This window comes from Ylistrum balloti, unplaced genomic scaffold (genome assembly GCF_031769215.1).
Source record: "Ylistrum balloti isolate Yb309-2 unplaced genomic scaffold, AGI_CSIRO_Ybal_v1 Utg370464, whole genome shotgun sequence".
Classification (NCBI taxonomy): domain Eukaryota; kingdom Metazoa; phylum Mollusca; class Bivalvia; order Pectinida; family Pectinidae; genus Ylistrum; species Ylistrum balloti.
In genome coordinates, this window is record NW_026782306.1 from 435,346 (window position 1) to 557,241 (window position 121,896).

A 121,896-nucleotide genomic window follows, 5' to 3' on the forward strand; every position below is an offset into this window, starting at 1 on the left:
AGCGAACGGAAGCCCGAGGAGCCACCAGGGAACCCAGAAGGATGGTGGATTCAGGCGCCGACGATGCTGAGGCGGTGGGCAAACCTCCGCCCTGAGAATCCGGGAGATGTTGGCCCGGAGGACCCGCATCCCAGAAAGCACATGCTGAGCCTCGGCTTCAGCAGTCTCAGGGCCATCTTCCCCTTGTGAACCCTCTTGGCCCAGGAGAAAGATGTATGACATCGTCTTCCTCTGCCGAGCCCGCACCCTCGATGTCCATCTCCTCCTCAATAGAGACCGAAGTCCCCTTGGGAGGAACAGGGGCCGCCAGAGGAGCCATCTCCGCAGAGGGGAACTCCTCTTTATGGCATTTGGACGCAGCGCGACCAACAGCCGTAGCTGTAGGCTTGGGTCGGAGACCCGAAGCCGACCCCTGGGAACAGGAGACCGACGGGTCCGCGCTGGAGGCGGAAGTCCTTAAGGTCTGGCAAACCTTTATAGGACCGGCCAACAAGGCCCCCGAAGTAGCAGAACATTGGGGGATTCCGCACTGCTATAACATCTCCTAGAGGAGAGACCAACCCCTATGGGTTCCACGAGTGAAGACCCATGGGGTAAAAACCCAAACCCCTGAGGGAATGGGAACGGTCCAGCGGGCCGGGAGTGACCCCAGAACTGGCCAAGATGGCCTGCCTGAGTCTGGGGCTGGACACCCTGTCCAAAGGACCAGGATGAACCGCCACTCCCACCAGGTGGAAACCCAGACATGTACGGGCTAAGCCCGTAACTGCTGAGTAACTGTTGGTACCCAAAACCATCCGCAGGTTGGCCTGGGCGACCCAGGAATAAGTGCCCGCAGGCACCCCTACTCCCTGAGCCCGGGGGAAAGGGAGACCGGAAACCGGACTCCTGGCCTGAAGCCCCAAACCCTTGGGGGAAAACCCCCTGGGAAACCCTGCACTGGGAAATCTGGATAGGGACGGAAAGTCCCAGAGCCAGAAGCCTGTGAGGGTGGGAAAACAGACCCCGCGCTGACACCAGGATTAGTGAACTCAAGTGTCACTAATCCCCGTAGCCACAGACAATCCTGACAAAAAGTCTGTGGCCCCTGACCCTATACCCGAAGGCACAGTTCCGGAGTCAAAGCGGCCCCCACCAACGACGCCACCTGGCGCGCCGAGGTCCCTGAAGGAATCAGAGACCTCGACCGGAAGTCCCTTTCCGACGGTAACACCGCCGCCTATCGAGAGCTACCGGCCAATTCGACCCTTGACTGCGCCGAGTCAGGGTCGGGCTGCCCCCCCCCCTACTCCAGGACGCACCTGGACAGGGGGAGCCACCCCCTGCTGAAGGGCGGAGCTCGGTGGAACGAGAGCACCCCCAGCAGGAACGCTCTGGTTCAGAACTTGAGGAGGGAGGTCTTAAAAAGCTTACTTCCCTTACCGGAAGAAGAGGACGAATCCCTCTTCCGGCGGAAAGTTAGCTGGAAAGGCATGGGAGCCTAAGCAGCAGACTCCATGTGCAAACAAAGTTCACATAGCGAGGTCTGGCTGCAATGTCGGCAAATGGGACAGGTATCATGGGGTTCCCATTATCTATAGAAATAGGAACATCCATGCGCTGACCCCCGACGTAAACCCGGCACCTTTATCCAGCATCGAAACAATAAAAAATTGTAACAATGAAAACAAGGATAAAAAGTTTTCTAACAATCAAAAAACTACGAACGAGATCATAAAACCTACCGTACGCAGCAAGATTGTACTGCAAAAAAAGAAAACGGTCGTACAAAACGGCCGACAAAGCAGCAAGAAAACAATTTCAACTTCACGAAAATCCGAGTGACGAGACAAGTAGTCACGCACTCGAACACGCGGAGGAAAAACACGGCCGGAAACGAAGTTCTCGAACAATAAAAAAACTACGAACGAGAGCACAAAGCCTACCGTACGTAGCAAGATTGCACTGCATAAATAAAACGGCCGTACAACACGGCCGACAAAGCAGCAAGAAAAACAAATTCCAACTTCACGCAAATCCGAGCAACGAGACAAGTAGTCACGCACTGGAATACGTGGAGGAAAAAACGGCCGGAAATACGGTCAAAATAAACAAATGACAATACTTAATTTCACAATATAAGTTGGGAGATGGGTTTATAGACTACTAATAGAGTAACAATATACTCAAACGACAATGGCAGTACGAAGAGAAGGAGTAAGAAAAGCACTTAGCTCAGACACCTCCGCACTCGTCGGCAGCCATAAAGGTAAGAGGAAGGGAGATCACTCTGCGTTCCTGCCGTGATGGCTCATGGATCGTAGGGAGGGCGGGATTGTTTTTCTTTTGAATCTTTTGTTGTTGGGATACAAAGATGGGTGTAGGTACTGTATTTGCATACTAAAGTTATGGTAAGTATTACTGAAATGAAAATTGTAATTCAGTGTTCCTGTCTCCATTACATCTCATTCAGAAATATGATACTTCTTTGCAAATTTGGACAAGTTTGGTGCACGTTAGTGTGTCTGGGGGTTCCGTTGTTGTTGTGTTTTTTCGTTTGAAATATATCTAACACAACAAATTGTCAGAATGCCATATTTACCATTGTTCTATTAGATCTAGTTGTCGGGTTACTTATTGAACCCCCTCGATCACTTAATTAGTTTTATTGTGATATACTGCTGTAACCCTTTACAAGACCGACTTATGAAAACACAACATATTAACAGTCATATCATGCACATTGATTCATCCTAAGTTTTTATTGAAAGATGTTATCAACTCGGATTTTTTAACTATATGTAGTATGTCACTCTTGTCTCTCGGGTTGGTCATCCCATCAGTGGTTTCCATCATGATCTTTTTTATTTGACCATGATAAATATGATGAGTGTAAGATGTTTCACCCTTATCCTAGTAAATAACTGTGTTATGTAGTGTACTTTTCAAATAAACCGATATTTTAGAGATTTAGATATTTTTTCGATCAATTTTGATTTCCCTAGCTGCCTCTTAGGTTTTAACATTTCAGTACACTTTTTATGTATTTGGTGATCGCTGCACCATACAGCTGTTTCGTCCTGGTCCTGCTGTTTATTTGTCTAATTTTTTTTTAAAAATGCGGTTTTTTTTTATCTTTGAACACACTTTCCCGTCTGACGTCAGATAAGACAATAACCTCTAACAAGAAATATTAGGATCAAATGAACATTAATTTTCAGTCCTGTAGACAATTTTATCGTAATTGATTGGACTTAAGTTATATTCTATCGAATAACTGGGAATACTTTACAGCAAAAACAAATACAAAGAAAAGCAAAAAACGGCTCTCTAAACGACAAAAAAAATACGTATAAATCAATTCCTGTTTGGCGGGGAAGATAATCAGATAGAATATGTTCTCTCTCGGATGGATACCGAAGTAAGAGTTAAATTAGGCGCACGAGCAATGCTAATACCAAATAGTATTCATCTTCACATCATTACACATGACCTTTAAAGCGTAAGTTGTTTTACATTTCCACAAACACCGACACATACATTTCATGTCCTCATCTTATGGACTAACCGATTTCTTCTGAACAGATTGACAGTTAACGATCAAATGGACCTGAAATATACTTATATGACGACAAAGTGTGACGTGAACTGTACGGCTGCTGTCAAACACCAGTTCCGTCGTAAATCTCATAGGGCACGTCAACATCAGATAACATGTCTGATTTCAAGTGTGATGTCAACTTTATTTACAAAATGCACTATTTACAAAATCTGACGACAAAAAATAAATAAATAGATAAATTGATTAGAAAAAGTGACTAAATTGATAAATTCCTTGTTTGTTTGGTGATTCTTACTTGTCATGACTGGTACTTACGTTAAGAATAGCATACGGGTAGGTCCGTAAACATACCGTCCACAGCAGTCGGGGTTTTGTGTCTTGCCCAAGAACACAACTACAATAGTACAGATTGGTCTGTTTCTTAGCTTCCTATAAAAAAAACAACAAGAAAATGCAAACGTGCCAACATAAATCATAATCCAAACTAAAATTCAATAAAACGAGGGCAAAATATGAACAACAAAGATTTACACGGATACCTCTGAAAAAGAATAATGAGAATAAGACCAGGTGTTCCGGAAGAGTAAGCGTCTTCTGCTTTATCGACGACACCCGGTATGTAAATCTTGGCCAATCCAAGGAAGTGCTGTTACATCCCTAAATTAGAATAAGGTATACGATTGAACCAACAGGCCAACTAACGAGCATCAAACACGTCATCGAAACGTCACACTCTAATCTTCTACTGGTTGTGTTATAAGATGAAGGTAATCGTGTAGTCATCGTAACGTCACATTCTAATCTTCTACTGGTTGTGTTATCAGATGAAGGTGATCGTGTAGTCATCGAAACGTCACACTCTAATCTTCTACTGGTTGTGTTATAAGATGATGTTGATCGTGTAGTCATCGTAACGTCACATTCTAATCTTATACTGGTTGTGTTATAATAACTATAAGGTGACCGTGTAGTCATCGAAACGCCACACTGTAATCTTCTACTGGTTGTGTTATAATAACTATAAGGTGACGGTGTAGTCATCGAAACGTCACACTCTAATCTTCTACTGGTTGTGTTATAAGATGATGTTGATCGTGTAGTCATCGTAACGTCACATTCTAATCTTCTACTGGTTGTGTTATAAGATGATGTTGATCGTGTAGTCATCGAAACGTCACACTCTAATCTTCTACTGGTTGTGTTATAAGATGAAGGTGACCTTGTAGTCATCGAAACGTCACACTCTAATCTTCTACTGGTTGTGTTAAAAGATGAAGGTGACCGTGTAGTCATCGAAACGTCACACTCTAATCTTCTACTGGTTGTGTTATAAGATGATGTTGATCGTGTAGTCATCGTAACGTCACATTCTAATCTTATACTGGTTGTGTTATAATAACTATAAGGTGACCTTGTTGTCATCGAAACGCCACACACTAATCTTCTACTGGTTGTGTTATAAGAACTATAAGGTGACCTTGTAGTCATCGAAACGCCACACTGTAATCTTCTACTGGTTGTGTTATAAGATGAAGGTGATCATGTAGTCATCAAAACGTCACACACTAATCTTCTACTGGTTGTGTTATAAGAACTATAAGGTGACCTTGTAGTCATCGAAACGCCACACTGTAATATCCTACTGGTTGTGTTATAAGAACTACACGGTGACATCATACTGTAATATCCTACTGGTTGTATTAAAAGAACTACACGGTGACATCACACTGTAATAACCTACTGGTTGTGTTATAAGAACTACACGGTGACATCACACTGTAATATCCTACTGGTTGTGTTATAAGAACTATACGGTGACATCATACTGTAATATCCTACTGGTTGTGTTATAAGAACTATACGGTGACATCATACTGTAATATCCTACTGGTTGTGTTATAAGAACTATACGGTGACATCATACTGTAATATCCTACTGGTTGTGTTATAAGAACTACACGGTGACATCACACTGTAATATCCTACTGGTTGTGTTATAAGAACTATACGGTGACATCATACTGTAATATCCTACTGGTTGTGTTATAAGAACTATAAGGTGACCTTGTAGTCATCGAAACGCCACACTGTAATATCCTACTGGTTGTGTTATAACTATAACTATTGTATTATTTTTCTCCTTTGTCTTTATAATTGTTAATATTCTAATGTATCATCAGTATGACCTGACAGAGAATGTAATGCTGGAAGTGTTGTGAAATCGATAGGAAGGTTTACCTTATTCTTGGAGTTTGTAATAATATCTGGATCAAGTCGACTGTGTACACACCAGTCCCCTGTCTTAGCCTTGACCTCATTCGGACCGGGTTCAATAAGACAGTGTTCTATCACATCTTATACCAGGGTGTAACGGATATATTAGGATCTTAATCATATTACTAGGATAAGACATATGGGGTTTTCCTGCCTTAGCTTTTCATTTTCATTTATCATATTCGCCACTCATAACCACTGCACGTAACAACTGAAGGAACATACAATAAGTTCACATGTTACAACAAAGCAAGGACTCTTCTGCATCGAATAAAGTAAAGTGAAAGACAAACGGGCAACATTCAATCATACGGCTGACACATATATTGCAAACACACTCATCGTCAAGAAATATTCAGCAATTTTATTAAGTTAATATAAAGTAACACAAAGAAATCATAAAATACGCCAAGAATTTCATAACATTATGAAATATACAAAATTTATAACATATACAAAGAATAATAAATTGGGCAGACCTGGACCTGCCTCATTGATATTGGATTCCAATATTTCACTTTTTTCATTTAGATAATAACCCAAAAGGAGGGTGAATTGACGAATTTTACTTGAACAATATAGTATATATATATATATATATATATATATATCAGTTCTATTTGGTTGTTTTGAGTTTTTCTTCAGTGTTTATTTTGAGAAAGGTGAGCCATGTACGAAGATAATTATCTGATATAATAAATGAAAAATATGTATTTGATTACCCAGTTTGGCTATTTCCTAGTCAATCCTAATCGTATTTACCTGATTATTACTTAGAAAGTTATTGATGATGTAAGACTGTAACGCGGTTTAGTATTTGTTCGGCACAGTTCTTTACTGATGAATCAAAGCAGAAGTGGTTTCCACTTTCATGACTCAAGCCACCGTGCAGGCATACATAGGGTCCAAGGCAGATGGCATCGATGAAGCAAAAGACACTCACACTTCCGGAATCTCCGTGTAAATTTTGCATTTCTTTACCTTAGTTTTATTAAATTTGAGAATGGATTAGGATTACGCTGACATGTTGGTTTTTTCTTTTTCTTCTCTCTGAAAGAAACAGACCAACCTGTACTTTAGGAAGGGTATCAAATTGTGTTAAATAACAACATGTTCAAACAATCAATAACACTATCAAATATTGATGACTAATTTGACATTTAACCTTTTCTGACCTTTACATATTGACCTTTGACATAGTTTTACATTGTAATACGTGTAAAAAAAGAAAAGTATACAATAGTGTTTGATATTGATGACTTAATAAATGTCATGTCCGTTTAATCAATCGAGAATCCAAAAAATATTTCTAAAGAGTATTTGTTTATCGTAACAAATGTGGAAGTTAAAAGTGAAATCATAGTAAACATTGGTGCAATAATGTCTGTCTGTAATCGTCTCAAAATGTGAGGACAGGTTAGAGAAGTCCCCCTGTATCATGAGGTTTCCTAGCAATAAGCTCAAACAGATTAATATCATCCACAGTTGTTTTTTTTTAATTTGAAACAAGAACAGTCCAAGTTTTGACCACCTCTATGTTGTTTCTTTATTTCCTGGGGAAATTCTCTATAGACCGTCTTTCTATCAATCCTGAATATTCCAATTGTTTTACTAGGATAACTGTTAACATTGAATACGGTAAAATCTTGTGACTTGTGGAGTCATTCTCTCTTCGTTATGTACCTGTAGTGTGCAACCCTTCTTTGACTGTAGGAGATTTGATTGAATTAAGACTTTTCCCATGACAAGCCTGTTGTCTTACCTAGGGCGATGTATGAAGTAGGTCAAGCTGTTCAAAAGGACGCATAGAGTCTCTGTGATCATCTGGAAAAAATAACATGATCTTACTGTCATTCTGATGTTGGCAACATTACGTTATATTTTGATGGTTTAAGTGCATTGAAATTAATTAATTATTTTCTATTTATAATTGCGGCTATCATCTATTTTTTCCGAAAGTTGAGTTACTACTTAATAAAATACAAACTGTTATTAAATGTTCACTAGAACAACGCCATACCATTTAGGTTAAACACTGTTTGAAAACGTTTTCCGTTTTGCTTTCATTTGACACTACCGCTGCCTATGTAATTAATCCGTCATACAAGACAAATGTTGGGTTACCGTATTGATGTACGTAAGATAAAAAATGTCCATTAGTAGGTAGAGGATGTGATTGATAGCCAAGCGAGATAGTTAATTCTGAAGTAATGTGGAATCCGGCTGTCAACACCTAGTCTATCAACACCGCCGTATATGACATATTCCTTTGTACAATATAACGACTTTTAATATGTCTAATAACGCGCAGTCGTTCAGTTACCCTGGAAACGCCGAGTATTTGATCAAATTGTCTCTTATACAACACATAGGTCTCAAGACCGTCAAGCCGACACTATTAGAAATATGATATCTGACAGAGTTTTGTTTTAATTTCGTTTCTTTATTTGGAAAATCTAATAATTCTATTTCTTTTACCCGAGTTTTAATCTTGTTCTTTTCTATGACAGTCGTCTGAGCTTATTCTAAGTGATAGCCATAACACCTCGATTTCAATCAACGTTAATAAACATAAAGTGGTACTACTGCGACAGGACAGATATTTTCATTGTTGACGAGCTGAGACTGTAACTGGGAATAAGAGGGTGTGGTGGGGGGGGGGGGGGGGGGGGGGGGGGGTGCGGTAGCCCCATAATTGAATAAATTTAGTAATATCTATATATCTGATAATTCAAAAATTAAATGAAGTCAAGCATATATTCTGAACCATGCCACTATTCAAATGAATTAAGACATGTCATTTTTTGTCGTGTTCTTTAAAGGTAGTGTACATTATGTAGTGTATTTTCAATGAATGGGAAGTGTAATGCAAGTTTACTTTGAAACCCTGGAGTCAATCGAATAGTATTGCCCACTAAGATAAAACGTATCCATAACTCTGATTGTGTGCGAAGACTATTCGGTGTGGTAGAAAAAACGCCACAACCTATTGCCAAAATGAGGGTTCATCGCATTATTTTCCATCATAGAAGCCAATATGGCATTATCGAAGACATCGCCTCTGATAACATTGATAACATGAGTCTTACAGGAGACGGGTGCCATATATATTGGCAGGAGACATCGTGACAGGAACTTCATAAGATGCAGAAGAAATTACCAACCTGACAACATAACCATGATCAAAACTCGGATCCAATAAATCTAGGGCAAACAGAAACAACAGAAAGATTTCCACGAAGACTCCTGAGAAAGTATAGGGAGAATAAGACCAGGTGTTCCAGAAAGAATCCAGCCATGTAAATCTTGGTCAATCCAAGTAAACTAAAGAGACACTTTTGAATCTACTGGTCTCGATATGGTTGAACTTCCGGTTTTTTTGTTTTTTTGGTTTTTTTTCTGTTTGTTGTGTCCTCAGTTCCTTTTGTTTTCTGTTCTGTCTTGCCGACGTCTGAATCCAATTACAATTGCCTCTTTTATTTCTACTCAGATTCCCGATCTCCGTGAAAATGCAGATAGTGTTTCCGTACAGCTCTGGGGAGAAAAGCAGTTGTAACGAGCATTTTATATATCATTGATTGTGCTTTTTTACTTTGACACCCAAAAGATTTTCACATATCAAAATGGTTATGTAACTGAAATCTTTCCTCGTATTCTGCAAGAAATTGTTAAACGAAAAGTAATATCTCCTTCTCCAATGGAGGTTATCTGTGCAGAGCTAGACAACACCATGCAGTCATGGGATTTCAAAGCTCTGTCTATTTTATCTGTTTTAAACGTATTTTTTCCCAAACAGGTTTGATTTGACCTCGAATAATTAACAAAAATATCTAATTATTTGTCATATTTTATAAACATTTTTGTATTAACCTTATTCAGAAATATATATATATCCTATACGTCATTATCCGATACAAATAAACTCGACAACTCGTCACATGGTACAAGTGTGACTTCCTGTACCGCTACAGTCTCACCTCTTTACTTGTAGTTAGGAGGTAATACAGTCTTTCCATCATCTGCTGAAGACCTAGGTTAAATCAATACTCGTTACAGTTGTATTGTTCTGGATGCAAAGAGCACTTTTCACTTCACATACGTACTGCTTTTAATCGCAGTTCTGTCGGAGACTATCGGTAATAGCTCGATAAGGGTGAGCCATTTTATAACATCTCAGTGGTTCAAGCGAAACCTCTCTGAAATATACTAGCATTTATTGCTTATTTCGACTGAATGTACTACTGAGTACACGCTATTTTAGTGTCACGATGGGCATAAGATGTCAACAATAAAAAGAAAAAAATGGCAAATAAACTTCGCATCTGTGAAATAAATAAAAAAAAAAAAAACATCGCTGTTTTTCTACCATCCATACGTTCGTGTTCCTCGTTCTTTAGTTCTGATATTAGTAGGAACTGAAATGCTTTTAATGTGTTAACAATTCTGAATCTTCTCCATCCTGAATTTAATAAAGTAGTATTTATATAGTAATATAGCAAAGGAACTAGTTAATACTCCGACAATCATAATAACCTTCCCAGGACAATAATGACTTAAGTATATGGGCGAGGGTAACAGATGATGACGACGAAAAAAAATAAGATATTTTTATGCTAACAATTGACAAATAGGTAAGAAATAACGGAACTGTATGTAGAACCTTCACGTGAAATCAAATTCTAGGAAACTACAGAAAAATACGTAATACACGGAGGCAGAAATGTGTTCACTAAGGATAAGTGAGGACACCCTCCATGTAAATCTTGGTCAATCCAAGTAGTGTGACGTTCTCAAATGAGACAAGATATACAACAACGAACTAACATACATTTTAACGAGCATCAAACACGCCCACACATAAAGAAATATAATATTTTCCAAAGAAATTATTATGAAGACCTTAAAGCTTTCCAATAATCTTCATCAACCTGCGTCACCGGAAATGAATGTTGACGACTTCCGTTTACGGGAACCTCGTCAGGTTTAATTAATGACTATAAAACTTTACTTACGTTGACTTCTATGCTTCTTTTGTTAACAAATTATTTCGGCAATCGACATACCGGCGTATCGTGATACCGAGGACGTAAATTTCAGATTATCAGCTGCATGAATTGGAAAAAAATATCTTGCGGACTCGAAATCGATTTTTTAAAATTATAATCATGTTGTCCGTTGTCGATGTATTATAAAGGGGAGACTGTTCCGTTCTCGTTTTAGTTCTGTAGCGTCATCTTCTCTTGTGACAAAAACACTAATTGACCACGGAATGAAATTAGTTGCCGCGCGACTTTTCTCTTCCTTTTAATCAGCTGTAGCTGGCAATTAAAAGTTAGCAAAACTGGTGACGGACTCTAAGGACGATGCAAAATTACCAGAATTCAACACGGCATCGCCATGTTTATATTTCACTCTTGATTCAAAGAATTCCTCTCCTCCAAATTGGTTTTTCCTTATATTGTGTTTCAAACAATGCATTATTGTAAATGCACCCTTCACAAAAATTCCTCTCCTCCAAAGTTGGTTTTTCCTCATATTGTGTTTCAAACGATGTCTTCCTGTCAATGCACTCTTCACAAGAATTCCTCTCCTCCAAAGTTGGGTTTTCCTCATATTGTGTTTCAAACGATGTCTTCCTGTCAATGCACTCTTCACAAGAATTCCTCTCCTCCAAAGTTGGGTTTTCCTCATATTGTGTTTCAAACGATGTCTTCCTGTCAGTGCACCCTTCACAAGAATTCCTCTCCTCCAAAGTTGGGTTTCCTTATATTGTGTTTTAAATGATACACTTTGTCACTGTACCCTCCACAAAAATTCCTCTCTTCCAAATCTAAAATGTTTCAAGTTTTGATATCTTGTCATTGTAAACATTCACGACATCTTAATCCATCATTATGTATTTAATGTCTTTTTAAGATGGCTGTTTCTCACTATCTTGTTTGATTCTCATTTCATTAATTGTCATTATGACACGAATTACTATTGCGCCTATGGTTTTATCGTTTGTCGTCTGTTAGCACCGTAGATAAATGTTATATTCGAAATCAAATCCCTTAATGTGTTTTTTCCTAAATATTTATTTGCAGTCTACCTTACTCCGAGATCACTTAAAGTCAATCTGGAATGTCAAGTTTGACCTCTCAGATAGTTCAGAAATGCCTCTAAAACCTTTACGTAGTATACCGTATTCAACGTTAGCTATGTCGCGGGTGTTAAGTCATGATAAAGAAGCGATATTTGATATTCAAGGTTTTCTATATTGCATACTTGTATGACATCCATTAGTGCAGAATTTTAGAGAGACAGACGGACTGACAGACAGACATCCACCCAGACAGACAGATAGATAGACAGAGAGAGACAGATATTTCAGTATGTTCTCCCTGTAATTCGATAAGATTATGTACTACGAGTTTAAATGTTGCCTGTGTAAGAAAAAAATGTCAGAGCGTTTTTTTGTTTTTGTTTTTTTTATTTTTATAACCCACACAATGAATTATATGTTTACACCATATAACTGGCAAGTCACCTTACATGATGTATTGACATAAACTTTTAATAACATACGCACGTGCGTTCTCCATTGACGTCAATCTCATTTAACTCAGATCGTAACAATGAAGGTCGTGTATGGCGGAGGAAATTGAAATGGTGTATTAGCATCAGGGGAAGCAAATGAAATATTTATAACGTAATTAAAACTTATAATGCATCCGATAATCACATCTTAATTCATTCGTGACACAAAAATAAGCAAAACCTTGAAAGAGACATTCGTCTATGTCGTTTGTGTGACAACAGGCATAATTTTCTAACTTCTGGTTATGTTGTCAAGTCTGTTTCAAAGGACTGTCGATCAATCTAGTTTCTCCCGCTTCTTATCCAGAAACAGTCACGTGAGTCAGTCTTGGCCCAGTTATTTTTTAATATTGGCCGAGGTTTTTCAAAATTGGCCTAGTATTACCATGTAGGCAGAAAAGTCCGGATTCGAGCAATGCTACTATGGTTAATTTTTTTGAAAAACGTTATACTTACGTCGAAAATTCTGATCAAGAAAATCCGGATTTGCGACGCAGCGTTCTTTTTATGTCTCCCAAGAGAAATGGGGCACAAATTGTTTTTCTCCGTTTCTTCTTATTATTTTTATCGGCAAGGTTACCAACATTGAAAAAAAAAATGAATTTAACAAAAGTTTACATTAGTGTTTGTGTAAGACAGGCAGTGTTCATGAGCATTTTCGTTTTTCGATCGGTCATCTAACCCGATCGACCGCTTCCTGTGCTTTGCCAGATTTTGTCCATATTTAACTATCGTCCCATTTCTAAGATAATTGATATACAGTATGGTTTAACACCAATAACACGATGGTGACATTCGTTTTCTGATTGCACAAGTGGGCCGCCACACAACGACTTCTTATTGGTTGAAATTGATATGTTGTCAGATTTTAATAAAAGTTGGTACATAGGTGTTGTCTGACACGAAGTACAGAACAATAATGTTTTATATATGAGAAAATTGCTGCCCAGCGGAGACGATTAATGATGTGAAATTCAAATATTGTTTGATTTTATAACCATTTCGTTTCAATCTTAATTTAACACACTATATACATCAATTATGATTGCAGGGATGCTTTTGGGATATGTGTACAGGTTCCCCGTTACAATTAAGTAGTACTTGTTTTCAAGATGTTTTAACAAAACACAAAAAAGAATGCTGCTGTGCCGGAAAACTAACCATTGAATTTATTTGGCCTTAGTAAAAAAATACAGCTGTATTCCGTCATATTCAGCAAAGCTATATGAGGCAGGTGTATTGGAACCATGACCAATCCAATTGCAGGTGAAATCGTGATACATCACGTAGATTATAAATGTATAGATACATACGTTATAAAACATAGTAGATGCCTGTTCTCTATATAACTAAATGTTAAATATCTTGTATATGTATTTTTTCTGCACTTCCGCTGTCGTCGTAATACCCATCAAAGCCGAAGGAAAGAGTTTTGAACGATGAGAAAACGCCTACCATACTGCATGCTGTAATATATGGTATCTGTGGCTGTTTCAAACATATCCCCAGACATAGCCCAGGGTGTTGACGTCGCCGATAGTGTTTAACAAACATTACTCTATGGCATTATATAAATTTTGAATGAGAATCCATTAGCAAAGATATTCCCATCCATTTCCTCTGATGATGTGATAATGTCGGTACAAACACTACAAACATTCCCCCCCCCCCCAAAAAAAACATCGCCATGGTAACTTCTCGATGACAATTTCGTTTGTTATTCAAGCTTAGGTTTATAATGAAACACATCCCACGGTTATAACAGATACTTTTTTAACTCAACACCACATAAATACTTGTTACTTTTAATGCTACTAAACAAATGGGTAAGACTCATCTAAGCGTTGGATAAAAACTTCAGAACATAATACCGTATAAAATTGTTATCGTCTGAAGTAGAATGTAGTATTCCGAATGATGAAATACACTTTCTAATTAAGCTTTTTTGTAATTAAGGAGATCGTCAGTGATACAACGAGCCAAAAATACCGACATGCAGTAAAGTAGTATAGGAGAATTACCTAACGCCTTAAAACCACTGGACCTAAAAGCAAATCCATTTGAAATTTTGTATCAAATTTTGTCAGGTTTGTTTCTAATGTTCACCGCCCCATAAACAAACATTCATTTTGAGGTTTTTGCTTGTGAAAGATGGTGGTTATCTCCCCGAACAGCATGCGGGAAGCCGGCCGCATGTCATGCTAAAACATAAGGGTGAAGTGTATTTCCCAATGATACAATTAAGTTAGTACAGGAGTAGGGAACTTCGAACCACACACATGGTATCATAACATCAAGTTACTAAAGCCAACGCTCTTTTTTATCTTGAAAAATTAATCTATTCTTCCCATAAAATATGATCTACGGGGTTAGGGCCCCGAAGGCTTCTCACAGTACATTTAACAATACTTTTAAAGTGATTACAACAATGTCAGGTTTAAATCAAACAAAACAAAATCAATCTCACAGTTGGTGACAATAAGAGTTAATCTACTGAAAGGCATTGACTGTTATCAAATTGATAAGACATGAGATTCTAAGACATCTGTGCGGTTAGAATAGTCAACTGACTTAAAAGGTTTGTTGTCAGTGACAAGATATTACTTGAACAGAGCATGAATTCTTCTTCATCTGGTAGTAGTCTTTGATATCATCACGAACGAAATGTATAAATAAAAATAACGTCTTAAGATTAATTCGGAACATTTGGTTACCTACCCGATAACGCCTTTTGAGAATACAGAAATGTACAACCTCTGAAAAGAAGTTGATGAAAAATGAATTTATATGTTTAACTTTTTGGTATTACCCAGAAGTTTTTCTTAAAGAAATATCTGCTAAGTAACTCTGACCGGCGTCTGATAAAGTTTGAACATTGACAGAAAACCAGAAAGTTCCTGACAATAAATAAACAGATGTTGCAATGTCGCTATCTCTGAATTACAAGGCATGTGTCTTTTTTGACTTTGCCAATGTTCTTTAACTTCTCCATAGTAATTATTGTGTTATGTACAACACTATACTGAACATCAATAGTATCACAAGGCATAAATGGCATTTCCATAAAAGAAAACACATGTCGAAGATAAACATCTTAAAAAATCTCTGACAAATAATTCTTAGATTTTGGACTTAAAACAATAGCGAATGAAGCATGCATAGATATCCCGGGTAGTCCTGGGATAGAGTTGTACAGTGATTCCATTACCATCTTTATAAGTAATGCATGGTCTGGACTCGCTTATTAATGTGTACATAAGTTAAAACGGCTTTCTTATAATCTGCTGGAATACAGCCCATAATAATAGTAAAATCGGATAGAACTGTGTCTACGGTGATGTTGGGATCATATCCCTTTACAATATCAGCTACAGCATTAGGAGTAAGGAATTTAGATACAACTTCAAGTGTTAAAAGCTTAAGTTATCTCAAACTTAGCAAAAGAATGGATAAAATAGGTTTGCCATTGTTCACAGGTTCACAGGTTGAAAAACAATGGTTGTTCATACATGAAAAATATATCCATATTGCTATAATAAACCTCATTTACTGTCTGGAAGGCATACCAAGCCTTCAACATTTCACCATAAACAATTGGTAATGACCTGGTCTAGACACTGACAGTAAATGACTTCAGCATTAAGATTTAAATAAAGTATTTTGTCAAAAAAACTACACACACATGTTCTTCCACACAGCAGAACTGGATGTACTCAACCATTTAAACAATTTTTTTGTTCTAAAAGACCTTATTTTTTATTCAACGTCAGGTATGTGTAACCCCCCACAATTACGCTTACCGATGATAATGTCACATGCCATCAAATGTGCACCAGTATTCCATAACATATCTATACACAACTAATTCACCTCAGTAATATCTGCCAGGGACACAGTCTGGGATGTAAGACAATACCAACATCTAGACATCAAAAGAGAACTGATTATAATAGCTCTTCCTTAAAGAGTTAGGGATCCATAACATTTTTACTGATCTAACTTTACTTTCCCAGTTCTTTTCATAACACATATTTAGATCAACACCGACATAAACACCTAGAGCACAAATAGCTCTATCACATAATTTTATACACAAATGCTCGACCTCTTCATTTGTTACAGAGCCTTTACCAACACAAAAGTCAACGCTCTAACCCACTGATCTATCTTTGGCCCTCCAGAATGTCAGCTTTATGATTTTGTATATGTGCTTATGAAATTATCACCGATAGATTGTAAACATTTGCTTTCAAACACTGGCTTACCAAATATGACTTCCCGGGGATACCGCTTCATACCTCTTGACTGCACCGTAAATTATATCGGCTATAAAATGCTGCGCAATACAGATTGTGTTAAATTATTTATGATGTCGTCAATTTTATTTCTGTCACGTTTCAGCTGGGTGCAGAAATGAAATAGCAAATTATACATGTTGTGGATGATGATTCTTATTAGGTCACATAACAGCAGGAATGACAACGGAGTAAAATCTTCTAATGATAATTACTGACACAGAAAGTGAAAAAACCTCCCTGAAATCATACTTTATTAATTTCATTCAGCATATGATTATATCAAACTCGTTAATTTTGGCCCCATGAGGTGTTGTTTAATTCTGTTCAATATATCATGAAATTTCTATAATTATTTTTCTGGAGTAAACCTAATATTTCAGGTGGTTTTAAATGATATTCTCCCCCTCAAGGTCGTTACCGACGAAATATTGTGATACCGTCAATCTGATGAGGACGTCCATCATGTTGGGAATCTTTCTGAGTGAATGTTTCCATTAACACATGACTTCCTTTGTTACCGAAATTTGATGACGTTGTACACACATTTCTATGTAGAGTATGGACTACGAAACATTCAAGATTTGATTTAAAGATATTTTATTGGCCACTAGTTATTACAACATCATTTTCCTGAAACAAAATAACTATTACAGCATTTGAGGTCATGAATCGATAATTATGTTTATATTGGAAAGTTAATTTAACCTTCTATATATTATTCACATTGTTTCAAGTTTCAACATATACTCTAAATTTATTAAAGGCTTTATCCTTATAAATGAAAAGCAAATATTTCCAACGTGGTCACCCAATGTGACTATGACAATTACTACTGAAATTTAAAATCCAATCCAGAACACCTTTTAAGCTCACTGAGTTGATATAAAAAGAATTTTTATTTTGCGCCATTGATTTGCCCATTTATTTAAAGATTCTAAGTCTTGATTAAGTATGATTTGTAAAACTTCACAAGAAAAAAGTGTGCGCATTAATGACATATCATTCGCTTAAAGACGGAAATCGGAGTGTAAAAAATCCGCAATATCGTTAATATAAATCAGGAATAATAAAGGACCCAGAATAGAACCCTTTGGAACTCCATCTGTGATAAAAAGTCAGAAAATATATTTGAAATAATGCTTTTGTGTCGTCTACATGAAATATACTTTTCTAACCTAGCCAACAAGTCTCTTGTTATACCAGAAACCTTAACTTAATTAACAATCCCTTAAACCAATCACGATCAAAAACATACGATATGTCACAGAACACTAAACAAACATGTTTTTTTGTTCTTCAAGAGTTTAACAAATATTCTGATAATTGTTAAAAAAGGGGAATTGTCCATTAATTAGTTGTGAATGTGCTTAAACATGATTTAATCAAGTGGTATTTATATAGGGTAATGTTGGGGAATGTCTGTAATGGAGTATGAATGCCTTCTAAATGTAACTTCTCACGATAAAACCTGTCTAAACGAAATGGAGTATGAATGCCTTCTAAATGTAACTTCTCACGAGAAACTCTGTCTAAACGAAATGGAGTATGAATGCCTTCTAAATGTAACTTCTCACGAGAAACTCTGTCTAAACGAAATGGAGTATGAATCTAAACGAAATGGAGTATGAATGCCTTCTAAATGTAACTTCGCAAGAGAAACCTTGTCTAAACGAAATGGAGTATGAATGCCTTCTAAATGTAACTTCTCACGATAAAACCTGTCTAAACGAAATGGAGTATGAATGCCTTCTAAATGTAACTTCTCACGATAAAACCTGTCTAAACGAAATGGAGTATGAATGCCTTCTAAATGTAACTTCTCACGATAAAACCTGTCTAAACGAAATGGAGTATGAATGCCTGATAAATGTAACTTCTCACGATAAACCTGTCTAAATGAAATGGAGTATGAATGCCTTCTAAATGTAACTTCTCACGATAAAACCTGTCTAAATGAAATGGAGTATGAATGCCTTCTAAATGTAACTTCTCACGATAAAACCTGTCTAAACGAAATGGAGTATGAATGCCTTCTAAATGTAACTTCTCACGATAAAACCTGTCTAAACGAAATGGAGTATGAATGCCTTCTAAATGTAACTTCTCACGATAAAACCTGTCTAAACGAAATGGAGTATGAATGCCTTCTAAATGTAACTTCTCACGATAAAACCTGTCTAAACGAAATGGAGTATGAATGCCTTCTAAATGTAACTTCTCACGATAAAACCTGTCTAAACGAAATGGAGTATGAATGCCTTCTAAATGTAACTTCTCACGATAAAACCTGTCTAAACGAAATGGAGTATGAATGCCTTCTAAATGTAACTTCTCACGATAAAACCTGTCTAAATGAAATGGAGTATGAATGCCTTCTAAATGTAACTTCTCACGATAAAACCTGTCTAAACGAAATGGAGTATGAATGCCTTCTAAATGTAACTTCTCACGATAAAACCTGTCTAAACGAAATGGAGTATGAATGCCTTCTAAATGTAACTTCTCACGATAAAACCTGTCTAAACGAAATGGAGTATGAATGCCTTCTAAATGTAACTTCTCACGAAAACCTGTCGAAATGGAGTATGAATGCCTTCTAAATGTAACTTCTCACGATATAACCTGTCTAAACGAAATGGAGTATGAATGCCTTCTAAATGTAACTTCTCACGATAAAACCTGTCTAAACGAAATGGAGTATGAATGCCTTCTAAATGTAACTTCTCACGATAAAACCTGTCTAAATGAAATGGAGTATGAATGCCTTCTAAATGTAACTTCTCTTCTGTCTAAACGAAATGGAGTATGAATGCCTTCTAAATGTAACTTCTCACGATAAAACCTGTCTAAACGAAATGGAGTATGAATGCCTTCTAAATGTAACTTCTCACGATAAAACCTGTCTAAACGAAATGGAGTATGAATGCCTTCTAAATGTAACTTCTCACGATAAAACCTGTCTAAACGAAATGGAGTATGAATGCCTTCTAAATGTAACTTCTCACGATAAAACCTGTCTAAACGAAATGGAGTATGAATGCCTTCTAAATGTAACTTCTCACGATAAAACCTGTCTAAACGAAATGGAGTATGAATGCCTTCTAAATGTAACTTCTCACGATAAAACCTGTCTAAACGAAAGAGTATGAATGCCTTGTATGAAACTGTCTAAACGAAATGGAGTATGAATGCCTTCTAAATATAACCTGTCTAAACGAAATGGAGTATGAATGCCTTCTAAATGTAACTTCTCACGATAAAACCTGTCTAAACGAAATGGAGTATGAATGCCTTCTAAATGTAACTTCTCACGATAAAACCTGTCTAAACGAAATGGAGTATGAATGCCTTCTAAATGTAACTTCTCACGATAAAACCTGTCTAAACGAAATGGAGTATGAATGCCTTCTAAATGTAACTTCTCACGATAAAACCTGTCTAAACGAAATGGAGTATGAATGCCTTCTAAATGTAACTTCTCACGATAAAACCTGTCTAAACGAAATGGAGTATGAATGCCTTCTAAATGTAACTTCTCACGATAAAACCTGTCTAAACGAAATGGAGTATGAATGCCTTCTAAATGTAACTTCTGTCTAAACGAAATGGAGTATGATCTAAATGTAAAAACCTGTCTAAACGAAATGGAGTATGAATGCCTTCTAAATGTAACTTCTCACGATAAAACCTGTCTAAACGAAATGGAGTATGAATGCCTGATAAATGTAACTTCTCACGATAACCCTGTCTAAATGAAATGGAGTATGAATGCCTTCTAAATGTAACTTCTCACGATAAAACCTGTCTAAACGAAATGGAGTATGAATGCCTTCTAAATGTAACTTCTCACGATAAAACCTGTCTAAACGAAATGGAGTATGAATGCCTTCTAAATGTAACTTCTCTAAACGAAATGGAGTATGAATAAAAACTCACGATAAAACCTGTCTAAACGAAATGGAGTATGAATGCCTTCTAAATGTAACTTCTCACGATAAAACCTGTCTAAACGAAATGGAGTATGAATGCCTTCTAAATGTAACTTCTCACGATAAAACCTGTCTAAACGAAATGGAGTATGAATGCCTTCTAAATGTAACTTCTCACGATAAAACCTGTCTAAACGAAATGGAGTATGAATGCCTTCTAAATGTAACTTCTCACGATAAAACCTGTCTAAACGAAATGGAGTATGAATGCCTTCTAAATGTAACTTCTCACGATAAAACCTGTCTAAACGAAATGGAGTATGAATGCCTTCTAAATGTAACTTCTCACGATAAAACCTGTCTAAACGAAATGGAGTATGAATGCCTTCTAAATGTAACTTCTCACGAGAAACTCTGTCTAAACGAAATGGAGTATGAATGCCTTCTAAATGTAACTTCTCACGATAAAACCTGTCTAAACGAAATGGAGTATGAATGCCTTCTAAATGTAACTTCTCACGATAAAACCTGTCTAAACGAAATGGAGTATTCTAAATGTAACTTCTCACGATAAAACCTGTCTAAAACTTCTCACGATAAAACCTGTCTAAACGAAATGGAGTATGAATGCCTTCTAAATGTAACTTCTCACGATAAAACCTGTCTAAACGAAATGGAGTAAACCTGTCTAAACCTGTCGAAATGGAGTATGAATGCCTTCTTAATGTAGCTTCTCACGAGAAACTCTGTCTAATCGAAATGGATGTTGAATGACTTCTTACTGTTACTTTACTATAACGATAAAACCTGTCTAAACGAAATGGAGTATGAATGCCTTCTAAATGTAACTTCTCACGATAAAACCTGTCTAAACGAAATGGAGTATGAATGCCTTCTAAATGTAACTTCTCACGATAAAACCTGTCTAAACGAAATGGAGTATGAATGCCTTCTAAATGTAACTTCTCAAGAGAAACCTTGTCTAAACGAAATGGAGTATGAATGCCTGATAAATGTAACTTCTCACGATAAAACCTGTCTAAACGAAATGGAGTATGAATGCCTTCTAAATGTAACTTCTCACGAGAAACTCTGTCTAAACGAAATGGAGTATGAATGCCTTCTAAATGTAACTTCTCACGATAAAACCTGTCTAAACGAAATGGAGTATGAATGCCTGATAAATGTAACTTCTCACGATAAAACCTGAAAATAACATATAATTTCTATGGTAACTATTTAATTTGATCGACTAGCTGAAACTTGTGTTGTATAGGTTAATGTCGGTAATTAGCCTTTAATGTGAAGCTCACGATGTTGTTGGGTTTCTACAGACATTTCTTGACTTTTAAGGAGCAAACGACATAAGTTCAGAAAAATTGACCGACATTTGTCTTGATCGTAAAATGTACGCATTTTGTGGAGTTATGTAAGGTCACGTGATACTCTTAATAACATAGAGTAAGTTTAAATTTCTTCTAAAGGAAATCAGTTTGTGACGAGTCGAAGACCGAAGCCCCGGTTTTATATCGTTTATCGTTCCATCAATGTTTATGATCATTTAATGTGTGTGTTTTTTTTGGGGGGTTGGGGGGTTGGGGGGGTTTTTGAGGGGGGGTGGTTATCGAGGGAGACTGCAATATTTTGTGTAGTATGATAGCGAAGACGCCTGGAAGACACCGGATTACATTGTATACTGGAAATGGGCCGGTCCTTTTACTATGTTGGGCGTGGTAACTGTTTTTAGAATCGGGTATACCTCGGCAAAGGGACAGAACTCAAAACTTTCCTCACAGGGGCGAACGCTTAACTAAAGGTCAAATAGAGGCAGTTTCAAGGAAAGACATTATGCAAAAGTAGCATCCTATCTACATGTGGTCCTCTGTTGGTTATAAGTGTTTGTATCAAGCTTCATATTGTTTCTAAAAGAATCATCTCCATGTGTTTCTTGGTGATTGCACAATAACATATGAGTTGATAACACATTTCAATATACATTTACAATAAAATCTAATAATAGCCAAACAGGAAATTACACTGCACCGAGTAAGCCCAAAATGGCAGACGAGAAGATAACTACATAGGTGAAAGCTGATTGGTTGAAATTCGGTCAAGAGATTGTTTAATGAAACAGGGATTTTTTTTTTTTATTATAAACCAAGTAGAAAATGATAACAGTGGATTTTGAATCCCTGGTGATCTTTCAGCTGCCACACCATTCAAATTGATACAAAACAAGTTCGATATCATCTGCCTCACAGAAATCTATTTGTGTGATTGTAGTACATTTTTCGTGTGGCACTCTACGTCAGCTGTTTTGCCACTAGAAGACTCCTACACCACGTAAAGCACCTGCATTTCCTGGACGCTTGCTGTCTTGTCACCGTAGTATGAAGTGTCTTGCGCACAGAATGTAAGTTCACATCAGTACATAATAACATATGCGTTGGTTTAAACCATTATTTGGCAGACTAAGTTAGTGTAGTAGACGGTGTGATAAACAGTCGAACCGTCCACCATTTAAAGTTCAACAGGCCACAAAAAATATTATAAACAGGTGCTTTTTTAAACTCTGTGGTGAGATACTTTAACTGTATGTTGCTACATTTTACGTTAAGATTAGATAAACTTTCTACTTTCTTTTTTCTTTCTTTCTTTTTTCTCTTAACCTTCTTGTAACGTTGGCATTTTCCCAGCTCGATTGAAATTCCATACTCCATTTTTTGTCTGATATCGCTAAGAAATTTTTGTGCAGTGTATTTACATTTTTAATATAACTGTTAAATCGAAAAGTTTTACTATTGATATTATCCCGAACATTGCCAATTACTCCGCTTCATTAAATACTTACCGTAATATCATTCCCGTGTGTTCTGATCTGCCGTGGAAAATCAATCTGCTTGTGGAAAAATTCACTTTCTAAGAAAGATAACTCTTAAATGTTGTAATACTGTCCGTATTCGGCGCCAAACTATATCTATATCAAAAGACTTATCTTCCGTTTGGGATTACGTAATATTAAAAATGACGAGCTAGTATATACATCATACACTAATTGATTGGTGTATGTATTTGTTTTATCTTTTTCATTTCATTCTCTTTATCTTTACATTAACTATTTTATATTTTTCTTCTTTTTTGTGAAACTAATTCGTTAAAAAAGATGCACTTGGTTATTCGTAACGTTAGAAATAAAATCGATTTTCATGAGAGTTTTACTGAGGATGTAGATAGCTTGTGTTAAACAGAAACTCGTATCGATCTCTGCATCCCTGATCTCTTCTCACAAACTTCTGAACAGTATCCATAAAAGACGAGATGCCTTACGTAGCTGTGACATGATTCTTACACTCACGATAAATAAGAGTAAAAAGAACTCATTGTAAAAAGCTGAATATAAACGTACAAGAAACAAATTATACAATTATATCATTATACTGATGTAGAATGACTCATTATAGTTAACTCCGCTAACTCAAAACATAACTCAGCTAACCTCAAAGATAACTCAGCTTACTCCAAACATAACTCAGTTAACTCCACAGATAACTCAGCTAACTCCAAACATAACTCAGTTAACCCCCAACATAACTCAGCTAACTCCACAGATAACTCAGTTAACTCCAAACATAACTCAGCTTACTCCAAAGATAACTCAGCTAACTCCACAGATAACTCAGCTAACTCCAAACATAACTCAGCTAACTCCAAACATAACTCAGTTAACCCCAAAGATCTCAGCTAACTCCACAGATAACTCAGCTTACTCCACAGATAACTCACCTAACCCCAAAGATAACTCAGCTAACTCCACAGATAACTCAGTTAACCCCAAACATAACTCAGCTTACTCCAAAGATAACTCAGCTAACCCCAAAGTTAACTCAACTAACCCCAGATAACTCTGCTAACCCCCCAGATAACTCAGCTAACTCCATAGATAACTCAGTTAACCCCCAACATAACTCAGCTAACCCCAAAGATAACTCAGCTATCTCCACAGATAACTCAGTTAACTCCAAACATAACTCAGCTAACCCCAAAGATAACTCAGCTATCTCCACAGATAACTCAGTTAACTCCAAACATAACTCAGCTAACCCCAAAGATAACTCAGCTATCTCCACAGATAACTCAGTTAACCCCCAACATAACTCAGCTAACCCCAAAGATAACTCAGCTATCTCCACAGATAACTCAGTTAACTCCAAACATAACTCAGCTTGCCCCAAAGTATACTGGAAACAAATGCGCATGCTTCTAAAACGTAACATTTCTACTGCTATACCCCAGTCCCATTTAACATTGATAATAACTGACGGACAAAATAATGCTGAACATTCAATCATTCTAAGTAACTTCCTTGTGTCGTCTATTTGGTGTTTCTGTGACGTCACGTTGGGCGTGATTATCTGTAGACTGAGGTGTCGGTGATCTCCCTACGCCTGTTCAATACATCACGCACCATTTTAACGTGTTTAATTTGGATATAGATTCCTGCGAGCTTGTTCAATTTCTTGAGGAAATTGTTTCCCGCGTAACTTTGTAGCGTTTATTAGAACCATGTTACTCTCTTTTTGATAAGTAAATTTAACCAGAACCTCTACTCGAACATCTACCAAATCTGTGAACATTGACAAGTTCGATGTGTTTATGCCCAAATAGTGGTCTGGGAATTATCTTACCACTTCTCCCGTGTTTTTACGATCGTGTTCGGGTAGGCCAGAAAAAGGTAAGATTTTACTCTATTGATCGGTATATCACATCAGATCCAACATTTCCTTATTATTTTTCGTTATCTCAAATGGTCTTTTTCAGCTTTATACCTGTTACAGTATTTCTTGTAGTCATATAATTTCCTTATATTTTGTTCATTTTTTTTCTTTATAGTCTTTTGCCAAGCTGTCGAAGGCTTTCCCTGGATCTTTCAGCAGAATCATATTCCGATACCCGTACATTTAGTTGCGCGATTTCGTTTTCAAGGGAGGTAACTCTTCCAGACAACTTTGTCATCGAACCACATATCGAATCGAAACGCTTAATAGCGCCATCTCATCGAACTGCTCAAGTTTAGTGGTGATTGACATGTTCATGTCTGTAATAAGGAATGTAAACTTTCTAGGGTGACAGGGTTCTTCGAGGATTCGCACTTTCCGTTTCTCGGCTTTCCGCTTGAAAGTTCGAAACATTTGTTTGTTCTTGAAACATGGTTATAATACCAACAGGTAAACCAGTGATCAGTCATGCGGAAAAAAGTATTCACGACCCTTGGAAACCTTAGCATTGATGTTATATATCATCATGAAACAGTAAATTATTTACAAATTCCATACCTCTAATACTGAAATCTTTGATTTTACTCCGCAGCAACGTTAAAGCTGTCCATTCAAGATAAAAAAAATCCATGCTGAAATAATATATATAAATGTATATTAGAATGCTTCCGCGACCTCCCCCTATGCTAACGATAATTTCCCGGCATTGTATCGAAGGGAGTGGTAGATATTTTAGTCCAATCCTTGCTTGGAAACGTGCACGGACATCTCTGGGTATAAAAGGTCTGCGGCCTGTAAAGAAATTCCAGCAGACGGGATCTGTGGAAGACAACAGAACCAAGAACGTACACGAATTAGCAGGTGCGCGGAGAACATTGAGGCTGTTCAGAAAATTATATCGGAAACTCCAGAGAGGTCAGTTAATAAAGTGCTAGGTGACATTGAAAATATCTGCTAATTCAAGCCCCAGCTATGGAAGTGTTTACAGAATGTTACGGTTTGACTGGAAGCTGTTTCCAAACAAAGAGCCAGTGATACAACATTTGAAGGATACAGATGTTACAATGAGACTACTGTTTGCTCATCGGATGACTGACAACACGAATATCGCCGATAGTGTATAGTTTCTGAAAGAGAAGCTGCATTAATGACAAAGTGAAAAGCTGGTTTGTGCTGAGTTCGGTTGGTGTAAATGTACCATTTTTCTTTGAATCAGAAGGAAAAACACCATCGGTAAACAGTGCACGGTATTTAAACATGTAAAACAGTAAATTCCTTCCCGCACTCAGAAAGCGAACTGTTGATGTTGATGGTGTTTGGTTTCAACAGGATGGAGCAATGTCACACACATCAGAAGTGGCTTCAGGACACATTTGGAGAAATTGCTTTTCCTAGCGGACAAATCATGTATGGCCTCCCCACTTCCTGGATCTGAACACGCTGGACTTTTTCTTTTGAGTTATTTGAAGGACAAATTGTACAATCTCAGGCCTGAAAGCAATTAGTAGAATTACGGTTGAAATCTACAAGGACACGATCAACAATTTTAAGAAAAGGCTCAACATCGTCATTTCGCAGAAAGGACGTCACATTGAACATATTATGTGATTTATGAGAACAGGTATAAATTCTACAAGAATAAAGATAAAAGTATGTTTTGTATTTCTGTAAAAAAATGTTTGTATCTGTGTTAAAGTGATCGTTTTCATTAAACTCGGCTGTATCGTTTAAAATTGATATTGGTAGATGAGATGGTGATGTGAATCACCCTGTACAATCGTTTATTTATAATTATCACCGATTCACCTTGTGACATCTGGCAGTCTATCGAATTCAAAGTTCGCAGACAAAAGGAAGATCACGTGTCTAGTTTCCCTGGCCGGATGTAGGACCAGCATTATCTGAAGGACTAGGTATGATCAAGGAAAACGGCGATTTGCGGCACGGAATATGTTGGTTTTAGAAAAGCAGAGGATACCACGTGTACTTAGAATAATTTTATACTTACGTCGACAAGTTTAAGAAAAACACACACGTGATTACCGATAACAATGCGCACACTTATTTAAAATATCGGTGTGTGTCCCTTATCCTATTCTTTCCCTTAATTTCGCTGCAAGTCTCACCTTAAAGTCGCAATGCTTTCGTAAATGAAAAACAAATTTTGGGCTACTTAATTGGTACGGAAATGGCGTCATTAAGCTGCACTAACTTACGACCAGTGGGTGCTGCGTGAGTCAGCTGTAAATGTATGACGTCATGCAAAACCTTACATCTCTGCGAATATCGCGAGAACGCATATCACGTGTTGTAAAGGACTCAGCAAAAGTGTTTTATCATTAGATAAACATATAATGGTTACTGTTAGGGTTAAGTTGTTTAAATTTGAAATACACTAGTCTCCCTGTTATGGGTTTCCGTGACCTATAGGATCAGTAATGGTCAGCAATATGTCAGGTAGGACTGTCGTCATTTAGTATAATGGAAGGTATTTCATGTGAATATAGACCCGACAAAAACTATGTGGCCGTGACCTCCTTTATCAGTTTTTTATAACTTAAATCTCATGACCTCATTTACCAGAAAAAAAACTGCAATTCTCACTCCAGTTCAGTTTGTAGGAACTTTGAAAGTCACGTGTATATTTTACTGTTCCTGATTTGAAACCTTAGATTTCCTTAGGAGTACACAAAATAATGAGGGACTATATGCACCGACCCAGTTGACACCCCACCTTTGTTAAAGTGATAAAAGCGATACATCGATAATATCTAGATGCTGACCCAATTGTAAACAGAAAAATGTTATTCACTTTGGGCTAGCGAAAGTTCGTGAGAGTTGTTCCAATGACTGAATTCGTCGAAAAGAGGTAATGGAATAGTTTTGGCAGCGCACATTGTAAGAGTTGTCTCTCTTGGTTTTGTTTTGAACGCTTTTCTTTTCGAGCTAGGAAATTCAGAGGTAAATGTTTGCAGAAATACGGTTTGTTTCAGTAGAAAATAACTCTTGCTTGCATTGATCGTAGGTTTCAGGTTAACGATCATTTCTAGAGAGGATGTATTTTTGGTCTTCCGTTGTTGCAATAGAGATTATGTTTTTGTTTTTAACAGTGATTCCATGAAACTAGGGTAAACTATGAACAAAACAAAGAATTGCACACAAAGACAAAGTGGAAAAATACAACGAGATAACGACCAGGTCGTCCGGAATGGTAAGCGTCTTCTGCTCATAAAAAATCTCTGTAATCTTCATTTTCCTGCATCTCTCGAAACTCTTTGTCACGGGCTTGCCGTCAGTCGCCTATATCTTGTATTAATAGCCATACTAACTCAGCAGTATATCCCCGTTCCTTACAGACATAGTCTCTACAATATCCGATACATGTCAGAAAATTGGTGTACCAAAAAAAATTGAAAAACCACTGTGTGACCTATTTGGGGCTTCCAGAGTCATGTAGGATCAATAATCGGCCAAGAATAAACCATTATTCCCTTATGATGATAAAAACTGTGGTTAAGATATTTTAAGGTCAGTTAATGAACGTTTTTGGGTATCTTTAAGGCCGTTTGATCTGAAACCAGCTATAAGTTCGATGACCTACTACATCAGTTTTCGACATTTTTTTCAGTTTCATTCTTAAGACTCGATACTTTCACTCCAATATTAAGATAGTAAGATTAATTACAGTAAAACAATTCTTTATATATCACCGCCTTGCCAGTCAAATTCCTTTGAATCAGATGTTTTAAATAGCACGATATATGAAAATGACATGAAAGCATCTTCTTGCAAAATAAATATCCTTTGTGTGTCTGCAGGATTGCCTTAATTACTAAGTTCCTTGGAGACTTGTCTCGTTATTCTTAAGACCTCTATTGGAAAACTCTGACAGATGAGTTTCATGAAATTATGAATAGAAATTCGATCAAATTTTAATCTGAATAGAGAAAGTAAGAATTAAAATATTGTTACCAAATTAATGAAAAGGAAACCCTGCGTCAATTGCAAATGCATATTGCGTGGAATAAATAACAGGAAGAGAAAACCAATTCTTTTGATTTTAATGAAAATGCCTTACAAACAATTAATTTAGGTGCAAATGACACGCAAATATAGGAACAGAGATTGCATATAATTGAGATAAATGTGTTAGCGAAAGCAAACCAAATGCTCCCGAGTCTTAATCGACAACGAGGCTAACATCGCTAATATGCGCTTCCGGTCAAAACCGAAAGTGCGCAACAACGTGTTACTGTTCAGTGATTGAATATATTCCATCAGTAATATCAAAAAATGTTTAAAATTAAAGATTCTTTCCAATCCCGAAATTAAAATATTTATATAGAAAAAGAAAAGGGAAAAATCTGAATGACTGTACTGACGCATTGTCAATACATTTAAATGATAAAATTGATGAAATTGTTGTTTTGCCAAGACAATTTTCAACTTTGAAAAAAACACTTATAAATTGTGTTTGATATATAGATTATCCCACAAGTATCATCTAAATAAGCTCGACTCTACAACCGGAAAGATATTTAAGGTGCCCAGTATAAATTATCTTAAATTTAATGTTAATTTTTTTAATTTGACAAACAATTTTGTAGTTTTTTTTCCATTAATCTTTCTCTCTCCCTCTCTCTTTTCATTCATATATTCATCATCAATGCACAGAGTCCCAAAATCAGATTAAAAACATGAGAGACAATTTAAAGCAAGAAAGTAGCTGTCAGAGATTCTCCAGCATCCAGCGGACAACCCACATTGATTTAATTACTGATATATACTGTATTATGATATCCTATTTATATTACTACGGTATTTTAAATATCACAAAGAGAAATGTAAAGTGCAAAGACCAACAAAGATGATATAAAACAACGCTGCTTCACTTTTACTGTTCCTTCTATTCACGATATATCTTTCTAGGGATTGTCTAAAAAAAAAAGGTGAAATATTCCGGATATGCAATTTCGATAACGTATTTGATTATATAATAGGAAAAGAATATTTTTTCGTAAAAGAGAATATTTCAGGAAAAGATATACGTACATCTCGGTGTGTACATCGTGAAGATGAATAGAATAACTAAACATTATTAGTGATACAAGTTCTAGTTGAAAAGTTTTAGTGACTACATACCAGCAACACTATGTTGACTCAAAAACTCCAACTGCGAATATTTGAAGCAAGCATCAATGCCAGCAAACAAACAAATACACCCATTGTGTACAAACACCAAAATGTACGAAATTTGAACGTCACATGACGTCACAGACCAGTGAATCCGGATTACAGAGTCTTATATATACGTTACATGACGCACACAGACCAAATAATCCGAATTATATAGAGGACCTAACCATTCGCCATACGTCACATGACGTAAACGGACCAAATATAGTCATATACTAAAGTGGTCGAATCGCAGAGGCATTGTTATGTACACAAAAGAAAGAAAAACAGTTTCGCGATATCTAACAATTCTACGTCTCTACGTACAAGGAATATGCTCGCTATGACGGATAATCTTTGGAGTGTCAACAAAACCACACCCTGTGTACAGATTATCCGTCACCATAGCAACGCTGTATTATATAATCAACAAAGAAGATTGGAACAATGGAAGAACATCATCTTTGTTTTTTTTAATGACGATTTGAATTATGAATTGATGATGATGCTGATTTTTCTATTAGTTTCTCGAATCTATAGCGAATATGCACCAAACGATGCCGTCTGATAAGGGCTGAAAGTCTTACTCAAAATAAACACCGTCACAACTGGTATTATAAAACACAAAAGTCAAGAGCTTTCTTTACACAACGAGTCATCAGAAACTTTAACTATGCGTAATCATATTGGTGGAAAATAACTGACTGTTCACCAGTATAGACGGATATTCTCCGATTCCATTTATGACGAAATCCAAGCTAGCGTCATGTCGTCACGGACCCTGCTAAAACACACTTATGACGATTTCTGAGTGGGCCTGTATGTCCCGCTATGATGAACAAGTTTCACTTTGACGAGTTATCAGCTTAAGTTCTAATATCGGCGTCTGTTTGAACGATTCATCTCGGCTTGAATTTAATTACAGTTACTTATCTGATTTAAACACCCACATCTAAGAAAATTCTCTTAATTTATAGCTAAGTTTAAGGATTTCTGATAGCAAGACTTTCAGAGTTATTGCCCTTGATTTGAAATACGACCAGGTCTATATATGACGTTTCAATGACGTCACCCTATGACGGGCTCTCGTGAGGTTTTTTTGGTATGTGAAACGTTCGGTGATGAAGTCAATGTGTTACGGACACTACATGTAGTTCTATCACGTGTCATTGCATGCTCTGTTTTCTGATTTATATGTACACATATATCACTTTTTATCTAATCATGCATTTAAAATTTTCAAAATCAAATAAGCAATATGAAACATACGATAATGATATACTGTATTTAGCGCCTGTAAATACTAATGAGATTACCACAAGGCGCCCATGACAACTATATAAATTCAAAATTAATAAAAAGAATAAAGTGTCGTCTGAATTAATGTACATAATACAACGTAAAACAGTGGATGTATAGTTCACATGCGATGAAAGGTGTGCCTTCCATCTTCGTGAAACTGACGTGAAAAAACGTATTTAGGATACAGGTTATATTGTATGTAAACACACACTCTCATACTGTTAAATCTACCAGAGCAGCTTCACAAACATTTCTTCCCTCGCTCAACCTCAAGGGAGAAAAATGGACAATAATGAAAACGGAAAGACAAAAAGGATGAGAATCCATAGCTACCTTTCGAGTCAGATCCAAAACCGAAAGTTTTTCGGGTTTAAAATACTTTAGTCATAAGAATTTATGATTTTGTTAGCCCTTGGAATTTCCGGTCTGTACAATCGATACTAAGCAGCGGAGGAATTTCAAGCTTTAACGCATCATTTTACTGTGATAGACGTTATAACGGTGGAAATAAAGACAGTAGATGCCATGGAAACATCTTGTCTTTTATTTCAAACTCCCTAAATGGTTCAAGGTTGACAAAAAACATGCTCAAATATTTTGTTTGTGGTTTCATCCAGTCGAGATTCAGGCAAAAATGTGTGATATTTCTTAATACATAAGACTTGACTAAGATGTCTGTATAAAATAGTCCTGAATAATATTTCAAATGGAACAATATTTTAGTGATTTTTAATTGGTAAGATTTTATCAATTAAACGCCCATTTATCATAGATCGGAAGAAGGTAGGGCTAACGACCAAATGTTACAACTAATCACGAAACCGTCTCCGGATATGGCTAACTCGAAAGGCGATGACGAACTATCATTAGAGAATTAACAGTATATTTTGAAATGTAAACTTTAGATATAAGAAGGTGATTTTAATATTTGTTTAAAAACAGATATATTTATCAAATTTCTGTGCACATGTTCAGGTGACAATTAAATATACCTATCATTGTAACTACCGAAAGGAAAAAAAGAATTTTTAAAATGTGAATATTGATACATTAGTTGTTCTACAAGGTGACCTATTAAATTCTTATGCCAAATATAAGAAAAAAGAGGTTGATTAATTCATTGCGTCACATCCGGTACCAACCAAACATGAACATCATGAATGGACGCGTAACCACAAGTGGTTGCATCACACTTTATAAGTACACATCCGATTGCGTCACATCCGGTTATAACAAAACCGTCCCGTAACATGGTGACGTCATAATCGGTATGACGTAATGGAAATTACATTTCATTCGTCATAATTGAAAAGTGTATGTATTATGTATCAAGGAAGGTGGAAAACTCTATCAAACTAAATCCACTAAAAGGAATCAGAGCTATATACATTCCATAACGCTCTCACTTCTCAAAAACAATTTTGAGATGTTAGGTTACATCACTTTTCTGGACGAAGGTGCCTCACATTATAATCCTGTTTACCTGATGGGAACAGGTAATCACGTGACGTGTATCACATTAAACACTTGTATTGTTAAATAATCGTTCCCGCCATATTATCACGTGATACCTGACATAAAACAATCAGGAATTCTATATTTTAGCAGACAGTTTTTTATACACAAAGGCCATTAATAGTGCCAATCTGCACGTCAAGTGAATTTTGTCTACACGTGCATTCTCCTCTATCGGAAGCAAGTGAGAAGTATTACTAGGGTAATAAACGTCATCAGGGATCGCACGTGAGTTTCAGGTTTTAAAGACGTCCCGGCATTACATTTCCATTTTTCACAGAAACAGATATTGCCTGTTCGGGGTCTTGACTCGGCTATACACACGGCGTTAATGTTCATAGTGATGGTCAAGTTAGAGGAACAGGTCCTCTGGTAACGCACCACACCTGTAATATAGGAGAGATAAATATTACATATGTACATCATGTTACACCTTGTAACGCACCACACCTGTAACATAAGATAGATTAATATTACATATGTACATCATGTTACACCTGGTAGTGCATCACACCTGTAATATAAGATAGATAAATATTAATTATGTTACACCTGGTAGCGCATCACACCACACTTGTAATATAAGATAGATAATTATTACATATGTTACACCTGGTAGCGCACCACACCACACCTGTAATATAAGATAGATAAATATTACATATGTACATCATGTTACACCTGGTAGCGCATCACACCTGTAATATAAGATAGATAAATATTACATATGTTACATCTGGTAGCGCACCACACCACACCTGTAATATAAGATAGGTAAATATTATATATGTACATCATGTTACACCTGGTAGCGCATCGCACCTGTAATATAAGATAGATAAATATTACATATGTTACACCTGGTAGCGCACCACACCTGTAATATAAGATAGATAAATATTACATATGTACATCATGTTACACCTGGTAGCGCATCACACCTGTAATATAAGATAGATAAATATTACATATGTTACATCTGGTAGCGCACCACACCACACCTGTAATATAAGATAGGTAAATATTATATATGTACATCATGTAACACCTGGTAGCGCATCGCACCTGTAATATAAGATAGATAAATATTACATATGTTACACCTGGTAGCGCACCACACCTGTAATATAAGATAAATAAATATTACATATGTACATCATGTTACACCTGGTAGCGCATCACACCTGTAATATAAGATAGATAAATATTACATATGTACATCATGTTACACCTGGTAGCGCATCACACCTGTAATATAAGATAGATATATTACATACGTACATATTATAACATGATTTACATATGACGCTTCACATGGTTATATTGATAATAAGGTAACTTAGGGCAAATTTTTTTCAAATGAATACGAAAACCCGGATCTATGATATAAGTAAAATACAAATACATACCAAGAATTCTGACAAACTTTCACTGATATTTACCCGACAACCCAGCCGAACACATTTTAACACAAAATTTACCAAACAAATCCCTACATTCTGTTTTTATACACAAACTCACGATAGATTTTCTCTAAAACATGAACATCTCTTTTTTTCAAAATAGTTATGAATTTATTATGACAGAGTAATAGTGCTACTCGCAGTTAGACCCCTCGCCTATCACCGTAAAGTCGGACGTCTTCTGAAGACCTATCAATCAATCAAACGAGAAATCAGCTTTGCGGACGACTTACCTGGGCGGACATTACGGACCCATTTGACGCAGAAACCGTAACATGAAATTGTCTTAACTCCCTTGTTGGTTTCATTAAAGGGGTCGCCACAGTAGTTATCAATGGTGGAGAACGACAGACAATCGTAACACTGAATTGGACCGTCACTCCGGTCTACTGTAAACACAAAAACGGACACATTTTAACAAAGAAGGTGAGACAAAGCTGGCAAAACTTATAGAAAACATGAAGAGGCTTTGAGGAGAGGAATTTTGAGAAAAGTGATATTATTGATTGAATTTTACGGTTAGGAACACGAATATCAAAATGGAGAGAGATACTACAGACAAGTGACCACCGTAACAGACAAAATGTGGCGGACAAGTGACGTTCGAAACAGACAAAATGTGACGGACAAGTGACCACCGTAACAGACAAAATGTGGCGGACAAGTGACCACCGAAACAGACAAAATGTGACGGACAAGTGACCACCGAAACAGACAAAATGTGAAGGACAAGTGACGTTCGAAACAGACAAAATGTGAAGGACAAATGACCTTCGAAACAGACAAAATGTGAAGGACAAGTGACGTTCGAAACAGACAAAATGTGACGAACAAGTGACGTTCGAAACAGACAAAATGTGACGGACAAGTGACCACCGTAACAGAAAAAATGTAGCGGACAAGTGACCTTCGAAACAGACAAAATGTGAAGGACAAGTGACGTTCGAAACAGACAAAATGTGACGAACAAGTGTCACCGAAACAGACAAAATGTGACGGACAAGAGATCACCGTAACAGACAATATGTGACGAACAAGTGACCACCGTAACAGACAAAATGTGGCGGACAAGTGACCACCGTAACAGACAAAATGTGAAGGACAAGTGACCACCGAAACAGACAAAATGTGAAGGACAAGTGAACAACAAAAACGAAAAAAATTAATGAACGAGTCAAAATACCAAACCAAAAAAAGCTTTATACTGAGCGAGTAAAGAAACAAAATCAAAACTCGTTTACAAAACAAAAACACAGAATTTACTCAACAAGTAGAGAGACACACAGGATTTACTGTGTAGGTAGAGAGACACACAGTATTTACTGTGTAGGTAAAGAGACACACAGTATTTACTGTGTAGGTAGAGAGACACACAGTATTTACTGTGTAGGTAAAGAGACATACAGTATTTACTGTGTAGATAAAGAGACACACAGTATTTACTATGTAGGTAAAGAGACACACAGTATTTACTGTGTAGGTAAAGAGACACACAGTATTTACTGTGTAGGTAAAGAGACACACAGTATTTACTGTGTAGGTAAAGAGACACACAGAATTTACTCAACAAGTAGAGAGACACACAGTATTTACTGTGTAGGTAAAGAGACACACAGTATTTACTGTGTAGATAAAGAGACACACAGTATTTACTGTGTAGGTAAAGAGAAACACAGTATTTACTCTGTAGGTAAAGACACACACAGTATTTACTGTGTAGGTAAAGAGACACACAGAATTTACTCAACAAGTAGAGAGACACACAGTATTTACTGTGTAGGTAGAGAGACACACAGTATTTACTGTGTAGGTAAAGAGACACACAGTATTTACTGTGTAGGTAAAGAGACACACAGTATTTACTGTGTAGGTAAAGAGACACACAGTATTTACTGTGTAGGTAAAGACACACACAGTATTTACTGTGTAGGTAAAGAGACACACAGTATTTACTGTAAAGAGACACACAGTATTTACTGTGTAGGTAAAGAGACACACAGTATTTACTGTGTAGGTAGAGAGACACACAGTATTTACTGTGTAGGTAGAGAGACACACAGTATTTACTGTGTAGGTAGAGAGACACAGTATTTACTGTGTAGGTAAAGAGACACACAGTATTTACTCTGTAGGTAAAGAGACACACAGAATTTACTATGTAGGTAAAGAGACACACAGTATTTACTCTGTAGGTAAAGAGACACACAGTATTTACTCTGTAGGTAAAGAGACACACAATATTTACTCTGTATGTAAAGAGACACACAGTATTTACTCTGTAGGTAAAGAGACACATAGTATTTACTCTGTAGGTAAAGAGACACACAGTATTTACTGTGTAGGTAAAGACACACACAGTATTTACTGTGTAGGTAAAGAGACACACAGTATTTACTGTGTAGGTAAAGAGACACACAGAATTTACTCAACAAGTAGAGAGACACACAGTATTTACTGTGTAGGTAGAGAGACACACAGTATTTACTGTGTAGGTAGAGAGACACACAGTATTTACTGTGTAGGTAAAGAGACACACAGTATTTACTCTGTAGGTAAAGAGACACACAGAATTTACTCTGTAGGTAAAGAGACATACAGTATTTACTGTGTAGGTAAAGAGACACACAGTATTTACTCTGTAGGTAAAGAGACACACAATATTTACTCTGTATGTAAAGAGACACACAGTATTTACTCTGTAGGTAAAAAGACATACAGTTTTTACTGTGTAGGTAAAGAGAAAATGGAAGGACATGGCGTTTCCCAAATAATTTATGAGAACAAGCATTGAATTAACGGTCGGTCTGTATGCAGTGAACTTATAAAAAATAAGCTTTTTAGTAATCAACGAGTTCAAGCGAAAAGTGCACGTTTCCTGAATTTTAGTGTAAGGATAACACGGACAAACATTTGTTACTGAGCAGAGACAAGCGCACTTTTAACGTGAACGTGTTAACAGGTTTATTTACACATTTACAACCATTAGTGTATGATACACAGCGCAATTTCAGTATGGTAAGGGGAATATAAAAGATTGGGGAAGGTGTGGTCAGATCGATCAACATGTCAAGACTTTGTAGATAAATATATATGACGTCATTAATACGCAAATGTGTCCATATGTAATATTGATACATATATCAACTAGTTTGGGACAAAAATGACATAAGGGTACGAATTATTCCTTGTATCCAGTCAATCATCATTCATTCATTTAAGCAGTGACTTCCGAGTGCAAGCTCAAGGTTTACTTCTTCAATGTTAGGAGAGGAAAATTTATTACTGTTTTCAGTATTTCTACGCCGATGGCAGTTCGTGATCTCGTAACACACAAGAAAGGTCACCCCGTAGGAATGTCAATGTCCTTGTATATTTTATCCTTTTATTGATGGTACATACTTGAGACAAGTACGATTGATTGATTAATTGATTGATTTATTGATTGATTCTGATTGATTCAATCAATACCATGTTTATCAATTGGCAAACACTGAAAATTTCCTGTTAATGATAGTTTAACCTCTTGAGTATATATTTGCACGTGTATTGCCCTCGGTGTGGAAGTAAATATTCCAGCATGATACAATTTAAAGAAACAAACAGTTATTTTCCTATCAAGTACAGAAGTATTTTTAAAAAGCGGAGGATGCGTGGTGAAAGCAAGCTGTAGACATAGCAATATGGTATTTATGTGTACGTGTATGCTAGGAAACATAGAAAGTAAAACATATCGCACAAAAGTTTAAAAAGGGGTTGGATCGTAGCGTGGATCACGTCAGTGGTCGCCATTGTCACATATCGGGATAAAAATAACCTGCAAATAAACTTTGAAGTGTTGGACGTGTTTACTAATTAAATATAGACGATTTAATGCACTCGACCTTCATAAACACTTCTGATGAAAATATGCTTAGAAATGACGTCACAAATGATCGACCAATGAGAATCTCTAATTTTTCTTAAGGGAAATAACTCTAGATATCTTTATTTCCTTTGGTGTTTAAGGCTACCTGTGCAAAGTGCAATGCACTGATTTCATTCTTTATCCTTTATCTAACGATTTTCACGAGAAATTAATTTTCTAGTTTTCTTCAACGCTGACTTTTAAATTCGCTGAATTCGTTTTACTTGTATCTTCTCTGTCATCAAACCTCAATATCTCTTTTATATTTTCATTATAACAGGGTAACTCTGTGTACAGCACATATTGGATTGTGTCAGTAGGTTTCGGGTCAATTTGTGAATTATTTCTTATCTCTTGTGGATTTCGTGTTTGTCCATAAATTCCTCTTGAAACGATAACATGAATTCGACCGTAGAAAATCACGATGTTCATATATATATATATATGTATATTGTTCTACAGTCTGACGGACGGATATTAACTCCATATCGACGGTATTAAGTAATATCTAGCTGAAAGAGGATCTCGACATTTAATCAACAAACATCCATATTACCAAACTAACACAGACACATTTTCTCTGTAGTGAATCGCAATAACAGGAATATTTTCTGGTCCTTCAACACAAGACATTAAGTTCCAAGCAACAAGTAATACCATACACTTCAGTTGTCATGGTAACCCGTGTACAGTCTGTATCTCAATGAGACAAACGCCGGACAAAAATGACCTTCAAACCAACAGAGTACGGAATACAGCTTAATTCGAAACAGAAATGCGTGCTCGGGTCTTGAGTAACAGAGACAGTAAGAGGAGATACGGATGAGAGGAGACAGATGGACTCTGTAACAGACTCCATACATTTGATTGGCTGGGTGTTCTTGTCTACATACTAAAATTGAGAGTAGAAATCCGCAGTAGACATATGGTGCCCCGTTGGTTATCTCGCTAAATCTCGCAAAAACTCGTATGCAAATCAATAAACTATAGTATTAACGACGATGCTGCGGCCCACGGCGATATCGTAAGCGATACTGGTCCATGATCGTGGGTCTGTTCATTATTGGAAATGCGGCTTCGTCAGCCTACTGTATTAATATATAGATGCATTTCTATGGAAACCCGTATGTACAAAATAACAACAATATCGCTTTCTTCACAGTGAAATACAATAGTCTGCCTGCTTCCAAAAAGCTTTCCCTACCAAACACCATAATCACGAAACCCTTGTGTTGATAGGTGATAGCGCTATGAGGGAAGTTTCAACTGTTACCAGAAACATTTTTGTCTAATCGCATTGAGTTTTGTAAGTACTGTAATATTCAAGATATTTTATTAACTATTTTGCTCTCTTTTTCTCTTTTCTTAATTTAGATATTTCACGTTTAATATTTTTGACCAAGATATTGTTCAAGCAAATGAAAATCTGCGCATTTGATAAAACAAAAACAAACAAACAAGAAAAGAATTGATCGATTAGCCTTTCAACAATAACCTATCACCATCACAACAAACAGCAACCGTTACGGGCAGGCGTGCAATACCCCCGAGAATAGGCAATAAATAGCACAACTGATCTAGAATTCAACGTCTAAGTCAAACATTTACCAGACCAAACGCTCCAGTGATCATGCAGCCAAGCGTGAGACCATGAATAATTTGGTGAACAGAACGTTTGAGTAAAACCTTCACTTTAATTGATGATTTTGTATCGATCAGGCCTTGAACTTATCAATCGTGTGTGCGTCATAATTTCCACTGGGCCGAATAATTCACACAGATAGTCATATCGCTGATATTAAGAATAAATATTTCTGTTTTCACTCAAACACTATCAGTTAGATACGTTGATAGTATACAACCATTACGTCACTAACTGTAGGAGAAAACAGCTGTTTTATTTATTGTTTGACTTATCTATTGCCAAATTTGTTTCTTTTGTACAACCTTGTATGACTCTCCAGATATTTGATTGGTCGATAACACACCGTTTTTCTTTTTTTCTTTTTTTACTAATATCATTGAAAATTCCTTATTTATTAATTTCAAAGGCTTTAAAAACTGCATGATTAGATTATGATATCATTGTTAACATGATGTCATGATAGAACTGTAAACGGTGATCACCGGCTGATCACATGATACAGATGTAAACAGTGATCACCGACTGATCACATGATACAACTGTAAACAGTGATCACCGACTGATCACATGATACAGATGTAAACAGTGATCACCGACTGATCACATGATACAACTGTAAACAGTGATCACCGACTGATCACATGATACAGCTGTAAACAGTGACCACCGACTGACCACATGACACAACTGTAAACAGTGACCACCGACTGATCACATGATACAGCTGTAAACAGTGACCACCGACTGACCACATGATACAACTGTAAACAGTGATCACCGACTGATCACGTGATACAACTGTAAACAGTGATCACCGACTGATCACATGATACAACTGTAAACAGTGATCACCGACTGATCACGTGATACAACTGTAAACAGTGATCACCGACTGATCACATGATACAGATGTAAACAGTGATCACCGACTGATCACATGATACAACTGTAAACAGTGATCACCGACTGATCACATGATACAGCTGTAAACAGTGACCACCGACTGACCACATGACACAACTGTAAACAGTGACCAGTGATCACATGATACAGCTGTAAACAGTGACCACCGATGACCACATGATACAACTGTACAGTGACACCGACTGATCACGTGATACAACTGTAAACAGTGATCACCGACTGATCACATGATACAACTGTAAACAGTGATCACCGACTGATCACGTGATACAACTGTAAACAGTGACCACCGACTGATCACGTGATACAACTGTAAACAGTGACCACCGACTGATCACACGATACAACTGTAAACAGTGATCACCAACTGATCACATAATACAACTGTAAACAGTGATCACCGACTGATCACGTGATACAACTGTAAACAGTGACCACCGACTGATCACGTGATACAACTGTAAACAGTGATTAGTTGGTGGTCAGTTATTACAGTTGATTAATGATAACACTTCATATGATTTTAACACTAAAAAGGCGTTTGTGCGTCAGTAGTTTTCATTTCGTTATATTTTATATAAACATTGGATAACTATGGTTTACAATTCTGTACATCGTAACCCCGTCAGTATTTAACGGTTGGAGTAAATGATGCGACATACCCGTTATTTAATCTTGGTTGTACCACTTTACCGTAGTTAAATTGGATTCCATATGTTTATAATACATATAGTTAGGTTTTCTTTCTTTTATCATCTCCATCTTGTTATAACACATACCTTTACAAATCAAATGTTATCTCGGTTCATTCCGCCAATGCTCGGAATCAACCGAACTTTGACGGACATATCCGAGATGCTGCGATTGACTAGTACTTTTTGCCACTGTGCAGATGAGGGTTCACGAAATCCAATGCAATATTTCCATGCTCCTTTTATCAAGTGATTTTCCTACAGATAAGATGGACTGTCATTATAACTTATTTTAGTTGACACGACAGAGGTTTACTGTCAGGAATCGGCCATCTTAGCAACACGCGGAATTAAACTTAATTAGATTTCTCGGTAACAATGGAAATAATTGGAAATATTTTGAAGTCCTAGTACTTAAAAAATATTACACTTAATGTTTCCGTTAAAAAAACTGATTGCTGCTTCTCAAAGGTAGCTCGCATTTAAAGTGTTACTGAAGGAATTTTGAGTAGATTCAATCAGAACGTAGAACGAACACCTTCTATCATGAACATTAGATATATGTAACAGAATGAAAACGAGACAAAAACGTTCGACACAATTAGAAATCTTCTTACTTTGCTTTCTACTTAAAGCATCTTGAAAGCAATTAGAAAAGTAAGGTTTGCAATTTATTCCGTCATCACTTTTTTGGTTTTGTTGGCATTTAAAGCAAATCTAAATTCAAAATGAAATTTCACAAGTACATGTGACTTAACAGATGGAACGAAATTCCCAATGCAATTAAATTGTCTAAACCATGCAGGAATAGTTTCCGTTTCGATGTGTTGGAACATTTGTGCCTTGTCTACTAACGTTTGTGACGTGTCATAACGATCGCTATTGCTGTAGTTTTACGGGCTTTGCGTTGGAAAACCAATTTCTGCTTCATCTCAGCTATTTTTACGAAGACGCCTTTAAAACACATTAACTGAGTTTTCGTTGATAGGTTAACCAGAACGAGGCTAAAACAGAAGAACATTGGTGCAAAATACTGAATATTTAGTTCACGACGACCTGTGACGTGAAGGTGCGCGTTAAGCACCTGCTTAAAACGTACCGGAACTTCATATCTTCTTTCCAACAGCAAAACGGCCTCTAACACATTGTCACTTCGTACTATGCAGGTATATGAAAGTAGTTGTGTTACGCTATCAATATCAGACGATTTCCATTGTTTTGATCTACATAGCTGTGTAATTGAGTACCAGCATCCATGGAAGTAATACAATGATTGCTCAATGTACAAAGATAAAACGTGTTTAGATAAAATTCACGTGGTCCTCATTTATGAACCGATAGGTTTGTGAACCGCCAACGAACAAAAATAGCTATAACAACATGCACGATTGAAATAAATCAATTACATACTTAATCACAAACTCTGTAAACTCATCTTAAGTTTTTAGTCGCTATGGTGGTTTCGGGTGTTCAACCTAAACAAGCCGAGTGGATTTTTATCCGGAATATTTCCGTTTTAGTGGTTAGAAACAGTTATCGCTGACGTCAGTTCACGCAAATTATATAACTTTAAAATCCAATTCGCTATTGATCGTGTTTTCCTCTAACGATTTTCATTCGACCATTTAATCATCTGTAGCTCTGTCGTGGTAAGTAGAAAGTGACAATTTAAAGTGACAATGTAAAGTGACATTCTTTGTGGAAGAAATGGTCAGTTACACCAATCACAAATATGATTGGAATGTAATTAACCACAGACATACCTTTCGTTCCTCTAGTTTTAGGGAATGCAGAGTTTTCCAGACCCTCCTGTTACTTAGTTTAACACCTCCCAGTTACATTTCAACTGTTTCAAAACGGACACGTAATTTTATTACTCTGAAGGAGTAAAATTTCCGTTATAAAACCTTTGTTATCTTGTAAGTGTTTTATCGACTACTTTCCTTCCATATCATATTCCATAAATGTTTTCATGGCAGATATATTAGGGAAACATTGAAACATTATGCAGTAATTACATTTCAGCCCGAAAATCTATTAAAAAATAAAATCGCTAAGATAGGTCTATGTCTCTCCCGTACATATGACGTCAGCATTACACAAAGGTGAAATAACAGTAAAGTAAAGAAGTAGTATGTTTGTAATGTGATTATTTTGATATATCAAAAATAAAAAGTTCACTTAGTTTAACGGCGCATAAAACACTAGATCTGAGGGGGAAATATTACTTTTCGTCTGTCTTTCAATATTGACAGATTTTGTTATTTCCTGGAACTGCAATAAAACACTGAAACTAAATTTCTACGCGATATTTGGTGAATGGATTTTTGCTTGCCTACAGTGTCCTGTATCATGTTAAACACTATATTTCATTTTAGCAGGCAAGATTTTTTGGCAAAGAACGAAAATTAGAATTCTCTTGTGAAGGTTTCTGTCTACAGCTGAGGAGGCATCACATGTATTTCTGCCTCGTCAAGTATCCTGGGCTGTCAGGTATTGATCGGGGAAGAAGATGTCATATCCGAGATTGGTTTGTGTTTACTAGATAAAAAATATCGGCATTTGTTTTATCTGTAGCAGTCTAACTGGTTAAATATGGTCAATCTTTACTGAAGGAAACGGGATATAGAGTCGGGAATACGGACATGATGAGGTTAAGACATAGTAGGATAGGGTCTGGAACAGGAAAGGTACCTGGGTAAGTCATGGGGTCAAATTGTAACATGATAGAAGACGAAGGGGTTCGCTACAGGAATTAGGAGATGAAAAACAGTGAATATAAGAGCATACTCAGAAGGGTGAGGGGAGGTGAGGGTCGCCGAATGGAAAGGCATTGTCAGAAGGGTGAGGGGAGGTGAGGGTCGACGAACGGAAAGGCAATGTCAGAAAGAAGGGGGAGGGGAGGCGAATGAAAGGGCAATGACAGAAGGGTAAGGATCGCCGAATGGAAAGGCAATGTCAGAAGGGTGAGGTGAGGGTCGGCGAATGGAAAGGTAATGTCAGAAAGGTGAGGTGAGGGTCGCCGAATGGAAAGGCATTGTCATAAGGGTGAGGGGAGGTAAGGGTCAACGAATGGACAGGGGAATGTCAGAAGGGAGAGGGGAGGTGAGGGTCGCCGAACGGAAAGAGCATTGTCAGAAGGGTGAGGGGAGGTGAGGGTCGGCGAACGGAAAGGCAATGTCAGAAGGGTGAGGGTCGGCGAATGGAAAGGCATAGTCAGAAGGGTGAGGGGAGGTAAGGGTCAGCGAATGGATTTTTTTGTAGTTTATGAAGGCAAAGCGAATGACTGACAAAGGCGGTTGAAAAAGAATTTACTGACATGTTAACGGAGTGATATTTCAAATATAACTTCTATGAAACTATGATAAAATATTGATATAAGAAGGAATAAAGTGGGGATCCCCCAAATTTACAAGGAAAATAAAACTATGTGTTCCGAAAGAGTACGCGTCTTCTGGTTCATCGACGACACCCGCCTTGTAAATCTTGGTCAATCCAAGTAAATGTAACGTTTACATAAAAGAAAAAGGTATAAAACAACGTAAGCACAATGTACACCAACGACCCTAAAACAGCTTCATATGGCATAAATAGAATACTTCCTGATGAGATCACTATAATTTTCCTCAGTTGCCTCCGAGGCTTTAACATTTAGGCCTTGACATCTCTGACGAGTCCTAGAAGGACAAAACGTCCGAGTGATGCCGTTTAATTCATTTTTTTCTCGACTGTTTCTAATTATAATTTGTATTTAAAAAATCTATTCACTTGTGTGTCTTTTGAACAATCAACATCACACGCTTCTCTCGAAACCATCGAGGGTGACATGAGACAAACCTTTCACGAAATTCAAATTTGCACTCCAGGTGGATTCATAACCATATAACGCCATTCACCTGTAAAGAGAACGCTCACCTTACAAGATAAAGGGACGCTCTTTCATTTTTGTAAGTGATGTGAGGTATGGTAGCACAGTGTGGTAAAATTGAAAGTTGTTCATGTTAAGATTGGTACAAATCTCTTTAGAAATCCACATCCCATTATACATCTTCTCGAGTAAAGCATTCTACAGTAAGTCTACCCCTGATTTTGGTAGCGCCAAGAATAGCATTAATGCATTTGCCTGAAGGTTTGATGAACCGTTAAACATTGTTTGATGGACTATGTTCTTGCTTAGTTTTCCAGTACAAACAAGAATAAAGAACTGTGTCATCCGCGTGTATGTAGGATACGGATATTCCACCCGAGGATAAAAAATATGGTGAAACCGGAGACTGTCTGTACGGTACAAGGACAGATATTTAGGAACTCACATACAGGCTTAATATCTTTTAAAAAGTAGGATTTGGACGGATTGACTGACCATTATCAGTTAGTGTAACTTTAGATCTATAGTGGTCATGTAGAAAGACGTTTCTTTCTCCCACCTCTGCTCATGTAGGATAGACATGTCCCATGTGGAACACCCATGGAGGATAAATCTATCCCACATGACTGCACTCGGTGACCTCAGTCGGCTATCACAACTGACTCAAACCGACGAGTGGATGCTTTGTTTGCAGGTTCCGTATTGCGCGACTGTAACATCACAGTTAACATTAACTATAACAATCCTTGTCCAGTGAAAACAAGTAAACGTCGGAGGATCATCTATGACTCTGATTCTGAATGAACACACGCGTGACACTCACACCATTGCAATTTTTCGCGCGCATAAACAATTGACGTCATTATAAACTGACATCGCGGCAAGCCTACCCTACCTTAATAAATGATAGGGGAGTTAAATGTTGTTCAATACAAGTATTTCCATGTATCTATCGCTAATTGAAATATTTAATTTCCAAAAAATAAATATTTCTAATGGTTATTCATATTGCGTTTGTAGTTTGTCATTTTGCTCTCGCGGAAGAATGTAGAATTTTGGAAACGTGAATGGTGATATTCATGCGCCATTCAGACACTTGTACCGTGGGATTTTTTTTTACGTCGTGGCGGAAATAATGGAGTGCGAGAAAAATAATCAACCCCTACCCTCAGAGGATGAGACAGAGAAATCTCCAACCCTCGGGGTGATTTTTTTGTAGTCTAACCCTCGTCAGAGCCTCGGGTTAGACAACAACAAAAATCACCCCCCGGGTTGGAGATTTCCCTATCACACCCTCAGGGTAGGGGAAGATTCTATTAATTCCGATTCGCTTTAGTTGCTACCACGTGGTTAGGTTATAAAATCGCAGAAAATATTGACATATTGTCAATATTCAGGAATGTGTGTCGCTGGCAACACGAGCTCCCATCTACCGTATGCTGTACGTACATGTATTTGTTGAAACTCTTACATAAGGTGACCCGCGATTATTGATCAAGTGCTAGAATATGCTGACCTCTTGAACCCTCGTCAATATCGACAACTTTTGCCAGCGTTATTTCGCTTTGTTTATTTCTTAAATTCTTTTTATTTCCACCATTAGTTTGATCGGGTTTCTTTGGAAACCGCCAAATAGGACGACTGATCTACTTCCTGTTCGTTACAAAAACTGAACGACATAATGGCAATATTTTTATGTTTTTATGAACGTATGTGGTATTTTCCAAATGAATTTTAATCAAGAGGCCCAATGGACCTGAATAGTTCACCTGTCCCCCAATGTTGTCAGCAAGCACAATATATAATTCCAATCTACAAAATGGGCCAAGGTCGAATTTATCTGACACTTGTCACTGTCATTCATTTTGACAAACTTCTTACTCCTTCTCCGCTTGCTCCAAACTTGTATCAATTCACTGGATCGCTTGGTTATTGAGAAGTGTCTTCTTAATATTTAGCACTTTTGACCTCAGTGACCTTTAAAATCTATCAAGGGCATTCATTTGAAGAAATTGATGGCATTTCACCCCAGTGTGTTACCGGTCGAATACCAGTATCCTAGGCCTCATGGTTATGGAGAAGAATTTTCCTGACGGACGCCACAACATAGTATAAGCTCAAAATTAGTCTGGACTATGTCATTGATCACTGTGGCGGATTGTGTGTGTGTACTGAAAATGTGGTGAATTCTTTATTAATTATATATATTCTGAAATAGTTCGCTTGCAGTCGTTGCATACAACGTCATTTACTACCAAAGAAACTATTCTTCAAAAATCTGAAAGAAAGAAATTTGTTGATTAAGCTGTTCGTGTGTATTGTATATATACAAAAGGTAAGGGTCACCTGCCCGACCACGTGGGTTTTCCCCGGGTACTCCGGTTTCCTCCCACAATAAGATCCCTCGCGCGCTTACATCCGGGCCAACAAGAGTGATTAGTATAAGTTGAAATAACTTGTTTCGCAATTGTTGATAAATAAATAAAGTTTAAAGTATATATATATTGTTTATATCTGTATCGGCGATAGTATACATTAATACACTGACGCGTAGGCTAAGCAATGTTGGTATTGTTTGAGAAAAGCTTTTCGCGTTTAAGAGATTATACCAACTGAAGAGAATATGCTTGATGAAATCACCTATAGAGTAGAAAGTATTGATCTGATTATATAACATTTGACAAAACACGAAAAGAGCATTAAAATCAAGCCTTCGTGAAAGGAAAGGAGTCCCCCCTTGTGTAAACTGATTGGGGATCAAACTCGTTAGATACGTCGGAGAAAATTCAATTTCTCTGCGACTACAGAGTTAAAGTCTGTTTCATTTAAAAGCTTGGATTAATCTTTTCGGAACAGATGAATGGCAAAATGATAAAAACGTTTGCACCTCTACTTAATACAATGTAAAACTATTCCGTGCTCACGTTTTGGTATTATATATTTGCACGTTCAAGTACGAAATAGATTGAACTCTCAACATTCCAATCTATTTCATCCAAATGGTTTTTTTATGTTTAAAGCCGAGATGCGCAATGTATTTTAGAGATGCACTTAAAAGCACTTCGTTTCAATGATTTTTGAAAGACAAAACGCATTTAGTTGTGATATGAAGAAACGCCTGGTTTTTATTTGATTTATTTTTTTATTTTCTTGGTTGAAATGAAATAATATTAATTGATTTATTGATTTTCACCTCAACTCACAACCCTAATGCAATATTCATGCTTTAGTTTGCTATGCCTTTCAATAAAACACAAGCTCAGCAATTTATCATGTCGATAAATTTGCTAGCACTAGAACTTCCCTCCAGGTGTTACAACTGCCTCTGGGATCATTCCAATACTATGATATGTCGGTACGTTTTGTAAAACATCGATGTCTTTTTGCTGTTTGTGTTAAAATGTAATTTTATAAAACATGTGATTTCTTTCTTACTCACAAACAAAACAATCGAGATCTCATCTCATCAATATTTAAGAAGATCTGGAATGTTAACAAGCTATGTTATTGCGAAATCCAGAAGATATTAAGACAAAACCCGATAAACAGATACACATCAACAATTTAAACATATGATGCAGAATCGAGCACTGAACTTGATTAATGACATCTCGACTCAACCCTCTGTAATTCCGAGTAAAATTTGAAGAAAACGATAGGATATTCATCGATCTCAAATTGGTAAACAAACACGATAAATAAGGAAAACAATAGCCACGACTGTTTCTATCTTTTCTACCTTTATGAGCAATTTTACAAACGGAGAGTTAAGTAAGGCATGAGACTGACCGGAAAGTCCGCTTTCCGATAACAGGTACTACAAAGATAAATTAGCTACCTCATCTCAAAATTGGAGAGGGGGGGGGGGGATGGAGGAGAAATGAAAAGGAAGGGCAAACATTTAATCTGTTTTTCTTTCTTACTCTTCTCAATTTCATTTACACGAAAGTTAATGGTATCATAAAAAAATATAAGTCATTATGAAATAGTTTGTGTGCATGTCACAAGCAAATCGATAATTTAGTTTTCGAACGGCGTATTCGACATGAAGAGGTCCTATTAGAGATAAAACAACAGAGCGTTCATTTCAGCTTAGTAAACAGTGACGTTCAAAGTGGATGAAATGACATTTAAAGAAATGTCATTGCTACAATCTTCGTCCTAACTAACCACTAAATCGGCCAGGTTCCTTGCAAATATACATGTACGGGTCGCGTGAAAATTCCCAGTTAATGTATTTCCAAATATGGCAATTTTTAAGAAGAAAAGAAAGAAGAGAGATAGAGAAATGATTCGTTTTAGTTTGTTTAAAAACAAAATTAGAAGAACAAAATATGTGAGACAGCCAGAGTGACCAGTTAGTTAAAGGTTCAAATACAAAGTTAATGCGATAAACCGCTGCAAAGGTAACAATGAACAAACTTCAAAAGTCAACAAACAAATTAATATCGTTTTGATCTTATGTTTATTTCGTACGTTGTCCGTATGATGAACTTTTTCGAAGGAAGTTGTTCTACTTCCGGGTTAACGTGCTAATAAACAACGCCAAAGTCAAAAGAGTGAACAAGAACCAACAACACCTGACAGACGTTCCACATTGCATACGATTACAAGTGTTTATGAAACATTTTCTTCAGGTTGGCAAGTTTTTTTTTATGTCAGCAGCAACAGTAGTTCAGAATCAATGCATTTTAAGTGTAAAAAAACAGCAGATGTTAAATGTTCAGAAAACGGACGTTCATCGGTTAAACAAGGGGAGGAAACCTTTGACCACCCAACGTAACAATTGGAAGTAAATTAACAGGCGTAGTACTTCGTTTACGTTTGCCGATCGAGTTCAGGCATTGCATTTCAAATAAATATCCACCAGAAAACTAATTGATGTTTTAACATGTCTATATACGGAGTTGGATATAATTAAGTACGTCACTGAAGAGTCAATGTGAATTCAGAGCCTCATTGAAAATAATGCGGGAGACACGACGCATTCTATCAAGAGCAAAGAAGTAATGTCTAACCCGAGGGCAAAACCCTGGCATCACGCGACGGTCCAAACACACATTTTGCGTGACAATATATGAGGTCTTCCTAGTTCGAAACACATGTTTTTTTTTCTAACATGAATCTAATTTAAGTCCTCAATAGGACACCGAAGCGTTTTTACGAAAGCCATCAATAGTGGTGGAGGATAAGAGATCTTAACATGATTAATAATTGATGAATCAATAAATGATCAGAATATATAAAGTAAATATGATTCTTTTCTTTTTATAGTGTTTATATGTCACAGTTTAACTTTTATTCACTTGGTGAGCAGAGCATCTATTCTAACAAAAACAAGTTTAAATGTTTGTGCCATATATTCGACTCATTCGGAGAATGCAAACATCTAGCTCGATGAAATTATCTGGATTTAGGATTTTTTCTGTGAATATTTCAAAAAATAATAATAAATCAAGGTTACTTACGTGCTAAACAATCCTCCTCCCCGGCAAACACAAAGTAGACCATGATTAGAACTGCAAAGAACATAGGAAAGGTTTGTCAGTGCATTAAACAATTAGTATAATCAACATTCCAAATATGGGGTGTGACAAATTACACATCCGGTGTACGTATGCACGTGAAAGCCATGTCCTTTATCGGAACAAGTCAGACTATATCCAGGATATTACAAAGACAACTATATTGGCTTCAGAAACAGCACGTGTAGTTCGATGAGTCCTCCGCACAAAACTGCCAAACACTACAAGTCTTCACAAGGTTTGTAATCTAATGTAATATCTCTTTGATTTATGTAATCAATAATGATTGCGCGTGACAATGGTCGTCAGTAGGTGCAAATCAATCTCAATATAACATATTATATTCACTATCCGATGAAAAAGAAATCTGCTGTCACTTGTACGTTTTCAACTGTTTATAACGACCAGCTATACACACGCGTGACCGTCTCCACAGGAAATTCAACGGACGGACAGACAGGCGTAGTCTTGTTGCTTGTCCGCCAATACTGCGCTCCCTGACGTAATTAATAAGACAAAGTTGATGAACCCCTATAGTGTGATGATGTCGGGTACACACTGTCCGTGCCGACAGTTTGCCAGTATCATATCAGACCTCTACGGTAGTGTGTGAACAGTTCACAAAATCGATATCACAACACAGAGGTTACGTTGGAATACTAGGTTTTACGACAAAACATACCACACACATATATACACAATATGTCTCTGTCAGAGAACTCGGTCACGAGAAAAAACCATCGTCTACTAACTTTGTCTCGTAAATTGCTTAATCACATTGTAACAGTGTCTAACCGCTACATGTTTCGTACACACTCCGTCTGGGACAATCTTTTATTTACTTATCTAGTATCTATTTTGCTTTCTAGTCTTTATGTCTATTAGCTACTAGGTCTTTGAATTAGTTATCTGTTTTCGATAGTTACTTGATTAAATGATATAAGATCATTAGTCAGTTAATTTCAAATTGACCCAGTTTTAAAGGCATGGTCGGCTTTTGTGCCAATATAAGCGACCACGACCGAATTATTGTAACTCTGGAACAGAAATAATTTATCGTGGTAATACTGTCTCTTAGTAACAAATACGTTAGTAACATTGTTGTATAGTTAGGTAACAATGTTTGTTTTAGTAACACTGTCTCACTTGTGTCCAGTCCACTTTGTAATCTATGCAACTCAGAAAGAGAATCGATCACTCATCTCCTTTGGGAATGTCAGGAAGTGCAAAACTTTTTACAATCATTTGAAACACTAACAGATTCTTTATTAATACCATTCTCAGTCAACAAACGGTCTTTTATACTTGGAATTAAAAGGAACAATAGCCCTAGCTTTAGAGTTGACAATGAAGTAATTCTTATGATTAAACATTATATATATATAACAAGATGCCTCCATGCTACTCTCAATATCAACGCCATTGTAAAGATTATACAAAATCACTATTCTGTTCAAAAATATATTTCAAATAGCAAAAACACGTCTTACAAACAAAATTTCACAAATGATTGGAAAAAATGGGAAAATCTTATCCAGTTGAATATTTAAATAATTATAATACTTTTTATCCTTGACAGTGCTGTCATATCTTTGTTTCACTGTCTTTAGCTAAAAATTTGTTTCAACATCCCATGGACTTCTTATGTCATTCCCCCCTCCCCATCCCCTATCTTCCTATTTCTGTTTTCATCGCTTTGTCTGTTTCTTTAATTGTAGAGAATGATTCAGTGAGAGAGAGCAATCTATGTATAATGTTAATTATTGATATTTCCTCTATGCTATCATTTAGTCTGGCTGTACTATGCTCTGTGTAATCTTTGACAACAAGGGCAGATAACAAAGAATCATCACCAGCTATTCACACCTCAATTATTTTTTTATGTTTTTTTTTAACGTGAATTACACTTTGTATCAAACAAGCAGAAGTTGCAACATGGAAAGGCTGTTATGTGGGGCGTATCTCGCTACTCCCAATCCATGCTTGCACTTCTGGTTTGGGATTACACTATTGAAAACATATAATTTTGAATAAAGTTTGGGGATTAGGTGTGAATAGATGATGATGAGGCAAAACACTAATAATAATAAACAGCTCTGTTGTTGATCAGTGTATGATGTGATAATGAGGATGAAAGGTTGATGATGAAGTGGTGATGATGATATGATGATTACAATGCTGAATATGTGTTACTGCTGATGATGATATGATAGTGATGATGATGATGATGATGGATGATGATGATGATGATGATGATGATGATGATATGGTGATGATCATGATAATGAAGTGATGATGATACGATGATCATGATGATAACTATGTGATGATGATGACGATGGTGATGATGATGATGATGATGATGATGATGATGATGATGATGATGATGATGATGATGATGATGATGATGATGATGATGATGATGACAGCAGTCATTGAGTTTGTATTATTATTGGGGCGTGTGAATGAAACACAGTAGTACATTGTATGTCATGTCAGCAAAGAGGAAAGAGTAGGAAATAATGAGTGCATGTTTTGAGTGAGTGTACATGGGTGTAGTGTGATGTGTGCTAGGGTGTGTATGTGTATGTGAGTCTAGTATATATCGTGTGTTGCATACCTTTGTAAAATCTTGAAAAACAAAATAAATAAAAAAAAAAAAAAAACACTGTCTCTTAGTAACAAATACGTTAGTAACATTGTTGTATAGTTAGGTAACAATGTTTATTAGTAACACTGTCTCTTAGTAATAAATATCTTAGAAACATTGTTGTATCTAGATAACAATGTTTGTTTTCGTAACACTGTCTCTAAGTAACAAATATCTTAGTAACATTGTTGTATCTAGATAACAATGTTTGTTTTCGTAACACTGTCTCTAAGTAACAAATATCTTAGTAACATTGTTGTATCTAGATAACAATGTTTGTTTTAGTAACACGGTCTCTTAGTAACAAATACGTTAGTAACATTGTTGTATAGTTAGGTAACAATGTTTGTATTAGTAATAATGTCTTAGTAACATTGTATCTTAGTTATTCCGTACCTAACATATTACATAACCATGCTATTCTAACGTAAACTTGTACATTACGTAAACAGGGACGTCTGGTGTGGATGTACATACGTAAACAGGGACGTCTGGTGTGGATGTACATCACGTAAACAGGGACGTCTGGTGTGGATGTACATACGTAAACAGGGACGTCTGGTGTGGATGTACATACGTAAACAGGGACGTCTGGTGTGGATGTACATCACGTAAACAGGGACGTCTGGTGTGGATGTACATCACGTAAACAGGGACGTCTGGTGTGGATGTACATACGTAAACAGGGACGTCTGGTGTGGATGTACATACGTAAACAGGGACGTCTGGTGTGGATGTACATCACGTAAACAGGGACGTCTGGTGTGGATGTACATACGTAAACAGGGACGTCTGGTGTGGATGTACATACGTAAACAGGGACGTCTGGTGTGGATGTACATACGTAAACAGGGACGTCTGGTGTGGATGTACATACGTAAACAGGGACGTCTGGTGTGGATGTACATACGTAAACAGGGACGTCTGGTGTGGATGTACATACGTAAACAGGGACGTCTGGTGTGGATGTACATCACGTAAACAGGGACGTCTGGTGTGGATGTACATCACGTAAACAGGGACGTCTGGTGTGGTCTATATCTTACTTTCTTGACGGATATTATTATTTTGTTAAAATGTTAATGAGACAATGTCAGTCAACATCAACAAATCCTCAAGCATAGGAGGAGACTGGTCATCCATATATATATATCATATTCTGTCGTCCGAAACTATTTGGAAGCATGACGCTTTTACAAACATTCTAGTTGCACTTTTTCCCTGTCTATCCTGTGCTACCGGTGACTGCCCTTTGAAGCAGTCGAATAATTCCAAACTGTTCCGAATATGTTAGCAATCCGTTTCGTAATTTAGTTGTTTCTATATCCGGAGCAGGCCAGTCGTCTTTAAGTATTCCCGAGGAGTGGTCTTTGCTGTATTAGGTCGACGAGGGTCAGACATCGACTTTCTGACATGAATATCCCTACAATATATGTACGACTGTATCTGAAGATCATCCTTGTAGTCGACAAATACAGACATCCCTCATCACGATCGTAGTCATGAACTAGCAGGGTGATCGAGTGGGTTTCATCTCCAATTGATCTTTCTGATAGAAAATAACAAAATCTAATTCCGCTTTGTCAAGTTTTTATTTTCTGTTGTACTAGATAAATGAAGCTTTGCTTTTAGTCGGGTAAGATTTTCTTTGTCATACCCCAGGGGATACGTGGGTAAACCTTACTCTGGACAATGGTATGACTGCATAGCTTTGTAATGAAAACAGCTGCACGCGTAAATTAGCACAAAAAAACTGGTAAGATAAAGTAACTATCGGGACCTTTTGAGGGTACGACAAGGTGATCTCAACCTCGTGAAAAGATTAATAAGTTCGCAAAAACTCGGCAAACCTAGTGTTCGGTAACTGTCCCTTCGGGTTGAGGTAATCCAATTCTCTAGGCGGTGAACAGCTACTTTTATTAATCTTTTTATAAGTTCAAATTTCTTTGCGTCAAACAAATTCAAACAAAACATCATAGTTGTTGTGTTAAGCTGTAAACTTTGGCGTAACATTGTAGGTGAAAGATGGTTGACAAGCTGTCTGACTTAAGGCATGTACATTACGACATCCGGGCATCAAATCGAACCGTTTTATTTGTAGAATGGACGCTCAAAGTTCTTTGGAGGATATGAAATATTGGTTCTGCATTCAAGACATATTTTCAGAATTATATTTATCGGAAGTGGTTATTTATTCAATTAAGTTTCAGAGGATGACTAAAAAAACACGTCTATTCATAGAGTGTACTTTCCTGATTTCGATAACGAAGTGTCTACACGCAAACGTGAAGCGGCGTTTGTTCTGTTTAATGGTCCAGAGCTAATGTTATACTAATGTTTGTATCTTATATATTGGAAACGTCACGACCTTACAGCTGATGACGTCAATTAATTGCCTCAATTGTCTTAATACACGAGGTATTTTTGCTTGTCATTTTAGAGAGTCCTTATAAGTTGTATTAACAGATATATGTTATCGCCTATCTACCCAGTAAATTAACACCCATTACACCCATTTTTTATTTGTTATGCTACATTGCATTTTGACGTCACCAAAAGTTATATGTGATAAACAGAATCTTACACTCGTTTTTCAGAGGTTCGACAAAATGAAAACTCCTCAAAACCGTTCCGTATATCATTCTTTTATGTTCTCGTGGCCTTTCTTAAAGGAACTCCAGTTTGATAATAACGTTGTATTGTGGAAAAGATTATCAACGAAAATTTGCTTGGGTAATATTATCACTTCATTCATTTGTTTAACTAAAATCTGAAAAATGTATGTCACTTTCCAAAAGGGTCACTCAAACTAAGAAATGAAAGTAAAATAAATTCGAGCAAATTGCGACAGCAGTTTAGGAACTTTGTAAAAATGACTTCCAGATGTCATAACTCAGCAACTGAACAGTAACGAAATATGTTTCAGACAAAACTCAAAGTCGGAACGACACAGAATAGTCTCTGACCAGGCTGTCCGTGGATATGAATTGATCGAAATACTTTAAGCAACCCTGTCTAACCGGCTACGATTTGCAGCATGAGTCTAATCACACCATAAATAGGATTTAACAATTAAAGGGCTCGTGAAATATTGAACTGTAAAACAACACGACAGAAAGGTAAATCTCGGAGGATTTAAATACACGACAGAAAGGAAAATCTCGAAGGACTTAAATACACGACAGAAAGATAAATCTCGAAGGACTTAAATACACGACAGAAAGGTAAATTTCGAAGGACTTAAATACACGACAGAAAGGTAAATTTCGAAGGACTTAAATACACGACAGAAAGATAAATCTCGAAGGACTTAAATACACGACAGAAAGGTAAATCTCGAAGTATTTAAATACACGACAGAAAGGTAAATCTCGAAGTATTTAAATACACGACAGAAAGGTAAATCTCGAAGGATTTAAATACACGACAGAAAGGTAAATCTCGAAGGACTTAAATACACGACAGAAAGGTAAATCTCGAAGGACTTAAATACACGACAGAAAGGTAAATCTCGAAGGATTTAAATACACGACAGAAAGGTAAATTTCGAAGGACTTAAATACACGACAGAAAGATAAATCTCGAAGGACTTAAATACACGACAGAAAGGTAAATCTCGAAGGATTTAAATACACGACAGAAAGATAAATCTAAATACAGGACTTAAATACAGACAGAAAGGTTTTAAATACACGACAGAAAGGTAAATCTCGAAGGACTTAAATACACGACAGAAAGGAAAGATTTAAATCTCGAAGGACTTAAATACACGACAGAAAGGTAAATATCGAAGGACTTAAATACACGACAGAAAGGTAAATCTCGAAGGATTTAAATACACGACAGAAAGGTAAATCTCGAACGACTTAAATACACGACAGAAAGATAAATCTCGAAGGACTTAAATACACGACAGAAAGGTAAATCTCGAAGGATTTAAATACACGACAGAAAGGTAAATCTCGAACGACTTAAATACACGACAGAAAGGTAAATCTCGAAGGATTTAAATACACGACAGAAAGGTAAATCTCGAAGGACTTAAATACACGACAGAAAGGTAAATCTCGAAGCACTTAAATACACGACAGAAAGATAAATCTCGAAGGATTTAAATACACGACAGAAAGGTAAATCTCGAAGGACTTAAATACACGACAGAAAGGTAAACACTTAAATACACGACAGAAAGATAAATCTCGAAGGATTTAAATACACGACAGAAAGGTAAATCTCGAAGGATTTAAATACACGACAGAAAGGTAAATCTCGAAGGTTTTAAATACACGACAGAAAGGTAAATCTCGAAGGACTTAAATACACGACAGAAAGGTAAATCTCGAAGGTAAATCTCGAAGGATTTAAATACACGACAGAAAGGTAAATCTCGAAGGATTTAAATACACGACAGAAAGGTAAATCTCGAAGGACTTAAATACACGACAGAAAGGTAAATCTCGAAGGATTTAAATACACGACAGAAAGGTAAATTTCGAAGGATTTAAATACACGACAGAAAGGTAAATCTCGAAGGATTTAAATACACGACAGAAAGGTAAATCTCGAAGGACTTAAATACACGACAGAAAGGTAAATCTCGAAGGATTTAAATACACGACAGAAAGGTAAATTTCGAAGGACTTAAATACACGACAGAAAGATAAATCTCGAAGGACTTAAATACACGACAGAAAGGTAAATCTCGAAGGATTTAAATACACGACAGAAAGGTAAATCTCGAAGGATTTAAATACACGACAGAAAGGTAAATCTCGAAGCACTTAAATACACGACAGAAAGATAAATCTCGAAGGACTTAAATACACGACAGAAAGGTAAATATCGAAGGACTTAAATACACGACAGAAAGGTAAATCTCGAAGGATTTAAATACACGACAGAAAGGTAAATCTCGAAGTATTTAAATACACGACAGAAAGGTAAATCTCGAACGACTAAAATACACGACAGAAAGGTAAATCTCGAAGTATTTAAATACACGACAGAAAGGTAAATCTCGAAGTATTTAAATACACGACAGAAATAAACGAAGGATTTAAATACACGACAGAAAGGTAAATCTCGAAGGATTTAAATACACGACAGAAAGGTAAATCTCGAAGGATTTAAATACACGACAGAAAGGTAAATCTCGAAGGACTTAAATACACGACAGAAAGGTAAATCTCGAAGGACTTAAATACACGACAGAAAGGTAAATCTCGAAGGACTTAAATACACGACAGAAAGGTAAATCTCGAAGCACTTAAATACACGACAGAAAGATAAATCTCGAAGGACTTAAATACACGACAGAAATGTAAATCTCGAAGGACTTAAATACACGACAGAAAGGTAAATCTCGAAGGATTTAAATACACGACAGAAAGGTAAATCTCGAAGGATTTAAATACACGACAGAAAGGTAAATCTCGAAGGACTTAAATACACGACAGAAAGGTAAATCTCGAAGGATTTAAATACACGACAGAAAGGTAAATCTCGAACGACTTAAATACACGACAGAAAGGTAAATCCAGAAAGGTAAATCTCGAAGGACTTAAATACACGACAGAAAGGTAAATCTCGAAGGACTAAAATACACGACAGAAAGGTAATTCTCGGAGGACTTAAATACACGACAGAAAGGTAAATCTCGAAGGTAAATCTCGAAGGACTTAAATACACGACAGAAAGGTAAATCTCGAAGGACTTAAATACACGACAGAAAGGTAAATCTCGAAGGATTTAAATACACGACAGAAAGGTAAATCTCGAAGGATTTAAATACACGACAGAAAGGTAAATCTCGAAGGACTAAAATACACGACAGAAAGATAAATCTCTAAGGACTTAAATACACGACAGAAAGGTAATTCTCGAAGGACTGAAATACACGACAGAAAGGTAAATCTCGAAGGACTAAAATACATGACAGAAAGGTAATTCTCGGAGGACTTAAATACACGACAGAAAGGTAAATTTCGAAGCACTTAAATACACGACAGAAAGGTAAATCTCGAAGGACTTAAATACACGACAGAAAGGTAAATCTCGAAGGACTTAAATACACGACAGAAAGGTAAATCTCGAAGGACTGAAATACACGACAGAAAGGTAAATTTCGAAGCACTTAAATACACGACAGAAAGGTAAATCTCGAAGGATTTAAATACACGACAGAAAGGTAAATCTCGAAGGACTGAAATACACGACAGAAAGGTAAATCTCGAAGCACTTAAATACACGACAGAAAGATAAATCTCGAAGGATTTAAATACACGACAGAAAGGTAAATCTCGAAGTATTTAAATACACGACAGAAAGGTAAATCTCGAAGTATTTAAATACACGACAGAAAGGAAAATCTCGAAGGACTAAAATACACGACTGAAAGGTAAATCTCGAAGGACTAAAATACACGACTGAAAGGTAAATCTCGAAGGACTTAAATACACGACTGAAAGGTAAATCTCGAAGGACTAAAATACACGACAGAAAGGAAAATCTCGAAGGACTAAAATACACGACTGAAAGGTAAATCTCGAAGGACTAAAATACACGACTGAAAGGTAAATCTCGAAGGACTTAAATACACGACTGAAAGGTAAATCTCGAAGGACTAAAATACACGACAGAAAGGTAAATTTCGAAGGATTTAAATACACGACAGAAAGGTAAATCTCGAAGGATTTAAATACACGACAGAAAGGTAATTCTCGGAGGACTAAAATACACGACAGAAAGGTAAATCTCGAACGACTTAACTACACAACATAAATGGAAATCTAGAAGGACTTAGATACACGACAGAAAGGTAAATATCGAAGGACTTAAATACACGAAATGAAATTCTACAATGGACGTCTTGCATGAAATATTTTCGCGTGAACACTGTTCTATAATATAGTACAATTAACATTGAAATAACTCGAGATACCCGACTATTTAACTTACACAAGTGAAATAGCGGTATACACCTACACTCGGTTCGAGTTATCAAGGTTTTACAGCGATTGGATTTTTATATCTTGAAAACTACATTTGTGAAATAAAAAAAGACCCGTAGTTTCGTATCCAAGCAACGTGATTCACTCTGATTCGAACGTTAGTCTCAGGACAAATGAAAACCGATTACGTCTGTGTGGTTGAACCATGTGACATAATCTGATTTCAGACAAATTATCGACCAATCATTGAATTCTACCTTGACATGTGTCTGAAGTCGAATTTTGAAGAGTAACATGAGGTCCTAATTTATCAAGGCTTGTGCTGCAATCAGCCATGGTGTCAAAAGGTTAGTCAATCTCTGGAGAGTAGCACTGTACGATTGTACCCTTGTGAACTCTCCTGTAAGTCAAAAATCAATGTCGGCGGGCCTAATGAGACTTTCGTTGTCGCGTGCCTCTTGCTGCTCCCTGTTGCTACACTATCTCACTTGTCTGGAATTAGGCTCTCAATCTCATCCCCCGGTACAGTATAACACAACGCTTTTGTCTTAATTATGTCAAATAAAAACGGATTTCCGTCTACAGTAGGTCAACATAAAGATCTGGAAAGGATGCTGTATTACAGTGGATGTTGTTCTTAAAGAGAACGGGATAGTATTAAATGTCATTAGTTTTGTCATATTTCACATTAGTTCAGAAAATTAAAAAAGAGATAATGTTAAAGGACTATGTACTTTAGCATAATTGCTAAATTGAAGTTTGATTCAATTCGAACTGATAATTCATTGTAAAGAAATATAAAAAAAAATAAACTAAAAATGCCAAAGACTGAAAGCATTTCTCATCCTTCCGTTAACGTCTGTGTAAGTGGTAAAGGGAGATAACTGAGAATCCTTAGACCATGTGACAAAAAACTCGAACAAGAAGTGCAGAGTTTAACATATAATGTGGACTAATCTCGATCCATTACCTATGGCAAAAAATTAAGAGGGAGTCTCTAGTCATAATAATTAACTTATATTCCTTTGTGTTATCATCACGCTCGGACAAAACCTAATGATAAATGGTTTCGTCAATTTAATTTTACCGTTATAGTGTACAAAGTAACACATATCGGACTTAACCATACAATGTAAAATAAGCAGCAGTGTTATTCAACTGTACTTCAGCCTCAGTTTATGATTTGCCGTATTTGTGATGATACACGCGATCGGGTACAGGTATATATTTTACAGGTGTATCTCCCGTATTTGTGATGATACACGCGATCGGGTACAGGTATGTATTTTACAGGTGTCTCTCCCGTATTTGTGATGATACACGCGATCGGGTACAGGTATGTATTTTACAGGTGTATCTCTCGTATTTGTGATGATACACGCGATCGTGTACAGGTATGTATTTTACAGGTGTATCTCCCGTATTTGTGATGATACACGCGATCGGGTACAGGTATGTATTTTACAGGTGTCTCTCCCGTATTTGTGATGATACACGCGATCGGGTACAGGTATGTATTTTACAGGTGTCTCTCCCGTATTTGTGATGATACACGCGATCGGGTACAGGCATGTATTTTACAGGTGTCTCTCCCGTATTTGTGATGATACACGCGATCGGGTACAGGTATGTATTTTACAGGTGTCTCTCCCGTATTTGTGATGATACACGCGATCGGGTACAGGTATGTATTTTACAGGTGTCTCTCCCGTATTTGTGATGATACACGCGATCGGGTACAGGTATGTATTTTACAGGTGTCTCTCCCGTATTTGTGATGATACACGCGATCGGGTACAGGTATATATTTTACAGGTGTCTCTCCCGTATTTGTGATGATACACGCGATCGGGTACAGGTATGTATTTTACAGGTGTCTCTCCCGTATTTGTGATGATACACGCGATCGGGTACAGGTATGTATTTTACAGGTGTCTCTCCCGTATTTGTGATGATACACGCGATCGGGTACAGGTATATATTTTACAGGTGTCTCTCCCGTATTTGTGATGATACACGCGATCGGGTACAGGTATGTATTTTACAGGTGTATCTCCCGTATTTGTGATGATACACGCGATCGGGTACAGGTATGTATTTTACAGGTGTATCTCCCGTATTTGTGATGATACACGCGATCGGGTACAGGCATGTATTTTACAGGTGTCTCTCCCGTATTTGTGATGATACACGCGATCGGGTACAGGTATGTATTTTACAGGTGTCTCTCCCGTATTTGTGATGATACACGCGATCGGGTACAGGTATGTATTTTACAGGTGCTCTTAATTACCTTCATTTCCTTGCTGCCAGTTCTTTACTAGCGGATGCGTGTTTTCTGGGATAGGGGGTGAGAGGGGGGGTCTCCGATGTAGTCTGTCATCTTCTAAGGAGGCATCGGAGATTTCATAGCCTTAGGAAGCGAATTAAAGTGCTCCAAAGCATGCTCGGGGGTTCAAGGTCATACTGAAATGACTTTTGCAAGTCTACTAAGTAATGTATGCTTTCCCTATCGCAACACTTGGAACTAAATGTTTTCCTCCCTTTCCTGTCTCCTCTTTCTTTCTATCATTTTCACCCCCTTAATGTTCCTCTTAACACCCTTCTCATATGACCCTGGTTGTTGGTTATCCATCTTAACACCCTTCTAATATGACCCTGGCTGTTGGTTGTCCCTCTTAACACCCTTCTCATATAACCCTGACTGTTGGTGTCCCTATTAACACCCTTCTCATATGACCCTGACTGTTGGTTGTCCCTCTTAACATCCTTCTCATATGACCCTGACTGTTGGTTGTCCCTCTTAACACCCTTCTCATATGACCCTGGTTGTTGGTGTCCCTCTTAACACCCTGCTCATATGACCCTGGCTGTTGGTGTCCCTCTTAACACCCTTCTCATATGACCCTGGCTGTTGGTGTCCCTATTAACACCCTTCTCATATGACCCTGACTGTTGGTGTCAATCTTAACACCCTTCTCATATGACCCTGACTCTTGGTTGTCCCTCTTAACACCCTTCTCATATGACCCTGGTTGTTGGTGTCAATCTTAACACCCTTCTCATATGACCCTGGCTGTTGGTTGTCCTTCTTAACACCCTTCTCATATGACCCTTGTTGTTGGTGTCAATCTTAACACCCATCCTCATATGACCCTGGCTGTTGGTGTCCCTATTAACACCCTTCTCATATGACCCTGGCTGTTGGTTGTCCCTCTTAACACCCTTCTCATATGACCCTGGTTGTTGGTGTCAATCTTAACACCCTTCTCATATGACCCTGACTGTTGGTTGTCCCTCTTAACACCCTTCTCATATGACCCTTGTTGTTGGTGTCAATCTTAACACCCATCCTCATATGACCCTGGCTGTTGGTGTCCCTATTAACACCCTTCTCATATGACCCTGGCTGTTGGTTGTCCCTCTTAACACCCTTCTCATATGACCCTTGTTGTTGGTGTCAATCTCAACACCCATCCTCATATAACCCTGGCTGTTGGTGTCCCTATTAACACCCTTCTCATATAACCCTGACTGTTGGTTGTCCTTCTTAACACCCTTCTCATATGACCCTGGCTGTTGGTGTCCCTATTAACACCCTTCTCATATAACCCTGGCTGTTGGTGTCCCTATTAACACCCTTCTCATATAACCCTGACTGTTGGTTGTCCCTATTAACACCCTTCTCATATGACCCTGGCTGTTGGTGTCCCTATTAACACCCATCCTCATATAACCCTGGCTGTTGGTGTCCCTATTAACACCCTTCTCATATAACCCTGACTGTTGGTGTCCCTCTTAACACCCTTCTCATATGACCCTGACTGTTGGTTGTCCCTCTTAACACCCTTCTCATATGACCCTTGTTGTTGGTGTCAATCTTAACACCCATCCTCATATAACCCTGGCTGTTGGTGTCCCTATTAACACCCTTCTCATATAACCCTGACTGTTGGTTGTCCTTCTTAACACCCTTCTCATATAACCCTGGCTGTTGGTGTCCCTATTAACACCCTTCTCATATAACCCTGACTGTTGGTTGTCCCTATTAACACCCTTCTCATATGACCCTGGCTGTTGGTGTCCCTATTAACACCCATCCTCATATAACCCTGGCTGTTGGTGTCCCTATTAACACCCTTCTCATATAACCCTGACTGTTGGTGTCCCTCTTAACACCCTTCTCATATGACCCTGACTGTTGGTTGTCCCTCTTAACACCCTTCTCATATGACCCTTGTTGTTGGTGTCAATCTTAACACCCATCCTCATATAACCCTGGCTGTTGGTGTCCCTATTAACACCCTTCTCATATAACCCTGACTGTCGGTTGTCCTTCTTAACACCCCTCTCATATGACCCTGGCTGTTGGTGTCCCTATTAACACCCTTCTCATATAACCCTGGCTGTTGGTGTCCCTATTAACACCCTTCTCATATGACCCTGGCTGTTGGTGTCCCTATTAACACCCATCCTCATATAACCCTGGCTGTTGGTGTCCCTATTAACACCCTTCTCATATAACCCTGACTGTTGGTGTCCCTCTTAACACCCTTCTCATATGACCCTGACTGTTGGTTGTCCCTCTTAACACCCTTCTCATATTACCCTGGTTGTTGGTGTCCCTATTAACACCCATCCTCATATGACCCTGGTTGTTGGTGTCCCTATTAACACCCATCCTCATATGACCCTGGTTGTTGGTGTCAATCTTAACACCCTTCTCATATGACCCTTGTTGTTGGTTGTCCCTATTAACATCTTCCTCATATGACCCTTGTTGTTGGTTGTCCCTATTAACATCTTCCTCATATGACCCTGGCTGTAGTGAGGACGTTTAACCCCGATATAATGAATATAAAAATACCGACCAAGAAACACAGTAGATGACCAATTTTTCTGATCATCCTTATCAAATTGATGTTGGCTGTTCAATACTAAATTTAACAGAAGTCCGGTCATCGAATTTAAAGAAGAGATTGATGACGGCGATGCGTTAGTCATGTGTGTGTGTGTGTAGCATGGCGTTCATTAGAACGACCGACTACATCAGCGCCATCTATCATACAGATTCCTTCATTTGTCTTGGTAGTTACAGACACAAGACATGCCATTTCAGTGCAAAAATCGATGGAACTTCCACCATTACGAAAAACGCTCGGTCATTTTTCATCGTTATCGTCAAGATTTTTTTTATTTAGTTTGTAAAGAATATTTTGCGAAAGGAAATTGTACTAAATTTCAAGTGACCTCCAACTTCAGCCAAAGAGGAGAATTTAGTGGTATATAATACATTTATTTACATACAGGTCGTGTTTTATATCACTTCTGTATGAACTGGCTGGTTCCTTTGTTTGGAATATACTTGTATCCCCGCAGCTGGAACATTTTGGTGAACACTAGAAGTCTTGGGCTTTCCTTGACGAATTTATACCATATAAAATCCCGGCCCATCCCAACATCGATAAGTTAACTAACGATCTGGAGCAGACTGTCTCCGGCAATTTATATCATATCGTCTGTTTCTGATGTTTCCGGTGTGCTTATCTTTATACAGTCCAGTTAATTGCATTGGTCAGGAATTTTAGTGGCACATGCTGGTATAATAAAGGGGAGTTTGGTGTTCTAGTTACTGTTCTGTTTTATAGGCGAGAACAGATTCAACCATTTAATGGGTGTTGTTCCGGGACAGTCGCGATCTGCTCCACGCTTGCGAAGCATGATGAGATTTGGGATATTCATATAACAACTCGTTGCGTAAAACGAGATCTCGATGAGCATGCAGAATGCTTTCTGCCATAGCCATTGCTCCCTAGAGGGCGCTTTTTATCGATTTCCGGTTATCGTTTCGTGCCAGGCCTTATTAAGATAACCGCTCCACATCTAATAAAGACATTCTTTTAATGCATTTTATTGTCATATTTCTTCTGGGTGTAATTTTTTAGCTCCGTTTTCCCTAAATAGCACATGTTACGGTGTAAAAACGAATGATGTATTTGATGTAAAGAAAAGCATGACTCGCTTAATTGTTTAGAAACTCGCAAAAAACTCCGTGAAAAGCAAAAATCTGGTCAGAAGCATGGGAGCATGAAACTAGTCACACATAATTCTAGTATATGTATACGTTGTTTATGTTTCTAGGTTGAAAGGGAGCTGGAAACGTGTTAGTTGACAGATCTAATGTGGTGTTTCATTTTCAACACGAAAAACCCTTTCTGTTACATAAAATGTCTCAGAATAAACATCGTTCCTTCTTCCTTGTCTTTCATCTACCATCTCTTTTTTCCTTGTATCTACTCCTTTGAGATGGTCGTATTACGAAATGTGTAGGAGAAACGCACAAGCTAGACTGTTTTGACTCCCAACGTTTAAAACAAGACATTGTATAGTTCAATTTGTCATACTTTACAGTAAAAGGTTTGTGTTGTAATCCCTTCACTGACCGTTAGAATCAATTAACACCTTTAAAACTGATTTAAGGTAATTTGACACGTTATTTTGTAAATGAATTTGTCTTTCAAAATTTACTAAAAGTAAAGACAGTCACACTTTAATCGGTTAACTCGGTCGAGGTTACACAGAGGTATTATTTGAGGAATGAGGTACATTTTCAAACAAACTTGGTGTTTTTGGTACCGATAGGTGTAAATATGGTAATAACTTAGGAAATGATATGGAGAATAATGGTGTATTGTTTCTGACAGGGTTACATAGAGTATTGTCGAAGAATTCTGTAGTCCTAATGAAACGGAAATAAGAGCCTGTATGTGTGTGGTGTATATATGCATGTACTTACTTTGTATGACCTTCCACACAAGGACGCGTACATACATGTAAGAGCTTAAACGACACCAGCTTATATAGCGGCAAGGCGCATACTCTCTTAGTGTGACGCTGACAAGTCGGCATCGATTTCGTGTGTTTTGTAATTTTTTTTCTTTTATCACATTCTCAAATCTCTCCGCAACATCTTCAAAATCAGACAAGTTTAATACAAGTTAACCGGGAAAATCAATATATTATACATATAAAGGAACGCTCTAGATTTGTTTCCGCCTCTCAAGCAAACGGCTGTGCTTCTGCAACCTTCAGAAAATCCGAAAATGACAGTTAAGGTACCTCATCAAGGAAGCCTTTAACTATTATTCTGGTTTTACGTCTGTTGTGACATAATAAACTGGCTATGTCACTGATGATTCTATGTGATGAAGCCCGATCCACAGATAAAACACGCTAACGATAAGAACGACCCAGGGGCCTTAACAGCAATCTGACTATACAGACCTGTACATGATAAAATAGCAGTTTTAAAACTGGTTGAAACAGTTTGGAATATTTAACAGTAAAGCAAAAAAAATCATTCTTGTTTCAGTTTCTTAGCTTTTCACATAAAAAATCAGTACAGTGGCACCATGGAATCGTGTTTTAATATCTGTTTTCAAGATGGCGGTCATGTCGGCTATATCGAGTTTCGGATCGAACCGAAACTTAGTCAATCCCAACTAGTAGAACTTGTTTTAGATGGGTACTGAGTAGAAAATCCACGATTGCACAATCACAGAAATAGCAAAATAACCGTCTCAGGATTATTCAGGCAAGTTTCAGCTAATTCCTTCTGGTGGAACTTGTGAATAAGTTTTAAAATGTAAAAAGTCGGTCAATGTATGAAACACAATGACTAAAAGTAAACCCTCAGGTTAGATGACCTAACAACTATAGCGCGTCCTTTCGTCCACCATGTTTGACAACTAAGAACAAAACAAATGCCAAAAGGGTTATAGCACATAAAGTCAAGAAGAAAGAAAAATGAATGTAAGAGAAAGGTTTGAAATATTGCAACTAGATCTCGAATAGATATATTGGAATGTTTAAAATTATGTATATAGAAGCTTCAGGGAGGTCTCTAGTTCTGAAGTGTAGCATAAGTGACTTCACTTGAACATTGTCATGGGTAACGTAGAAATAACATCTTCAATCCGGTTTATACAGGTTGTCGAAGCTCCAATCCTTGCTAGGAGACAATTATTTCACTTTTCATACAATACCATACTAAGGGCGATAACTCTTCTCTACTTTGTAACTATATCAAAATATAAATTGTGAGATTTATACAAAGAACGATAACTCTCATGAATTGACTGTCGACTACCACAACAAATATTTTCGCTGTACTTTGAATTGCCAACGAATCGATTATTGTAATAGCAGTAAGGACTAGGGGTTGTATGAGATCTTAGGTTTATTTAAAAGATGGCATTACCTGCAGGATGTTTTGATTAAAATCGAAATACATGTCATTAGTTTGTCTGTCGGCCACGTTTTACGACAACAAATTAGATAAATGTTTAGCTTCATTGAGTGGTGTTGTTTACTTTACTATCAATAACTGAGCTATCATACATGTAACAATGTAGTGATGACGTGTACTACTTATAAAATGTATACACAAGGACTAGTCTACAGATAAAATAAATGATAAAAATAACAATTATAACCACAAGGTGAGGGGACCCAAAATTAAAGGGAAAATCAAAACAATGTTATTAAATATCGGATAATTTTCTATACAGACTGCAATAGAATCATATTACAAACGAAACTCAGATTGAAGTAAATTCTCAGGCCCCTATGGTACACACTACTTGTGGTTCATATTCACAAAGATTGTGATTTCCAGGCCCCTATGGTACACACCACTTGCGGTTCATATTCACATAGATTGTAATTTCCAGGCCCCTGTGGTACACACCACTTGCGGTTCATATTCACATATATTGTAATTTCCAGGTCCCGTGATACAAACCACGATAGTCATCTATACAATAACTTATTCTCAGTTCATTTGATAATTAGTAATCTGCCTTCATTTTTTGCCAGTAGAAAAGCACTCTTCCCAAATTAGACTATATCCTCAACTTTATACTAAGCCGCGCGCACGTGTGTGTGTGTGTGTGTGTGTTTTTTTTTTTTTTTTTTTTTTGTTTTTTTTTTTCTGATATATTTCTTTTTCGAGATTTTATTTCCATCAATGTGTGGTGTGGTGTTACGTACAGGGTTTTCAGGAGAGCCAAGTTTTGGACTGTATGACAGACGATATCTGTACTGTGGAGCAGGCAGGGCTAAAATCGATACAGACACTACCGAAACAGATCCCAGGGATAACCAGGGGTGTTGATTTCAATCTTAAAATAGACCGCTCGGGTTCACGGTGGCGAAACAGTTGACACAAAACGTCTTGTTTTATTTCTCTGTGTTATAAATATGAAACAAAGATTATTTCACTCTGTAACTATACTTTTTATGTCAGGATGCAACTTAATGTTTTAATTAACGCATGAATGATTGATAAGCACAGATCACTGATCGTAATACCTGTTAACAGTAGAAATGTTGTTAATGACTAGGGTCATTTCATAATGATACAAGACAGACTTCAATTACAATTTACCGCATTTTTTCACTGATTTTAAAAACGTGATGAATGAATAAATTTAAAATAAACGAATACGTTGTCATAGAGTCAAATATATACGTATTCCATCTATATGGTTAAATACAATGTTTGTGACGATGACCTCTTGACCTTGAGTGTTTGACTTTAACATCATGATCTTAGATTAAACCGGGTAAAATAATAATGTCTCCGAGACAACACACAAATTACCTCACGAGAAATAAACGAATGACCTCAAGAGACGAACAACGAATGACTTCACGAGGCAACAAATAACTGAGGAATTACCTCACGAGAAAACAGACGAGTGACCTTACAAGGCAACACTCGATATATTTTGGGAGAAAACGGACGAATAACTGAGGAATTACCTCACGAGAAAACAGATGAATGACTTAGAAATTACCTCACGAAACAACTTATGAATGACTTAGAAATTACCTCATGAGACAAAAGACGAATGACTAATAACCTCACGAGAAAATAGACGATTGACCTCACAAAGTAACAGACGAGACAACAGAGAAATGAGTTAAAGATGACCTTACGAGGCAATAGACGAATGACTGAGAAATGACATCACGTGACAACAGACAAATGACATCACGTGATAAAAGAGGAATGACTGAGAAATGACCTCAGGAGACAACGGACGCATGACTGAGAAAATAACCTAACGAGATAAAAAAAAATCAATGACTGAGAAATGACCAAAGGAGACAACAGACGAAAGACATAACGAGACAACAGACGAACCACCTAACGTGACAACAGACGAACGACCTAACGAGACAACAGACGAACGATCTAACCAGGCAACAGACGAACAAACTAACTAGACAACAGACGAACGACCTAACGTGACAACAGACGAACGACCTAACGTGACAACAGACGAACCACCTAATTAGACAACAGACGAGTCACCTAACGTGACAACAGACGAGTCACCTAACGTGACAACAGACAACAGACGAACGACCTAACGAGGCAACAGACGAACCACCTAACTAGACAACAGACAACAGACGAACCACCTAACTAGACAACAGAGGAACGACCTAACTATACAACAGAGAAACGACCTAACTATACAACAGACGAACGACCTAACTATACAACAGACGAACGACCTAACTAGACAACAGACGAACCACCTAACTATACAACAGACGAACGACCTAACGAGACAACAGACGAACGACCTAACTATACAACAGACGAACGACCTAACGAGACAACAGACGAACGACCTAACGAGACAACAGACGAACGACCTAACGTGACAACAGACGAACCACCTAACTAGACAACAGACAACAGACGAACGACCTAACGAGACAACAGACGAACGACCTAACGAGACAACAGACGAACGACCTAACGAGACAACAGACGAACCACCTAACGTGACAACAGACGAACCACCTAACGTGACAACAGACGAACGACCTAACGAGACAACAGACGAACGACCTAACGTGACAACAGACGAACCACCTAACTAGACAACAGACGAACGACCTAACGAGACAACAGACGAACGACCTAACGTGACAACAGACGAACGACCTAACGTGACAACAGACGAACCACCTAACGTGACAACAGACGAACGACCTAACGAGACAACAGACGAACGACCTAACGAGACAACAGACGAACGACCTAACGTGACAACAGACGAACCACCTAACTAGACAACAGACAACAGACGAACCACCTAACTAGACAACAGACGAACGACCTAACTTGACAACAGAGGAAAGACCTAATGTGACAACAGAGGAAAGACCTAACGAGACAACAGAGGAACGCCCTAACGTGACAACAGACGAACGACCTAACGAGACAACAGAGGAACGACCTAACGAGACAACAGACGAACGACCTAACGAGACAACAGAGGAACGACCTAACAAGACAACAGACGAACGCCCTAACTAGACAACAGACGAACGCCCTAACGAGACAAAAGAGGAAAGACGAATGACTCCATGAAGCAAAAGACGAATTGTTACACGACAACAGATAAATAATGTATGCCCTCACAAAACACCAAACATATGAGGTAGTGAAAGAATAACCTCACGAGACTAGAGACGAATGAAAACATTTAACACTAATCATGTGAATTACCATAACAGATGTACAATTATTTGTATACTTTTACCAGGTAAAACTGACAGACAACTCAAAAGATCAAGTATGTGTCAAAGGAGAGAAAAAAAACCTAAGATAGCAGGTGTGAACTAAATATACATCATGAAAAAGGTTGTGTTTGGTCGAGGGTGCAGATGTACACATGACGCTAGATGGGACAACTTTGTATTGACTGGCCGAGGATGAAAATGTTCACGTGACACTACACAAGGCAACATTGTATTGACTGGCCGAGGATGAAGATGTTCATGTGACACTACACAAGACAAGTTTGTATTGACTGGCCGAGGATGAAGATGTACACGTGACACTACACAAGACAAGTTTGTATTGACTGGCCGAGGATGAAGATGTACACGTGACACTACACAAGACAAGTTTGTATTGACTGGCCGAGGATGAAGATGTTCACATGACACTACACAAGACAAGTTTGTATTGACTGGCCGAGGATGAAGATGTACACGTGACACTACACAAGGCAACATTGTATTGACTGGCCGAGGATGAAGATGTTCACGTGACACTACACAAGACAAGTTTGTATTGACTGGCCGAGGATGAAGATGTACACGTGACACTACACAAGACAAGTTTGTATTGACTGGCCGAGGATGAAGATGTACACGTGACACTACACAAGACAAGTTTGTATTGACTGGCCGAGGATGAAGATGTTCACGTGACACTACACAAGACAAGTTTGTATTGACTGGCCGAGGATGAAGATGTACACGTGACACTACACAAGGCAACATTGTATTGACTGGCCGAGGATGAAAATGTTCACGTGACACTACACAAGACAAGTTTGTATTGACTGGCCGAGGATGAAGATGTACACGTGACACTACACAAGGCAACATTGTATTGACTGGCCGAGGATGAAAATGTTCACGTGACACTACACAAGACAAGTTTGTATTGACTGGCCGAGGATGAAAATGTTCACGTGACACTACACAAGACAAGTTTGTATTGACTGGCCGAGGATGAAGATGTACACGTGACACTACACAAGACAAGTTTGTATTGACAGTTCATGTCCTTTTAATACTAATAGTGCCCTACACGGACATGAAGATGATCAGAGTTGGTGCTGCCCCCTGCAGAACAATTAATTGTTGGTAAGTTAGTACTGCCCTCTACAGGGAAATAAATTGCGCGGTGAGTATCGACCATTAATATACCTGCCAAAACTAGACACTAATTATACAAAAAACAACATTACTCAGCATCACAGCGTGCGGGTTATTGTTGATTATCAGGAACACGTATTCCCAGCTGTACCCCCATTAAAGTACACCGGATCCTGTCTATAAGCGACTGTCTGTACCTAATAAAGTGACTACTGTCTAAACCTGATAAAACGACTCGTGTCTGAACCTGATAAAACGACTCGTGTCTGAACCTGATAAAACGACTCGTGTCTTAACCTGATAAAATGACTCGTGTCTTAACCTGATAAAACGACTCGTGTCTTAACCTGATAAAACGTTTCCTGTCTAAACCTGATAAAACGACTCGTGTCTTAACCTGATAAAACGACTCGTGTCTAAACCTGATAAAACGACTCGTGTCTTAACCTGATAAAACGTTTCCTGTCTAAACCTGATAAAACGAATCCTGTCTAAATCTGATAAAACGACTCCTGTCTAAACCTGATAAAACGACTCCTGTCTAAACCTGATAAAACGACTCGTGTCTAAACCTGATAAAACGACTTAAATGCATTAATGACCTTGCCACATTGATCTTGGCAATAGAACACAGAGGACATTTTAATATTTCTGTATGATTGTAGACATAATTGTTATTTTATGCTTATGCTTGTTTCAAATATTCATTAGCATTGATGTATAATTTTTTCAAACAAGGAAAAATCCTGATCTTTACTTCCATTCCTCCCAAAATAATTGGCATTTCCAGAAGACTAGATACAACAATTACTTATTTATTTATTCTTTTATTAATCTATTTAAGTTATTCTGTCGAAGTATTTATTGGATTAGAGTAACATATAAACACACTACTGGTGTGATTCTGCAATGTTTCTCCAAACGAAAAGTCCATGTCTCTCCTGATGCAGTTATCGACCAGGGACCCACTTGGTATACTAGTCTTAGCTATAACCATACATAATACATACTACACCAAGAAAACGAGGCTTTTCTGATTTCTTCGGGGAATATAGAGGCGGTATTTGAGATCTTAATTAAAGATCTGATTGGTTTGTGGTAATAATGTAACATATGTTCGGAAACATGAATGACCCACATGCGGGATACAGGTGAGGGGAAAATATGCTCGGGGACATGAATGACCCACGCGCGGGATACAGGTAAGGGGAGAATATGTTCGGCGATATGAATGACCCACGTGCGGGATACAGGTGAGGGGAAAATATGTTCAGAGACATGACTGACCCACGTGTGGGATACAGGCAAGGGGAGAATATGTTCGGAAACATGAATGACCCACGTGCGGGATATAGGTGAGGGGAAAATATGCTCGGAGACATGGCTGACCCACGTGTGGGATACACGTAAGGGGAGAATATGTTCGGAAACATGAATGACCCACGTGCGGGATATAGGTGAGGGGAAAATATGCTCGGAGACATGGCTGACCCACGTGTGGGATACACGTAAGGGGAGAATATGTTTGGCGATATGAATGACCCACATTCGGGATATAGGTGAGGGAAGAATATGTGCGGCGATATGAATGACTCACGTGCGGTATACCTGTGAAGGGAGCACATGTTTGGAGACACGAATGACCCACGTGCAGAATACATGCGAGGGAAGCACGTGTTAGGGGACACACATGAATGACCAATGTGCGGGATACAAGTGAGGGGAGCATTCTGAATGGTATGAGTATATGATGTATAGAATGTATTTTGTATTGAAATAAGATGTAAGCGCGTCATCAATTATTGTTTACCTTCAAATACGTCATGGGTTTGTGTGCACTAATCCTACCAATGTTTTGACATTGGAGACCGAGGCGGTGGTGGGAGCAGGTCCGGGGTTAGGGACGGAGTTGGAGGCTGGGGTGGGGTTGGGAAGTACCATAACGTAGATTTTAAACTGTTTTCACGTCATACATCATGACAATGACTTTATGAAGGAATAATACACCAACTCACTACACAGATAATTAAAACATTGTTAGTGATATCAATATTCGGTAGAGTGTAGGAGTTCGAAAACAATAGGTTTCGAAGGATAAATAACTTTTGGTAAAAATTCAGGAAAAAAACACCGATATATCAAATTATGAAGGAATAGAACAAAAGTTGATTTTTAACGAAGATGTAATAAAATAAGTTATCACGTGTATGTGACCGATTTAGTGACATTTCGTTTGCCATTCATATCAATAATTTAACAGGTTTCCATCAACAAAATTGATATCATCGCCCTCTTTACAAGAGAATATGTTTTGTGATGTGTGAATATCGGGTTTCGTGTACATTATGCAGCATGTAGATTGCAGTATGACATCAACAAGGACAAAGGATTAACAACCTGGTAATACAGCTGTACACTCCATACAAAACAGAAATCATTGTATTGTCAGTATTTACCAAATACCCTGCTTCTCCCGCTGATATTGACATTAAACTAAAAAAAAACCATTTCATATTTATCCAATATAATATGTGTCTTTATTTTCATGATCTTTTTATCATTAACTATTTTCAGTTCGTACATCTGCAAAGCGGATTATTTCGTAGTGGCCTCCAGAAGTGCGTAAATCATTAGGGTGTTTAATCTCACGTTTACTTTAGCCTTGGATGAAACAAAATCTACACATATTGTCAATTTGGGTTAATACCGCCATGGACACGAGTCAAATCCGGTAAAATGGTTTTTATTGATTTCTACAACTGGCCTGTGATTATTGCTATATATATAGGTATTCCATAATATATTTCATGATGAAACTTGCCAAGTGACTTTGACAATGTTATTCCGTGACAGCCTAAATATATAAATATTTGTATACTGAAATGTCACTCGTCTTTCAAAAGCTAACTGTACGTGACTTGTCGACCACAGAAATAGCGAATATATGGTCGATGTGTTGATGCTTGAAGGTGAAGACATACAAAAATGGAGATTGTTAAGTGAGCAACTCTTGCCTTTCTGTCCCGAGCTAAAATGCAGTGTATTTTAAGACACTGACCATACATTATATTCATCCTGCAACTTTCATCGAAAATTCACACTGTTGGAAAAAACGTTGATCAAAGGGCGTCGCCGTTACGCTGAATAAATCCAGACGTAGCCCCCAAATACTCACTTCACGCGAATGTCTAGCTCGAACCTTCTTCAGATATAACAGCAATTTATCACTTCTGTTGTAAATAATTTTGTTCATTACGACAAATGAAATCGCTTATTCAATCATTTATTCATAATATTCAAGTAGTATTTAAGTAAATTAGAAAATATTTCAAATGCACGTGTTTAAATACAGCTGTTTTCCATCACTGCCTAATACGGTTAAAGTATATGTGGCAGGTGTATTTCGGTAATGGCAGCACCAGTAGCAGAATAAAATACTCTGATCACCTAATCACGCTTATAAACCACAAATGTAGTATATTTTCATACATTCATAATACATGTTAAATACAGAAATTCCAAGCAGAGTGACTAGGTTTTGTAATAGATTGGTGTCGTGCGGCTAGAAATTATCTCGCTGAAGATCTTGTAGGCAGGACTTACCAATCTCACGTTGATGGACGTTTAATGTCGATTTCCATTGTGGCAGACTGGGTGTACAGCAAACAATTGATGAACAAATTGATTGTTACGTAAGATTCAGTGTTAAAGTCGTACAGTCGCGTGCTGCACGTGATCTTGTCACGTGAGGCGATATTCCACAATAAGATATACCACTTTCCTATTTGATATTCCGTTTACTTTTTTCTTATTGTCTTTCAATTTACTGTAAATCCGTCGAGAATATTAAATGTTTGATGTTTTATTTGTTTACTTTAAATCCGTCGAGAATATTAAATGTTTGATGTTTTATTTGTTTCACTAACGATATTTTGAATTTATTAAAATGAGTTTTAGATGTGTGGTATCGTGACAAATTCCTGCTAGTTTGTAAAAGTGCTATTTTGAAAGACACTTTTTAATGACAGTTTATTTATATGGTAACTTGTCAGAGAAAGTACCTTCATCAAGGAAATGACGTCGTTGCTTTAGAGGTTTATATAGTTAGATATTCTCCGAGGCGTTCCGAGTTCATCAATGCTTTAGAGGTTTATATAGTTAGATATTCTCCGAGGCGTTCCGACTTCATCAATACTTTAGAGGTTTACATTGATGCTCCCCGAGGTGTTCCGAGTTCATCAATACTTTAGAGGTTTACATGGTCAGATGTTCTCCGAGGCGTTCCGAGTTCATGAATGACGGTAAGAAATAAAGTAAAAGTATTTTGGATATTAGAACATGGTGCCTTCCACACGATTATCCGAACGTTGGGTCATTGCTTAATAGTCGATCCAAGTAAAAAGTGACTGAGTGATGTCAGGAACACCATACTCAATTTTCACCAATGGGAACTGGGTTCGAACCCGCAAAATTGTGATGAGCTACCTGACAAGGTGAATTCCCCTGACCATTTCTATCTAGACGAACTTACGACACTACAATCCACGAAAATCTGTTTCTTAGTTGTTGTAAACGGAGATTAACACATTTCAATATACAATACGACTTTATATGGAAATTATTTGTATTTTCGGTTAACGAATTTAATATTAAATAGGATCAAAATATGGTATTGTGTGTACTAGACTTGATGTTCCATGAAAAAAAGGCTGGATCGTCTTGAAATAACTGATGGTTGTCTGACTGGACATCACGAGAGACGCTCGTCGCATATGAGTGAGAGCAATTTGAAGAGAGTGTTACACGATCACCGATCCCAGCTTCATATGAAACAAAAATCGCCCGGAATAGGTATCGAACCACAATGCCTCGGGTTGTCTACCGACTCAGATTCATTGTATATATAACACAGTGTGTGGCCGGGACTTAATCGGTGACGTGTTATCTAGTTTTTCATTTTTTACATAAGGAAACGTAATTGGAATTCGACTTTAATCCTTGCATAATGTAATAGTAGAAATAAAGATCATATAAAATGGCTGTTTGTTTTATATAGTTTGATAAATTCCGAGAAACAGTGGTCCGAGATACTCCCGTGTGATGTTTATCGAAGAATTTTGAAAAGAAGTATACTAATGTATTCCAAAAGTTTGTTCGTGGAATCGTTCCCAAAGGATGAATACTGATCAATTCCGAATGGAAATGCGGAAAGGTATTCCTAGTGGTAATGCACCTAGAGTTATCATAATCATCAGAAGTATACCGATATATTCCGATCGTCAGTGCGTTTCTATCCACACAGCAATAATTGAGTAATTTATACGATTAGATACGCCGTTATCTCCCTTGATAAATATTACGCACAGCAGAAGGCTCATTGAGTACATATCGATCCACCCAACTATGAATGAGTATTGCCGTGTGAACACAATGGTTCAGAGAATTAGGTCCAGATGCTGGAGAGCGCTACTGACTAGGAAAGTGCTGTAATATAGCAGCATTCTGTATAAAACACACCACATCACATCATTTTTAATAATCGGGTTTACATAAAAGGAATTTTCACCTGTATAACGCCCTTTTACTAGAAATTATGAATTAAATAAAATCTGCAACACACCAGAAAACGGTCGTTGACGCGGTCCGGAGGGGACATGGTCAAAGTACCAGATCCAAATGACATTATCCGGTGTTTTCATTGGGTTTTTTAATACTTTTACCAAATCGTTACTCACACTTTAACAACAGCTTTGATTGAGATCGGCACAGTCACATAGACAAGTAATCCAACTAGGGAGTGAATTATTGTTCATAGGTTACATATAGAGACAGAGCTCCATGTAATATCCGACAACAAAGTTTGACAATCCCGGAAATCCAATACTGTGTGTAATATGAATTTATGCAGTCGAATCTAATATTGTAAGTTTTCTTCACTTAAATAGTTTGATATCAATATCAAAGCGATTATTTGTGCTAAATACAGAATCATACTACAGTATCTCGAATTTCAGTTAAAACGTCCCCTTCCGTCGGTAATCCGTAGAGCCAAGCAATGGAATTAATTAAACCCGGGGGGGGGGAGGGGTTAAAAATGGAAGCCAGGTATATGCAAGTATTCTTAACCGTGCTAATTTTCGAATGAGTTTGAACGTGGCAATATTATGATGTTTGCTGTTATACAAAATGGACTTGCATTTCAACACTGTAAAGGCACAGCTGTCATTGTGTATATTGATAAGGTTGGAGCGAAAAAAAAAGAAAATGTCTTCCATCCTACTCGCTCAAGATTCTCAACTACGATCGTTTTCAAGAATTATGGCATGAGACCTTCATTGTAAGGCCTTGTCCCTGCTTTCTTGATATGTGACCTCCAGAAAACGACAGTGTGGGACAAGTTTACAGCGTGTCTTGTCCCTGCAATCTAGACATGTCCCCTCCAGAACACGACAGTATGGAACAAGTTTACAGTGTGTCTTGTCCCTGCAATCTAGACATGTCCCCTCCAGAACACGACAGTGTGGGACAAGTTTACAGCGTGTGTTGTCCCTGCCATCTTGACATGTCCCCTCCAGAACACGACAGTGTGAGACCTGATTAAGACTGGTTCTCCTTTTGTCATCTAATGTCGCGCCAGCTTTGTGTTGAAACTGAAGGGTCAGAAGATAACCATCGATTGTGTGATTTACATAATCCAGATAGTGAGGACATTTATCATAGTCTCAAACCATCACTAACTATTTACATACGGTAAGGCCAAGAAATATTGGTGAAAATATAATTGTCTCTGGAAAATATTGAAATATGTCTGATATTTTGTTACGTGTACAGTAGAGCAATATTTATTACAAACATGTTTGCTACTTAGGACAGACTTTACAACGAGGACATTCTCGAGTAGACGATACACAGACTCCGATCAGTATGTAAACAGACTGTGTGGATAGAACGTTCGTAGGCAGATCAATGTCAGTCGTCCGAAGCCGCCAGCTTTGTGAGAGTGACCACAGACTCTTGTCGACACGTCAACGTTTAAGGAATGTACGAGAGAGTGTATCCTACCTTTACAGTTATTTCGTCCATCTACGCCATGTAGTTAGAGATAATTGACATCCAGATCAGAACCTAGAAAAGTTCAGCAGGTGGAAACGCGCGTTCGTCCAATAATTCCATGTTAATCTGCTATTTTTATGCCCCCGGATCGAAAGATTTAAACATGTTTAACATTGGTCACAACTAATGCACCAAAAGTTTTGACCGTGTGATTTTAATTTTGTTACAAACTGGTGCATATTGTTTGATAAACACATATTGTTTTTACATTTTATAACTGTAAAGAAATCCGAACCGATGCCTTTATTTACATATTTATTTGACAAGCAAGATTCATCTTGGATACTGAATATTCCATAAGCAAAGTTTACCTATTTGTACCTTGCGAACACAAAAAAAGACAAAAAAAATAACATGCAAACAAAAAAAGCTAAAAACTCACAATTCGAAAGTAGTAAAGAAAAATGCATTTGTATTGACTATCCATAACAAAGTTGATCTATACGGTTGTCCAGGCAACATATTTCAGTAATATTTCGCACAAATGGATTCTGTCTAGAACAGCTCAGAATTTTGATACAAGAAACGTGTCAGCACTCAGCACTTTCGCTGTCTGACATCGACCAAAAGACTTTTTGTGGACAGCCCTCAAAACTCCTCATCATTAGAACATTTGAAAGTCAGATTGTTTTGTACCATTAGTTAAAATATTAAAAGTCCGATTGTTTTGCACCATTAGTTAATATATCATTAAAGTTCGATTGTTTTGCACCATTACTTAAAATACCATTAAAAGTCCGATTGTTTTGTACCATTAGTTAAAATATTAAAAGTCCGATTGTTTTGTACCATTAGTTAAAATATTAAAAGTCCGATTGTTTTGCACCATTAGTTAAAACATCATTAAAAGTCTGTTAACTTCGATCCCATTGATTTTCTTAAACCATAAGGTAATGTTTTTAAGTGTTCACAAACTGAACGGGATCTGATTTCAACAGAGACGGACTTTCACAAGACAAGACATATGTCAGGTTCTGTAAGTATATTCTAGAGAAAGGGACCTGGAACTGAAAATGCGTTTTATTCTGGTAATGCTAGAAAACCCGGATTAGGATGTGATTTTTGGTGGGTGTCGTTGATGAAGCAGAAGACGTATTTTCCTTACTTCTTTTAAAAGGGTAGGTGTGTCAGACATTTTTGCACTTTTTATAGAAATTTAGACCTAGCACTACGATTTAACACAAGTCGATATTTTCTTGTTATATCATCAGGAGAGGACGATGAAATGATGCAGATAATATTGACAAGTAGTCAAGATGGCGTCACTAACATAATTATTATCTGAAGATGAAATAGCCATACTCAGTTGACCGGACCCAACGCTGTAAACGAAGATGGAATATTGTCTGACGACATGTGTTAATTAAGTATTTTTTCATTGCCAATTTACACAACAACTAATATTGCATTCAAGTCTTAGCACTCGAAGCTACTTTCATATTTTTATGACCAGGTATGACATAAATTAGGTGAAATTCTACAGCGATCCATCCTCACTGAGACAGACCCAGCATGTTAGGTGGTGATGTACGGCTTGATACCATCTGATCCTGTTGTAAATAATTCACCATCGTTGTTAACAGCGCGGGTTATGCTTGTATCGCAATATGTCCCGTATTTTACATATTTGGTGTTAAATTTATCGAACTCAGTCCAAGATACTCCGGTGAATTTAACGTTGTGTTTGAACGATAAGACATTCTCGTAACTTCACACCTTATCTCTCCCTCGAGTGTTTGTGTTTTCTGTCTTTTCTCTCTATTTATCTTTTAATTGGTTTCTTTACCGATTAATGATAGCGCTTTACAGATGCCATTCAGGTTTTATTGAGGGAAAACGGGAATCATTTCATTGAATTTTTCATGAGGGAAAACGGGAATCATTTGATTGAGGTTTTCATGAGGGAAAACGGGAATCATTTGATTGAGGTTTTATTGAGGGAAAACGGGAATCATTTGATTGAGGTTTTATTGAGGGGAAAAGGGGGTAATTTCATTGGGTTTTTATTGAGGGAAAACGGGAATCATTTTATTGAGGTTTTCATGAGGGGAAAAGGGGGTAATTTCGTTGAGGTTTTATTGAGGGAAAACGGGAATCATTTGATTGAGGTTTTATTGAGGGGAAAAGGGGGTAATTTCGTTGAGGTTTTCATGAGGGAAAACGGGAATCATTTGATTGAGGTTTTATTGAGGGAAAACGGGAATCATTTGATTGAGGTTTTATTGAGGGAAAACGGGGATCATTTCATTGAGGTTTTATTGAGGGAAAACGGGAATCATTTCATTGAGGTTTTATTGAGGGAAAACGGGAATCATTTGATTGAGGTTTTATTGAGGGAAAACGGGAATCATTTGATTGAGGTTTTATTGAGGGGAAAAGGGGGTCATTTCGTTGAGGTTTATTGAGGGAAAAGGTTTTATTGAGGAAAAACGGGAATAATTTGATTTAGGTTTTATAGAGGGAAAACGGGAATCATTTGATTGAGGTTTTCATGAGGGAAAACGGGAATCATTTGATTGAGGTTTTCATGAGGGAAAACGGGAATCATTTGATTGAGGTTTTATTGAGGGAAAACGGGAATCATTTGATTGAGGTTTTATTGAGGGAAAACGGGAATCATTTGATTGAGGTTTTATTGAGGGAAAACGGGAATCATTTGATTGAGGTTTTATTGAGGGAAAACGGGAATCATTTGATTGAGGTTTTATTGAGGGAAAACGGGAATCATTTCATTGAGGTTTTATTGAGGGAAAACGGGAATCATTTCATTGAGGTTTTATTGAGGGAAAACGGGAATCATTTGATTGAGGTTTTATTGAGGGAAAACGGGAATCATTTGATTGAGGTTTTATTGAGGGAAAACGGGGGTAATTTCATTGAGGTTTTATTGAGGGGTAAAGGGGATAATTTCATCTAGGTTTTATCTGATGGAAAGGGACGGGGTTATTTGAAGGAAAACGAAAGGCATTTCATCGGAGTTTATCGAGAGAATAGCAGGGATTGAGGTTTAATAGAGAGGAAGAGAGGCTTTGCTTTCTCTTGATTCCTATGTATTCCTATACTTGTCTACTGGTTCTCTCCCTGTGTTCTAAGCAAATGAGTTACAATTACCGTTTATAACTAAACCAAACAAATAAAGCAATCAATCAATTTAAAACTCTAAAGAACTCTTGAATCATTGTTCACTTCCGCTATGTAAAGAGGTTGATAAACAAGATATTGCCGTTTTCCCATTACCGCAAATTAACATGACGTCAATTTGGGCTCAATGAGTTTACCTGATACGGTCTTTGATGAAGATGACCACACTCAAATCTTCTACAGATTGTGTTAAAAGAACTTCTGTTCTACAAACACATTCTATGCTTATCTGGTCCTGTGACAGACGTTTGTTATAACTTATGAAACAGCGTCGTTGGGTTTGAGTTTTATGGTCGTACATTCGTGTGGGAGGATTAGACCACGATTTGTAACCTGGCTATAACACAAACAATGTTGTCCCATCGGGTGTGTATCAATATCTGTTTTATGCGCTGATGAGGTGGATGGAATTATTAATTTGCTTATTGAGGCGGGAGAAATGATTAAGTGGAAATGACTTGAACCGTATATTCATAATTGATAAAATGAGGCGAACATATTTTAAAATGATTCATTGCAGAAAAAAGTAAAACAGAAAATTAAATATTAATGACATATCTAGGTATACATTGATCTGAACCTCAGCGCCAGTATTGATAAAACGATCGGGTGATATTTTTTCACACCTAATGCTGATATATTTCTTTTTGGTTATTGGCCTTGAACTCCTGTAACTTCTACTGAAACTAAAATCTTAGAAAGAACCATCACTTTGGCAGATCTGCTTTTCAGAGATACTTAATTTATTTATGTTTGTTTACACTCATGTACATGTGTTTTATTACGAAGAAAGAATGATATCAAAGATATATAGAAACATTGTCTTGTCTTCAGTAGTAATCATATCAGGAAGCTCTTGTTAAATAAAAAGAAAACAATAAATAATCTAAAAGTGATGACGTCAGTGCCCGCGCGTGCTATTCTACATGTATTAACGTAATTAAAACACATTCTTTTTTTAAACATCTATAAAGCTCAATCTAATATATCTCCCGAATAATTCTTCGTGATTTCAAATTTAATGCCATCTAGAATGACGCCTATAAATAGTTGCTGTATTCAACTTTGGAGCTGTGGTCACCTTTCGATGTGTTATTCACCTTTCGATGTGTTGTTCACCTTTGGAGGTGTGGTCACCTTTCGATATATTATTCATCTTTGGAGGTGTGGTCACCGTTCGATGTGTTTTTCACCTTTGGAGGTGTGGTCACTTTTCGATGTGTTATTCACTTTTGGAGGTGTGGTCACCTTTCGATGTGTCGTTCACCTTTGGAGGTGTGGTCACTTTTCGATGTGTTATTCACCTTTGGAGGTGTGGTCACCGTTCGATGTGTTTTTCACCTTTGGAGGTGTGATCACTTTTTGATGTGTTATTCACCTTTGGAGGTGTGGTCACCGTTCGATGTGTTTTTCACCTTTGGAGGTGTGATCATGATGTGTTATTCACCTTTGGAGGTGTGGTCACTTTTCGATGTGTTATTCACCTTTGGAAAAAAGTGGTCAAAATTATGTGTTATTCACCTTTGGAGGTATGGTCACCTTTGATGTGTTGTTCACCGCCAGGTGTTGATTTTCGATGTTTTATTCACCTTTGGAGGTGTGGTCACCGTTAATGTGTTATTTCTTTTTGGTTACTTTTTGAATGTGTTATTCACCTAAAATCTAGAGGTGTGGTCACCTTTCGATGTGTTATTCACCTTTGGAGGTGTGGTCACTTTTCGATGTGTTATTCACCTTTGGAGGTATGGTCACCTTTCGATGTGTTATTCACCTTTGGAGGTATGGTCACCTTTCGATGTGTTGTTCACCTTTGAAGGTGTGGTCACTTTTCGATGTTTTATTCACCTTTGGAGGTGTGGTCACCGTTCGATGTGTTTTTCACCTTTGGAGGTGTGGTCACTTTTCGATGTGTTATTCACCTTTGGAGGTGTGGTCACCTTTCGATGTGTTATTCACCTTTGGAGGTATGGTCACCTTTCGATGTGTTGTTCACCTTTGAAGGTGTGGTCACACTTCGATGTTTTATTCACCTTTGGAGGTGTGGTCACCGTTCGATGTGTTTTTCACCTTTGGAGGTGTGGTCACTTTTCGATGTGTTATTCACCTTTGGAGGTGTGATCACTTTTCGATGTGTTATTCACCTCTAGAGGTGTGGTCACCTTTCGATGTGTTATTCACCTTTGGAGGTGTGGTCACTTTTCGATGTGTTTTTCACCTTGGGAGGTGTGGTCACCTTTCGATGTGTTATTCACCTTTCGATGTGTTATTCACCTTTGGAGGTGTGATCACTTTTTGATGTGTTATTCACCTCTAGAGGTGTGGTCACCTTTCGATGTGTTATTCACCTTTCGATGTGTTATTCATCTTTGGAGGTGTGATCACTTTTTGATGTGTTATTCACCTCTAGAGGTGTGGTCACCTTTCGATGTGTTATTCACCTCTAGAGGTGTGGTCACCTTTCGATGTGTTATTCACCTTTGGAGGTGTGGTCACTTTTCGATGTGTTATTCACCTTTGGAGGTGTGGTCACCTTTCGATGTGTTATTCACCTTTCGATGTGTTATTCACCTTTGGAGGTGTTTCTCACCTTTGGAGGTGTTAAGGATTAGTGTTGGAGATGCCAGTATTCACGTGGTGTCTTTCTGCAATCATTTGTACAATCGTGTAAATGCACCGAACCATGCAAACCAGTCGTTTTGGGGGAATTTCAAACACTTCTCTCACAAGAACTAGAATAATAAAAAAGAATGACCTTGGCCAAAATTCCTCATAACCAAGACAAGAATGGCTATTTAGTGTCACATATATGTCAATGTGTTGTTAACGGTTGATTCAGGTATTGAGAGGAGAAATGAATCTCTCGTGATTACGTCAGTGCATGCGCGTGCTACTGTGTTAACCTAATTAACAGGACATCAATTACATACCAATGTCTGCTACTTGCCGTTTTCCTGCAGGCGACGAAGAACTAAAATTTTCTCAAAAGAAAAAATACTTTAAAAAGTAAAACTTTAATCGATCTGCTTCATTTTCGTATTTGAGAAAGTAAAAAAAGTTGGTCTAACTCTCGTCTCCGATCCCATCCACCGAGGACCAACTATACGTAGACAACACCTACATGTTAGTGATTCTCACTCCTAATTCATATTACAATGATAAAGTGTCATTAAACTTAAGATTTACATGGAAACCAATGACAGATTCAATGCAGAAATTAGACCATATGATCCGATAGGGTAAGCATCCCCTGTTTCATCTATGACAGGCGCCTTGTCAATCTGGATCAGCAATGTCACGTTCTCACAATATATCTTATAAAGAGCAATTTTTAATACGATGCAAGGCCAATGTTAGATGTACTGAGGACCTTAAATAGCAAGAAGAAATTATTGACAATGTTACTCACAATGTTACGTGGTATACCTGAAATCCTACAACGACACCATAAGCATGCCGAATTTGATACAGTTGTGAATTTTCCTTGTTCCAACCTGACGCTTTTAATTCAATATTCAAAGAGCTGTTCATAACATCACGTTTTCCGTGCAAAATGTCGATAACTGACATATACACTCAGAACACAGTCTTTAGAGAGAGACACAGGTTGATGAATATCATACGGAAGCTTGAAAACCAATCTACTTCCTTGTACGATATGATGCTGAACATGTCGGATACTTGTAAGTTTGTCTGTTGGTTCTGTTATACGATATGATGCTGGACATGTCGGATACTTGTAAGTTTGTCTGTTGGTTCTGTTATACGATATGATGCTGGACATGTCGGATACTTGTAAGTTTGTCTGTTGGTTCTGTTGTTGTATACCATGTTCTCATTTGGAAATGTGACATATCTTACTTTGAATAGTTAAGATCTACATGGCGGTTGTCGTCGATGAAGCGGAAGACGCTTATCCTTCCGAAACGTCTTGCTTTATTCCTCTTATACTTTTCCAGTTGTCTCCATGTAAATCATTTTTGTATTCTTGAGATAAAATTAAGATGTTGCAGAGACCTCGGTATTATCTTTGATGTATCTTAACGACTCCGGGCTTGTATTCAGAACAAAAATCAAAATGGATAATGATGCCTAATTGACATATGTGTACGCCTCGTGAATCCATTCTGCTGTCTCAGGTGACCCCCGTATATTTCTGCTAGTGATGTATGTGTACTATATCTGTTTTATCGAATAACAATAAGGCAGTCTGTACACACAACACAGACCACGGTCGATCTACCAGTACACAACGGACTTGCCACTGTTGCGTCAGGAAATGTCGGTGGTGCATTGTGTATCGTTTCCGTATACCAAACATACAGAATTCGTGACGTGACCTACATCACAGGATCAACTACTGACCCTTTATATTGATTCGTCCGAGTCATGAATTCACCGAAAAGTATGGATGCATTGAAATACCCGAAGATGAAATGTGAACCTTGTGATAGTCTTTCTGTGTCATGATTCATAACTCCATACACATCAAAAATTTACTGGTCATAGCAATAGAAACGAACTTCAGACTGACCAGACAGCCCAGACTGACTAAGCTGTCCACTCACCTCTACGTAGGTTTTAAACATATTTTTAGCTATCAGCTTTTTAATTTATTAGTGGCACAGTCCTGAATACACACATGTAACTGACATTGTTATTATCTGATATCTAAAAATAACGTAATCTATTGAATCATGGGGCTAGAGCACCTCTCCATCTAGGTTGGACTTCCAATTACTTTGAATTTTCCCAAATCGCCTCCTTGGCTTCAAACTGTTAGCCCTTAGCATCAATGACGAGTCCTAGAAGGATGATACAGCTGTATGATGTAGCACCACTGACGAGTCCTAGAAGGACGATACGGCTATATGATGTAGTATCACTGACGAGTTATAGAGGAACGATACGGCTGTATGATGTAGCATCACTGACGAGTCCTAGAAGGACGAAACAGCTGTATGATGTAGTTTAACTCTAAATTCGTGTGTCTTCAGAACAACCTTCTAGTTCCTGAATTTTTCCTCGGGATTTCATTTTCCTCTCTCGCATGAGAAATACTAATACTAATTCTAATACTGTTTTCCACGTGTTTTAACTTTTGAGCCGTTCTTCACCTTTGGAGGTGTTACTAACCTTTGGGCCGTTCTTCACCTTTGGAGGTGTTATTTACCTTTGGGCCGTTCTTCACCTTTGGAGGTGTTTTAACCTTTGGGCCGTTCTTCACCTTTGGAGGTGTTATTTACCTTTGGGCCGTTCTTCACCTTTGGAGGTGTTTTTAACCTTTGGGCCGTTCTTAACCTTTGGAGGTGTTATTTACCTTTGGGCCGTTCTTCACCTTTGGAGGTGTTACTAACCTTTGGGCCGTTCTTCACCTTTGGAGGTGTTTTAACCTTTGGGCCGTTCTTCACCTTTGGAGGTGTTATTTACCTTTGGGCCGTTCTTCACCTTTGGAGGTGTTATTTACCTTTGGGCCGTCTTCACCTTTGGAGGTGTTACTAACCTTTGGGGCGTTCTTCACCTTTGGAGGTGTTACCAACCTTTGGGCCGTCTTCACCTTTGGAGGTGTTACTAACCTTTGGGGCGTTCTTCACCTTTGGAGGTGTTACTAACTTTTGGGCCGTTCTTCACCTTTGGAGGTGTTACTAACCTTTGGAGGTGTTACTAACCTTTGGGCCGTTCTTCACCTTTGGAGGTGTTATTTACCTTTGGAGGTGTTACTAACCTTTGGAGGTGTTACTAACCTTTGGGCCGTTCTTCACCTTTGGAGGTGTTATTTACCTTTGGGCCGTTCTTCACCTTTGGAGGTGTTTTGACCTTTGGGCCGTTCTTCACCTTTGGAGGTGTTTTAACCTTTGGGCCGTTCTTCACCTTTGGAGGTGTTTTAACCTTTAGGCCGTTCTTCACCTTTGGAGGTGTTATTTACCTTTGGGCCGTTCTTCACCTTTGGAGGTGTTATTAACCTTTGGGCCGTTCTTCACCTTTGGAGGTGTTATTTACCTTTGGGCCGTTCTTCACCTTTGGAGGTGTTACCAACCTTTGGGCCGTTCTTCACCTTTGGAGGTGTTACTAACCTTTGGGCCGTTCTTCACCTTTGGAGGTGTTATTTACCTTTGGGCCGTTCTTCACCTTTGGAGGTGTTACTAACCTTTGGGCCGTTATTCACCTTTGGGCCGTTATTCACCGTCGTGTGTTTCTACATTTGAAAGACTCCTGTAAATGTTCCTAGCCAATCAAATCAGTTGTTGTTTAGGACTTTCGCACAAATTATTTCGTTCATAAAAATTAGAAATATTTCATTTTCATTTTAATTTCCCGGACTGATTACCAATCGACGTAAAGTAATATGTCGGTCACGTGTTTGTTTGCAGCCGATCATTTTCCTTTTAAAAATATGGCCCATGAAATTGTTTAAGTCTAATGCTGATACACTAGGAAGGTAGAAAACTATCTATTTCAATTCATCTCCTCTGGTCGGTCGGTGTGAGCTATAACGGAGGTCGGGGGTGTTTAGTCGATTGGTTAACCGAAGTACTTCTTAAAGCTTTATAATGCAACGATATACAATTGTACATAGGTATCCATTGATATGACATGAATTATGGGGAACCTGGGTAATCCCCAGAATTTCTCCCCATAAGCATAGTATTGTGAGTGCTCTCTCTGTCTCTCTCTCTGTCTCTGTCTCTCTCTGTGTCTCTGTCTCTGTCTCTGTCTCTGTCTCTGTCTCTGTCTCTCTCTCTCTCTCTCTCTCTCTCTCTCTCTCTCTCTCTCTCTCTCTCTCGCTCACTCTCTCTGTCTCTCTCTCTCTCTCTCTCTCTCTCTCTCTCTCTCTCTCTCTCTCTCTCTCTCTCTCTCTCTCTCTCTCTCTCTCTCTCTCTCTCTCTCTCTCTCTCTCTCTCTCTCTCTCTCTCTCTCTCTCTCTCTCTCTCTCTCTGTCTCTCTCTCTCTCTCTCTCTCTCTCTCTCTCTATCTCTCTCTCTCTCTCTCTCTCTCTGTCTCTCTGTCTCTCTCTCTCTCTCTCTCTCTCTCTCTCTCTGTCTCTCTGTCTCTCTCTGTCTCTCTCTCTCTCTCTCTCTCTCTCTCTCTCTCTGTCTCTGTCTCTCTCTCTCTCTCTCTCTCTCTCTCTCTCTCTCTCTCTCTCTCTCTCTCTCTCTCTCTCTCTCTCTCTCTCTCTCTCTCTCTCTCTCTCTCTGTAATTTTGTATTTAACATGTCGTCTTGTCGTGTCAATATGCATTTTGTCTTTGTCTAGTCGAACTTAATGAGGAAAGAGCTTAACATAACTTGAAAACTTGTGCCCAACCCCTCTGTATTTATTACAATAGAATATATTTTTATCAAAATGACATTTCTTACACTAGACCTACAATATTACATTTTACGGAACCTATGATGAAGTGAAATGCAAATCTCTTGACAAGGGTTATAAATCTTAATGACATAGAATAGAAAATTATGTGTATACATACCCTAGATAGTTTTGCAAACATTCATGAAAACAGAATTTTAACAGACAGGTACAATATCTATACAGGCAATATACTTCACATTCCATATTTGTCACAATGCATATGACGTCATAAAGGAAACAAAAGGATCCTTCAACCAATCAAAAACAAGGATCTTTTATTGGAAAACATTTTAGTCAAACTCTTTACCTCGTCTGTATTAACAGTTTTCTTATCTAGAATTTAACAAAAAGGTTAGAACACATGGAGGATTACATAGGTCTGGGAAAACTTCACCGGGAAACCATAAGTTGTAAACAAAAACAGCTGTGAAAAAGGACACCTTCATCAAAAATCAAAGGATCGAAAACAGAAACAAAAATAATGAGTGACAAATACAGATTTGAGATAATTAATTTCCAGTGATTTACAACAATTATAAAACATTATCGAGTTCGTTACTCTTGTTCTGGGAAGGTCCTACACCAAAGGAATAGGAATCCAGATAACAGCCAACAATTCTAACTCGGAACATCACAGTCCAGGTAGCTCCTAAACATCAATCTGAAGTCTTGTGACATGTTGCGTGGCTTTAAATTCCATTATCAAACATTTTGGGATTAAAGTCATGCCGTGAAAATTGATGTCCACATGGTGTGTGAGGCATCCAACTCTAGGACTGATGTGTTATGAAATTTTTCAGAGTTTAATAATATTGTTTCGAATAAATTGTTGATTAAACTCAAGGCCTGGAATCTGGGCTGTTCGCTCCAACATAATACTGACAGGTTATTCTTTATTTGAAGTTTTGCTCGCAGAAGCCCGAAGTGATTAATATCTAAGACAATGAAAGAAAATTGAAATAACATCTAATAAACCGTTTAGTGGAATTCTATTTCATATTCTACATCATATTCATTAATGATGTGTTATTTTAAAAAATGAAATATACTTCGATCAATAATATCGACCATCTGTACCCTCTGACCCTGAAATCAAGGTCACGACCTCAATGTTTACCAACAACAAAATACAAATGGAGAGTTTTCCACATGGTAGCACGAGTTCCGATGTCCCAGCGGTGAAAGTCCTTTGCTATATGGTGATACACCAGCTTTTTCAAATAATGGAGTTTATATCATAGCTATTTAGGAAGCTTTAGCCATCAAAAGAAAACAAAGATGTAGATTGATCCTGAATACTATATGAAATTCATGATAGCCATCATGATCTACTTCAGACATATTCAATATCCTTATCCGATGTAAAGTTTTAAGGAAACACTTATGTTTGATCTAAGGAAACACTCATGTTTGTTCTAAGGAAACACTCATGTTTGATCTAAGGAAACACTCATGTTTGAGCTAAGGAAACACTCATGTTTGATCTAAGGAAACACTTATGTTTGTTCTAAGGAAACACTCATGTTTGAGCTAAGGAAACACTCATGTTTGATCTAAGGAAACACTTATGTTTGTTCTAAGGAAATATTCATGTTTGATCTAAGGAAACACTTATGTTTGTTCTAAGGAAATATTCATGTTTGATCTAAGGAAACACTCATGTTTGATAAAAGGAAACACTTATGTTTGTTCTAAGGAAACACTCATGTTTGTTCTAAGGAAACGGTCACATTTGTTCTTAGGAAACACTCATGTTTGATGTAAAGAAACACTCATGTTTGAGCTAAGGAAACACTCATGTTTGATCTAAGGAAACACTTATGTTTGTTTTAAGGAAATATTCATGTTTGATCTAAGGAAACACTCGTGTTTCATCAAAGGAAACGGTCACATATGTTCTAAGGAAACACTCGAGTTTCATCAAAGGAAATACTCGTGTTTGAGTTTACAATTATATCAAAAATAAAGATAAGTAACGCAAGCCATTTCCATAAAATGTAATTTGAGATTCCGAATAAAACAGAATAAGTAAGAGAAAGCAGACGGTGAACACAGCGGAGAGTAGCGAGCTCTGAAAAGCGTTTTATCGATAACATCTTCAGCATTACGTGAGTAGGAAGAGAACGTGTAACAGTGACTGATGAGTTGTCAGCGGTGAGAATTCCAACGACAAACTTGTCGACATGTTTCGTTTAAATTTGTCAGTCATTAGTCTATGGAAGGGAATGTCCACATAATATCACCAATGCACATCCAAGGAGTTTCCATGAAACTCCAGAAACCTTTCAGGCCTCATCTCAAATTAGTGACTGTAAGATTTCTGAAATGGTTTGGTTAAATCTGACGTAGAAACGGTAACTATTATTCTGGCATAGCTCTGAAAATATTTGTAATCCTCGACCAAATTACATCGCAGACATGATTGAAACAATCACCATCGGCCATATTTGAATGTCAGTTAGAGGTCTAGCCTGGCTCAACCAGACGCTTACTGCAAGTGATCAAGCGTCTGGGTAAGCGAGACTATTGGAGGTCTCGCGAGTGTGATAGCTGTAGATAGCAATCTCGTCGTTATGTGAGGTATACAGTTAATATTTCTGTCTCTCTAAAATATCTTACAAAAATACACAGCTGAATACCATCTTTCATAACAAATCTAGTAGAATAATGAATTAAACGGCTTCATGCCGGCGTATCGTTAGTGATGCTACAACATACAGCTGTATCGTCCTTCTAGGACCCGTCAATGATGCTACAACATACAGATGTTTCGTGCTTCTAGGACCCGTCAATGATGCTACAACATACAGATGTTTCGTCCTTCTAGGACTCGTCAATGATGCTACAACATACAGATGTTTCGTGCTTCTAGGACCCGTCAATGATGCTACAACATACAGATGTTTCGTCCTTCTAGGACTCGTCAATGATGCTACAACATACAGATGTTTCGTGCTTCTAGGACTCGTCAATGATGCTACAACATACAGATGTTTCGTCCTTCTAGGACCCGTCAGTGATGCTACAACATACAGATGTTTCGTCCTTCTAGGACCCGTCAATGATGCTACAACATACAGATGTTTCGTGCTTCTAGGACCCGTCAATGATGCTACAACATACAACTGTTTCTTCCTTCTAGGACTCATCAGTGGTGTTACAACATACAGCTGTTTCGTGCTTCTAGGACCCGTCAATGATGCTACAACATACAGCTCTTTCGTCCTTATAGAACTAATCAGTGTCTTTCAAGGGTCTAATTTTTGAAACCTTGAAGGCAATGACACAAACCCCATAGTTTATTGGATTCCGTAAACTGCCTAAACTGTCTCTTAATATGTATGTATTCTCATCTACAACTATTTACCAACTAATCTGTCTTGAAATATCCTAATTACCTCTGTATTGTTTATAAACACGGGGAGATATTTACCACTCTACGACATTTTTGTGTTACTGTACAATCGGTTGTTTTGGTGAGACACGAGTTAATCGCGGGTATTTAAATGTTTCACAAACGACAAAATCGATAATTTAGATCTTAGTTTAGATAAATCTCCAAGATAAAGTCCTATTTTTCTAATACATCAATTACAACCATTCTTGAATTTCTCCATACCACAACTCATCCTGATATGTCCCAAATTTCTTTCTTCCATTCTGTATAACAGATATAAAATGATGGAACCCACGCCTATGCACTGTATCAAAGTGTCAAACTGTCTGGAGCGAGTCTTCCTCGTCGAGAGATGCAGCTTTGTTGAGGGATATATCAGTGAATTTCAGGGGATGGGCAAATCCACTGGGAAAATGAAGTATTATTGACGGATGAAACCCTGACATGGAAGCCATGACAAAGGCGCACGTTTTGAAGGATTCTCATTATAAAGGATGACTTCGTGTCATTGGCACACTCGCTTCGAAGTCTAAACTGAAAGTCGTGTTTGATAAGTTTGTCAAAATACTTTTTAAATCTATCTAAAAGTTAAGAAATACATTAAGTTTTTCCGTCCACACTAAAGCATCACAAAAATAAAACCATGTTTGTGTGAAACTTACTGGCACGAGACTAGTGACACGAAACACCAGAGAAAGCACCAAGATGTCAACAAAATTCAACTTGAGTCACGAAATAACTTACAAAATAGCAAAATGTCAACATAACTCAAACTGAGTTACGAAATAACTCAGAAAATACCAAAATGTCAACATAACTCAAACTGAGTCACGAAATAACTTACAAAATACCAATATGTCAACAGAACTCAAACTGAGTCACGAAATAACTTACAAAATACCAATATGTCAACAGAACTCAAACTGAGTCACGAAATAACTCAGAAAATACCAAAATGTCAACAGAACTCAAACTGAGTCACGAAACAAGTGAATAAGAACACTACTATCCACACAATATGCTGCGTCCCTTTGTCTGTGTTACAGGCTATACAAACAATATACTGCGGCCCTTTGTCTGTGTTACAGACTATCCACACAATATACTGCGTCCCTTTGACTGTGTTACAGACTATACAAACAATATACTGCGGCCCTCAGTGTCTGTGTTACAGGCTGTACAAACAATATACTGCGTCCCTTTGTCTGTGTTACAGACTATCCACACAATATGCTGCGTCCCTTTGTCTGTGTTACAGGACGTTAACAAACTCTTACTGAAATATAAATTGAACAGTAATTTAGATATCTATTTGGACACTGTTAAATTTCCGTCTAAAACAAGCTGGAAACAGAGCGTTAAAAATGTGACGTTGTATTTAGAAAACGTTACTTGCAGACCGTATGCAGAAAGACAATGATTTCCTACGTTTCAAGGAAGTACATGGAAATTATGAACCATGGATAATGTGGACATTTCCGGTTAAATTTCAACGTGATAGTTCCGTGGTACGATATTCAAACAAATCTTGGCGACTATTCCAAACTGGATAGAAGGTCGATGTCAACTATGTGGATCTTCATACATTGACATCATACTACATATTGTGACGACTTGTGACGTCACACAATTTCTAAGAATTGAGTATATGATATCGATCATAGAAAGATGTGGCAACGAGTTTGGTGATTATCTAAATAATTTACCACATGAAGAACTCTTAAGGCATCTTTTAGGTAAAGATTCCAAAGCTTTCAAACATTTAATAGACACAAGAACATTTTATCTGGAAAGCACAAAATATATAGCAAATGCCGCCACACTTTACTTTGACAAAACCAGAAATAATCTTATGGCCATCGCATAGAATTGTGTACATTAGATAATTGTGCGTTACATTTAAAAACAAAAGGACTGTTGATATTATCAGCTTTATTGTAACATGCATTATAACAACGGACAATTAGATATATAACTTTGTATAATATCGTATCTCTTATTAAGAGGAATAAAAGATTTGTTTGTTTGTTTGTTGTCTGTGTTACAGACTATACAAACAATATGCTGCGTCCCTTTGTCTGTGTTACAGACTATACAAACAATATGCTGCGTCCCTTTGTCTGTGTTACAGACTATACAAACAATATGCTGCGTCCCTTTGTCTGCGTTACAGACTATACAAACAATATGCTGCGTCCCTTTGTCTGTGTTACAGACTATACAAACAATATACTGCGTCCCTTTGTCTGTGTTACAGACTATACAAACAATATGCTGCGTCCCTTTGTCTGTGTTACAGACTATACAAACAATATGCTGCGTCCCTTTGTCTGTGTTACAGACTATACAAACAATATACTGCGTCCCTTTGTCTGTGTTACAGACTATACAAACAATATATCTGTTACAGACTATACAAACAATATACTGCGGCCCTTTGTCTGTGTTACAGACTATACAAACAATATGCTGCGTCCCTTTGTCTGTGTTACAGGCTATACAAACAATATACTGCGGCCCTTTGTCTGTGTTACAGGCTATACAAACAATATACTGCGTCCCTTTGTCTGTGTTACAGGCTATACAAACAATATGCTGCGTCCCTTTGTCTGTGTTACAGACTATACAAACAATATACTGCGTCCCTTTGTCTGTGTTACAGACTATACAAACAATATGCTGCGTCCCTTTGTCTGTGTTACAGACTATACAAACAATATACTGCGTCCCTTTGTCTGTGTTACAGACTATACAAACAATATGCTGCGTCCCTTTGTCTGTGTTACAGACTATACAAACAATATGCTGCGTCCCTTTGTCTGTGTTACAGGCTATACAAACAATATGCTGCGTCCCTTTGTCTGTGTTACAGGCTATACAAACAATATACTGCGTCCCTTTGTCTGGAGGTGGTACAGACTATACAAACAATATGCTGCGTCCCTTTGTCTGTGTTACAGACTATACAAACAATATGCTGCGTCCCTTTGTCTGTGTTACAGACTATACAAACAATATGCTGCGTCCCTTTGTCTGTGTTACAGACTCTACAAACAATATGCTGCGTCCCTTTGTCTGGAGGTGGTACAGACTATACAAACAATATACTGCGTCCCTTTGTCTGTGTTACAGACTATACAAACAATATGCTGCGTCCCTTTGTCTGTGTTACAGGCTATACAAACAATATACTGCGTCCCTTTGTCTGGAGGTGGTACAGACTATACAAACAATATACTGCGTCCCTTTGTCTGGAGGTGGTACAGACTATACAAACAATATACTGCGTCCCTTTGTCTGTGTTACAGACTATACAAACAATATGCTGCGTCCCTTTGTCTGTGTTACAGACTATACAAACAATATACTGCGTCCCTTTGTCTGTGTTACAGACTATACAAACAATATGCTGCGTCCCTTTGTCTGTGTTACAGACTATACAAACAATATGCTGCGTCCCTTTGTCTGTGTTACAGACTATACAAACAATATGCTGCGTCCCTTTGTCTGGAGATGGTACAGACTATACAAACAATATGCTGCGCCCCTTTGTCTGGAGGTGTTACAGACTATACAAACAATATGCTGCGTCCCTTTGTCTGGAGGTGTTACAGAATATACAAACAATATGCTGCGCCCCTTTGTCTGGAGGTGTTACAGACTCTACAAACAATATACTGCGTCCCTTTGTCTGGAGGTGTTACAGACTCTACAAACAATATGCTGCGTCCCTTTGTCTGTGGTACAGACTATACAAACAATATACTGCGTCCCTTTGTCTGTGTTACAGACTACAGACTATACAAACAATATACTGCGTCCCTTTGTCTGTGTTACAGACTGTACAAACAATATACTGCGTCCCTTTGTCTGGAGGTGTTACAGACTATACAAACAATATACTGCGACTTACAAACAATATCCCTTTGTCTGTGTTACAGACTATACAAACAATATCTCCCTGCGTCCCTTTGCATACGTCCCTCTGTGGTACAGACTATACAAACAATATACTGCGTCCCTTTGTCTGTGTTACAGACTCTACAAACAATATGCTGCGTCCCTTTGTCTGTGTTACAGACTATACAAACAATATGCTACGTCCCTTTGTCTGTGTTACAGACTATACAAACAATATGCTGCGTCCCTTTGTGTTACAGACTATACAAACAATATGCTGCGTCCCTTTGTCTGTTTTACAGACTATACAAACAATATACTGCGTCCCTTTGTCTGTGTTACAGACTATACAAACAATATGCTACGGCCCTTTGTCTGGAGGTGGTACAGACTATATAAACAATATACTGCGTCCCTTTGTCCGGAGGTGGTACAGACTATACAAACAATATGCTGCGTCCCTTTGTCTGTGTTACAGACTATACAAACAATATGCTGCGTCCCTTTGTCTGTGTTACAGACTATACAAACAATATGCTACGTCCCTTTGTCTGTGGAGTCCCTTCTGTGTTACAGACTATACAAACAATATACTGCGTCCCTTTGTCTGGAGGTGTTACAGACTCTACAAACAATATACTGCGTCCCTTTGTCTGGAGGTGTTACAGACTATACAAACAATATACTGCGTCCCTTTGTCTGGAGGTGGTACAGACTCTACAAACAATATACTGCGTCCCTTTGTCTGGAGGTGTTACAGACTCTACAAACAATATACTGCGTCCCTTTGTCTGGAGGTGTTACAGACTATACAAACAATATACTGCGTCCCTTTGTCTGGAGGTGTTACAGACTATACAAACAATATACTGCGTCCCTTTGTCTGGAGGTGCTACAGACTCTACAAACAATATACTGCGTCCCTTTGTCTGGAGGTGGTACAGACTATACAAACAATATACTGCGTCCCTTTGTCTGGAGGTGCTACAGACTCTACAAACAATATACTGCGTCCCTTTGTCTGGAGGTGGTACAGACTCTACAAACAATATGCCGGTAAAGTGTGATTCTAGGACTGTATTGACTTATCTTGGTAATAAACTATAGAAATTATCTTTGTATACGCAGCATAAAGCCTCTCGGTCCGATACTGGGTCAATAACGACTACAGGCATACACTACTGGTAGGGGATTCACACGAATCTCGTGGCTTTATTTCTCATTTATCTCATTTACAATTTTAACTGTTTTATATCTATTAGTATTTACTCTGTTGCCTTTATTGAATAATTAAGCATTTGTTATGCCAGCCTGTTATTATAAGGATTTTAAATAAACTACTAATTCCATAATTTTAATAATTACACCTTGTTTCCAACGGGAAATTTGATTTATGTACAAAAATTCTGTTGAACATATTTAAAGAAAATAAAGACTTTCTGCTATGCAAATTGCATTGTCTTATAAATTTATAGCGGACACTTGTGAGAATACAAATAACACTCTCGTAAGCTATATATGATGGACCTAAATATCGTTGACATCAGCACAATGTTTAAAACTCTTTCACTGGCTGTACTGAATACGCACTTTAGACATACATGTATTAACTGGTAAATTCATTACACGTGGAATCAAGCTTCACCATACAGCGCTTTTATCCTTTAGGGACCGTTAAAAATGAAGTGAAAACATTTCCTACACGTTGTAAACAATATGGTATATTTGGATATTGGACGATTTAAGAAGAGGTGTACCTTCCTATGTGTACAGAGATCTGGTGTTGCTATTTATATTACGTCATAGGGAGAATAACTTCTTCCAGGACCAAACAAAAAGTCTAATGCCAGACATTACTTTCCAGTAAATCTTCTTCTTGTTTCAGACACCAGACAACCTCTACATTTCAGCTATACAGTCTGTTTGATATGAAAGAATACAAAACAGCTACAATATCGGGTATATCTCGGGTACAATACAGCTTCAATATCAGGTACATCTCAGGTACAACACACCTACAATATCAGGTACATCTCAGGTACAATACACCTACAATATCAGGTACATCTCAGGTACAAAACACCTACAATATCAGGTACATCTCAGGTACAACACACCTACAATATCAGGTACATCTCGGGTACAATACAGCTTCAATATCAGGTACATCTCAGGTACAACACACCTACAATATCAGGTACATCTCAGGTACAACACACCTACAATATCAGGTACATCTCAGGTACAACACACCTACAATATCAGGTACATCTCAGGTACAACACACCTACAATATCAGGTACATCTCAGGTACAACACACCTACAATATCAGGTACATCTCGGGTACAATACAGCAACAATATCAGTCACGTCTCTTGTATAGAAGTTGATTTGATAAAGGTACTAAATATCTATAATATGTACATGTCCTGTAGAATTTGTTCCTTCTAATCTAAAATCAAACAAAAAAGTATCAAACACGTAATATTTCTTTCAGATACAACTGTAGCTGAGTATGACACATACATATCAGCATTGAAGTAGAAATAAAACTTCACACTGTCGTCAGAACCGAAACATATGTCGCCTGCTTTCTACTGGTTTGTAATATGGTGGTCGGCGTGTTGTGTAGATAATACACACCTGTTACAGGGCTTGTTAAATACACTAGATACAGCAGTGTTACATAGCATAGCTTCCAGTACGGACGATATACACTCCTCCATAGACATCACACATCACACGAAATTTATGTATGAAAATGAAATTTTATGTAATACGGAACTATTTCATCCATTATCAATGAAGTCTTTTTAAATGAAGATCATAAGTATTTATGTCGAAATCGTGGTTTTTATTAGTACACGTGTACTCCAAACTATCAGTTGCTAGCTGGCCGGTATCCTGTTTAGTAAAGGCTGATAAAACATCAGAAATTAGATTGATTTAAAACATATTCAGAATGACGTCACGTGAAGCAGTTGCAGATATATATCATTATGAATGCAGGCAAATCTTTCTAAAGTTCTAGTGGATCAAAACCCCTTGTGATAGGTTCTAAAAACAGCTTCAAGTGACCACAGGAAAAATCTATATTTACATCAGTGTCCATCTACACTATACACATAGATCTATACAAACTCTAACCCGTATAGGGAATGTTTTGGCTTATTTCAAACTAGATTTATTCTTGTGTTTCATTTCTATCAAACATTCCTACAAAGAAACCTTAACATTTCAACACATTAGTGTAACATAAGTCATATAACGTGTTCTTGTCAACAGTCTGTACCATGTTATCATTGCTATCAATCCACCCGTTACCAATCAAACAAAAACTTAGAAGGCAGTCAGTTTTATTAACTGTGCTCGAGATGACAATTTTACGAAACACAATTGCTGAAGAACATATAAGCTACACGTTAGTTATACAGAAACACGCCAGTCTTATGTATAATATGTCGTCAGACAAAGACACGTTAGTTATACAGAAACGCGCCAGTCTTATGTACAATATGTCGTCAGATAAAGACACGTTAGTTATACAGAAACACGCCAGTCTTATGTACAATATGTCGTCAGATAAAGACACGTTAGTTATACAGAAACACGCCAGTCTTATGTACAATATGTCGTCAGACAAAGACACGTTAGTTATACAGAAACACGCCAGTCTTATGTATAATATGTCGTCAGACAAAGACACGTTAGTTATACAGAAACACGCCAGTCTTATGTATAATATGTCGTCAGATAAAGACACGTTAGTTATACAGAAACACGCCAGTCTTATGTACAATATGTCGTCAGATAAAGACACGTTAGTTATACAGAAACATGCGAGTTTTTATGCATAATATGTCGTCAGATAAAGACACGTTAGTTATACAGAAACACGCCAGTCTTATGTACAATATGTCGTCAGACAAAGACACGTTAGTTATACAGAAACGCGCCAGTCTTATGTACAATATGTCGTCAGATAAAGACACGTTAGTTATACAGAAACATGCGAGTTTTTATGCATAATATGTCGTCAGATAAAGACACGTTAGTTATACAGAAACACGCCAGTCTTATGTACAATATGTCGTCAGACAAAGACACGTTAGTTATACAGAAACGCGCCAGTCTTATGTACAATATGTCGTCAGATAAAGACACGTTAGTTATACAGAAACATGCGAGTTTTTATGCATAATATGTCGTCAGATAAAGACACGTTAGTTATACAGAAACACGCCAGTCTTATGTACAATATGTCGTCAGATAAAGACACGTTAGTTATACAGAAACATGCGAGTTTTTATGCATAATATGTCGTCAGATAAAGACACGTTAGTTATACAGAAACACGCCAGTCTTATGTACAATATGTCGTCAGATAAAGACACGTTTGTTATACAGAAACACGCCAGTCTTATGTACAATATGTCGTCAGAGAAAGACACGTTAGTTATACAGAAACACGCCAGTCTTATGTATAATATGTCGTCAGATAAAGACACGTTTGTTATACAGAAACACGCCAGTCTTATGTACAATATGTCGTCAGATAAAGACACCTTTGTTATACAGAAACGCGCCAGTCTTATGTATAATATGTCGTCAGAGAAAGACACGTTAGTTATACAGAAACATGCGAGTTTTTATGCATAATATGTCGTCAGATAAAGACACGTTAGTTATACAGAAACACGCCAGTCTTATGTACAATATGTCGTCAGATAAAGACACGTTAGTTATACAGAAACATGCGAGTTTTTATGCATAATATGTCGTCAGATAAAGACACGTTAGTTATACAGAAACACGCCAGTCTTATGTACAATATGTCGTCAGAGAAAGACACGTTAGTTATACAGAAACACGCCAGTCTTATGTATAATATGTCGTCAGAGAAAGACACGTTTGTTATACAGAAACACGCCAGTCTTATGTATAATATGTCGTCAGATAAAGACACGTTAGTTATACAGAAACACGCCAGTCTTATGTACAATATGTCGTCAGATAAAGACACGTTAGTTATACAGAAACACGCCAGTCTTATGTATAATATGTCGTCAGAGAAAGACACGTTAGTTATACAGAAACACGCCAGTCTTATGTACAATATGTCGTCAGATAAAGACACGTTATTATACAGAAACATGCGAGTTTTTATGCATAATATGTCGTCAGATAAAGACACGTTAGTTATACAGAAACACGCCAGTCTTATGTACAATATGTCGTCAGATAAAGACACGTTTGTTATACAGAAACACGCCAGTCTTATGTACAATATGTCGTCAGAGAAAGACACGTTAGTTATACAGAAACACGCCAGTCTTATGTATAATATGTCGTCAGATAAAGACACGTTTGTTATACAGAAACACGCCAGTCTTATGTACAATATGTCGTCAGATAAAGACACCTTTGTTATACAGAAACGCGCCAGTCTTATGTATAATATGTCGTCAGAGAAAGACACGTTAGTTATACAGAAACATGCGAGTTTTTATGCATAATATGTCGTCAGATAAAGACACGTTAGTTATACAGAAACACGCCAGTCTTATGTACAATATGTCGTCAGATAAAGACACGTTAGTTATACAGAAACATGCGAGTTTTTATGCATAATATGTCGTCAGATAAAGACACGTTAGTTATACAGAAACACGCCAGTCTTATGTACAATATGTCGTCAGAGAAAGACACGTTAGTTATACAGAAACACGCCAGTCTTATGTATAATATGTCGTCAGAGAAAGACACGTTTGTTATACAGAAACACGCCAGTCTTATGTATAATATGTCGTCAGATAAAGACACGTTAGTTATACAGAAACACGCCAGTCTTATGTACAATATGTCGTCAGATAAAGACACGTTAGTTATACAGAAACACGCCAGTCTTATGTATAATATGTCGTCAGATAAAGACACGTTAGTTATACAGAAACACGCCAGTCTTATGTACAATATGTCGTCAGACAAAGACACGTTAGTTATACAGAAACACGCCAGTCTTATGTATAATATGTCGTCAGATAAAGACACGTTAGTTATACAGAAACACGCCAGTCTTATGTACAATATGTCGTCAGATAAAGACACGTTAGTTATACAGAAACACGCCAGTCTTATGTACAATATGTCTTCAGAGAAAGACACGTTAGTTATACAGAAACGCGCCAGTTTTTATGTATAATATGTCTTCAGATAAAGACAGACCAGCTATAACTCTCCAGTACATAAATACAGTGAGTCTATTACATGTATCTTAATACAGTAGCCGATACGAACAATGACAGTTTTCAGCTCAGCCTCTCGACTTAACGAGACACGACAGACATCTATATAATATAGTCTACAGCTCAGCCTCTCGACTTAACGAGACACGACAGACATCCATATAATATAGTCTACAGCTCAGCCTCTCAACTTCGAGACAAATACCACGGTCATAGTCTAAGCTCAGCTCAGCATCTCGACTTCGAGACATATACGACAGCCATAGTCTACAGCTCAGTTCAGCTTCTCGAGTTCGAGATAGATACGATAGTCATAGTTTACAGCTCAGTTCAGCTTCTCGAGTTCGAGATAGATACGACAGTCATAGTTTACAGCTCAGTTCAGCATCTCGAGTTCGAGATAGATACGACAGTCATAGTTTACAGCTCAGTTCAGCATCTCGAGTTCGAGATAGATACGACAGTCATAGTTTACAGCTCAGTTCAGCTTCTCGAGTTCGAGACATATACGACAGTCATAGTTTACAGCTCAGTTCAGCTTCTCGAGTTCGAGACATATACGACAGTCATAGTTTACAGCTCAGCTTCTCGAGTTCGAGATCACGACAGATATATTCTACTGCTCAACTTCTCGCTTTCGAGATAATGACTTTCGTCATATAGTTTATAAAGTCATGTTTTACTTCCGACTGGAGCGTGATCAATAGAACACAAAGACCTAACGAGGAACATCTGCATATCAAACTTCATTTCCCTCGAGAAATCTTTATGATAAATGGATTTTAGTCTATTGTGGAGAGTCATGGTTACACGAGATGTACAGTTTTATTGGCATTTCTAAACACATTATCCCTCATATTACATAGCGTAGGGTAGAAAGTTCGATATTTTTCACAAGTTTCCAACCCACCAGATGAACTATAACTGACATTCATTAGGAAACAGTGAATATTATAAAAAAAATTATTTCATTTTTCATACATTTCATTAAAGCCTGTTTGCTGTTCTCACTATAATCGATATATGCGTGCTGCTCTGTCATTACTCAGCCGAATATATTTTGATATTTTCAATTTTTTTATTTGAATTTAATCCTCTGTGAAGCAAGAGTATTGATTGGTCAATTTTCGCTGATTTTTTAAAATTACACCCGTTTGTTGTGTTATGGCTCAATGACATTAAAAAATTAAAGCTGAAATAAAGTAGTGAATCATTCAATAATTTAAACAATTCTGTTAACTTGAACTATTGACCGATTAGTGTGTATTTTAGGAGTCCATGTTAATATTCATAATATTTTATCCTCAAATGTATGCGAAATTACATCAGCTATTTCTTCCACTGAGCTGACTAATTGTTGACCAAAAACATCCCCCGAAGCATTAATAATCATTTATTGCACATATAAGTATACTATTACTTCTGCTTGAAAGAGAATTTTTACTTCCTGTGACATTTACACGTAGTTAGGCAGAACTAAAGCATTGGATAAATACACACTAGGACAATTCTTCGCGAGCCAAGCCATACAGAAAATGCCAAATAAATAGCTATTTCTACATAAATATTTGGTAAGAGGTATTTGTGTTGGAATTGAATGAGACAAGCCGGACTAAATTGGTATTACCAGGAGTGTAACTTTCCGGTCATCATATTGTGCAAGCCTGGTCTAATTTGGTCGAATATCACCGTGTTCATGTAAAGCACCTAGTCCTGTAGTAAAACTTCATGAAGATAGAAGATTGTACGAAAGACACACAATTGATTAGACCTCTTTTAACACAATTTTAGAGTTAGATGCAGTACAGTCACATAATGAGTTAATCTACATCATACAGCTGTTTTATCCTTCTAGGACTCGACATTAATGCTAAGGACCTAAAAAGGAACATCCAGTCACCACAATCAAAATCTAGACAGGCAGGAACACCAGCCCCAAAATTCAATAACTTTCCTAACTTTTATATCTGACAATTCAAGTTCACGAGTAGAAACTTGGCATGTAAGTTACGGCAACCTTCGGGGACTACATGTCCACCAGTAGTCTCATAGATTGTACAAAAGTCCACCAGCAGTGTCTACCACCAACAATCTCAAAGATTGTGCAAAAGTCCACCAGCAGTGTCTACCACCTACAGTCTCAAAGATTGTGCAAAAGTCCACCAGCAGTGTCTACCACCTACAGTCTCGTAGATTGTACAAAAGTCCACCAATAGTGTCTACCACCTACAGTCTCAAAGATTGTACAAAAGTCCACCAGCAGTGTCTACCACCTACAGTCTCGTAGATTGTACAAAAGTCCACCAACAGTTGCTATCGCTTACAGTCTCGTAGATTGTATAAAAGTCCACCAGCAGCGTCTACCACCTACAGTCTCGTAGTTTGTATAAAAGTCCACCAACAGTTGCTTTCGCTACAGTCTTGAAGATTGTACAAAGACACAGTCAATAACACCTTTTCGAGTAGCGACCTTGACACAGTAAAGCCAAACAATGAATTATATCACAATTCCCTCCAGGTACGATTATTCTGATAATGAACTTAATAGATGGGTCATGAATAAGTTGTGATTATTTATTGTTGTGTCCTGGATGTTTATGTAGGCCCGTGTAACCATTCGAGACCCACACGATATACCAGTAACATTCCACCAGACACGGGCTGTACTGATGGTAAATCATCATACCGTTCCGTCTGATTAACTCAGTGACAAATTCCAACATATAAATAACACAGTGTATGAAAATGTCAAGCACAACAATTGGTAAATATCGATTCTGAACTAACCCGGCAAATCACGTGATCTAGTTATTCATGTCATACGGCCAATCATCATATTTAGCTATCACCTGTCCTAAACAATCACGTGATCAAACCAAACATGACTTCTGTATCACGTGACCTAGCCAGTCACATGCTCTTAATAGGCGATTTCGCCAATATCGTGCGATGCATGATGTGACGATTAACAGTAAGCAGGTTTTAGGTAGAAAGTGAATCAATCTGTAATAAGACGAGGATATAACATCAATCCAAATGTATTCATACATGTCTACCCATCATCCTAAAACATACATGTCTACCCATCATCCTAAAACATACATGTCTACCCATCATCCTAAAACATACATGTCTACCCATCATCCTAAAACATACATGTCTACCTATCATCCTAAAACATACTTGTCTACCCATCATCCTAAAACATACATGTCTACCCATCATCCTAAAACATACATGTCTACCCATCATCCTAAAACATACATGTCTACCTATCATCCTAAACATACATGTCTACCCATCATCCTAAACATACATGTCTACCCATCATCCTAAAACATACATGTCTACCCATCATCCTAAAACATACATGTCTACACATCATCCTAAACATACATGTCTACCCATCATCCTAAAACATACATGTCTACCCATCATCCTAAACATACATGTCTACCCATCATCTTAAACCATACATGTCTACCCATCATCCTAAACCATACATGTCTACCCATCATCCTAAACATACATGTCTACCCATCATCCTAAACATACATGTCTACCCATCATCCTAAACATACATGTCTACCCATCATCCTAAAACATACATGTCTACACATCATCCTAAACATACATGTCTACCCATCATCCTAAAACATACATGTCTACCCATCATCCTAAAACATACAAGTCTACACATCATCCTAAACATACATGTCTACACATCATCCTAAACATACATGTCTACCCATCATCCTAAAACATACATGTCTACCCATCATCCTAAAACATACATGTCTACCCATCATCCTAAAACATACATGTCTACCCATCATCCTAAACATACATGTCTACCCATCATCCTAAAACATACATGTCTACCCATCATCCTAAAACATACATGTCTACCCATCATCCTAAACCATACATGTCTACCCATCATCCTAAACATACATGTCTACATCATCCTAAAACATACATGTCTACATCATCCTAAACCATACATGTCTACCCATCATCCTAAACATACATGTCTACCCATCATCCTAAAACATACATGTCTACACATCATCCTAAACATACATGTCTACCCATCATCCTAAACATACATGTCTACCCATCATCCTAAACATACATGTCTACCTATCATCCTAAAACATACATGTCTACCCATCATCCTAAACAAACATGTCTACCCATCATCCTAAACATACATGTCTACCTATCATCATAAACAAACATGTCTACACATCATCCTAAACAAACATGTCTACACATCATCCTAAAACATACATGTCTACCTATCATCCTAAACATACATGTCTACCCATCATCTTAAACCATACATGTCTACCCATCATCCTAAACCATACATGTCTACCCATCATCCTAAACCATACATGTCTACCCATCGTCCTAAACCATACATGTCTACCCATCATCCTAAACCATACATGTCTACCCATCGTCCTAAACATACATGTCTACCCATCATCCTAAAACATACAAGTCTACCCATCATCCTAAAACATACATGTCTACACATCATCCTAAAACATACATGTCTACCTATCATCCTAAACATACATGTCTACCCATCATCCTAAACCATACATGTCTACCCATCATCCTAAAACATACAAGTCTACCCAGAATCCTAAAACAATAGAACTTTGTTGAAGCCGATCATTTAGAAAAGCTTTGAGTATTAGCTTTTGCTTTGACGTCTATATATGTGATTTTAGTTCTAGACTATTTATGATAAAAAGTATTAAATGTTTCAATATCACACAGACGTACATACCTTTTCTATAAGATATCATTGTTTAATTTTTGATTATAAAAACACAGACGGAGCTAAATTAATAAAAAAAGTATTAATGATCAGTTTTATTTAAATCCTCATTAAGTATTTATGTGTGGTTTCTGATCGTCAGCCACCGGAGTCATGAACTCAATGTGCTCTGTGGTTTCCCATAGAAACTTTAAACTGTTTCCAATAGTAACCATATAACACCACAGGTCTAGTCTACGTCAAAGGAGGATCTGTGGCCGACATTAGCGACCTCCATGATACTTTACCGTTGATGAAACAGACAGTGATGTCATGTAATGTTCTGTATATTAGGTAACGAAACGCGGAACAAGATACAAGTATATCATTTAATTAAAATAGAAAAAATATCATCCAAGCGGAATAAAGGAATAAGTAAACGTAATGAATAAAACAACAGCAGGGTTTTCATTTACAGAAATGGAATAGGATATCAATTTAGTGGAAAACTGAATTGATTATACACAGATAAGTTTTGCTTACTGCAGCCCGATGTTACAGCCAGGTTAGCGTAAACTAGAGATAATCGGACAGTCGGGTGAGGTATAGTGTTATAGTCAGGTCAACTAGATATAGTCGGACAGTCGGGTGAGGTATAGTGTTACAGTCAGGTTAACTAGATATAGTCGGACAGTCGGGTGAGTTAGAGTGTTACAGCCAGGTTAGCGTAAACTAGATATAGTCGGAGAGTCGGGTGAGTTATAGTGTTACAGTCAGGTTAACTAGATATAGTCGGACAGTCGGGTGAGTTAGAGTGTTACAGCCAGGTTAGCGTAAACTAGATATAGTCGGACAGTCGGCTGAGGTATAGTGTTACAGTCAGGTTGGTTAACTAGATATAGTCGGACAGTCCGGTGAGGTATAGTGTTACAGCCAGGTTAGCATTAACTAGATATAGTCGGACAGTCGGGTGAGGTATAGTGTTACAGTCAGGTTACCTAGATATAGTCGGATAGTCGGGTGAGGTATAGTGTTACAGTCAGGTTAGCGTTAACTAGATATAGTCGGACAGTCGGCTGAGGTATAGTGTTACAGTCAGGTTGGTTAACTAGATATAGTCGGACAGTCGGGTGAGGTATAGTGTTACAGCCAGGTTAACTAGATATAGTCGGATAGTCGGGTGAGGTATAGTGTTACAGCCAGGTTAACTAGATATAGTCGGATAGTCGGGTGAGTTAGAGTGTTACAGCCAAGTTAACTAGATATAGTCGGACAGTCGGGTGAGGTATTGTGTTACAGCCAGGTTAACTAGATATAGTCGGATAGTCGGGTGAAGTATAGTGTTACAGCCAGGTTAACTAGATATAGTCGGACAGTCGGGTGAGGTATAGTGTTACAGTCAGGTTAACTAGATATAGTCGGATAGTCGGGTGAGTTATAGTGTTACAGCCAGGTTAGCATTAACTAGATATAGTCGGACAGTCGGGTGAAGTATAGTGTTACAGCCAGGTTACCTAGATATAGTCGGATAGTCGGGTGAGGTATAGTGTTACAGCCAGGTTAACTAGATATAGTCGGATAGTCGGGTGAGGTATAGTGTTACAGCCAGGTTAACTAGATATAGTCGGACAGTCGGGTGAGGTATAGTGTTACAGCCAAGTTAACTAGATATAGTCGGACAGTCGGGTGAGGTATAGTGTTACAGCCAGGTTAACTAGATATAGTCGGATAGTCGGGTGAGTTATAGTGTTACAGTCAGGTTAACTAGATATAGTCGGACAGTCGGGTGAGGTATAGTGTTACAGTCAGGTTACCTAGATATAGTCGGACAGTCGGGTGAGGTATAGTGTTACAGCCAAGTTAACTAGATATAGTCGGATAGTCGGGTGAGGTATAGTGTTACAGCCAGGTTAGCGTTAACTAGATATAGTCGGATAGTCGGGTGAGTTATAGTGTTACAGTCAGGTTAACTAGATATAGTCGGACAGTCGGGTGAGTTATAGTGTTACAGTCAGGTTAACTAGATATAGTCGGATAGTCGGGTGAGGTATAGTGTTACAGTCAGGTTAGCGTTAACTAGATATAGTCGGACAGTCGTGTGAGTTATAGTGTTACAGTCAGGTTAACTAGATATAGTCGGACAGTCGGGTGAAGTATAGTGTTACAGCCAGGTTACCTAGATAATAGTCGGACAGTCGGGTGAGGTATAGTGTTACAGTCAGGTTAACTAGATATAGTCGGACAGTCCGGTGAGGTATAGTGTTACAGTCAGGTTAGCGTTAACTAGATATAGTCGGACAGTCGGGTGAGGTATAGTGTTACAGTCAGGTTACCTAGATATAGTCGGACAGTCGGGTGAGGTATAGTGTTACAGTCAGGTTACCTAGATATAGTCGGACAGTCGGGTGAGGTATAGTGTTACAGTCAGGTTAACTAGATATAGTCGGACAGTCCGGTGAGGTATAGTGTTACAGTCAGGTTAGCGTTAACTAGATATAGTCGGACAGTCGGGTGAGGTATAGTGTTACAGTCAGGTTAACTAGATATAGTCGGACAGTCCGGTGAGGTATAGTGTTACAGTCAGGTTAGCGTTAACTAGATATAGTCGGACAGTCCGGTGAGGTATAGTGTTACAGTCAGGTTAGCGTTAACTAGATATAGTCGGACAGTCGGGTGAGGTATAGTGTTACAGTCAGGTTAACTAGATATAGTCGGACAGTCCGGTGAGGTATAGTGTTACAGTCAGGTTAGCGTTAACTAGATATAGTCGGACAGTCGGGTGAGGTATAGTGTTACAGTCAGGTTAACTAGATATAGTCGGACAGTCGTGTGAGTTATAGTGTTACAGTCAGGTTACCTAGATATAATCGGACAGTCGGGTGAGGTATAGTGTTACAGCCAGGTTAACTAGATATAGTCTGACAGTATGGAGAGTCGGGTGAGGTATTGTGTTACAGTAAGGTTAACTAGATATAGTCGGACAGTCGGGTGAGGTATAGTGTTACAGTCAGGTTAACTAGATATAGTCGGACAGTCGGGTGTTATAGTGTTACATAGGTGTTACAGTCGGGTGAGGTATAGTGTTAGCGTTAACTAGATATAGTCGGACAGTCGGGTGAGGTATAGTGTTACAGTCAGGTTAACTAGATATAGTCGGACAGTCGGGTGAGTTATAGTGTTACAGTCAGGTTAGCGTTAACTAGATATAGTCGGACAGTCGTGTGAGTTATAGTGTTACAGTCAGGTTAACTAGATATAGTCGGACAGTCGGGTGAAGTATAGTGTTACAGCCAGGTTAACTAGATATAGTCGGATAGTCGGGTGAGTTAGAGTGTTACAGCCAAGTTAACTAGATATAGTCGGACAGTCGGGTGTGGTATTGTGTTACAGTCAGGTTAGCGTTAACTAGATATAGTCGGACAGCCCGGTGGGGTATAGTGTTACAGCCAGGTTAGCATTAACTAGATATAGTCGGACAGTCGGGTGAGGTATAGTGTTACAGCCAGGTTAACTAGATATAGTCGGACAGTCGGGTGAGTTATAGTGTTACAGCCAGGTTAACTAGATATAGTCGGACAGTCGGGTGAGGTATAGTGTTACAGTCAGGTTAACTAGATATAGTCGGACAGTCGGGTGAGGTATAGTGTTACAGCCAGGTTAACTAGATATAGTCGGACAGTCGGGTGAGTTATAGTGTTACAGTCAGGTTAACTAGATATAGTCGGACAGTCGGGTGAAGTATAGTGTTACAGTCAGGTTAACTAGATATAGTCGGACAGTCGGGTGAGGTATAGTGTTACAGTCAGGTTAACTAGATATAGTCGGACAGTCGGGTGAGTTATAGTGTTACAGCCAGGTTAACTAGATATAGTCGGACAGTCGGGTGAGTTATAGTGTTACAGTCAGGTTAACTAGATATAGTCGGACAGTCGGGTGAGGTATAGTGTTACAGTCAGGTTAACTAGATATAGTCGGACAGTCGGGTGAGGTATAGTGTTACAGTCAGGTTAACTAGATATAGTCGGACAGTCGGGTGAGTTATAGTGTTACAGTCAGGTTAACTAGATATAGTCGGACAGTCGGGTGAGGTATAGTGTTACAGCCAGGTTACCTAGATATAGTCGGACAGTCGGGTGAGGTATAGTGTTACAGTCAGGTTAACTAGATATAGTCGGACAGTCGGGTGAGGTATAGTGTTACAGTCAGGTTACCTAGATATAGTCGGACAGTCGGGTGAGGTATAGTGTTACAGTCAGGTTACCTAGATATAGTCGGACAGTCGGGTGAGTTATAGTGTTACAGCCAGGTTACCTAGATATAGTCGGACAGTCGGGTGAGGTATAGTGTTACAGCCAGGTTACCTAGATATAGTCGGACAGTCGGGTGAGTTATATTGTTATAGTCAGGTTAACTAGATATAGTCGGATAGTCGGGTGAGTTAGAGTGTTACAGCCAGGTTAGCGTAAACTAGATATAGTCGGAGAGTCGGGTGAGGTATAGTGTTACAGCCAGGTTAACTAGATATAGTCGGATAGTCGGGTGAGGTATAGTGTTACAGTCAGGTTAGCGTTAACTAGATATAGTCGGACAGTCGTGTGAGTTATAGTGTTACAGTCAGGTTAACTAGATATAGTAGGACAGTCGGGTGAGGTATAGTGTTACAGCCAGGTTAGCGTTAACTAGATATAGTCGGATAGTCGGGTGAGGTATAGTGTTACAGCCAGGTTAACTAGATATAGTCGGATAGTCGGGTGAGTTAGAGTGTGACTGGATAGTGGGACAACCAGATCAGTGGTGACTGTTTAGTGGGACAATCAAATTAGTGGTGACTGGATAGTGGGACAACCAGATTAGTGGTGACTGGATAGTGGGACAACCAGATTAGTGGTGACTGGATAGTGGGACAACCAGATTAGTGGTGTCTGGATAGTGGGACAACCAGATTAGTGGTGTCTGGATAGTGGGACAACCAGATTAGTGGTGACTTGATAGTGGGACAACCAGATTAGTCGTGACTGGATAGTGGGACAACCATATTAGTCGTGACTGGATAGTGGGACAACCAGATTAGTGGTGACTGGATAGTGGGGCGACCAGATTAGTGGTGGCTGTGTAGTGGGGCGACCAGATTAGTGGTGGCTGTGTAGTCGGACAACCAGACAAGTGGTAGATAAATTATATATACAACGGGGCTCAATCGAATACTGCAAAACCTTATCACCTTGCTGTAATAATACTCCATTGATGCTATTTATATAAAAACATCCTCGAGAACTCCAGAGACTCGGCCAGGACACACAAAGGATATACTGAAATACTTATATCATCCGAAATCGATTGTCGACAGCTCTGAGATATACAGCGCTGACAGGCGACAATAGTCAGGTCACAGACTATATACACTGGGGCGGGGAATCAAATCAGATACAGATGTAATAAGGTATAGACACGTGCAGGTGTACTGTGTATTGTGTTTGTTTATTTAGAGTATTCGATATCTGACTAAACATCTTTGGCTGTTTGATGACATATGTCAGGAAAGGGTAGACATATGAAAAACGAAAGATGTTCCAATAAAACATCAATATATTTAAGACAGACAAAGGAGAAATGTTTAGGTGTTTCAATAACCGGTGTTACAATTAAATGCAAATATGTGAAATAGAAATAAAGGAAATATCTAAAGGTGTTCCAATAAAATATATGTAAGACAGGCAAAGGAAAAATCTAAAGGTGTTCCAAAATAAAGATTGTTACAACAGAATATATGTAAGACAGGCAAAGGAAAAATCTAAAGGTGTTCCAAAATAAAGATTGTTACAATAGAATATATGTAAGACAGGCAAAGGAAAAATCTGAAGGTGTTCCAATAAAATATATGTAAGACAGGCAAAGGAAAAGTCTAAAGGTGTTCCAATAAAATATATGTAAGACAGGCAAAGGAAAAATCTAAAGGTGTTCCAATAAAATATATGTAAGACAGGCAAAGGAAAAATCTAAAGGTGTTCCAATAAAAATATATGTAAGACAGGCAAATGAAAAATCTAAAGGTGTTCCAATAAAATATACGTAAGACAGGCAAAGGAAAAATCTAAAGGTGTTCCAAAATAAAGATTGTTACAATAAAATATATGTAAGACAGGCAAAGGAAAAATCTAAAGGTGTTCCAATAAAATATATGTAAGACAGGCAAAGGAAAAAAAATCTAAAGGTGTTCCAATAAAATATATGTAAGACAGGCAAATGAAAAATCTAAAGGTGTTCCAATAAAATATATGTAAGACAGGCAAAGGAAAAATCTAAAGGTGTTCCAAAATAAAGATTGTTACAATAAAATATATGTAAGACAGGCAAAGGAAAAATCTAAAGGTGTTCCAATAAAATATATGTAAGACAGGCAAAGGAAAAATCTAAAGGTGTTCCAATAAAATATATGTAAGACAGGCAAAGGAAAAATCTAAAGGTGTTCCAATAAAATATATGTAAGACAGGCAAAGGAAAAATCTAAAGGTGTTCCAAAATAAAGATTGTTACAATAGAATATATGTAAGACAGGCAAAGGAAAAATCTGAAGGTGTTCCAATAAAATATATGTAAGACAGGCAAAGGAAAAATCTAAAGGTGTTCCAATAAAATATATGTAAGACAGACAAAGGAAAAGTCTAAAGGTGTTCCAATAAAATATATGTAAGACAGGCAAAGGAAAAATCTAAAGGTGTTCCAATAAAATATATGTAAGACAGGCAAAGGAAAAATCTAAAGGTGTTCCAATAAAAATATATGTAAGACAGGCAAATGAAAAATCTAAAGGTGTTCCAATAAAATATACGTAAGACAGGCAAAGGAAAAATCTAAAGGTGTTCCAAAATAAAGATTGTTACAATAAAATATATGTAAGACAGGCAAAGGAAAAATCTAAAGGTGTTCCAATAAAATATATGTAAGACAGGCAAAGGAAAAAAAATCTAAAGGTGTTCCAATAAAATATATGTAAGACAGGCAAAGGAAAAATCTAAAGGTGTTCCAATAAAATATATGTAAGACAGGCAAAGGAAAAATCTAAAGGTGTGTTCCAATAAAATATATGTAAGACAGGCAAAGGAAAAATCTAAAGGTGTTCCAATAAGACAGGCAAAGGAAAAAAATATATGTAAGACAGGCAAAGGAAAAATCAAAATAAAGATTGTTACAATAGAATATATGTAAGACAAAGGTGTTCCAATAAAATATATGTAAGACAGGCAAAGGAAAAATCTAAAGGTGTTCCAATAAAATATATGTAAGACAGGCAAAAAAAAGGTGTTCCAAAATAAAGATCCAATAAATATATGTAAGACAGGCAAAGGAAAAAAAGGTGTTCCAATAAAAATATATATGTTCCAATACAATAGAATATATGTAAGACAGGCAAAGGAAAAATCTAAAGGTGTTCCAATAAAAATATATGTAAGACAGGCAAAGGAAAAATAAGGTGTTCCAATAAAATATATGTAAGACAGGCAAAGGAAAAATCTAAAGGTGTTCCAATAATAAAGATTGTTCCAATAAAATATATGTAAGACAGGCAAAGGAAAAATCTAAAGGTGTTCCAATAAAATATATGTAAGACAGGCAAAGGAAGGTGTTCCAATAAAATAAAAATCAGGCAAAGGAAAAAAAAGGTGTTCCAATAAAATATATGTAAGACAGGCAAAGGAAAAATCTAAAGGTGTTCCAATAAAATATATGTAAGACAGGCAAAGGAAAAATCTAAAGGTGTTCCAAAATAAAGATTGTTACAATAAAATATATGTAAGACAGGCAAAGGAAAAATCTAAAGGTGTTCCAATAAAATATATGTAAGACAGGCAAAGGAAAAATCTAAAGGTGTTCCAATAAAATATATGTAAGACAGGCAAAGGAAAAATCTAAAGGTGTTCCAATAAAATATATGTAAGACAGGCAAAGGAAAAATCTAAAGGTGTTCCAAAATAAAGATTGTTACAATAGAATATATGTAAGACAGGCAAAGGAAAAATCTAAAGGTGTTCCAATAAAATATATGTAAGACAGGCAAAGGAAAAGTCTAAAGGTGTTCCAATAAAATATATGTAAGACAGGCAAAGGAAAAATCTAAAGGTGTTCCAATAAAATATATGTAAGACAGGCAAAGGAAAAATAGGTGTTCCAAAATAAAGATTGTTACAATAGAATATATGTAAGACAGGCAAAGGAAAAATCTGAAGGTGTTCCAATAAAATATATGTAAGACAGGCAAAGGAAAAATCTAAAGGTGTTCCAATAAAAATATAAGACAGACAAAGGTAAGACAGGCAAAGGAAAAATCTAAAGGTGTTCCAATAAAATATATGTAAGACAGGCAAAGGAAAAATCTAAAGGTGTTCCAATAAAATATATGTAAGACAGGCAAAGGAAAAATCTAAAGGCGTTCCAATAAAATATATGTAAGACAGGCAAAGGAAAAATCTAAAGGTGTTCCAATAAAATACATGTAAGACAGGCAAAGGAAAAATCTAAAGGTGTTCCAAAATAAAGATTGTTACAATAAAATGTATGTAAGACAGGCAAAGGAAAAAAGCTAAAAGTGTCCCAATAAGATACCAATATGTGAAACAAAAAACAAAGAAAAACTCCAATGTGTTCGAGTAAAAGACCAATATCTGTTAGACAAAGGAAAAATCTAAAGGTGTCCCAATAAAATATATGCAAGACGGACAAAGGAAAAATCTAAAGGTGTTCCAATATCTGTTTGACAAAGAGAAAATATTAAGGTGTTCCAATATCTGTTTGACAAAGAGAAAATCTTAAGGTGCTCCAGTAGATACGTAGCTGTAAATGAAAATAGTTTCCGGTAACCACAGCACTGCTTGTACCAATATCATCTGTCTGTTCAATACACCTCAAAGACAATGTAGAGGTCATTTTAACTTGTAGAAATACTTAAATATTGAAACGATGTCACCAACTTCAAATTGTTAGACTTCTGTAGGCCATCGATTTGAGAATTTAGTTCACTCCGGATTTAATGTATTTGTTGCCATGTTTATGTTTAACTGTTAGAAATAAAACACAAATACCTAACGAGGAGCATCTGCATATCAATATCCATTTACCGTAGGGAGAATTTCTGATTTACGGGTTTTAGGCTTTCGTGTGGTAACACGATAAATACAACTTCATTGGTATACATGTATTGTAAGTATGTAGATAAATTCTGTGCGTCTCCGTTCGTACGGAGATGCTGAAAACCAGTGAGCAGACAGGATTAATATGTTACCAACTTTCTCGTACTACCTGTCACTGTGGAGCTGTCGACAAGCGAGTACTTCAAAATACTAGACGTACTGTGTTGTACATCTGTAGAAGTATGGAAGAGAGTTCACTCACAGTAAACGTTCGTACTGTGTTGTACATCTGTAGAACTCTAGAAGTATGGAAGAGAGTTCACTCACAGTAAACGTTCACTCCAATTATAGTAAAAAATGACGATGAAAAATGACGTACATTCTCACAAACATATGACTGTATATTTATCAAAAAGAGTTCATTCACAGCAAGCACTAGCTCCAATTACAGTAAAAAATGACGTGCATCCTCTCATTCACTCACAGTAAACGCCAGCATCGATTGTAGTGAAAAAGTATTTACATTCTCACATAACATTACAGTAAACAGGACGGTATCGTATATTTAAGGAAAATGAAATAAGTAAACATATAAACGGGTCCTTTATTTATTTATTTATTTATTTTAAATTGGGGTGGGTTACGATGTAATATGAAGTAGAGTGACTTTTGATAAATCATCAATGTGCTTTAATTACAGTCAGTATTTATCGTGCTACTGCAAGCTTGTAGAATTTACTGTATACTTGAGTAGTAAGCGTACATCAATGGCAGTACACATTGCACACACGTTTACTGTAGATTCACTATTTCGTAACGAGCGGTAGAAGTATTTGTCTTGAATGTTTAGTAAACCTTTCTGTAGTAAATTTTCGGTGCTCACTCAACAGCAGAATATTTGTGGTAAAAAGTTGCCATTCAACAATAGAACTAATTCATTTGTGTCACAAGTATTCATGGTAAATTTCTGGTTTTAATTTAACAGTACAGCTATTTGTGGTAAATGTTTGGTCATCGCTCAACAGTACAGCTATTTGTGGTAAATGTTTGGTCATCGCTCAACAGTACAGCTATTTGTGGTAAATGTTTGGTCATCGCTCAACAGTACAGCTATTTGTGGTAAATGTTTGGTCATCGCTCAACAGTACAGCTATTTGTGGTAAATGTTTGGTCATCGCTCAACAGTACAGCTATTTGTGGTAAATGTTTGGTCATCGCTCAACAGTATAGCTATTTGTGGTAAATGTTTGGTCATCGCTCAACAGTACAGCTATTTGTGGTAAATGTTTGGTCATCGCTCAACAGTATAGCTATTTGTGGTAAATGTTTGGTCATCGCTCAACAGTACAGCTATTTGTGGTAAATGTTTGGTCATCGCTCAACAGTATAGCTATTTGTGGTAAATGCTTGCTTTTCATTTAACAGCAGAGACATGTCTGATCTATGTTAAATACATATCAAACACTAAAACTAGTTATGGTCGGTGTCAAATTTTCAATCAACAGTAAAACTACTCGTAGTAAATATTGGTTATCGCTCAAAAGTAGAACTACTCGTGGTAAATGTTTGGTTATTGCTCAACATTAGAACTACTCGTGTTGAAGGTTTGGTTTCTCTCAACAGTAGAACTACTCATGGTAAATGTTTAGTTTTCTCTCAACAGTAGAACTGCTCGTGGTAAATGTTTGGTTTCTCTCAACATTAGAACTACTCGTGTTGAAGGTTTGTTTCTCTCATGGTAAATGTTTAGTTTTCTCTCAACAGTAGAACTGCTCGTGGTAAATGTTTGGTTTCTCTCAACAGTAGAGCTACTCGTGGTAAATGTTTGGTTTCTCTCAACAGTAGAACTATTTGCGGTAAATTATTGGTTTCTATTGAAAAGTCGAACTTTTTGTGGTAATGTTCTTCGGTTTTTCATATGAAAGTTATCTTTAGAATACATTGTATTAGCTTTCTAGAACCCCGGTGAACACAACTGTAGCATCTCCAATATATGTATGTACTCACGTGAGGTAAGCGTAAGGTAGAAAACTGCCGGAATACCCATGTCCAGTTACGTCTGTCTTTCCCCATCATCCGGGTCACACACACAGACCTTAGGTAAGTTATAATCCTCCCCACTTAATGAAGTCATCCAGCCTGGGGACACGTATCACACAACACACAGACTACACCATCCCTTTTACACTTTAGTAATCCGTGTTTCACCTCCTCATGACGAGTGCCCGCCCCCTGGTGGCATATCGTTGTGAACACAGCTCTACCCAGTGTCCCTACCGTCGGCAGTAACTAGTCAGCTAGCTCCAAGTTTCGATCAATACTGTTCCAGCATCAGCACCAAAGCAAGTTTCTTTACAGAGTTATCTCCCCTCTAGCCTCGTTTCTTATTCATTTAAATGTATAAGTGTGGTCTCTATGTATGAACGTTTGGTTTGGACGTTGATCTACCAAGGGTCTGACCCGAATTCATCGTTTCAATGATGTACTGACAAGATGCAAGCTGAATATAGTATTGATGAATTGACGAGGGAGTGGATGAACTAGTTACAATAAATATATTTGTTTAATGTAAAAATCAATACGTAAGCAATCGTAAATAGCAGATGAAACATATGTACACTTACACACATTCACTCCTATAAAACATTTAAAAAATCGATCAGTTATATATGTAGAGCAATCCACACAATAACAATAATACTGGGTACATATTCCTTCCATTTGAGCGCACCTGTTGTTGTTTCTACATGAATCATTAATCATGCAGAATCAGTTAGTTGTCTGAGAGGATGTCTGGTGAGCAGGCCAACACACTGTGTGTATACAGATGCTTGTAGATATGCTCAAGCTAATTGTGTAACCCGATTGTTTGCAATAACATCTGTATCGCTTTTTTTTCTTAAATCTCAAACAGATATTGTTGTTTTAAATACATTTGACCATAGAAACAATAATTTTAAAAGGTGATTCAATTTAATGTTCTGTAGTGTAAAATGTTTTACGCCATAACCAAATGATGTCACAGGACTGTCTCGGAAGTAAAAAAAGTTAAATTCGCCTGTCATACGAGAAAAACTAATCAGAG

General features: G+C 37.6%; 1 protein-coding gene across 1 annotated transcript; it reads right to left on the reverse strand.

Annotated features, from left to right (window-relative positions):
- Positions 1 to 29,441: 29,441 nt before the first annotated feature.
- LOC132555236 (uncharacterized) lies at positions 29,442 to 121,116 on the reverse strand. The gene is made up of 4 exons (XM_060219586.1): positions 120,819 to 121,116; positions 51,353 to 51,403; positions 35,085 to 35,240; positions 29,442 to 33,774 (listed from the first exon to the last, which is right to left on the reverse strand). Exons 1-4 carry the CDS (start codon positions 120,856 to 120,858, stop codon positions 33,560 to 33,562), a joined length of 462 nt encoding a protein of 153 aa, XP_060075569.1. The 5' UTR covers positions 120,859 to 121,116; the 3' UTR covers positions 29,442 to 33,559.
- Between the last annotated feature and the right edge of the window lie 780 nt (positions 121,117 to 121,896).

Coding starts and splice junctions, on each gene's coding strand:
- LOC132555236 (XM_060219586.1), bottom strand. CDS start 120,858: ATGGGTATTCCGGCAGTTTTCTACCTTACGCTTACCTCAC. Junction 51,404..120,818: donor CTACCTTACGCTTACCTCAC/GTGAGTACATAC, acceptor TGTTCTTTGCAG/TTCTAATCATGGTCTACTTT. Junction 35,241..51,352: donor GGAGGAGGATTGTTTAGCAC/GTAAGTAACCTT, acceptor TTGTGTTTACAG/TAGACCGGAGTGACGGTCCA.